The sequence below is a fragment of the Staurois parvus genome, unplaced genomic scaffold (assembly GCF_062004578.1).
Source record: "Staurois parvus isolate SC_StPar_1 unplaced genomic scaffold, SC_StPar_1.0 ptg001384l, whole genome shotgun sequence".
NCBI lineage: Eukaryota > Metazoa > Chordata > Amphibia > Anura > Ranidae > Staurois > Staurois parvus.
In genome coordinates, this window is record NW_028319180.1 from 2307 (window position 1) to 146485 (window position 144179).

General features: G+C 45.9%; 2 protein-coding genes across 6 annotated transcripts; one reads left to right on the forward strand and one right to left on the reverse strand.

Moving 5' to 3' along the window:
* The first annotated feature begins 25278 nt into the window (after positions 1-25278).
* MTFMT (mitochondrial methionyl-tRNA formyltransferase) lies at positions 25279-55839 on the forward strand. Of its 3 annotated transcripts, none has more exons than XM_089661782.1 (9): positions 25279-25975; positions 26739-26951; positions 27039-27161; positions 29502-29604; positions 36532-36607; positions 38924-39015; positions 47627-47708; positions 48930-48997; positions 50157-55839. In XM_089661782.1, the coding sequence occupies exons 1-9, from the start codon at positions 25377-25379 to the stop codon at positions 50349-50351; spliced, it is 1551 nt and encodes a 516-aa protein (XP_089517908.1). In that variant the 5' UTR covers positions 25279-25376; the 3' UTR covers positions 50352-55839. The 3 variants fall into 3 exon arrangements, with proteins under 3 accessions (XP_089517908.1, XP_089517909.1, XP_089517910.1); XM_089661783.1 differs by having other exon boundaries at positions 26742-26951; XM_089661784.1 differs by lacking the exon at positions 25279-25975 and having other exon boundaries at positions 26823-26955.
* Positions 55785-112752, reverse strand: LOC149436272 (uncharacterized). Of its 3 annotated transcripts, XM_089661785.1 has the most exons (12): positions 112539-112751; positions 102970-103055; positions 100484-100602; positions 96866-96968; positions 86663-86763; positions 79139-79288; positions 68654-68821; positions 68505-68574; positions 66848-66926; positions 62981-63134; positions 57247-57351; positions 55785-56171 (listed from the first exon to the last, which is right to left on the reverse strand). In XM_089661785.1, the coding sequence occupies exons 1-12, from the start codon at positions 112643-112645 to the stop codon at positions 56142-56144; spliced, it is 1272 nt and encodes a 423-aa protein (XP_089517911.1). In that variant the 5' UTR covers positions 112646-112751; the 3' UTR covers positions 55785-56141. The 3 variants fall into 3 exon arrangements, with proteins under 3 accessions (XP_089517911.1, XP_089517913.1, XP_089517912.1); XM_089661787.1 differs by lacking the exon at positions 68654-68821 and having other exon boundaries at positions 112539-112752; XM_089661786.1 differs by lacking the exon at positions 57247-57351 and having other exon boundaries at positions 112539-112752.
* Positions 112753-144179: the final 31427 nt, after the last annotated feature.

Here is a 144179-nt window from a genome sequence, read left to right on the forward strand (position 1 = left end):
ACCCCCCGCTCCAGACAAATGAGAATAAATACCTGGATTTACCCCCCCGCTCCAGACAAATGAGAATAAATACCCGGATTTACCCCCCCCGCTCCAGACAAATGAGAATAAATACCTGGATTTACCCCCGCTCCAGACAGATGAGAATAAATACCCGGATTTACCCCCGCTCCAGACAGATGAGAATAAATACCCGGATTTACCCCCGCTCCAGACAGATGAGAATAAATACCCAGATTTACCCCCGCTCCAGACAGATGAGAATAAATACCCGGATTTACCCCCGCTCCAGACAGATGAGAATAAATACCTGGATTTACCCCCCCACTCCAGACAAATGAGAATAAATACCCAGATTTACCCCCCCCGCTCCAGACAGATGAGAATAAATACCTGGATTTACCCCCCCACTCCAGACAAATGAGAATAAATACCCGGATTTACCCCCCCCCCCCGCTCCAGACAGATGAGAATAAATACCCAGATTTACCCCCCCACTCCAGACAAATGGGAATAAATACCCGGATTTACCCCCGCTCCAGACAAATGAGAATAAATACCCAGATTTACCCCCGCTCCAGACAAATGAGAATAAATACCCGGATTTACCCCCCCGCTCCAGACAAATGAGAATAAATACCCGGTGTGACGGAGGAAAGGCAGGACAGAACACACAGAGAGGATGACAGATGCACAAAGCTTTATTGAGACAAACAGACGGCAGTCCTTCAATACGGGGGGGGGGGGGCAGAGAGGGTGGATTTGCCACTCAATGGTAACGAGGGTCCCCACCCACTTATAGTCCACTAGGAGAGCCAAGGGGGTGTCCCTGTAACAGGGGTACTCCGACACAGGAGAGGGGTGCGAGGAGTCACCACCGTAACAGTTCAGGTAGCAGTGAGGAAGCCGGTACTCACAGAGAACGAGGGTTCAGTCCAGGCTGGGGATAGATCCAGGCAGATTCACGGGGACAGCAGACGATTCCTCCACAGTGCAGGGATTGCAGGCAACACAGACAGTCCAGGAGATGAGGAGGAGGACGGGGGATGAGAGGAGCTGGCGCTCAGCACAGCCAGGAGAACACACAGGGGGGGGGGGGGGGGGGGGTTTCCTTGCTCTCTCTTAAGTATTGAGCTGGTAACCGGATACTTCCTGTCGGGTTACCATGGCAATGGGTCCTGTCCAGAGAGTTCAGGAATTTGGCATGAGGGGGAAGGGAGGGGGGGTCCAGAGTAATTTAATTAGGCCATTAGGCCAGTGACACGGGACAATTGGAAGAATACAGAGCAGGACGCTGAGGGCATGTGATACAAGGCATTAATAAGGGGATTCATAATTGGCAGGCTCGCATACCGTGACACCCGGATTTACCCCCGCTCCAGACAAATGAGAATAAATACCCGGATTTACCCCCGCTCCAGACAAATGAGAATAAATACCCGGATTTACCCCCCCGCTCCAGACAAATGAGAATAAATACCCGGATTTACCCCCGCTCCAGACAAATGAGAATAAATACCCGGATTTACCCCCGCTCCAGACAAATGAGAATAAATACCCGGATTTACCCCCGCTCCAGACAAATGAGAATAAATACTCGGATTTACCCCCGCTCCAGACAAATGAGAATAAATACTCGGATTTACCCCCGCTCCAGACAGATGAGAATAAATACCCGGATTTACCCCCGCTCCAGACAAATGGGAATAAATACCCGGATTTACCCCTGCTCCAGACAAATTTGAATAAATACCAGGATTTACTCCCGCTCCAGACAAATGAGAATAAATACCCGGATTTACCCCCCCACTCCAGACAAATGAGAATAAATACCCGGATTTACCCCCGCTCCAGACAAATGAGAATAAATACCCGGATTTACCCCCGCTCCAGACAAATGAGAATAAATACCCGGATTTACCCCCGCTCCAGACAAATGAGAATAAATACCCGGATTTACCCCCCCGCTCCAGACAGATGAGAATAAATTCCCGGATTTACCCCCGCTCCAGACAAATGAGAATAAATACCCGGATTTACCCCCGGCTCCTGCTCCAGACAAATGAGAATAAATACCAGGATTTACCCCCGGCTCCTACTCCAGACAAATGAGAATAAATACCCGGATTTACCCCCTGCTCCAAACAAATGAGAATAAATACCTGGATTTACCCCCCCACTCCAGACAAATGAGAATAAATACCCGGATTTACCCCCCCGCTCCAGACAGATGAGAATAAATACCCGGATTTACCCCCGCTCCAGACAAATGAGAATAAATACCCGGATTTACCCCCGCTCCAGACAAATGAGAATAAATACTCGGATTTACCCCCGCTCCAGACAAATGAGAATAAATACTCGGATTTACCCCCGCTCCAGACAGATGAGAATAAATACCCGGATTTACCCCCGCTCCAGACAAATGGGAATAAATACCCGGATTTACCCCTGCTCCAGACAAATTTGAATAAATACCAGGATTTACTCCCGCTCCAGACAAATGAGAATAAATACCCGGATTTACCCCCCCACTCCAGACAAATGAGAATAAATACCCGGATTTACCCCCGCTCCAGACAAATGAGAATAAATACCCGGATTTACCCCCGCTCCAGACAAATGAGAATAAATACCCGGATTTACCCCCGCTCCAGACAAATGAGAATAAATACCCGGATTTACCCCCGGCTCCTGCTCCAGACAAATGAGAATAAATACCCGGATTTACCCCCGCTCCAGACAAATGAGAATAAATACCAGGATTTACCCCCGCTCCAGACAAATGAGAATAAATACCCAGATTTACCCCCGCTCCAGACAAATGAGAATAAATACCCGGATTTACCCCCGCTCCAGACAAATGAGAATAAATACCCGGATTTACCCCCGCTCCAGACAGATGAGAATAAATACCCAGATTTACCCCCGCCCAAGACAAATGAGAATAAATACCCGGATTTACCCCCGCTCCAGACAAATGAGAATAAATACCCGGATTTACCCCCGCTCCAGACAAATGAGAATAAATACCTGGATTTACCCCCCGCTCCAGACAAATGAGAATAAATACCTGGATTTACCCCCCCGCTCCAGACAAATGAGAATAAATACCCGGATTTACCCCCCCCGCTCCAGACAAATGAGAATAAATACCTGGATTTACCCCCGCTCCAGACAGATGAGAATAAATACCCGGATTTACCCCCGCTCCAGACAGATGAGAATAAATACCCGGATTTACCCCCGCTCCAGACAGATGAGAATAAATACCCAGATTTACCCCCGCTCCAGACAGATGAGAATAAATACCCGGATTTACCCCCGCTCCAGACAGATGAGAATAAATACCTGGATTTACCCCCCCACTCCAGACAAATGAGAATAAATACCCAGATTTACCCCCCCCGCTCCAGACAGATGAGAATAAATACCTGGATTTACCCCCCCACTCCAGACAAATGAGAATAAATACCCGGATTTACCCCCCCCCCCGCTCCAGACAGATGAGAATAAATACCCAGATTTACCCCCCCACTCCAGACAAATGGGAATAAATACCCGGATTTACCCCCGCTCCAGACAAATGAGAATAAATACCCAGATTTACCCCCGCTCCAGACAAATGAGAATAAATACCCGGATTTACCCCCCCGCTCCAGACAAATGAGAATAAATACCCGGTGTGACGGAGGAAAGGCAGGACAGAACACACAGAGAGGATGACAGATGCACAAAGCTTTATTGAGACAAACAGACGGCAGTCCTTCAATACGGGGGGGGGGGGGCAGAGAGGGTGGATTTGCCACTCAATGGTAACGAGGGTCCCCACCCACTTATAGTCCACTAGGAGAGCCAAGGGGGTGTCCCTGTAACAGGGGTACTCCGACACAGGAGAGGGGTGCGAGGAGTCACCACCGTAACAGTTCAGGTAGCAGTGAGGAAGCCGGTACTCACAGAGAACGAGGGTTCAGTCCAGGCTGGGGATAGATCCAGGCAGATTCACGGGGACAGCAGACGATTCCTCCACAGTGCAGGGATTGCAGGCAACACAGACAGTCCAGGAGATGAGGAGGAGGACGGGGGATGAGAGGAGCTGGCGCTCAGCACAGCCAGGAGAACACACAGGGGGGGGGGGGGGGGGGGGTTTCCTTGCTCTCTCTTAAGTATTGAGCTGGTAACCGGATACTTCCTGTCGGGTTACCATGGCAATGGGTCCTGTCCAGAGAGTTCAGGAATTTGGCATGAGGGGGAAGGGAGGGGGGGTCCAGAGTAATTTAATTAGGCCATTAGGCCAGTGACACGGGACAATTGGAAGAATACAGAGCAGGACGCTGAGGGCATGTGATACAAGGCATTAATAAGGGGATTCATAATTGGCAGGCTCGCATACCGTGACACCCGGATTTACCCCCGCTCCAGACAAATGAGAATAAATACCCGGATTTACCCCCGCTCCAGACAAATGAGAATAAATACCCGGATTTACCCCCCCGCTCCAGACAAATGAGAATAAATACCCGGATTTACCCCCGCTCCAGACAAATGAGAATAAATACCCGGATTTACCCCCGCTCCAGACAAATGAGAATAAATACTCGGATTTACCCCCGCTCCAGACAGATGAGAATAAATACCCGGATTTACCCCCGCTCCAGACAGATGAGAATAAATACCCGGATTTACCCCCGCTCCAGACAAATGAGAATAAATACCCGGATTTACCCCCGCACCAGACAAATGAGAATAAATACCCGGATTTACCCCCGCTCCAGACAAATGAGAATAAATACCCGGATTTACCCCCGCTCCAGACAAATGAGAATAAATACTCGGATTTACCCCTGCTCCAGACAGATGAGAATAAATACCCGGATTTACCCCCGCTCCAGACAGATGAGAATAAATACCCGGATTTACCCCTGCTCCAGACAAATGAGAATAAATACTCGTATTTACCCCCGCTCCAGACAGATGAGAATAAATACCCGGATTTACCCTCGCTCCAGACAAATGAGAATAAATACTCGGATTTACCCCCGCTCCAGACAGATGAGAATAAATACCCGGATTTACCCTCGCTCCAGACAAATGAGAATAAATACCCGGATTTACCCTCGCTCCAGACAGATGAGAATAAATACCTGGATTTACCCCCGCTCCAAGCGCTGCATTTGCTGAGCTGGCCTTTAGAATAGCAGGGCGCACATCATGTCCATCTGATACGAGTCTCACGTGACGCAAGATTCTCAATGCTGGAAAACTGGAAAGACCCGACGTGTGCTCTCCCCCCCCCTCCCCCGTGATGTTATCAGCGGGATCTTCTTTGCTCACCTCCGTATCTCAGTGTTTGTACGAGAGGTCACCCTGCCTGACCCACTGAGTTCACTCGCTTCTCTCTTTCTGCTGCCATTCTCAGAAAACACCCCCCGAGGTGAATGGACGCGGTGACTCTCACCCAGGAAACGCAATAACTGCGAACAGCAGAGAAGCTCCTTTAATGGCAGAAAGCCCTCGCTTTATAGTCAGGGGCGGACTGACAACTCATGGGGCCCCCGGGCAATAGGGGATCATGGGGCCCCTGTGTCCTTGCCCAAACTCAAAAAAGCCTATGAAAAAGGTACCAGGGGCATCTCATGGGGCCCCCTACTGACCCCCGGGCCCTCGGGCAGTGCCCAAGTTTCCAAATGGTCAGTCCGCCCCTGCCCCGAGCTACACTCGTGAATACACTGCAGCGTTGCTCCGGGATCCCTCCAGCACTTACCTTGTCCTGCGCTCCCGCGATGTCCCCCCTGCAGTGTCCCCGGCAATGTCCTCCGGCCGATGCCGGCATCCGCCTTCCGGGTTCCGTTCCCTGCGACGTCGGGACGTACGGGGGACAGAACTGGCGGGAAAATTAAAAATGTCAAAAAGTGACATTCACTAAAATCACATAGTATAACATTACTGTATCCAACCATTTCACATACATTTTGTCCCGAGTGCTTTGTCCGGCGCCCTGCCTGCATTTTGAATGTTCTTTCTGCCTGGAAACTGAGAAACGTCCATGGCGTCCAAAAAGCGTCCCTTTAGGTCAGACGCGGTTTTAGACCGGCTAGAGAACAGCGATAGTAAATCAGAACCACTTGCAGAATTGAGTGATAATGATTCGTGGGGGAAATTCCTCATCAGACACTGAAAACGATTCTGCGACTGAGCTCAGCGATGTGCGAACTTGGCGCTATATTTCACATTTCAGTGTTTTTGGTTTGATTATATTATTGAATTAAATTTATTATTATTATATTATTATTTTTTATGATTATTTATTAAATTATAATTTATGATTTCGTGTTTCAAGTTTTATCATACCCGGGATGTTTACTACACTCTTGTTCGGACAGATTTCAGTGAGTTATTCCTAAAAATTACAGCCTACAATAAAAAAACTACATATTTCCATGCAAAAAAATGTACCGCTTTGAGCACAGAAATACTGACATAATCAGACCGCTATGAAGGTTACAGAGGGCAAATTGTTGGTGCTGCTTAGCTGGTGCATCTGTTCTGAAGTCGCCAATTTATTTGCCGTGTTACGAGGTCCAGTATCGAAGGTTATGACGGCATCAGTGCCGGGACGAGGTCATGCAGCTCCCAGGGCAAACAAGCCAAACTGCGCCCCCCCTTCATTATGTGTGAGCTTAGGGGGTGCTACCCCCAGCAGTCATCCATCCACTTATCAGAATGCCTTGTATCAGAACGAGCTCACTGGCGCCCCCATCCATACAGTAAACTGCTGCGCCCAGGGCAGCCGCCCCTCCTGCCCACCCCTTGTCCCGGCACTAGACGGCACATACAGTTTCCGGGAAAAAGTTGTCTGATAAACATAAGCGCGGATCGCCATGGTCAACGGACCGAAAGAGACAAAAGGATATTGTGACCCGGAATAAGAAGACAACTGCTGCAAAAGGGACTGCAGAGCTCAATCACAGTCCCGTGAAGACTGAGCTCTGCAGTCACTATTGCAGCAGTTGTTTTCTCATTCCGGGTCACAATCCTGTGCAATGTCCTTTTGTCTCTTTCCGTTAGTTGTCCATGTCAACCGTACTTATACTGATCAGACGACGTTTTCCTGGAAACTGTATAAGCCATCATAACCTTTGATTCTGTACCTCGCAACACGTCAAATAAATCGGCGACTTCAGTCAGAGAGGCGCCAGCTAAGCGCCACCAACAATTTGCCCTCTTTAAAGCTCCGTAGGCTCTGACATGATTCCGTATTACTAGCACTGCACACAGTGATTAATGAGAGCGAGGCTTCCCACCTGTTAGCTAGGTGTCTCATCACACAGCGAAAGCCAAAAAATGCTACATCACTTCCGCTTTCAATGCAAATCATCACTTGCGCACCTGCAAATCATGTCGTGTTTCCTTTTTTATTTGTTTAACTCCTGTATTTAGCACATCAGTCCCTGGCCTCAAGGAGCTTAGAATCTGTGATGAAGAACTAGGAGCGCAGAGAGAAAGCACACAGAGGCAGATCACACGGAACCCAACGTGCGAGGAACGTGGGTGTACAAGAGGGGCAATGAGACACAGCACAAGGTAATAGTCTACAGCAGGGGTCTCCAAACCTTTTGAACAAAGGGACAGTTTTCTGGTCTTGTGGCTTTGGGGGGGGGGGGGGGATACCGTAACCAGTGGGAGTGGAAAATGCAGCAGAAATCGTGCCCAATCATTGGTGTCAGTAGAAGGTATAGTGCCCTATTACTGGTATCATGAGAAGAATAGTGCCCCAACATTGGTGTCAGTGGAAGGAATGGTATCAATGAAAGAAAATTTGCCCCAATACTGGTGTCAGTGGTAGGTCCAGTGCCCCAATATTGGTGTCAGGGAAGGACCGGTGCTCCAGCATTGGTGTCAGTGGCAGGAGTAGTGCACCATCGATTGTACCAGTGAGAGGAAAAGTGCCCCATCTTTAGTGTTAGTGGAAGTAATGGCGTTCTATATTTTATATCAGTGGATGGAATTATTCCCCATTGTTGAGGTCAGTGGTAGGAACAGTGCCCCAATGATGGTACCATTGGAAGGAAAAGTGCCCCATCTTTAGTGTTTGTGGAAGTAATAGTATTCTGTATTTTATATCAATGGATGGAATTAATCCTCATTGGTATCAGTGGCAGGAACAGTACCCCAATGATGGAGCACTATTCCTCCCACTGATACCAATGATGGGGCACTATTCCTCCCATTGATACCAATGATGGAGCACTATTCCTCCCACTGATACCAATGATGGAGCACTATTCCTCCCACTGATACCAATGATGGGACACTATTCACCCCACTGATACCAATGATAGGGCACTATTCCTCCCACTGATACCAATGATGGGGCACTATTCCTCCCCACTGATACCAATGATGGGACACTATTCACCCCACTGATACCAATGATGGAGCACTATTCCTCCCACTGATACCAATGATGGAGCACTATTCCTCCCACTGATACCAATGATGGAGCACTATTCCCCCCCCCCCCACTGATACCAATGATGGGGCACTATTCCTCCCACTGATACCAATGATGGAGCACTATTCATCCCACTGATACCAATGATGGAGCACTATTCCTCCCACTGATACCAATGATGGAGCACTATTCCTCCCACTGATACCAATGATGGAGCACTATTCCCCCCCCCCACTGATACCAATGATGGGGCACTATTCCTCCCACTGACACCAATGATGGAGCACCATTCCTCCCACTGATACCAATGATGGAGCACTATTCCTCCCACTGATACCAATGATGGAGCACTATTCCTCCCACTGATACCAATGATGGAGCACTATTCCTCCCACTGATACCAATGATGGAGCACTATTCCTCCCACTGATACCAATGATGGAGCACTATTCCTCCCACTGATACCAATGATGGAGCACTATTCCTCCCACTGATACCAATGATGGAGCACTATTCCTCCCACTGACACCAATGATGGAGCACTATTCCTCCCACTGACACCAATGATGGGGCACTATTCCTCCCACTGACACCAATGATGGGGCACTATTCACCCCACTGATACCAATGATGGAGCACTATTCCTCCCACTGATACCAATGATGGAGCACTATTCATCCCACTGATACCAATGATGGAGCACTATTCCTCCCACTGATACCAATGATGGAGCACTATTCCTCCCACTGATACCAATGATGGAGCACTATTCCCCCCCCCCCACTGATACCAATGATGGGGCACTATTCCTCCCACTGACACCAATGATGGAGCACTATTCCTCCCACTGATACCAATGATGGAGCACTATTCCTCCCACTGATACCAATGATGGAGCACTATTCCTCCCACTGATACCAATGATGGAGCACTATTCCTCCCACTGATACCAATGATGGAGCACTATTCCTCCCACTGATACCAATGATGGAGCACTATTCCTCCCACTGATACCAATGATGGAGCACTATTCCTCCCACTGATACCAATGATGGAGCACTATTCCTCCCACTGACACCAATGATGGAGCACTATTCCTCCCACTGACACCAATGATGGGGCACTATTCCTCCCACTGACACCAATGATGGGGCACTATTCCTCCCACTGACATCAATGATGGGGAACTATTCCTCCCACTGACACCAATGATGGGGCACTATTCCTCCCACTGATACCAATGATGGGGCACTATTCCTCCCACTGATACCAATGATGGGGCACTATTCCTCCCACTGACACCAATGATGGGGCACTATTCCTCCCACTGACACCAATGATGGGGCACTATTCCTCCCACTGATACCAATGATGGGGCACTATTCCTTCCACTGACACCAATGATGGGGCACTATTCCTCCCACTGATACCAATGATGGGGCACCATTCCTCCCACTGACACCAATGATGGGACATCCAATCAGAGAACCTTTTGCATTCAATGAAAAAATGCAAAGTGTTCCCCGACTTGCACCCATGCTGAGCAAGCAACTTTCGTGTTAGAAGCCCGGGACCCAGAAGCCAGTGGAGATCCCTGTAGTAGCGATGTAGTAGCAGAGTCTATACCAGGATTTCCAGCCTCCAGAGGGACCCCGCAGGTATGGTATATACCAGGGGTGGACTGACAACTCATGGGGCCCCCGGGCAATAGGAGATCATGGGTCCCCTGTGTCATTGCCCAAACTCAAAAAAGCCTATGAAAAAGGTACCAGGGGCATCTCATGGGGCCCCCTACTGACCCCAGGCCCTCAGGCGGTGCCCGAGTTTCCAAATGGTCAGTCTGCCCCTGGTATATACATAGTTAGGTCCAAATTGAACCATGTCACCATGAAAGCAGCTTCAAAATTCCTAAATGTTTAAATCGCACACAAGCAGCATCAATCAATGGTCAGCAGAAAATGAAAGGCGAATATGAACACGTCTAGCACAACGAATGACACATATGCAGAACGTACCTTGAGGGACTGGCGGCGTGTCGCGGCAGGAGAGCAGACACTGACACACAGGCGGCGTGGAGTCTTTGTTTTATATTTCAGAGCCGGAATGGCCTGTGCCCTTGGCATGCAACCCCGCTTATCTATCAGTGCAGTATATTTTTGATTCCTCGGTGTCTTTGACCTCTTCTGGTTACTTTGTAACCAGCCCTTCCCCAGTGTAGGAATAGAACCCTGATAGAGAAAGGTACACTTTAACCCTAACATTACCCAAGTCACCGGTCACACCGCTGCCGTTACAAATCACGCCATTTGTGTGCAATTTCAGCGCAATTTCTGAAGACTTTATTGCTACTTGTGAAGATTTTCAACAATTTCTTGTAATTTGCAGTGCGATTTCCACTATATTCTGTGTATGTGAAATCGCAACAAAACTGCAGAAAAATTCACGCAAGAACTACTTTAGAAATCGCGCACGTTAAGACGGCGACATTCACATTCATTAGATGCGATTTCAGGTGCGAATTCAATTCGCAAATCGCACACGGGCAGCACAGTGGCTAAATGGTTAGCACGTTTGGCAGTAATAGGGTCGTTGGTTCGAATCCCAGCCACGCCACCACCTGCCTGGAGTTCGCATGTTCTCCCTGTGCCTGCGTGGGTTTCCTCCGGGTACTTTGGTTTCCTCCCACACTCCAAAGACATGCTGGTAGGTTAATTAGCTCCAGTCTAAATTGTCCCTAGTATGTGTATGTATGAATGTAAGTTAGGGACTTTAGATTGTACGCCCCTTGAGGGTTAGGGACTGATGTGAATGTACAATATATATGTAAAGTGCTGCGTACATTGATGGCACTATATAAGTACCTGAAATAAATAAAGGCACTAACCCTTGGTTCACACCTGAGCGTTTTGCAGAAACGCAGTACAGTCTAATTAACCACTTCATGTCCGGACACTTTCACCCCCTTCCAGTCCGGACAATTTCCTCCCTTCCAGTCCGGACCCTTTCCCCCCCTTCCAGTCCGGACAATTTCCTCCCTTCCAGTCCGGACACTTTCCCCCCCTTCCAGTCCGGACACTTTCCCCTCTTCCAGTCCGGACACTTTCCCCCCCTTCCAGTCCGGGCACTTTCCCCTCTTCCAGTCTGGACACTTTCGCCCCCTTCCAGTCTGGACACTTTCCCCCCCTTTCAGTCCGGACTTTCACCCCCTTCCAGTCCGGACACTTTCCCCCCCCCCCTTCCAGTCCGGACACTTTTCTCCCCTTCCAGTCCGGACACTTTCACCCCCTTCCAGTCCGGACACTTTCCCCCCCTTCCAGTCCGGACACTTTCCCCCCCTTTCAGTCCGGACACTTTCCCCCCCCCTTCCAGTCCGGACACTTTCCCCCCCTTTCAGTCCGGACACTTTCACCCCCTTCCAGTCCGGACACTTTCACCCCCTTCCAGTCCGGACACTTTCCCCCCTTACAGTCCGGACACTTTCACCCCTTTTAAGTCTGAACACTTTCACCCCCTTCCAGTCCGGACACTTTCACCTCCTTCCAGTCTGGACACTTTCCCCCCCTTCCAGTCCGGACACTTTCCTCCCCTTCCAGTCCGGACACTTTCGCCCCCTTCCAGTCCGGACACTTTCACCCCCTTCCAGTCATGACACTTACAGGGGGGGAGGAGATACTGAACCATGGGGATCAGAAAAGAACTGTCAAAAGTCCTGCATAACAAGGTAATGGAACTTTATAAAGATGGAAAAGGACATAAAAAGGCATTTTAGCCCGTGTGTGTCACCTTGTGTGTCTGTACCAAGGCCAAACATTCCAGGGGGCGGAAACTTTTGATCCGGGCCATTTGGGTGATTTCTGTTATCATTATGATTTAAAAAGGAGCCAAACAACGATGTGACAATTAATGGCTTCATATGATCATCATCCTTCAATAAAAGAGCATTTTTTGGCATGATCAGTCATATTTTCAATATCAATGCCAAAGTTTCACAATTTCTGCCAGGGGAGGCAAACTTTTGAGCACAACTGTACACACTGTTGTTCCAAACTCTTGGGGACACAGAGCACATTAGACCTTCTTTTAATAAAGAGGTCATGGATGGTTGGTGAGTGCAGTATATTGTCTAACCCCTGGTTCACATATCCGCGTTCCTGGGGTCTGCATTTTGTGCGGGCACAAGAGCCCATTCATTTGAATGGACTCCTATGCCCCGGGACACGCAGGGAAGAAGTCCCTGCACTTCTTCTGAAAATGCAGCCCGCACGGTAACCGAGGGTCCCAGTACGGTTGCGATTTCAAGTGTGGGCGGTGTGCCATTAGAATGAATGGCGCCCGCGGGCCCGCAGTCCTCTGTGCGGGTGGAGCGGCTGCACGGATTTTTGTGCAGATCCGCAGCGGCACCACCCGCACAGATGTGAACCTAGCCTTATGGTGGTGGAGCACAAACAGGGGCGGACTGACAACTCATGGGGCCCCCCGGCAATAGGGGATCATGGGGACCCTGTGTCCTTGCCCAAACTCAAAAGAGCCTATGAAAAAGGTACCAGGGGCATCTCATGGGGCCCCCTACTGACCCCGGGCCCTCGGGCAGTGCCCGAGTTTCCAAATGGTCAGTCCGCCCCTGAGCACAAAGGATCTGCATGGAGCAATTTATTTGGCAGCCTTGACTTTGGACTCATTTATATCACTTTTAGCTTTTTACATGTTTCTATCACAGTTGGAATATTGTTCACCTAATATGTATGTTTAGCGCCATACCTTATTTTATTCTATGGTCACAAGCAGGGGCCGACTGACAACTCATGGGGTCCCCGGGCAGTAGGGGATCATGGGGCCCCTGTGTCCTCGCCCAAACTCAAAAAAGCCTATGAAAAAGGTACCAGGGGTATCTCATGGGGCCCCCTACTGACCCCAGGCCCTTGGGCAGTGCCCGAGTTTCCAAATGGTCAGTCCGCCCCTGGTCACAAGTGATCTCCCACTCCAAGGGGCAGCTAACATTTTTTGTATTATTTTTATTTTTGTTGGCACACTAAATAGTTGAGTAATTATTTATATTTTATTGCATAGAAGATACACTGTTTGTGTAAGGCAGTATATATATATATATATCACTTTTTTTTGCATGTAAAGAGAAGACGCTTAGTTTCTCACTATATTATGATCTGTATTGTATAGTTCCATTGGTCCAGCTTGGCATAATGTAGGTATGTGTCAGGGAACAAGAAGATCGCCACAGCACATGAATCTGCACTTGCGCAGGATCCCGACAAGGCATATAGGCAGGCGGGCACTAGGACCCAGGCACGCCTGTCATCAATGATGGCACCGGCAGGCACTAGGACCCAGGCACGCCTGTCACCAATGATGGCACCGGCAGGCACTAGGACCCAGGCGCGACTGTCGGCGCTGGGCGGGCTATTTAAAGAGCACTTCGGTGCTGATTCAGTGCTGACTGATCTTCAGCTCCCACCCCCCCCCCGTGCTCTGCTTCTTTCCTGTGCGATTTCCTTTGGTTCTGACCCGACTCTGAGTGCTCTCCTGCCCCCCCGGTTCCTGACTTCGGCTCTGTTTCTGACTCTGGCATTTCCTCCTGATCCTGTACCACGCTGCCCGACTGTTATGACCCTGGCTATCCTACGACTCTGTTCCAGTCCTGTGTCCTGGCTACATACCTGGCTCTGCTGTGCATCTGGCAATCCACTGTACCTGCCTGGTCTATCTCCACAGTACCCAAATCAGAGGATATCCTGCTTATCAAGGTCATCATCTGCAAGAGCCGCAAGCAAAACCCTGGTGCTCTTGTCCCCCTGGTCCTTAGACGCCCTCTGTTCCAACCTCAGCGGGCTCAGGATTAGTGCCACAAGTGAGGCTGACCTCGTCAATTCAGTCTCCCATCAGGTACTTGACAGTATGTATACTATATTGCCCAAAGTATTGGCCCCGCCCTCCATATCATGTGATTCAGGTGTTCCAATACGCTCCATGACCACAGGTGTATAAAATCATCACCTAGGCATGCAGACTGCTTCTACAAACATTGGTGAAAGAATGGGTCGCTCTCAGGAGCTCAGTGACTCCAAGCGTGGTCCCGTGATAGGTGGTCACCTGTGCAATAAGTCCATCCGTGACATTTCCTGGCTACTAAATATTCCACGCTCAACTGTTAGTGGGATTATAACAAAGTGGAAGCAACTGGGAACAACAGCCACTCAGCCACCAAGTGGTAGGCCATGTCACATGACAGGGCGGGGTCAGCGCATGCTGAAGCACACAGTGCGCAGAAGTCACCAACTGTCTGCAGAGTCAATAGCTAAAGACCTCCAAACCTGGTGTGGCCTTCAGATGAGCCCAACAACAGTGTGTAGAGAGCTCCATGGAATGGGTTTCCATGGCCGAGCAGCTGCATCCAAGCCTTACATCACCAAGTGCAATGCAAAGCGTTGGATGCCATGGTGTAAAGCACGCCGCCACTGGACTCTAGAGCAGTGGAGACGTGTTCTCTGGAGTGACCAATCACGCTTCTCTGTCCGGCAATCCAATGGAAGTGTCTGGGCTTGGCAGTTGCCAGGAGAATGGTACTTGCCTGACTGTACTGTGCCAAGTGTAAAGTTGGGTGGAGGGGGATTATGGTGTGGGGTTGTTTTTCAAGGGTTGGGCTTGGCCCCCTAGTTCCAGTGAAGGGAACTCTTAAGGCAACATTTTGGACAATTTCATGCTCCCAACTTTGTGGGAAGAGTTTGGGGATGGCCCCTTCCTGTTCCAACATGACTGCCCCCCAGTGCACAAAGCAAGGTCCATAAAGACATGGAGGAGCCAGTTTGGGGTGAAGGAACTTGACTGGCCTGCACAGAGTCCTGACCTCAACCCCATAGAACACCTTTGGGATGAATTAGAGCGGAGACTGTGAGCCAGGTTTAGAAACACTTTAAAGAATATGTAAACCCAACATTTCATGTTCCTGATATGTGCCGGCTGTGCCATGTACTTGTATGAAAAAGTCTCTCTTTGTGTTGCTTCCTTTGTGTGAAATCCCTGGTGTTGCTGCCGGTCCCTCTGCTTTTCAATTAAATACTGACCACACTGGGCATGAGAGCACAACATGGTCAGTTTTCTAGCTGTCCTGGGAACACAGCCTGCTCTCCTCCAATGATCAGAATTACACTGACACGTCCCCTCCACCCTACACATCCATTCACCGGGAAGACCAATGTACTGCTGTTTCTCCTCCCCCAGCTCTCTGCTCCCAGCTGCATAAGGAGCTTAGAGGGTATGTGGTCACTTATTAAAAAAAAAAAAGAAACAAAAGGTATTTTTAATGTTTTTTTTATAGCTACACACAAAGTTTTGCCTTTCATTTCTATTTTAACTGTTTCCTGCCTGCAATGTACTGCGGCCGCGTGGCAGCTACAGGCAAAGCGATGTACCCGTTTGCCGCTCTGGGGGGGCGGGGGCACTCCAGCGGACACAGAGAAATGAAGATCCCGGTGAACGGGACCCGGTGATCACATGATCACAATGTAAGCAAAGCTGTTATGAATCAATCTCGTTCATAACAGCTCTGCTTCTCCTCCTAGTGAGCTGTGATTGGCCCACGGCTGTCACACGATACATGGGGCCAATCACAGCCCCCTGTGCCATGTGACCAGCTCCAGCCAATCACAGATCACTATCTTTAGCTGTCAAAAACCTAACTCATTCATGACAACAAGCTTTGCATTGCAGGAGAAATTATCTTTATTTCTCCTACAAAGCAAAGTGTACAAAAAAAAAATCCCTGGTCACTATTATCACTATTACTATGGTAACATTGTACTATTCTGATAAAAAAAAAAAAATGTTGAAAAATAAAAAATACCATATTGAGAATTAAAAAAAAATTTTTAAGGTTTTTTTTTTTTAACTACTTGCCAACCTCTTACCTTCATTTTGTGGGAGAGCAGCAGCTCTTGGCAAAAGGACGTAATCTTGTGTCGCTTCCTATTTTGGGGTGTGACCGCGCTTGCACCCCCCGCTGCCACCCCCCCTTCCCCCCCCCGGTCGGTCCAGGAAGAGAAGAGAGAACACATAAAAGCAATCCTAGTGGCCAATTAGCTGCTGAATTGTTTTTACGAGCAGCAGGAAGGGACATCCCTCCCTCCCCTCCTGCTGCCTTCCACAGTTTTCTTGGGCTCTCCTGTCCCACAGGGGAATCCGAGAATGCAGCTGGCAGATATGCTGGCTGACCATAGAGCTGATCAGAGACCAATCATCTCTATAGTCTAAGAAATCGGAAGCTACGAGCATTTCATCACTTCAGTTTCGCAGGATATAAAAAGCGCTATTTGTAAATTGGGAAAGCATCTGATCACACCGATCTTGGTAGGGGAGATATCTAGAGTCTAATAGACCCCAGATTTCTCAAAAAAGAATACCTGTCAATGTCTATTGCAGTCAGAGGGGATATTTACATTCCCTGTGATAGCAATAAAAGTGATAAAAAAAGGGACAATGTAAAAATAATTAAAAAATTCTGAATAACTAAAAAGAGAAAAAAAAGCACCCTTGCCCCCCTGCGTGCGTAAGCATTGACCCCCGTGCCGGTATGTAACAGCAGTTGCACCATGCATGTGGTATCGCTGCGAACGTCAGATCAAGGGCAGTTATTCTAGCACTAGACCTCCTGTGTAAACATAAATTGGTGACCTGTAAAGGCTTTTATCAATATTAAAAATGTATGTACTTTGTTGCCATTGCACGGGCATGCGCAATTGTAAAGCATGTCTTGTTTGGTATCTATTTGCTCAGCGCAACATCATCTTTTATATTTTATCAAACAATTGGGCAATATATTGTGTTTTTGTGCATTAATATTCTAAAAAGTGTATTTTCCCGAAAAGATTTACGTTTCAAAAATTGCTGCGCAAATACTGTGTGATGTAACAAATTTCAACACCCACTGTTTTATTCTATAGGGCCTCTGCTTTAAAAAAAAATATAATGTTTGGGGGTTCAAAGTAGTTTTCTAGCAAAAAAACTATTTTTATTCACGAGTGAACAAAAAGTGTCAGAAAAGGCTTGGTCTTCAAGAGTGGGTGATGTGTGGCATAAACCTTCTAATGTTGGCCCTGAAATGCCAGGATAGTAGAAGCCCCTCCCCCCTACAAATGACCCCTTTTTGGAATGTAGACACTCCAAGGTATTAAGAGGCATGGTGAGTATTTTGCAGATCCCATTTGTTGCCACGTTTTTGGAAAACGAAGAAAGAATTTAAAAAAATCATTTTTTCTTTTCATTCTTTCCTTTCCTTTCTTTCTTTCATTTCCTTTTCTTTCTTTCTTTTTTTTCTTTTTCTTTCTTTCTTTCTTTCCTTCTTTCTTTCTTTCCTTTCTTTCTTTTTCTCTCCTTTCTTTCTTTCTTTCTTTCTTTCTTTCCTTTCTCTCCTTTCTTTCTTTCTTTCTTTTCTCTCCTTTCTTTCTTTCTTTTCTCTTCTTTCTTTCTTTCTCTCCTTTCTTTCTTTCTTTTCTCTCCTTTGTTTCATTCTTTCTTTCTTTTCTCTCCTTTCTTTCTTTCTTTTCTCTTCTTTCTTTCTTTCTCTCCTTTCTTTCTTTCTTTTCTCTCCTTTGTTTCATTCTTTCTTTCTTTTCTCTCCTTTCTTTCGTTCTTTCCTTTCTATTCTTTCTTTCTTTCTTTTCTCTCCTTTCTTTCGTTCTTTCCTTTCTATTCTTTCTTTCTTTCCTCTCCTTTCTTTCGTTCTTTCCTTTCTCTCCTTTCTTTCGTTCTTTCCTTTCTATTCTTTCTTTCTTTCCTCTCCTTTCTTTCGTTCTTTCCTTTCTTTCGTTCTTTCCTTTCTCTCCTTTCTTTCGTTCTTTCCTTTCCTTTCTCTCCTTTCTTTCGTTCTTTCCTTTCCTTTCTCTCCTTTCTTCCTCTCCTTTCTTTCGTTCTTTCCTTTCCTTTCTCTCCTTTTCTTTCTCTCCTTTCTTTTGTTCTTTCCTTTCCTTACTCTCCTTTCTTTCTTTCTTTCTTCCTTTCCTTTCGTTCTTTCCTTTCCTTTCCCTCCTTTCTTTCTCTCCTTTCTTTTGTTCTTTCCTTTCCTTTCTCTCCTTTCTTTCGTTCTTTCATTTCCTTTCTCTCCTTTCTTTCGTTCTTTCATTTCCTTACTCTCCTTTCTTTCTTTCTCTTTCTTTCACAAAAATTATATCTGTAAAATACTCACCATGCCTCTTATCAAATTCCTTGGAGTGTCTACTTTCCAAAAAGGGGTAATTTGGAGGGGGTTGTACTATCCTGGCATTTTAGAGCCTCCCAAACAGTGATAGGTAGTGGGCAAGTGATATGAAGAGATAGGCCTTTTGAAAGCCTGGAGGTGGTCATTGGATTTTGGGGGCCTGTATGTAGCTAGGCTGCCAAAAAGTCTCTCACATGTGGTATCCCCATATTCGGGAGAAGTAGGAGAATGTGTGTTGGGGTGTAATTTCACATATACCCATGGCTTGCACGAGCAATATATCATTAAAGTGACAACTTTGAGTAAAAACAATTTTAAAAAATTGTGGCAAAAAATAAAATGTTCCATGGACTCAACATGCCTCTCTGAAAAATCCTTGGGGTGTCTACTTTCCAAAAAGGGGTCATGTGGGGGGGGGGGGGGGGGGTTGTACTTCCCTGGCATTTCAGCATCTCAAGAAGTGTGATAGGCAGTCAGAAAGTAACCGCTGTGTAAATTCCAATATATATCCCATAGTTTGTAGACACTATAACTATCAGCCAGACAAACTATGTAACTATATTTATTTCTTCAAATTTTCATTTATATTGCAAAAAAATAAAACAAAAAGCAGTGATCAAATATAAGTCACTGATCGCCACCATTATTAGTATATATATATATATATATATATATATATATATATATATATATATAAAAATACATAAAAATTCCTGTATATATCCCATAGTTTGTAGACACTATAACTTTCACACAAACCAATTAATATACATGTAGGTTTCCTTTACCAAAGACATGTAGCAGAATACATTTTGGTCTAAATTTATGACTAACTTTGAGTTTATTGGATATTTTTTTATAACCAAAAAAGAAAAATATTGTGTTTTTTTTTTCAAAATTTGTGGCCTTTTTAGTTTATAGCGCAAAAAGTAAGAACCGCAGAGGTGACCAAATACCACCAAAAAAGGACATAACGTTTGTTTGGGTGCAGCGTTGCACAACCGCGCAATTACCAGTTGAAATAGCGCAGCGTCGAACAGCAAAAAATGGCCTGGTCATGAAGGGGGGTAAGTATTTTGGAGGGCAAGTGGTCAATTGGATGAGCACACACTATATGTGTTTGCAGCAGCTCCAATTTTTTGTTTTGTTCTAATATTTCAATATTGTTTGAATTATTGGGCAGCGCACAATTTTTTTCATTTTTTCTTTTCTCGTATGATAACAGCATGAACGATTTTCGTTTAATCAGTACAGTATTCGTCTGAAAAAAAAAAATCAAGAGACCGAGATCGCGCATGCTCGGAAATGAGAGAATACATTACAATACAATGCATGACGTCACTTCCGCAGCTGTATTCTGTCGTCGAAGTTTCGTAGCTTTAGTAACTTCTTCATTTTCGATATATGAGACGATTACGCAACAAAAAACGAACGATAAGTAGTCCGATTATCTGATTGTGTGGACTAGGCATAACACTGGTAAAATAAAAAAACAAAACAAAAAATCTTTCTTTCATTTCCGTTTTCTTCTTTTTCTATAGATCAGGGGTCTCCAAACTGTCTAAAGAAAGGGCCAGGTTACGGTCTTTAAGACTTTAGGGGAAGAGAAGAGAATGTCCTGGGTTTACTGGGAGTACACATTGCCCAATTTGGTTGTCAGTGGGAGGAATAGTGCCCCATCATTGGTGTCAGTGGGAGGAATAGTGCCCCATCATTGCTGTCAGTGGAAGGAATAGTGCCCCATCATTGGTGTCAGTGGGAGGAATAGTGCCCCATCATTGGTGTCAGTGGGAGGAATAGTGCCCCATCATTGGTATCAGTGGGAGGAATAGTGCCCCATCATTGGTGTCAGTGGAAGGAATAGTGCCCCATCATTGGTATCAGTGGGAGGAATAGTGCCCCATCATTGGTGTCAGTGAGAGGAATAGTGCCCCATCATTGGTGTCAGTGAGAGGAATAGTGCCCCATCATTGGTATCAGCGGGAGGAATAGTGTCCCATCATTGGTGTCAGTGGGAGGAATAGTGCCCCATCATTGGTGTCAGTGGGAGGAATAGTGCCCCATCATTGGTGTCAGTGGGAGGAATAGTGCCCCATCATTGGTGTCAGTGGGAGGAATAGTGTCCCATCATTGGTATCAGTGGGAGGAATAGTGCCCCATCATTGGTGTCAGTGGGAGGAATAGTGCCCCATCATTGGTGTCAGTGGGAGGAATAGTGTCCCATCATTGGTATCAGTGGGAGGAATAGTGTCCCATCATTGGTGTCAGTGGCAGGAATAGTGCCCCATCACTGGTGTCATTGGAATAGTGCCCCATCATTGGTGTCAGTGGGAGGAATAGTGCCCCATCATTGGTGTCAGTGAGAGGAATAGTGCCCCATCATTGGTGTCAGTGGGAGGAATAGTGCCCCATCATTGGTGTCATTGGAAGGAATAGTGCCCCATCATTGGTATCAGTGGGAGGAATAGTGTCCCATCATTGGTGTCAGTGAGAGGAACAGTGTCCCCTCATTGGTATCAGTGGGAGGAATAGTGTCCCATCATTGGAAGGAATAGCGCCCCATCATCGGTGTCAGCGGGAGGAATAGTGCCCCATCATTGGTATCAGTGGGAGGAATAGTGCCCCATCATTGGTGTCAGTGAGAGGAATAGTGCCCCATCATTGGTGTCAGTGGAAGGAATAGTGCCCCATCATTGGTATCAGTGGGAGGAATAGTGCCCCATCATTGGTGTCAGTGAGAGGAATAGTGCCCCATCATTGGTATCAGCGGGAGGAATAGTGTCCCATCATTGGTATCAGCGGGAGGAATAGTGTCCCATCATTGGTATCAGTGGGAGGAATAGTGCCCCATCATTGGTGTCAGTGGGAGGAATAGTGTCCCATCATTGGTATCAGTGGGAGGAATAGTGCCCCATCATTGGTGTCAGTGGAAGGAATAGTGCCCCATCATTGGTATCAGTGGGAGGAATAGTGCCCCATCATTGGTGTCAGTGGAAGGAATAGTGTCCCATCATTGGTATCAGTGGGAGGAATAGTGCCCCATCATTGGTGTCAGTGGAAGGAATAGTGCCCCATCATTGGTATCAGTGGGAGGAATAGTGTCCCATCATTGGTGTCAGTGAGAGGAACAGTGTCCCATCATTGGTATCAGTGGGAGGAATAGTGTCCCATCATTGGAAGGAATAGCGCCCCATCATCGGTGTCAGTGGGAGGAATAGCGCCCCATCATCGGTGTCAGTGGGAGGAGTAGCGCATCATCATCGGTGTCAGCGGGAGGAATAGTGCCCCATCATTGGTATCAGTGGGAGGAATAGTGCCCCATCATTAGTGTCAGTGGGAGGAATAGTGCCCCATCATTGGTATCAGCCGGAGGAATAGTGCCCCATCATTGGTATCAGTGGGAGGAATAGTGCCCCATCATTGGTGTCAGTGGGAGGAATAGTGTCCCATCATTGGTATCAGTGGGAGGAATAGTGCCCCATCATTGGTATCAATGGGAGGAATAGTGCCCCATCATTGGTGCCAGTGAGAGGAATAGTGCCCCATCATTGGTATCAGTGGGAGGAATAGTGCCCCATCATTGGTGTCAGTGGGAGGAATAGTGTCCCATCATTGGTATCAGTGGGAGGAATAGTGCCCCATCATTGGTATCAGCGGGAGGAATAGTGTCCCATCATTGGTATCAGTGGGAGGAATAGTGCTCTATCATTGGTATCAGTGGGAGGAATAGTGCCCCATCATTGGTGTCAGTGGGAGGAATAGTGCCCCATCATCAGCATCAGTGGGAGGAATAGTGCCCCATCATTGGTATCAGCGGGAGGAATAGTGTCCCATCATTGGTATCAGTGGGAGGAATAGTGCTCTATCATTGGTATCAGTGGGAGGAATAGTGCCCCATCATTGGTGTCAGTGGGAGGAATAGTGTCCCATCATTGGTATCAGCGGGAGGAATAGTGCCCCATCATTGGTATCAGCGGGAGGAATAGTGCCCCATCATTGGTATCAGTGGGAGGAATAGTGCCCCATCATTGGTGTCAGCGAGAGGAATAGTGTCCCATCATTGGTGTCAGTGGGAGGAATAGTGCCCCATCATTGGTGTCAGTGGGAGGAATAGTGTCCCATCATTGGTATCAGTGGGAGGAATAGTGCCCCATCATTGGTGTCAGTGGAAGGAATAGTGCCCCATCATTGGTATCAGTGGGAGGAATAGTGCCCCATCATTGGTATCAGTGGGAGGAATAGTGCTCCATCATTGGTGTCAGTGGGAGGAATAGTGCCCCATCATTGGTGTCAGTGGGAGAAAGAGTGCCCCATCATTGGTGTCAGTGGGAGGAATAGTGCCCCATCATTGGTGTCAGTGGAAGGAATAGTGCCCAATCATTGATCTCAGTGGGAGGAATAGTGCCCCATCATTGGTGTCAGTGAGAGGAATAGTGCCCCATCATTGGTGTCAGTGGGAGGAATAGTGCCCCATCATTGGTGTCAGTGGGAGGAATAGTGCCCCATCATTGGTGTCAGTGGGAGGAATAGTGTCCCATCATTGGTGTCAGTGGGAGGAATAGTGCCCCATCATTGGTGTCAGTGGGAGGAATAGTGCCCCATCATTGGTGTCAGTGGGAGGAATAGTGTCCCATCATTGGTATCAGTGGGAGGAATAGTGTCCCATCATTGGTGTCAGTGGCAGGAATAGTGCCCCATCACTGGTGTCATTGGAATAGTGCCCCATCATTGGTGTCAGTGGGAGGAATAGTGCCCCATCATTGGTGTCAGTGAGAGGAATAGTGCCCCATCATTGGTGTCAGTGGGAGGAATAGTGCCCCATCATTGGTGTCATTGGAAGGAATAGTGCCCCATCATTGGTATCAGTGGGAGGAATAGTGTCCCATCATTGGTGTCAGTGAGAGGAACAGTGTCCCATCATTGGTATCAGTGGGAGGAATAGTGTCCCATCATTGGTGTCAGTAGGAGGAATAGCGCCCCATCATTGGAAGGAATAGCGCCCCATCATCGGTGTCAGTGGGAGGAATAGCGCCCCATCATAGGTGTCAGTGGGAGGAGTAGCGCCCCATCATCGGTGTCAGTGGGAGGAGAAGCGCCCCATCATCGGTGTCAGTGGGAGGAGTAGCGCCCCATCATCGGTGTCAGTGGGAGGAGTAGCGCCCCATCATCGGTGTCAGTGGGAGGAGTAGCGCCCCATCATCGGTGTCAGTGGGAGGAGTAGCGTCCCATCATCGGTGTCAGTGGGAGGAGTAGCGCCCCATCATCGGTGTCAGTGGGAGGAGTAGCGCCCCATCATCGGTGTCAGTGGGAGGAGTAGCGCCCCATCATCGGTGTCAGTGGGAGGAATAGCGCCCCATCATCGGTGTCAGTGGGAGGAATAGCGCCCCATCATCGGTGTCAGTGGGAGGAATAGCGCCCCATCATCGGTGTCAGTGGGAGGAATAGCGCCCCATCATCGGTGTCAGTGGGAGGAATAGCGCCCCATCATCTGTGTCAGTTGGAGGAATAGCGCCCCATCATCGGTGTCAGTGGGAGGAATAGCGCCCCATCATCGGTGTCAGTGGGAGGAATAGCGCCCCATCATCGGTGTCAGTGGGAGGAATAGTGCCCCATCATCGGTATCAGTGGGAGGAATAGTGCCCCATCATCGGTGTCAGTGGGAGGAATAGTGTCCCATCATTGGTGTCAGTGGGAGGAATAGTGTCCCATCATCGGTGTCAGTGGGAGGAATAGTGCCCCATCATCGGTGTCAGTGGGAGGAATAGCGCCCCATCATCGGTGTCAGTGGGAGGAATAGCGCCCCATCATCTGTGTCAGTGGGAGGAATAGCGCCCCATCATCGGTGTCAGTGGGAGGAATAGCGCCCCATCATCGGTGTCAGTGGGAGGAATAGTGCCCCATCATCGGTGTCAGTGGGAGGAATAGTGCCCCATCATCGGTATCAGTGGGAGGAATAGTGCCCCATCATCGGTGTCAGTGGGAGGAATAGTGTCCCATCATTGGTGTCAGTGGGAGGAATAGTGTCCCATCATTGGTGTCAGTGGGAGGAATAGTGCCCCATCATTGGTGTCAGTGGGAGGAATAGTGCCCCATCATTTGTATCATTGGAAGGAATAGTGCCCCATCATTGATGTCATTGGGAGGAATAGTGCCCCATCATTGGTATCAGTGGGAGGAATAGTGCCCCATCATTGGTGTCAGTGGGAGGAATAGTGCCCCATCATTGGTGTCAGTGGGAGGAATAGTGCCCCATCATTGGTGTCAGTGGGAGGAATAGTGCCCCATCATTGATGTCATTGGGAGGAATAGTGCCCCATCATTGGTGATATTGGGCAAAATTGTATACTGTCATTTGTGTAAATGGGAGGATTTGTGCCCCATTGTTGGTGTCGGTGGCAGGAATCACGTTCCATTGAGTCAGTAGATGGAATAATGCCCCAAGGGCCAGATAAAAGCAGGCAAAGGGCCACATCCGGCCCCCGGGCAACAGTTTGGAGACCACTGCTATAGATGACACATTTCCATGAGCAGAGCTCCTTGCATTCAGCTTTAGCAGAGCCTGGTGCCCCGCTAGGAACCTTTCTTCCCGCTGTTTGTTTCCAGCGGACCATTTTGGGGAACGGACCGGTTTCAAAGATGGCGGCGCCCATAGAGCAGCAAGGTTGCGAACGTAGACGAAGCCGGCGTGGCCTCCTGTGCCGGTGCCTATGAAGGACTATGGGCCTCCGTATACCATACTGGAGGGGGCTGTACCGGACCCAGGCCGTGTGGCCCTCCCGGGTGTGGGGAGCCTTGTATAGGACAGTCTGGAGGGAGGGGACGGGGTGTCATGGCTGTCACCAGGATATGTCCAGGAGGAGGGGGACACGTAAAGAATGTATTGATCCCAAAACCTACAGAGACCAGGGGGGCCCTGAGAGAAGGCTGAGGGGATCTCTCCTCCATGGATACAGATTAGGGACAGGCCTGTGTGAGAGAAGTGGTCAGACATCAGCAGCCGATCACAGATCCTGTACATACAAATCCCTTCATTCTGGGGGTCAGACATTAGCAGTCAATCACAGATCCTGTGCCTACAGATTCACTATATACAGTTCCCTTCATTCTGGGAGTCAGACATTATTAAATGATCACAGATCCTGTACATACAGATCCCTTCATTCTGGGGGTCAGAGATCTCTGCATTCTGGGGGACAGACATCACCAGCCAATGGCCGTCCTACACACGACCACAGATCTGGCCCGCCGTGGAACGTGGTCTTCTTCGGGACAGATGACTTTTCACTGGAGTCCCTGAAAATCCTCCACAGATACAGGTGAAGGAGCTCACTTTGTCGTTTTAACCATTTCAGCTCCGGAAAGGTTTCGCCCCCTTTCATGACCGGGCCATTTGTTTTTTGCTATTCAGCGCTGCGCTGCTTTAACTGGTAATTGCACGGTCATGCATCCAAATGACATTTAAATCTTTCTCTTTTTTTCACACAAATAGATATTAGATCAAACTTTGCATCTTTCTGGTGTGGTGCGATTAGTGTCATACAAAATGTACGGCTCCAATGGCACTGCACAGAATTCTCATGTGATTTGTACAGGAATGCGGTGCGGTTCCTGTGCGAATCACATGCGATGTGCCTCACCGCCTTAAAGCAGATTTCCACCCCCCCCCCCCCAAAAAAAAGAAAAAAAGCCAGCAGCTAAAAATACTGTAGCTGCTGACTTGTATTATTAGAGCACTTACCTGTCCAGCTGTTTCAGCTCCCCAAGCTCATTCTTCAATTGGCTGTCAGGTACTGGCACCGCCATCTTGACTAAGGGAAACTGGCAGTGAACAGCTGGCTTCCTACTGCATTCTAATGGCACGCCGTCCACACTGGAAAAAGCAACCGCACTGGGAACCTCGGCTGTGTTTTCCAAAGAAGTGCGGGGACTTCTTCCCTGCGTGGCACGGGAGTCCATTCAAATGAATGGGCTCTTGTGCCCGCGCAAAACGCAGCCCGCACGGCCGCATAGATGTGAAGCGGGGGTGAAGAGTATATATATTTTTCTAAGTCTAAATTCCATTCTCTTCTTTGGACAAAGCAGTAAAGCAGAAGAGGCTCTCGTTGGAAGACTGGAGGTGGTTTCTCTGCCGTCTGTACTGTCGAAAGGATTTCCGGTGCTGAATTACGCCGAAGACCAAGGGCTCCCCGTACACCAGTGGCCTGACACGGGGCAGTGCGACAAGTTCGATGTGGGGGTGGTGGCTTCGTTTGGACGACTCCTCAGTGAGGACCTCATTTTAAAATTCCCTTAGTAGGTAAAATACAGGGTATGGTTTGGGTAGACGTGTGTCTGAGGCTGTGCTGACTTGGTATGTTTTGTTTTTTTTTCTTTTTGCAGCGGGATATTGAACGTACACCCGAGTCTCCTTCCCCGGTGGAGAGGACCGGCTCCCATAATCCACACAGTGCTTAATGGGGATGAAGAAACTGGAGTCACAATCATGCAGATTAGACCAAAGAGGTGCGGGACGGCCGTTTTCATTATTATAAAGCAGGGGATCCCCAAACTTTGTAGACAAAGGGACACTTTATTGTCCTTCAGAGTTTAGGGGGGGGGGGCAGTCTTTGGCCAACAGGAGTGGAAATTTTCCTGGCATCAGTGGGAGTAAACATCGCCACATTTGGTATTAGGGGAAGGAATGGTGCTCCAACGTTGGGAGGAATTGTTACTGGTGTCAGTTGGAGAAATGATGTCCCATTGTTGGTGTCAGTTATCAGAATAGCATCTCATATCAGTGGGAGGAACAGTGTCCCGAGGGCCGGATAAAGGCAAGCAAAGGGCCACATCTGGCCCCAGGGCCATAACTTGGAGACTGCTGTTATAAAGAAAGGAACATTTGCTCTTGATATAGTGGCTGGGGGAGTCCCTTTAACCCTTTCGCTGCCGGGTTTTTTTTTTTTTTTTACACACACGGTTAAAAAAAAAAATCATTTTAGGCCTGAAGATTACACAAATCCCCTCAAAATATCTCTTTTCTGAAAGACACTCTAGAGCACAGGTGTCAAACTGACCACTTTCCAGCTGTTGCCAAACTATAAGTCCCATGAGGCATTGCAAGACTGACAGTTACAAGCATGACTCCCAAAGGCAGAGGCATGATGGGACTTGTAGTTTCACAACAGCCGGAGGGCCGCCAGTTTGACACCCCTGGTCTAGAGAATAAAATGGCAGTAGTTCCAATTTTTTAAGTCACATGCTATTACTGCAAAATTTCAGTAAAAAACACACCAAAGTGAATTTCAGGGCAATCGGATGCAATGAGTTACCCAAATTGTTGGTAAAATATATAACACGAGGTTGCACCGAGGAAATAGATACCCAACCCGTCAAACCTTAAATTAGTGTGTGCCCGTGAAATGGCGAAAAACGCCAGCGACCAATATTTTCGGTGATTGGCAGCACGGGTAGGGCGCGCCCTCTACCCGGTAATGCAAAATCACATGTGTGTGTGATTTTGCGGTTAATTAGTTAAGTCATCCAGTGCCCAGGGCAAAGATGGCAAACTGCGCCCCTCCCGTTCATGATGTGCAAGCGTAGGGGATCCTGCACCCAGCAGTCACTCGCTTGTCAAAATCACGATGCAGCTCAGTTTTAACATTGGGCGCATGCTTGTGTTGATAGCACTCTCCCGCACCCACGGCTGTTTCCTCCACTTGCGGCTCTCTCCTGGACATTTCTGCGCTCAGTGGTGTGGGCTCTACTCTCTGTCCTTTTCATTCTTCATGCTAGTGCAGCTCCTGTGTGTCTGTGAACACACACAAGCTGCCTGGTTGTTAATATAAGAGCACTGCACTGGCGGGAAGCATGAGTGGAAGAGAGAACACAGCCTGCACCGCCTCCTGGCCATCTCCTCCTTTTCTTGCTGCTCCCAAACATGAGTGGCAAAGAGAACACAGCCCGCACCACCTCCTGGCCATCTTCTCTTCTTGCTGCTCCCAAGCATGAGTGGGAGAGAGAACACAGCCCGCACCGCCTCCTGGCCATCTCCTCCTCTGCTTGCTGCTCCCAAGCATGAGTGGGAGAGAGAACACAGCCCGCACCACCTCCTGGCCATCTCCTTCTTTTCTTGCTGCTCCCAAACATGAGTGGCAAAGAGAACACAGCCTGCACCGCCTCCTGGCCATCTCCTCCTTTTCTTGCTGCTCCCAAACATGAGTGGCAAAGAGAACACAGCCCGCACCACCTCCTGGCCATCTTCTCTTCTTGCTGCTCCCAAGCATGAGTGGGAGAGAGAACACAGCCCGCACCGCCTCCTGGCCATCTCCTCCTCTTGCTGTTCCCAAGCATGAGTGGCAGAGAGAACACAGCCCGCATCGCCTCCTGGCCATCTTCTCCTCTTCTTGCTGTTCCTAAAGGGGCTAACAGGACTAGTGATGCTGTTGTCACTGCTCCTGTCAGCCTTGTAACAGGAAGAAGGCGCCCCCATCCCTACAGTATACCATTGAGCCCAGGGCAGCCGGCCCTCCTGCCCACCCCTTATCCTGGTCCTAGGTCTTCATAGCACTTTACAAGAGGATGATAAACATCTATTCTTAATCATCACACGTTGCTGATCTAACCCACATACTGCACATGTTTTCTTACTGAACTCAGTCTACCATGGGGAGGGGGGGGGGGGGGTAAGTTATGACAGGAGCAAAGGACATACAAACGCTGATAATAGAAATGGCAAGCAAGAAGTCTGATTTGTATGCAGAGCAGCTTCATATTTACTCGTTTTTCTAAATTAGACCCATTGTACGGTCAGTGTTGGGTGGAGTTCTGTTCAATGTATGATTATATGTTTTTGTTTCTCTTTAGGTTTGATGTTGGCCCTATAGTGATGCAGAAGACATTCCCTGTTGTTCCTATGTGCACCTCAAAGGAGCTGGAAGCTGTGCTGTCTAAGCATGGAGCTGAAATGGTAAGAGGTAACCAGCCTCTTGAGTGGTAGGCAGTCCGTGGGAAGAAAGGTGCCGGACGTCCAAGATGGGATTTGTGCTGGTTTGTAGGGCTTGTTCACTGGTGTTTTCTGCGCTGGATCAAGGCCAGTTACTGCGAGCGTACACAGAAGATAATTATTGTCTAGGTGCCCTGTCCACACTGCAGTAGAGTCCTTGGGTGACAAGCAGTGGGATGTGGAAAACTGCATGCTGTATGAAACTGATTGGAGCTCACCTGAAGACTCTGTATGGCTCCCCATTTCTATACACTGTAATCGAGCCGACATTTTTAATAAAGTTAGAAGAAAACAAAAAGTATTCTGCGCCTTGTACAAAAAAAGCCACAAGACAGTGCCCCCTGCTGCTGGGACAGAGCCGACACCGGTCTTCCTCAAATATGAATGGATGACAAAAATAAAATGTTCTAGCTGCAAATACCTTTCCTCTCCATAGTTCCTGTCCACTTCCTGCTCCCCTGCCTAGGCGAATGACGTCACACAAACTTCTGCTCCTGTTTACTTCCGGGATATTTTCATCAGAAATCCCAGGAGTCTTCAGGCTTTTTTCCAGGGGAGCTGGAGGAGGGTGGAGAAGAGCTGAAAGAGGGTGGAGGAAAAGCAAAGACGGACAGGGATGGGTGGAGGACGGACTTCGATGTATACGCATGCGCAGACGTTCTGTATACCACTGTACTGCGCATGTGTGGATTTGCTATGTACTGCGTATTGCGGAGGGCGGACAAGCCGCATGTATTCCCCCAAAAACCGAGGACACTGGCTTCAGCTGCCCTCAGTTAAAATGGTCACCATGACATATGTGGTCAGTGTAGTTACAAGCTGTTTCTTACGTTGCAGAATGGATCATTAAGAAAAGTATATATGAGCTCCTGCACACTGCTTTGTATGGCTCTGTATAGCAGAGCCATACAAAGCAGTGTGCTTACAGTGTAAAGCACAGAACACAGAGAAACATCACACAGTTAACCCTTTGATTGCCCCACATGTTAACCCCTTCCTGCCCAGTGCCATTAGTACAGCGTCTGTGCTTTTTATTAGCACTGATCACTGTATTGGTGTCACTGGGAATGTCAGTGACACCAAGTCAGTTCCCTCCCAGTGTCAGAATGCCCGCCGCAGTCCCGCTATAAGTCGCGGATCACCGCCATTATTAGTTAAAAAAAAAACCTTTCAAAACTTTCAAATTAATCAATTCGTTTACACGTATTGGGATTTTTTTTTGCAAAGACATGGAGCAGAATACATTTTGATGAAATTTAATTTTTAAATTTTTTTTACCGGACATGTTTAATAGGAAAGTAAAAAATATAGTTTTTTTTTTTCTCAAAATTGTCTTTTTTTTTTTTTTTTGTTTTATAGTGCAAAAAATAAAAAACGCACAGGCGATCGAATACCACCGAAAGAAAGCTCTATTTTTGGGAAAAAAAAGGATGTAAATTTAATTTGGGTGCAGCGTTGCATGACCGCGCAATTGTCAGTTAACCTCCCTAGCGGTATGATTATTTCCGATTTTTGGTGCTGCAAGCGGTACCATTATTCTGCATGGAAATATGTAGTTTTTTATTGTAGGCTGTAATTTTTAGGAATAACTCACTGAAATCTGTCTGAACAAGAGTCTAGTAAACATCCCGGGGATGATAAAATTTGAAACACAAAATCATAAATTATAATATAATAAATGATTATAAAAAATAATAATATAATAATAAATTTAATTCAATAATATAATCAAACCAAAAACACTGAAATGTGAAATAGAGCGCCAAGTTCGCACATCGCTGAGCAAAGTCGCAGAATCGTTTTCAGTGTCTGATGAGGAATTTCCCCCACGAATCATTATCACTCAATTCTGCAAGTGGTTCTGATTTACTATCGCTGTTCTCTAGCCGGTCTAAAACCGCTTTTGTCCTAAAGGGACGCTTTTTGGACGTTTCTCAGTTTCCAGGCAGAAAGAACATTCAAAATGCAGGCAGGGCGCCGGACAAAGCACTCGGGACAAAATGTATGTGAAATGGGTTGAAACAGCAATGTTTTACTATGAAAAATCGTTTTGAAAAAAATGACATTTTTTTAAAATTCTCAAATTTCCCGCCGCCGGCGGCGCCCGTACGTCCCGACGTCACAGGGACCGGAACACAGAAGCCGGATGCCGGCATCGGCCGGAGGAGATGGCCGGGGGCGCTGCAGGGGACACATCGTGGGAGCGAAGGACATGGTAAGTGCTGCAGGGACTCCCTATGCAGCGCCGCATGGTAAGCCCGAGTGTAGCTCGGGGTTACCGCTTTTGGCACTGACATTTTACCCCGAGCTACACTGGGGAATACCGCTAGGGAGGTTAAAGTAACGCAGTGCCGTAATGCAAAAAATGGCCAGGAGGGGGGGATCCTCTGGAGGGCGAGGGGTTAAACTGACAGTGCCAGGCAGGAGCGGAGGCATTCAGCATTATTGTCCATGGCAAAGCTTTTTGTGTCAGCAAAAGACCTCATCAGCAAGTGTCAGTACATGAAGGGATAGTGTCAGCAAGTGTCATGAAGGCTGATATTAAATATCTTTACATTAATTATCAGTACTCCTAGAAGAGGTGAATTATATGAGCCAAGTATCCTGAGCTTTAGTGACACATACAGAAAAAAAACAAATCTGGAAATAGGTCACAAATCGAGTAATTATCCTTTAGGCTCCATATACACGAGCAGCTGATAAAACTCGAATTTAGGCGCTTTTGCCATTTTTTTTTGCCAAAGCTGAACTCAACTCCATAAAAGCCTGTGTGTCCATGTAGACAAAAGCTATTAGCAGATTTTAGGAGCTGCCGCGTTTAGGTGAGGTTAAACCTCCCTCTCCTGAACGCGAAAGATAGGAACGTTTTGACCATCGACCGCGGGAAAACACAAAACGCAGCAAGTGCTGTACAGCGTATTTGCCACGATTTTCCCACTGCCGACGATCAGGGTAGGCTCATGTATATGAAGCCTTAGGAAAAACTGGCCTCCAGGGAGCAGGAGGAGAACAATGGTGAGTGTGATCACATCGCTGCTGTTTTTTTATTTTATATAATTATTGTAATATATCCCGTATCGGCATACTGTAAGATTAGATCATTTCCTCGGTATCACTTCCCACTAGAAAAGCAACGCCTCCATGGGCATTTATCGCACGTTCTCGAAGAGTTTTCAATGCTTGATATACGCCATAGGAGCATTAATGAGCATTGCTTCGTTCTTCATAACCAACACGTATGAAAGAGCCATTTTGGTTCTAGTTTAGGGCTACGCCCAGACCTCCACACCCTAACCATGTGTGCAACCACAGTATATCCAAAAGATGGCTACAGCGTGGTCAGCTAGTTCTGGGAGGGTGTCTAAAGACGTCCTTCCAGAACCGCTCCCCATGCGCCGGCACGCTCTGTAATTGCAATAAAGATCCGATCACAGCAGCCTTTTACCATGTGATCAGCTGTGTCCACTCACAGTTGATCATAATGTAAATAAACTTGATTGGCATTCCTTTCCTCAGGCGCTGTCACAGTTTGAGAAGAGGAGAGTCGGTAACCAGCAATACTGACAGGGAACATTTAGGGTTCATGTACACTGCAGCTGATAAACTCACGTTTAGGATCTGTTCAGCGTTTTTTTTCAGTAGCCCCTGAACTCTCCCTAATGTTTTCCTATGTGTCCATGTGCACATCGTCGTTTACAGGCGTTTTCAGGCATTTGAGTTTACAGTCGTTTTTTTGAACTCAGAAAACTTGCGTTCAGTTGATTTTATCAGCGTTTCAAATGCGGATAAACGTGGCAAATTGCGTTTATAAGCGTTTGAAATTTTTTTTTAACTCTTCCAGTTCCCGATGCTGTCCGGAGCCTTTTTTCAACATGAAAATTGCATGCAAAGCATTTTCAAGGTGCTCAGATGGACAAAACACTGAACACAGGATGTTCCTACCAAGCCTGTCACACATTGTAATGACCAATTCACACCTCAGACCTCTCCCACCCTTGGAAACAAAAAAAAATGTTAATGACCATTCACACCTCAGACCTCTCCCACCCTTGGAAATAAAAGATATGTTAACCACTTGCCGCCCAGCCACCGCATATAAACGGTGGCAGGGCGGCACTCGTAGGCAAAAGCACGTTTTAAAACGGCTGCCTTCAAAACAGGTAGGGGGCGTGCGCCCGCCCGACCTGTCCCGCGGGTGTCAGCCGACGGGTCACGGCCGGTTTTTACCGGCCGTTTTCCCGCGATTGACGGTGATCGCTGACACAGAGCAGGGCTGCATTGTTTACACACAGCCCAGTTCTCTGACAGCTTGTGAGAAGCTGCAGAGTTTCTCTCCCTCGATCAGCTCCTCCCTCCCCCTCCAGTACACACCCCCGCCCCCTAGTAAAACACTCCCCTTACACAGCAAATTCTAAAAATGTTAACCCCTTCCTCCCCAGTGACATTAGTACAGTTTCAGTGTTTTTTTTTCACTGATCACTGTATTGGTGTCACTGGGGATGTCAGTGACCCCAAGTCAGTTCCCCCCCCCCAGTGTCAAAATGTCCGCCGCAGTCCCGCCATAAGTTGCTGGTCGCCGCCATATGTCGCTGATTGCCACCAAAAGTCGCTGATCGGCGCCATTATTAGTGTAAATAAAAATAAAAATTTTCAGTATCTTTCCCGCCATTTGTAGATGCTATAACTTTCACGTAAACCAATTAATTTACACGTATTGGTTTTTTTTTTAGCAAAGACGTCGCAGAATGCATTTTGGCAGAAATTTATGACTAAATTTGATTTTTAGATTTTTTTTTTACTGGACATGTTTTATAGCAAAAAGTCCAAAATTTTGTTTTTTTTTCCTCAAAATTGTCAGCCTTTTTTTTTATAGCGCAAAAAATAAAAACCGCACAGGTGATAAAATACCACCAAAAGAAAGCTCAATTTGTGGGGAAAAAAAGAATGTAAATTTCATTTATGTACCGTATTGCATGACCGCGCAATTGTCTGTTAAACTAGCGCTGTATAGCAGAAAAATGGCGTAAATTGCAGTATCTATACCATAGTTTGTAGACGCTATAACTTCCACACAAAGCAATCAATATACACTTATTGGGATTTTTTTTTTACCAAAAACATGGAGCAGAATACATTTTGGCCTAAATTTATAACCAACTTTGAGTTTACTATATATTTTTCATAGCTGAAAGTAAAAAATATTGTTTTTCTTCAAAATTTTTGGCCTTTTTTTGTTTATAGCGTGAAAAATAAAAAGCGCACAGGTGATCAAATTACACCGAAAGAAAGCTCTATTTGTGCGAAAAAAAGGACGTAAATTTCATTTGGGTGCAGCATTGCATGACCGCGCAATTATCAGTTGAATTTGTGCAGCGCCAAGTAGCAAAAAGAGGCGTGGTCATTAAGGGGGGTAAATCCTCAGGAGGTCAAGTGGTTAATGATCATTCACACCTCAAATTCCTCATGAAGACCCCCTGCCAGGTGGCCTTAATGACTCCCTCCACCAGACACCTTTCCCACCCTTGGAAACAAAAGAAATGTTAATGAGCAACTCACACCTAAGCTAATCTCAACACATACTGCTCTCTCTGCTTCTACTCTCTGTATTTCTCTGAAACAATCTGAAATAGTTAATAATTTACCACTTTTCAGTGCATTTTGGGAATTTGGGAGGTTCTCCTGTGCTTATCTTTAAAAAACGCTTCTAAACGCAAACGCACATAAAGGCGTTATGCAAACGTGGCTAAACAGACTTTTTTTAACCTACTTTTTCCAGCAGTCAGTTTCCATCGTTCAGAAGTGTCCCGTATACATGGGGACTTACACTGATAATCAGGGCACTGACCATCAGTGCAGCCCCATCAGCGCTGCCTATCAGTGTCTCCTCATCCGTGCCCATCAGTGCAGCCCCATCAGCGCTGCCTATCAGTGTCTCCTCATCCGTGCCCATCAGTGCATCCCCATCAGGGCACATCCGTGAAGGACAAAATTAGTTATTTGCTAAATTTTATAATAGAAACAAAGCAAAATTGTTTTTTTTTTTCATTCGTTTTGCAAAAAGTAAAAAACCCCAGTGGTGGTTAAATACCACAAAAAGAAAGCTCTATCTGTCTCAGAAAAATGATAAAAATTTCATATGGGTGCAGTGTTGCATGACCGCGCAATAGTCATTCAAAATATGAGAGCACTGAAAACTAAAAACTGGCCTGTGCAGGAAGGGAGTGAGCCCTGGTTCAAACTGATGCGGTGCGGAATTCAGAATTCCGCACTGCATCAGAATTGCACCCTGTTCATGCGAAACGCTGCTGGTGTGAATGTTAACAACACCCCGAAAGCAGTCCGCAAAATGCGGTGCGATGTGCAGAATCGGATCACATAGGTGTGAATATCTATGCGATCCGATTCTAGTACGGACCCAAAAAAGGGTCCTGCACGTTTTTGGTGCGGGTGCCATTAGAGCCATACAAAATGTACGACTTCGATCGCACTGCACACAAATCGCATGTAATTTGCTCAGGAATGCAATGTGGTTCCTGTGTGATTCACATGCGACATACCGCACATATGTGAACCCGGGTTTAAAGTGTCCAGTATTGAAGTGGTTAGCGAATACAATGCAAAGTGCGAATACCAACATTTTTGGGTCTTGAAGGTGATAAAATGCAGATTGTGACCGTGTTCTTTTGTGCATGCCACCCCCTTGACCAGGGGGTCCTGTAGCCACTTACATGCTAATGCAATGTGCTTGTGTGTCATCATACATGGGGCACAAATCTTAATTGGTGAAATGGCCTTTTCTTCATATCAATGAAGAAAATGCCAGTTAATTAGTTTGTGTGTGGGATGGTTGGACTTTTTGTTAAAATATTACTTTTTTTTTTTCTTTTTTAGCTTGTATCTGTTTTGAAAAATTTACCTGACTGTTTAAGCTTCACTAAAGAGCAACCAAAAGAAGGTGTAACGTTTGGTAAGTATTTTCTTTTTACTCTGAGAAGAACCACAAAAAGACTATTTCTTTCCCGGATGGTTATAATGAAGTCTTACATTTAACAATCAGAAAGGACGTTGTAGGATGAACAGCAGAGGACGTGTATTTCGGCATTATGGTTTGCTGATATTATAAATATTAAAATTTTCCAGTGTCAGTGAAAAAAATACAGTTGTGTTCAAAATACTAGCAGTCAGACATCACTAACCGGATCAATCACTGTTTTGGATAGAAATGATATTTCTACATGGCAAATAATTTCCTAGCAGGTGTAGTAGAGTCATAGAAATCCAACAGACCCAACAGTCATGACATGCATGCTGCTGATTCTGTGTCATTGAATCACTCATTGAAAGGGGCGTGTTCAAAATAATAGCAGTGTGGAGTTCTATTAGTGAGGTCATTCATTCTTTGAAAAACAGGTGGCAATTCTTGCCCTTATTTAAGGAAGGAAGGCAGCAAATGTTGTACATGCTGGTTACAGTGCATTTCTCTCTGAATTTCTGAGGAAAATGGGTCGTTCCAGACATTGTTCAGAAGAACAGCGTACCTTGATTAAAAAGTTGATTGGAGAGGGGAAAACATATAAAGAAGTGCAGAAAATGATCGGCTGCTCAGCTAAAATGATCGCAAATGCTTTAAAATGGCAACCAAAACCTGAAAGACGTCGAAGAAAGGGAAAAACTACCATTGGAATGGATAGAAGAATAGCCAAAATGGCGCGGACTCAGCCAACAATCAGCTCCAGGAAGATGAAAGAAGGTGTGACGTTCCCTGTGAGGACTGTTACAATTAGAAGACGCCTATGTGAAGCCAAGCTATCTGCAAGAAGTCCCACAAAGTCCCACTGTTGGGAAAAAGACATGTGCTGAAGAGGTTACAATCTGCCAAAGAGCACATTGACTGGCCTAAAGAGAAATGGGGCAACATTTTGTGGACTGATGAAAGTAAGATTGTTCTTTTTGGGTCTAGTGGGCGGAGACAGTTTGTCAGACGACCCCCAAACTCTGAATTCAAGCCACAGTACACTGTGAAGACAGTGAAGCATGGTGGTGCAAGCATCATGATATGGGGATGTTTCTCATACTACGGTGTTGGGCCTATTTATCGCATACCAGGGATCATGGATCAGTTTGAATACATCAGAATACTTGAAGAGGTCATGCTGCCTTATGCTGAAGAGGAAATGCCCTTGAAATGGGTGTTCCAACAAGACAACGACCCCAAACACACCAGTAAACGTGCAACATCTTGGTTCCAGACCAACAAGATGGACGTTATGGAGTGGCCAGCCCAATCCCCGGATCTTCATCCAATAGAAAACTTGTGGGGTGACATCAAAAATGCCGTTTCTGAGGCAAAACCAAGAAATAGAGAAGAACTGTGGAATGTGGTCCAATCATCCTGGGCTGGAATACCTGATCACAGGGGCCAGAAGTTGGGTGACTCCATGCAACACAGATGTACAGCAGTTCTCAGAAACAGTGCGACTACAACCAAATATTCATGAAGTCATTCAAAGGAAAGCAAAATCTTCAAACATTTCTCAGTTTATATAGTGAATGTTTGAGTTTGTAAAGAAAGATTACAAACACTACGATTTTTTTTTTTTTTTGAACAGTCTAATCACTTTTCTTCAATTTTTTTAGAGGAACAACACAAATTTGATCTATTTTTCTTCAAATCAAAGAAACTCAAAATAGTGAACAACACGTGAAATGGTGAAACACTCTGTGTACACTCCTATATACACATATGTGAACACTATAGGAGTGTACACAGAGTGTTTCACGATTTCACGTGTTGTTCACTATTTTGAGTTTCTTTGATTTACACGTTTTATAAATATTTTTGTGGATTATATTTAAATAAGTCACTATAAATTGAGGATAATGCACTATTTGGTTTTCTTTTCCTTTGGAGGTATACACTTTTTTGGAAATACACGGGGATGATGAAGCGGAATTTGGAGGAATAATTGTTTGAAATCTTGGACTTTTTTACACAAGTATATAATTTTTTCACTGACACTGGAAAGGTTTATTATTTATGGTTTTGGACTTTCAAGGGTGAAAGTGGGACTTTTGAAGTGTCAAATAGGGTGTTATATCACAATTTATTTTGGATACCGAATTTATATCACGGTTTGCTGATATTATCGCAGTGTATATCGTTCACTAGAGTTACACTTTCTTACATTGTCTGAGAGCTGCAAATTTATCTGCAACCCAAAAAATTACAAAGATATGGAAAAGGATCTAATGTTGCTGCTGCATGTGTTGATTTTCTTTTCAGCCCCCAAGATCTCTGCTGCACTTAGTTGTGTCAGATGGGAGGAGCAAACTCCAGAAGAAATGATGCGTCTGGAACGTGCTGTTGGATTTGCGGTAATCCGTTTACAGCTACTTACGAAATATCTTAAAACTGTTCGATGTTCCATTTTTTTTACATATTCATCTTCGTACAAGATGGCTTTACAGTAACTTGATTTCAGATATACAGCAAGGTTTGATAAATCCCAGGCGCCAGGTTTCCATGGCGACTAGAAATTACAGGCTGGCTTCTTTACAGGCCGTCTGCTTTCAGGCATCGGGACACCGCTCACTGATCCAGAGATTTGGCCCCCTCACCAGTGTACACCCCACACAGCTCTCTCAGGTAATGCGCTCCGATCGATAGTTTGGCAGAGCATGCTGACAGCGCCCCCACCGCGCTGCATCTCCAGCTGTACCACATGGAACTGCACAGACCACTGGCTGACTTCAGCTTCCTGAAACATGGGCTGGAGGAGGGGACATCAGTCATGTGACTGCCAAGGCCATGTGACCTCCTGCTCGAATTGAAATCGGAGTGTAGGAAAGTATGCAGGTCGGGATGGCTGAGGGAGAGAGGCTCTATAATGGTGCGTAGTGTCAGTTTGTTCACTCTTTTATTATTTGTTCTACCCCTTTCATCCCTAATTTATACACTCTGAATTCTTATGTGTTGTATTCTGAACATCCTTCCTACTGCAGTGTCTGATCCCCTCCCCCTTCCTGGTCAGATGTCTAAACCCCTTCTCCTTTTCTTTCTTCCATTCTCTTCTCCCCCCCCCCTTTCTTTCTTCCATTCTCTTTCTTTCCCCCCTTTCATCTAACCTTTTCTCTTTTCCTTTCCTCTTTCTTTTCCTTTCCTTTCCTCTACTTTCCTTTCCTTTCCTCTACTTTCCTTTCCTTTCCTTTCCTCTCCTCTTTCTTTTCCTTTTTCCTCTCCTCTTTCTTTTCCTTTTTCCTCTCCTCTTTCTTTTCCTTTTTCCTCTTTCTTTTCCTTTTTCCTCTTTCTTTTCCTTTCCTTTTTCCTCTTTCTTTTCCTTTCCTTTCCTCTTTCTTTTCCTTTTCTTTCCTCTTTCTTTTCCTTTTCCCTTTCCTCTTTCTTTTCCTTTTCCCTTTCCTCTTTCTTTTTCTTTTCCCTTTCATTTTCCTCTCTCTTTTCTCTCCTGTCTCTCTCTTTTTTTTCTCATGTGCCTTTTCTTTCTTTTTTCCTCGCAGTTCCAGGTGACGGACGGCTGATTTAAAAAAACTGGCTCCTAATTTTTTTTAGCTGGCTTCTAGATTCAAAGCAACTTTGTCAAGCCAGGATATGTATGCTTTTGGCTTTTTCTTTGACAAAGCGCATATTTTGTTGCCTTTCTACGAAGTGCAAGCCAAAGCTCAATTCCAGGCAGACATAAGAGACACCAAATTAATGTTGCTTGATATTCATTAACCACTTAAAGGATACGGTCACCTGTGGCCCACACGGCCGCGTCATTCATTCACAGAGTTCCGTGAATGAATGAACTGCAAGTCTCAACAGCCTTAGCAGCTGTCGCTTGTAGTTTTCAATGAACTATCGCAGCACTGTGGAGCTTGAAGCTTCCTGTCAGTATATCTGCTTGACCGTACATCCCTGTACGGCAAGCAGATATTCTGACAGGTCAGCCTGGCATTTGTGATCTATCAAGCAAGGGGAAGCCCTCAATCAGAATGGCAGCTGTGCCGCGCTCATCACAGCCCCTCCCACCAGAAGAGGGAATCGGTTCCTGCAAACGAGCGCTGGATCCTGTTCCAGCAGGCCACAAAGCAGTGGCCTCAATTACCAGACATCTCCACCGCTGCACCCGTGGGGGAGGGGTGCACACATGGAGAGACCGAGTCCAGATTACTGCTGCAATTTCCAGTCACCATGGCGACCTGGGATTTGTTGAGCCCTGGGGTAAAACCTTTCAGAGTGCAGGTGGTTAATGAATCATTAAAGCCCCACTATGTGATAAAACTAACTTTTAACCAACCCTCCCTCCCTCCCATCCCCTTCTAATCCATCCTGACAATCCTTTTTTTATTTTTTCTCTTTATGAACCCTTGCATTGTGAAACCAGTGTAACTCACCTACAGTATCTCCCAGAAGTGAGTCCACCCCTCACATTTGTGTCAATATTTTATTCTTGTTCAAACAATTTTATTACCAATAAATCAGAGTGGGACAAACAAAGAGACATTGCTAATGTATGCTGGGCATTGAAGTGGCAATAGAACATGAAAAAAAACCAATATGAATGAGGGTCATAGTACAATTGTCTATACATTACTAGCGGAAACAGGTAGGTAAAAGTTGACAACAAAAGACTTTATTGTTCCAGCCAATCAAAGTGATGTCTCCCAAATGCATTAAGGAAATAGGGGGAAGTTTGAAGGGGGGTCAGACAGGGGTGGGAGGGGGGGGGGAGGGGAAGAGGAACAGCAACAATGACTCCATGAGCGTTCAGCAAGTGTACAATAACCCTTACGTATTGCGTACAAAGGGCCAATGACAATATCTTTAGCGCATAGTACACAAATCAGGGGAGAAGGAGAGATTCGTCAAAATTAGGCGGGAGGAAGCGCTCTACCCAGGGGCTCCATATGCGCAAGAATTTAGGAATCGTGTTGAGAATTGTGGCTTCCACCTTTGCATGTATCATGGCTTGCGTTATTCTGGTTTTGACGGCCGCGACACTTAGGGTGGCGGATTTCCAGGATTTCGCTATAACCTGTTTAGCCGCTGTCGTAACTTGCATGATGAGCTTAAATTGCGAATTGGAGATGCCAGGGGGGCATTGATTGAGTAGGGCGGTCATTGGGTTGGGTTGTAGGGTAATAGTGCTAAGTGTAGATAACATGGCGAAAATTTCATCCCAAAAGATTCGGGCTATTGGGCAGTCCCACCACATATGGTAATGTGTTCCTGGGTCTGTACAGCCTCTAAAACAGTTGGGCGAGTAATTAGGGGTGAATTTTGCGATTCTCACCGGGACCAAGTACTAGCGGGTTAAGACTTTATAATTCGTTTCCAATGCTATAATGTTCTGTGAGGATGATTTTGTGTTGGCCCAAATACGGTCCCATTCAGACGGATCGAATTCCTTACCCAAATCCACTTCCCACTTGTGGGTATACAGAGGGGGGGACGCGGTAATCGAGGCAGTAAAGAGTGAATATAAGCAGGAGATAAGCCCACATCTATGAGGGTCTTTGCAGCACGCTCGTTCAAAGAGAGACATGGCGTCTGGTCGATTGATTATTGTGGTGTAGGGGACGTAAAAGTGTTGCAGCTGCAAGTACCGAAGTATCTCGGAGGCTGGGAGGCCATGCGTTTCCCGCAGCGAGGCAAAGGATTTAAACTTATTCCTCTGTAGGAAATGATGTGTACGGAATAAATTAGCAGAGGACCAGGCTTTGAATAAAAGGGGTGTCTGCCAGGCTGGGGGAAAAGCTGGGTTTCGCAGGAACGAGAGCATAGGATTATGTGGACATTGGAGGAGATAGCGGGTTTTCAATTTGTCCCATAAGGATAGGAAGTGAGACGTGATGGAGTTGGATATAGTGCGACGGTCTATTGGTCTCAACCAGAGCAAGTTAGCTGTGGATAAGGGGTCACATTCAATCGATTCAAGCACAACCCATTGAGGGATTTCAAAAGTTGCATGATATTTAGGTAACTGGGCTAAATGCGCTGCTAGATAATATTTGCTAATATCGGGTAGGCCTAGACCACCACTGATCTTAGGGCGATAGAGGGTGGAGCGAGGTATACGAGGGCGAGTATTGCCCCAAACATAGGAAAAGATGCGACGCTGTAGTGTGCGGAGGTATGGAGGGGGGACTGGGACTGGGAGGACTCTAAACAGATATAGAATTTTTGGGAGGATTGACATCTTAATAACTGCTATTCCGCCTATTCTGGGGAAGGGAAGACCATTCGGTCAGAAGGGCAGAAAGATGGTTTAGCATCGGAAGATAATTCGCTACGTAAAGGTCTGATAGCTTAGGAGTCAGTTTGATTCCCAAGAAAGGGATATGGCACTGTGACCAAGGGAATGGTAAAATCTGCTTCAAGTGCGCCAATTCTATAGGGGGGAGAGAAATGTTGAGTGCTATTGATTTATTAGGGTTTATTATTAGGCCCGAGAGCTCGCCAAACTTCTCGAAGCCGGAGTAAGGAAGGCGAGGAAGTCAATGGAGATGTGAGAGAGCAAGACGTCATCCGCAAAGAGACATAATTTATGATGTGTGCCCCCTATTTCGAGTCCCTTAACATCCGGGTTAGCTCTGATTAAGAGGGATAGGGGCTCTATAGCCAGGGCAAAGAGCAGGGGGGACAGAGGACAGCCCTGTCTCGTGCCTCTGGAAATCGGGAACTGAGCTGACCTGTGCCCCAGATACCTAATTCTGGCTGAAGGCTCTCGATACAGCGAGAAGATCCAGGTTAAGAAGTGTGAGCCAAAACCCCAACGATGCAAAATATAGTTGAGGTATGGCCATGAGACGGTATGAAATGCTTTCCGGATATCTAGGGAGAGGAAACAGGCAGGAATATTACGAGACCTGGCTAAGTTTGCTAAAAGAGATGCACGCCTGATGTTATCTCCTGCTTGTCTAGTTGGGATAAAGCCCACTTGGTCGTTATGAATTAGAGAACCAACACACAAGTTAAGACGTGAAGAGAGGATTTTTGCTAACAGTTTGATATCAATGTTAAGGAGAGATTGGTCTATAATTGGACCACTGCGTGTCATCAGAATTCGGCTTTGGGATCATTGAAATGTTCGCTTGCACTGTTTCATGGTTGAAGGTGTGGCCAGATAGTAAAGCGTTAAAAGCATTAGTAAGGATGGGAGTGAGGAGGTGAGCAAATTTCCTATAATAGGTAGCAGAGAAGCCATCCGGTCCTGGGCGTTTCCGTAATTTTAGATTTTTAATAGTGTCTAGGATTTCGGCAGGGGAGATGGGTCGCTCAAGTGCCGCCAACTGGCACTCTGAGAGTTTCGGGAAGGAAATGGAAGTGAGAAGGATATCAGCTTGTGCGGGGTCAAGGGTGTGGAAGAAGAGTAGAGCTGTGACAAGTGTTTATGGAAGGTCTGTAGAATATGTTCTGGGTTATTAGTAAGGTTGCCAGAGGAGGTGCGAATCCAGATAGGTTTAGTGAGCTGGTCGAGCCTACGAAGTGAGAGGGCGAGGAATGTATTGGGTTTATTCGCCCTAGTATAATATTTATGTCTAGATCTACGAAGTGAGTTCAGCTTGATCTGTGAGAAAGAGATCTAGAGCCAATCTAGATCGCTCCAAGGCTTCACGATTGGCCGGCGTAGGAGCCGTCTTAAAGGTTTGATGGGAACGATTATAGGTTTGCTCCAGTAAGAGACGTTGTTGCCTTTTGGTTTTATTTAAGAAGGATGCTTTGCTAATGCAGAACCCTCGCAATACCGGTTTATGCGCTTCCCATAACAGGAGAGGGGATATATCGGGCGACTGGTTAAGAGTGAAATAATCTTTTAATGCTGCTTCGATTTCTAGACAGTGTGCTGGGTTTGCAAGCAGGTTATCATTAATGATCCAAGAGGATTCAGTGGGGGATGCGGCTAACGAGGCCATAGCCGTGAATACGGCGCAATGGTCAGACCGGGGGATTGGAATTATTTCAGAGGTCAGAAGCCGAGAGGAAGAGGCGGTGGTAATGAAAATATGGTCTATCCTGGAGAATGACTGGTGGGGATGAGAATAGAAGGTGTATTGGCGTTTAGTTGGGTTGAGTTCCCGCCATGTGTCTATCAAAGAATAACGTTGTAGTATGGCTTGGAAGGTTTGTTTAGGGGCAGGGATGGGGGATGGTTGAGGAGATTTGTCGAGAAAGGGATATATTACACTGTTAGAGTCTCCGCTAACAATTAAAGTTCCGCGCTTATGATGGTCTATAACCAATAGTAGGTGGGAGAGGAATGGTAAGGGGTCTTGGTTTGGGGCATAGTATGCAACAATGGTAACATCCACATCTAGGAGTTGCCCTACTAACAGGAGGTAACAACCCTCCGGGTCTTTGCATTCGGTGCATAGCGTGAAAGGTGTTGTGCGGTGGAAGGCAATCAGTACCCCCCTGCGTTTGGTGGTGGCAGAGGCTGTATAGACCTGAGGATATTGAGGACCAAAAAACTTAGGAGTGGAGTTGGGAGTGAAGTGTGTTTCCTGTAGACAGACCACGTGAGCTTTAAGTGTAGCAAAGGTTCGGAAAGCCTTATTCCGTTTCTGTGGAATATTGAGACCCTGTACATTCAGGGTAAGGATATTTAATGAGCCCATGGATAAAGTGCATAGTGGTTTGAATAGCAGGGCACTCCCACTCGGGATGTAGCCTGTCGATTACTGCAGGGGATGAGAGCATTACGGAGTGTGTTGCGCAAAGTCATGGAGTCATGTTGAAAGGAAGGAGGAGGGGTATGAGACAGGTAACAGGAAAGAAGGGGTGTAAAAGGCCATTAGTGGCCAAAGAGGTGGGTTCCCAAGGACACCCTGAACAGGGTGGGCCAGGGAACAATAGTAGCCCAAGTGTTAATAAATAACCAATAACACAGGGGCTAGGGTGGAGTGTGCAGGTACGCGGACCGCGAGGATGACAGCAATGTAATTAACAAACGGTGGCAAGGTCCACAGGTGCATAAAAAGAACATTCAAGAAAATCAATGATCCTAGACTCAGACGGCATTAGTAGTGCTGGTAGGACCACATTGGCGCAGGGGTGTAGCATCCCATGTCGCCGAAGTCCAGGATCCCAAATATAAGCTATAATGTAGCACCGAAGGGGGGTGTAGAACAATCCCCAGGTAGTGGGGCAACCAAAATTCAACAGGTAGAGGGAGAAAGGATAACAGCGGTATTAACCGCCCTGATAACCAAACGAGTACACCGTATGGTGTGTGCGACAAAAAAAAGGGGGGGAAAAGGGAAAAATAAATGTAGGAGTGTTCAGTCCATGGTATCTTGTGAGGTTAGTCCTGGAGACGAAAAACGCCCCCTCTTGTGAAAATTGAATTGACCTTCAGTTGCACATGCGGGGAGGGACTTCCGCGGCGAGCAGGATGTGAACCTCCGCTTGGTGCTTTCTGAAGGCGTCGTTGGGGGATGTAGTTGCAGGACCCGTAGGGTGTCTAAAAGATCCTCTGGAGTTTTGTAGGTGAAATCTCGGGACTGGTATCGGAATCGCACTGCTAAAGGGAAGCTCCACCTATATTGTATAGCGTGTTGTTGAAGTACTTGTAGATGGGGTTTCATAGCCCTGCGCTTGGAGATTGTTGTGGGGCATAGATCTTGGAATAATTGGTAGGGATGACTTTGGAATTGTAGAGATTCCACGTTACAGGCAGCTTGTAGGAGTTGCTCCTTAGTACGGAAAAAATGGAGCTTGGCTATAATATCACGCGGTGGAGCATCCGCGCGTCGTGGCGCTAACGCTCTGTGAACTCTATCCAATTCCAATCTGTCGATTGGGATGGCTGGGGCAGGCTCTTGGAAGAGAGCTGTTATTGTGGATTGGACATTGACGATCGTTTCTGGAAGGCCACGGATACGTAGGTTTGAGCGCCGCGCTCGGTTTTCAAAGTCCTCCAGTCGTGTTAATAGTGTTGCGTTTTCGTCACGCAGAAGATCAAGGTCATCCGCGTGTGTCTGAAGCGAGGCGTCAAGACCATCTACCCTCTGTTCTAGGTCCGCTGTGCATTGTCCTAGTTCACGGATTTCCCTAGATAGCGTAGCAGTGATGCGGTCTGAGGTTTGCTTCAGAGCTTTGTGTAGCATTTTTTCAAAGCGTGATAATAGGTCAGGGGGTGTAAGGTCAGGCATCAGGGCTTGTGTAGGGACATCGGTTTCAGTGTCAGACTCACCCTCAGACCTGCAGGGATGGCTGGGCTGCGGGTCCTGCAGGGCTGCATATGCCCCTGCTGCTTGCTTGCTTCCACGTGTTGGGGCGGTGGCCATTTTGGTGGAGGCCTTTGCCAGGGCCTCTTTGATGGTTTTGGTTGATGGGGTGACCTGGTGCCGGGATGCCCCTTTAACCATTTTGCCGCTTGTCAGGGAGGGGGGGCTGTTATAATGAACTCAGCCCCCCCAGCTCTCTCCCTCTTCAGCCTGTGTGCAGTGGTGAGCTGTGTGCAGCAGTGGGCAGGCCTGTGCACAGCTCGCAGCGGGGATCGAGTCCTCAGTCAGAGTACTCTGACCTGGAGCGGAGGATCCGCCACAGACCCGGGCGGATCAGACTCCGGGATAGTTGCCTAGGGGATCGGATCCCCTTAGAGTGTATCGCGGGCCGGGACCCGCCGCTTCTGGGTGCCGTCACCCGATGGGAAAGCGGAGCCTCATCAAGACATGTCCGTCCCGCCGGCCGCGCATGCGCACTCCGTCGTGTCAATATGCCAGCGGTTTAGACATTAATGGCGGTGTGTTGAGTTATTTTGAGGGGACAGCAAATTTACATGTTATACAAGCTGTACACGGACTACGTCACATTGTAGCAAAGTGTCATTTCTTCAGTGTTGTCACATGAAACGTGACACATAGACGTCACATAGAATCAAATATTGACAAAAATGTGAGGGTGTACTCACTTCTGGGAGATACTGTATATTACATGATGTATAATTCTGCAAAATATAATTGGATTTCTGCTTTTCTGTAGATGCCACTACAAGCAGTATGGATGGGCACCCCTATTAAACTGATCGGTTTTATAGAAGTTCCAGATCCTTTAATCACTTCAGGTTTGTTGAATGAATAGTATTTGGTGTTAACGGCTGCAGTGTTTTTTCTCGGTAAACCTTTTCTTGTCAATTTTTTTATTTTAAATGTTTGATTTATCTTTCAGTAGTTCATTTTTGACGAAGTTGGTCCCCCAAAAAATGATTTGCTGCACTACTGCATGTGCTTTCTTTCAGCGCTGTATAAACAGTATGTATTATCAGCTACCTACAGAATACAGCGCTCTGTTCCAGCAGAGGTACGGGGACTTCCCATCCTGTTCCTGGAACAAAACTGTGCTGCTCTGCCTTTCACAGGAAGCTTTGTGAATGAATACAGGGCTTTTTCTGAATGGCTGAGGTGGAGGGTGTGATGTCCCCACTGCTTTTCCACCTCAGCCAATCAGAGCAAGCTTGGTATTAATAAAAATACAAGTCTTTCTCTAAATGGCTGAGACACGGCTGTCGAGTGGGGGGAACCAACAGTCCTCTTGTAGGGGGCCTGGGCACACAGGAGGGCCCGGACAGAGAGGAGGATCAGAGCGGGGAGGACAATTACAGGAACTATGCACGGTGTGTCTCTCCCTACAGCAGCTGAGAGCCAGGTTTCCCCCCTCTCCCTCCCACTGGCATTCAGCTGCTGGAAGGAGAGACACACCGTGCATAGTTCCTGTAATTGTCCTCCCTGCCCTGATCCTCCTGTCTGGGCCCTAATGTGTGCCCAGGCCCCCTACAGGAGGACCGTTCGCCCCCCCACCCTGTAATTGTCCTCCCCCGCCTTGCTGCACCAATCATCCTACCCAGGGGTGGACGGACAACTCATGGGGCCCCCGGGCAATAGGGGATCATGGGGCCCCTGTGTCCTTGCCCAAACTTAAAAAAGCCTATGAAAAAGGTAGCAGGGGCATCTCATAGGGCCCCCTACTGACCCTGGGCCCTCGGGCAGTGCCCGAGTTTCCAAATGGTCAGTCCGCCCCTGATCCTACCTATCCTGCCCACACCTGATCCCCTCCCTGTGTGCCCGGCCCCTGTCCTTCCCCCGGCAATACTGCCGTCTTTCCTTTCCTGCCGGATGCTGCAGGTACACAGGGGGACGTGTCAGCTTTCAGGACTAAGAGCTGGGGAAAGGGCTGGTAAACCCACTATTGTATTCTCTGGTAGGGAACTGGTTAACCAGTGCAGTGCATGCTGAAATCAGTCATGTAGTTGGGCCTCAGTTAGGATTCTGGTTTCTTTTGGTTGCAGATTTTTCAAAAGTCCCTGGAGCTATTCGATATCTTTCTGGACCTGAGATCTTGGCAGTGCGATGCAAGGTGAGCTCTGATTGTATTTTATCTGCTTACAATTGGTAAACGTCTGCTTAGTAATTCCCTGTAATTACTGAATTATCACACCATAACAATTAATCAACATTTAGCCCGGGTTCACATATATGCGGTGCGGTATATCGCATGTGATTCGCACAGGAACCGCACCGTATTCCTATGCAAATCACATGTGATTTGTGTGCGGTCATACTTTTTGTATGGCTCTAATCGCACCGCACCCGCACCAAAAAACACGCAGGACCCTTTTTTTGGTCCGCAGTAGAATCGGAACGCACGGGTATTCACACCTATGCGATCTGATTCTGCACATCGCACTGTGTTTTGCAGACCGATTTCTGGGTGTTGTTAACATACACACCCGTAGCGGTTCGCATGAACGGGGTACGATTCTGATGAGGTGCGGAATTCGCATTGAAAACGCTGAACCGCATCAGTGTGAACCAGGGCTTAAGCCTTGTACACACGGGCCGAATGTAGGACGGGATCGAAGGGGCATGACTGAAAATGGTCTGCCAGTTGGCACCTGATCAGTGCTCTCCGCCAATGGCTAAGAGCACTGACCAGAGTGTTCTGGCGGGGCGGGAAGGGGGGGTGGGAAAAGTGCGCATGCGTCTCCCCTGTCAGAATACAATAGCGCAGCGGGGGAGATGGCTATACTAACATCGGATAGTTAGCACATCAGCTCCTTCTGAGCTGTCAGATTTTTTTTCGTTCAGCTCGCTGGGGTTGAACCCATTTAGACGTGTGTACTAGGCTTTACCTTACCCTTTCCAGTTGTTGGTTATGTGTTAGAGAAGACCCTGGTAGCTTGTGAGGCAGAACTCTGTTTTACTTGTGTGGCTTAAGTTGCAAATATACAGAACACATTTCAGCAGACATCTTGGTTTTTGAAGAGAGAGAGAACCAACAAGTTTTACACATATGCACAACTAGTAACCTTAGTGTACAGTGCCATCTACTGGTCAAGTGATATTAACACACAATACTATATAGTACATGCTGTTGTATCTCCAACACCAGTACAGAGCATTATAATCTGTCTTCTAATTGGTTGATGAGGGTCTTTTTGGTGTGCAAACGCTGTTTCAGTCTTCCTTTTAGCTGTTCCTTTTGTAAACTCCAGCATTTCTATGTGTGTTGGCAGGATGGATGGGTTGGAGTCAGAACTGTGAAACTAAAGAGGAAACTGTCAGCCAAGGATTTTTATAATGGTTACCTGCACCCCTGGTTCAGGCCGAATTCAAGCTTGCCTATGGAGGAGTGCCGCTTCTCTACACTGTATGTACCAGAAAAACCTAAGAAAGCAAAGCAGAAATCTGTGTCTGTACAGAATACGTGACATTGCCGCCAAGGACAGAAGTACGGATGTGTCAATGGGGAGCGATGCCGGCTGTCCATTATTAGAGCTTGGAATGGGATCACCAACAGTGACCAGATTGTTTCCCAGATTACCAATCTATACGGGTAAATGTACGACTGTTGCCAGCAGGAAGATTCTTGTTTTTACCATGTTCAAGGATAAGTTCACCTTTTGACAAAAAAAAATAATAAATGCACATTTTTTTGCAGGTAAAAAAAAAAAAATGTGCATGTATTATTTTTGTAAAGCGTTGCATCTGCGATCAGCAGATCGCTGGTGCCATGCAAGTCTCCTGCAGACCTGTCAGTATATCTGCTTTTCTGCCCATCCTGTACGGGCAAGCCGATACACTGAAAGGAAGAATCAATGAACTGCCACGGCACTCCACAATGCCGTGGTAGTTCATTGAGAACTACAAGCCAGCATCCGAAAAGGATGTCGGTACTTGTGGTTCATTCGTTCACAGAAATCTGTGAATGAATGACTCGGCTGTGTGGGCGGAGCCCCACACAGCTGCCCTGTTTTTAAAAAGTGACAGTTAGTACGGGGAGCTTCTCCCTGTACTGATGTCAGAGGAGAGTGCAATGGCTGCAGCATTGGGAACAAGGAACGTGGGGAGAGGGCAGCAGCTGCAGCCTTGGGAACGTGGAACTTGGGGGGAGAGAGCAGCGGCTGCAGCATTGGGAGCGTGGAACTTGGGGAGAGGGCAGCGGCTGCAGCATTGGGAGCGTGGAACTTGGGGAGAGGGCAGCGGCTGCAGCATTGGGAGCATGGAACTTGGGGAGAGAGCAGCGGCTGCAGCATTGGGAGCGTGGAACTTGGGGAGAGAGCAGCGGCTGCAGCATTGCGAAGAAGGAACGTGGGGAGAGGGCAGCGGCTGCAGCATTGGGAGCATGGAACTTGGGGAGAGAGCAGCGGCTGCAGCATTGGGAGCATGGAACTTGGGGAGAGAGCAGCGGCTGCAGCATTGCGAAGAAGGAACGTGGGGAGAGGGCAGTGGCTGCAGCATTGGGAGCATGGAACTTGGGGAGAGAGCAGTGGCTGCAGCATTGGGAGCATAGAACTTGGGGAGAGAGCAGCGGCATTGGGAAGCATGGAACGTGGGGAGAGGGCAGCGGCTGCAGCATTGGGAGCATGGAACTTGCGGAGAGAACAGCGGCTGCAGCATTGCAAAGAAAGGAACGTGGGGAGAGGGCAGCGGCTGCAGCATTGGGAAGCAAGGAACGTGGGGAGAGGGCAGCGGCTGCAGCATTGGGAAGAAGAAACGTGGGGAGAGGGCAGCGGCTGCAGCATTGTGAACGTGGGGAGAGGGCAGCGGCTGCAGCATTGTGAACGTGGGGAGAGGGCAGCGGCTGCAGCATTGTGAACGTGGGGAGAGGGCAGCGGCTGCAGCATTGTGAACGTGGGGAGAGGGCAGCGGCTGCAGCATTGGGAAGAAGGAACGTGGGGAGAGGGCAGCGGCTGCAGCATTGTGAACGTGGAACTGAAAGGTGAACTTACCCTTTAAGACTGTAAAACAAGTAGATTCGATGGGAACATAGTTCCACCATTAGGAACACGATGAAAGGCTTCTATTTGAGGGGTGTGTTAGTAATTTATTTTTTTTTTTGTATGGAGAATTCAGACTGTGGAATTGGGCAATTCATTTGATTTGAATCAGAGGCCTCTTCCTATGGTCGTGCAACCAGAGTATGGTCAGGACTTTATTTGATTTGTTGATATTATTTTGAAAAGTAATTCTTTGAAAATATTGTGAATCGTACCTTTGCCATCGACAACTCGGGCAGAGATATCAGCATGCAACCTATGGTTGTGATGGTGAGAAAAGACCGGGCCGAGAAGCACTGTTTCACACATTCCACCTGTAAGGAATGGCATGTCAACGGACAGGAAGGTCAGGATCAACCTTGCCAATGGGGATACTATACCCAGGAAATTAAACTCTCTCTTAAAAAAGGAAAAAAAAAAAAAAAAAAACCACCATCACAGACTGGGTTTTTATGGCAGAGGAGACCCTAGTGGCCTCCCTGCTGGTCATTGGTAATGTACGCTGAGTACTATGGAGGCCATAGTGTTTTCACCTTTCCATTTTTTATGAAAAGATGAACATACTGTGCACCTTAAAGCGGATTTCCACTCACCCTGTCAAAAAATAAAAGTCAGCAGCTACAAAAACTGTAGCTGCTGACTTTTAAAAAAACAGCCACTTGCCGGTCCCGCGGTGTCCCCCCCGCAGCCTGCTTCACCGGCCGTCCTGTATTGCAGGAGGCCGGCATCTTCAGTGTGAGCACCCGCCTGTGATAACTTGCGGCTTCACAGCCGGGTACCCACTGAGTAGCGCTGCACTTCATGAATGGTCCTGTAGTCTTCTGGGACCTGTCATGTGTCCCAAAAGTCTACAGGGAGGGAAGGAGGAGGACAACTTCCGATCGCCTAGGCGATCGGACCGGAAGTGGGAGCGGGTACCTGTCAAATTCGGTTACTCGCTCCCCGCGTGTCAATTCTTAATGAGGAGCGGGGGAGCAGTGCTTAAAGTGGAACTTCCCCTTTTGGGTGGAGCTCCGCTTTAACGCAAATGTCTGACATGTATGGATAGCACAATATTCGTGCTAATGCAAACTAACAGAGATTTGTTGTGCGCCGGAGACAGGAATTGGAAGGCTCGGATTGGTTAAAGTAGAATTCTCAGTCACACCTAACTAGCTTTAAAACTGCCCCTCCCCTTCTAACACCTATGCTAACACAGGGCTGGACAAGTTTGCTTTAAATCTAGGAGCCAGCTTAAAAAGGAGACAGTGTTTTTTTTTTCAGCGTAGCATTGGTTGTCAGCGCTCGTGGCAAAATAACTTAATGCGTCACGTGATGCGATTTGCCACGCAATCATGACGGCAAAACCACCGCACGTTCTAGGTCACACATGCCAAAGATAAGTGCTGCAACCCTCATAACATATTCCAGAAGGAGTATAGATCTCACCGTGCGACTCCTGTGGTCTCCATCTGCTGAACCAATAGGTCAATCATATAGGATCTCTCGTTGACCTCTATGCAAAAAACGTCTCTCACTGACCCCCAGGCAAAAAACATCTCTCATTGACCCCAATGCAAAAAACGTCTCTCGACCTCAATGCAAAAAATGTCTCTCATTGACCTTAATGCAAAAAACACCTCCCACTGACTTCAATGCAAATAATGCCTCTCGTTGACCTCCATGCAAAAAACGCCTCTTGTTGTCCTCCATGCAAAAAACGCCTCTCGTTGTCCTCCATGCAAAAAACGCCTCCAGTTGTCCTCCATGCAAAAAACGCCTCTCGTTGTCCTCCATGCAAAAAACGCCTCTCGTTGTCCTCCATGCAAAAAACGCCTCCAGTTGTCCTCCATGCAAAAACGCCTCCAGTTGTCCTCCATGCAAAAACGCCTCCTGTTGTCCTCCATGCAAAAAAACGCCTCTCGTTGTCCTCCATGCAAAAAACGCCTCCAGTTGTCCTCCATGCAAAAACGCCTCCAGTTGTCCTCCATGCAAAAACGCCTCCAGTTGTCCTCCATGCAAAAAACGCCTCTCGTTGTCCTCCATGCAAAAAACGCCTCCCGTTGTCCTCCATGCAAAAACATCTGTCAATAGCAATCCTATATGAACAAAACTAAAACAACTGAGTAAGGTCTTGTGACTGAAAGGCGTTAGTGTCGCTTGTCTTCTCCAACGTTTTTATACTCTCTGTTCAAATAAAGTCTCTACAGTTCCATCCTCACCTTGTTGCTGATCCTATATGATTGACTTCCATGTTCTAGGTGCCATTGAAAATAATGACACCTGAACCTGCGTTTTGCAAACACAGAGATTCCACCACAATCCCAACTCACAAATTTGCATGACAGGCTAGATATTATGTGTTACTCCTTGAGGTGGTTTACACCGATACCATCCACACGCATGAGTTCCATTACCAAAACAGCCCTGTACGAGTTCGTAGCGGTGCGTTCTAGACTTGCAAGTGATAAGAGTAGAGTGGCATGTAGAGAAAAGTGTTCACATAGGATTGCTATTGACAGGAGTTTTTGCATTGAAGTCAGTGGGATGTGTTTTTGCATTCAGGTCAGTGGGATCCGTTTTTGAATTGAAGTCAATGGGAGGCATTTTTGCATTGACGTCAATGAGAGGCATTTTTGCATTCAAGTAACTAGGGGGCATTTTTGCATTGAAGTCCAATGAGAGGTATTTTTGCATTGAAGTCCAATAAGAGGTATTTTTGCATTGAAGTCCAATGAGATGCGATTTTCCAATTAAGTCAATGGGAGGCATTTTTGCATTGAAGACAGTGGGAGGTGAATTTTCAATTAAAGCCAATGGGAGGCATTTTTGCATTGAAGTAACCAGGGGGCATTTTTGCATTGAAGTCCAATGAGATGCAATTTTCCAATTAAGTCAATGGGAGGCATTTTTGCATTGAAGACAGTGGGAGGTGAATTTTCAATTAAAGCCAATGGGAGGCATTTTTGCATTGAAGTAACCAGGGGGCATTTTTGCATTGAAGTCCAATGAGATGCGATTTTCCAATTAAGTCAATGGGAGGCATTTTTGCTTTGAAGTCAGTGGGAGGCATTTTTTAGATTAAAGTCCAATATGAGGCATTTTTGCATTGAGGTCAATAAAAGATGTTTTTGCATTGAAGTCAATATGAGGCATTTTTGCATTGACGTCAATGAGAGGCATTGTTGCGTCGAAGTCAATAGGGAGCATTTTTGCATTGAAGTCCAATAAGAGGCATTTTTGCGTTGAAGTTAATGAAAGCCATTTTTTTCATTGAAGTCAATGGGATGCAATTTTGCATCGCAGTCAGCGGGAGGGCAGTGTGCGTGTGTTTGTGAACCCAGGTGCCAGGACACAATTTCTGTTTGCCATGGTGACCTGGTATTTGTCAAGCCTTGTCGCAAATAAACCTGTATATGAAATATCTGTATACCTACTTATTTTCTGCTTGGTTCGGTCACGTGATCTCCCCTGCATCTGCTGCAGGCGAAAGGGGAGAGCGCTCCAACAACATCTAGTAAAGCCTGAAGCTGTGACGTCACCCATAGGCTTCAATTGCCCATCCATTGTCTACACTCCCCTCCAGCCAGATCCCGTGACCAGACCAGCGCGGCTTGAAAATAGCCAAGTACACAGATCTTTCTTGTACAGGTTGGGTATCATAGGTGTCAGGAGGGGGCAGTTTTAAGATGAGTTAATTAGTTATACAATTCTTTTTTAATTTCCAGTCCTTGTACAATGATTGTGTTCAGTCAATCATGGAAATACATTACTTACAGGACATATAAACTTCCTTCTGCCTGTTCAGATTTCCTGACGATCATATTCCTTTTACACGTGCTGAATGTTCAGAAAGGTTTAACGATGCTTAATTAAAACAGAAAATGAAGCAAAAATCTTATTTTATTGTTTAATAAAATAAATAAATGAAAATGCAGAATTCCTGTTTGATTTGTGATTTATGTAGGAAGAATGACCGGACTAGCGGAAGGCTCACCTGTCCATAATAAATACCTTCATTTTTCTCTGTATAAAACACCAGTGTTAGTGTCATCTTGCATCTTTTTTCAGCATAAAATTGAGGTTTCGGCAGCAGTAAAAGTTGGATGTCACTCACAGTCCTACATTGTCCAGCAATGTGTCGTCCTTCGTGGTACAGAAGTGATGAGCGGCAGTGATGTGGCGCCTTGGAAGAAGCGTAGGAGATATTCCGAGAATATTTAATAGAGCAGCGTACTCCTCTCAGGATGGTTTCACCAAAGGAAGATACCACTGGAGGGAGGGGGGAGGCGACAAACAGAACATCAGATCACACAGAATGGAAGGGACAAAGATCTAGAGACTTTACAGAACCAAAATGCTAGTATGGCCGCCTTCTCTTATTTCATATAGAATATACAAAAACTAAACCACGTGGCATTTTAACAACTTCAGCTCTCAGATTTTACCCCCTTCATGACCAGGCCTTTTTTTTTTTTGCTATACTGCACTGCGCTACTTCAACCGGTAATTGCATGGTCATGCAATGCTGTACCCACATTACATTTTTTTTTTTTTTTTTTTTAACAGTTGCGTTTATTGAAATCGTACAAAAGTATAAACAATAAAAGGTACATAAGAACAATCAAGCTTATGGCATTCAGTAGAAATTCAATACGCATGAGATTCCAATGCTGAAAAAAAAAAAAAAAAAAACCATACTGATTCAACCGGTCATCCTGAGTCTGGTTGGGAAAAACATACATAATACAATATAGATGGCCTATACCCATGAAATAAGAGTTAGGAAAAAGATCTCAAGGTTTTTTACCTTCATGCATTCTATGCACGAAGGTAAAAAAAAAAAAAAACTTCTGTGCAGCAGTTCCCCCAATACTTACCTGAGCCCAATCCAGTAATGTGCACGAGCGTCGCTCCCGTTACTGTCAATCACAGCCAGTGAGCCAATGAGGAGAGAGCAGAGGGTGGAGCCCAGCCACGCTGTGTGTGAATGGACAGACAGCGCAGCGGCTCAGGAGTGAGCCTGCTTGGGTGCTTGCATTTGGCAGGAGGGAAGGGCTGGGACCGGAGCAGAGGAGGATCTGGGCTGCTCTGTGCAAAACAATTACATAGAGCAGGTACGTATGACATGGTTTTTTTTTTATATCTACCTTTAATATCACTTTAAAGTGGTGCAGATAACTACCTGAAATCGATCACGTGGCAGAGCTCTCACCAAAACTGTTGCAAGGCTTTCATAAATTATCCTCGGGATTTTTTAAAGGGACTACGCCGTCGGAAAAGTGTCACAAATGCTTTATTGAATCTCTCCCAACCCCACCCCGTGTTCAGCTTGGCTAAATATTACCTCTTCTGACATCCCAGCTGATTTCCTGCCCTCAGTGTTGAAGGGTGGCTTCAGGTAACCTCTGAAATATAATGGTACCAGTTCATGGAATGTGGATAAGCAGTCCTAAGAGAGAGAGAAGATTGCACCATCAATATTTATACCTGTACTTCCAGCCTGAGGCTGGGCATGCACAGGAGCTTTTATGTTTGTATATTCATAGATTATATGACACCAGACAGGTTACAGGTCTTGGACACATGAGGAATGGGGGGCTATGGATCCCCCCGTACTATCACACACTATACAAGACCACTGCCATAACAGGATTATCAGAAAAGGCACGATAGCTGTATCTCCTAGATTGTAAGCTCCAAGGATCAGGGCTCTCCTATCCCTCTTGTATTGATCTGTATTGTCTCCCCCTATATTGTAAAGTGCTGAGCAAACTGTTGGCGCCATAAATCTTGTATAATAATAATAATATTCCTTTGATGGAACTGTTTAACCACTTGACTACAGCGTACTTATGCCCCCTTTCTGCCCAGGCCAATTTTCAGCTTTCAGCGCTGTCGCACTTTGAATGACAATTGCGCAGTCATGCAACACTGTACCCATATGAATTTTTTATAATTTGTTTGAGACCAAGCTTTCTTTTGGTGGTATTTAATCACCTTTGGATTTTTTATTTTTTGCTAAACAAATCAAAAATTTTGAAAAAAAAAAAAAGTTATAAAATTTTGTAAATAAGTGATTTTTCTCCTTCACTGATGTGCGCTAATGAGGCTGCAGTGATGGGCACTGATATGCGGCACTGAAAGGCAGCACTCATATATAACACTGACTGGCACTGTTTAGGTGGCACTGATAGACAGCACTGAAAGGCAGCTCAGATGGGCACTGATATGTGGCATTGATGGGCACTGGCAGGTGGCAATGATGGGGCTACACATGATGGGCCCAGGGACACAGTGTACCACCGATCGCCGCACTGCACTGTGTCCCAGGGACACAGAGCACCACGAACGCCACGCTGCACGCCCCCGGGGCACGCGGTTAGATTGAGAGGACTTCATATGACATCCTCTCGGAACGAGAGAACCGCCTTGCGCCCGTCATTTCCTTATATGGTGGGCGGGAGGTGATTAAGATAAAAATAATTAATGTTTCAAAAAGGTACTAATACAAATATGTGAGATGTGTATAAACATTAGCTACCTTTTTCTTGGGCTCTTCAGATTGTATTGGCATGCCATTAGTGCCGAAGACAACCTCTGTATTTACCTGAAGAGTGCAGATTCCATTGCCCAGATTGATGATAGGTTTACTTTAAAATGTAAGCCTTTAGAATCACTTTCAGCTTTTATTTTTACAAAAAAAAAAAAAAAAAAGTCCTGCTCTGTGTAGTGGTTTTGTACAGAGCAGCCCTGATCCTCCTCTTCTCAAGTCCCTTGCCTCCTGTCGGGTGCCCCCACAACAAGCAGCTTACTATGGGGGCATCCAAGCATGCGTATTCCCCAGCCGCTGCTCCGTGGCTGTAATTGACAGCAGCGGGAGCCATTGTCTCAGCTGATGAGGAGAGGGGAGTCCCTGTATAGCCGAGACTGCAGTGCACATTGCTGGATCAAGAGGGGGCTCAGGTGAGTATTAGGGGGGCTGCTGCACAAAGAAGGTTTTTTTGTTTTTTTTTTTGATAACCTTCATGCATAAAGGTAAAAAACCTTGAGCCTTTACAACCCCTTGAAGTTTAGTTATGGCAATTTTAGTTTTAATTTGGCCCTGCAGGGTCACTCCATGGAGGTGAGGGGGCATTTCACCTAGTAATGGATCCTATTGCATTGTGTATTCGCCTTCACAATACCAGCACTATCTAAGAACTACAAAACACCTTCACAGTTTTAAGGTGCATTGGACTTCACATTTTGGCTGGAGTGTATGTAGTTCATGGGACTTCTTGTTATCGGGTCCTTTGTATGCTATTCAGGACCCATTGTGTTCATATTATTTAAGTCACTTTTACACTATTTCACATACCCCTAATTTAGGGGTCACTGTTTTGTGATTTCACATGTATTCTATTCATCACATTTTCACTTGAATCCGTAAGTTTCAGCGGATTTCAGCAATAGATGTGCGTTGCAGAAAAAACTTTGCAGCTTTATTTTTCATCTACACAAGTTTCTACTCTTTATTTAATTTTATTTTTTCTTTCATTATGTTCACTGTGAACACTTAAATTTTGAGAACATTTCCTATAGCAACTAATCAGTTACAGGATAGAATTTGTTGTTGTTATACTTGTATCACTGAGTTTTGAGATCCTCAATAGGATCATATCATGTTTTTTTGGGCACAATTCAAAAAGAAGTAAAAAAAACAAAACAAATTATATATTTTTTTTTCCCTTACTTAGTATTTGTGTTTTTTTCACCCATAGTCACCTATTTAGTTCCAGTGGTGTACCTAGGTTACACCTTTTTACATTTGGGTGGTATTCACTATTATCCACATACTTGGATGTTTTCATTTGCATTCTTTTTAATTATTTTATTGTGATTTTGTGTATATTCATTTTTACAAGTTTCAGTATAAGTTACACTGTGTGGGGTATAAATACCACAGTTTATTTATCACCTAGAAATAGCACAGCACCAATTAGTCTTCAATTCAACCACTGCTCCAAGGATCTCCACAAACTTCCAGGTCCTGGGTTGAGCAGCTGCCCTGCCGAGGTTGCTTGCTTGGCATAGGCACCATTCAGAGAATGCTTTGCATTTACTCAATGAATGCAGACCGTTTCCTGATTGGACGTCACCAATCCACTTTGTCTGATTTAATCAAAGAATGCTTTGGATTCACTAAGAAAATGCAAAATATTCTCTGAATGGTGCCCATCCTGAGGGAGTGAACTCCTGTTTTCATAATGCAGCAGGGCAGCTGCTCAGCATGGAACCTGGAAGCTAGTGGAGATCACTGGGGTAGTGCTGCCTAATACAGAGATTTCCAGCTTCAACAGGGATCCCATAGATATGGTACATACATACTGGCATTGGTCCAAGCTGGTATTTGTATACACTATTCATTTATCACTGGTATATGCAGTTCTATGGACAATTATGTACCGTATTTTTTGCTCCATAAGACGCGCCTAGGTTTTAGAGGCTGAAAACAGGAAAAAAAATATTCTGAACTAATGGACTGCAGACACAGTACAGGGGATGACCAGAGACTGCGGACACAGTACAGGGGATGACCAGAGACTGCGGACACATTACAGGAGATGGTCGGAGACTGCGGACACAGTACAGGGGATGACCAGAGACTGCGGACACAGTACAGGGGATGACCAGAGACTGCGGACACAGTACAGGGAATGACCAGAGACTGCGGACACAGTACAGGGAATGACCAGAGACTGCGGACACAGTACAGGAGATGACCAGAGACTGCGGACACAGTACAGGAGATGACCAGAGACTGCGGACACAGTACAGGAGATGACCAGAGACTGCGGACACAGTACAGGAGATGACCAGAGACTGCGGACACAGTACAGGGGATGACCAGAGCCTGCGGACACAGTACAGGAGATGACCAGAGACTGCGGACACAGTACAGGGGATGACCAGAGACTGCGGACACAGTACAGGAGATGACCAGAGACTGCGGACAGTACAGGGGATGACCAGAGACTGCGGACACAGTACAGGAGATGACCAGAGACTGCGGACAGTACAGGGGATGACCAGAGACTGTGGACACAGTACAGGAGATGACCAGAGACTGCGGACACAGTACAGGAGATGACCAGAGACTGCGGGGACAGTACAGGAGATGACCAGAGACTGCGGGGACAGCACAGGGATGACCAGAGACTGTGGACAGTACAGGGGATGACCAGAGACTGCGGACACAGTACAGGAGATGACCAGAGACTGCGGGGACAGCACAGGGATGACCAGAGACTGTGGACAGTACAGGAGATGACTGCTGACCTTTGGGGAGGGGGGGGAGCGGGTACCTGAATTTGACAGGTACCCGCTCTTACTTCCGCGGAGTTGTTCTTTGATCTTACCTGTTCCTCTATCCAGCAGCGCGCTGTCTTCCCGGCTTCTGTAGTGGGGGCGCTGGGCTTGACAGCCGGGTGCCCAGTGTGCATGAGCGAGAAGCGCTGCGCTTTGTGATTGGTCCGGCAGCTTCTGGGATCTGTCATGTGTCCCAGGTGCCACCTTACCATTCACAAAGAGCACCGTTTCTTGCGCATGCGCACTTGGCACCCGACTGTCAAGCCCAGTGCCCACACTACAGAAGCCGGGAAGACAGTGCGCCGCTGGATAGAGGAACAGGTACGGTCCCGCTGCAGCGCTGAGCGGCCGGCCCCGGTATTTTGACATGGCGGCAGTGGAAATACCAGACTGGCCGCTCCATAAGACGCACTCACATGGGGGGGGGGGGGGGGAGAGGAAGTGCGTCTTATGGAGCGAAAAATACGGTATATGTGTTTAAATATGTGTGATGTAGCACATATTATTGCCGAGAAGCAAAATATAATTTTTTTTTTCACTATTCACATATGCACGTTGGATTTATTAGCACCGTATTTGAGTTCATAGTATTGCGCTGCATTTTTTTTAAATTTATGGTTTACATGTGGGAACACATTACATGCTAATTGCAATATTTGTTTCACAGGAGGTCTACTGCTCTGAGGGTTTCTCATACACATTCTGGTACTACAGTACATTAAAATTTTTTCAGCTTTAGAGCTCATGTACACTGCAGCTGATAAACTCACGTTCAGGATCTGTTCAGCCGTTTTATCAGCAGCCCCTGAACTCTCCCTAATGTTTTCCTATGTGTCCATGTACACATCGTCGTTTACAGGCAGTTGAGTTTACAGTTGTTTTTTTTGAACGCAGAAAACTTGCGTTCAGTAGTCGATTTTATCAGCGGTTCAAACGCAAAACGCTTGTAAAAAGCAGCAAATCGCATTTATAAGCGTTTGCAATTTTTTTTTTACCTCTTGCAGTTCCCGATGCTGGCCAGAGCCTTTTTTCAGCATGAGAAATGCATATAAAGCGTTTTCAAGGTACTCAAATGGACAAAATACTGAACACAGGATGTTCCTACCAAGCTTGTCACACATTATAATGACCAATTCACACCTCAGACCTCTCCCAACCTTGGAAACAAAAGATATGTTAATGACCATTCACACCTCAAATTCCTCATGAAGACCCCCTGCCAGGTGGCCTTAATGACTCCTCCACCAGACACCTTTCCCACCCTTGGAAACAAAAGAAATGTTAATGAGCAACTCACTCCTAAGCTAATCTCAACACATACTGCTGTCTCTGCTTCTACTCTCTGTATTTCTCTGAAATAGTTAATAATTTACCACTTTTCAGTGCATTCTGGGCATTTGGGAGGTTCTCCTATGCGTATCTTTAAAAAAACGCTTCTAAACACAAATGCGCATAAACGCGCTATGCAAACGCGGCTAAACAGACGTTTTTTAACCTACGTTTTCCAGCAATCAGTTTCCATTGTTCAGAAGTGTCCCGTGTAAATGGGGCCTTAAAGTGTAGCATTATATTATGTGCAAATAGAATATTTAAATTTGTAAAAGAAATGTGCACAAAATTCATAAAAACTGCAATAATGAACACCTTTTATTAGAGAGAGAATCACAGAGCATAGCCCTGATGGCTGATGAGCAACTTAGTCTGATTTGGTGCCAATATTCATTACTCACCCGCTGCTCTTCGGCACAGATGTAAGTGAACCACTTCAGACCAGCTGCCACATGAGTGATCTCATCAGTGTAAATGACTTCCAGTACCTGGGCTGAGCTTTCATCCCCCTGAGCTGAGAATCGCTGTAATGTCTGCGGGTGAACGTCCAGACCTCTGAAAAAAAAAACCCCACACAATTAATACTCCAATATTACTAAGAACAGAATGTGAGGCACACACTGAAGCTGTAGATTGATAGTACAGTGGGGATCGAAAGTTTGGGCACCCCAGCTAAAAATTTGTATTAATGTGCATAAAGAAGCCAAGGAAAGATGGAAAAATCTCCAAAAGGCATCAAATTACAGATTAGACATTCTTATAATATGTCAACAAAAGTTAGATTTTATTTCCATCATTTACACTTTCAAAATAACAGAAAACAAAAAAATGGCGTCTGCAAAAGTTTGGGCACCCTGCAGAGTTAATATCTTGTACTGCCCCCTTTGGCAAGGATCACAGCTTGTAAACGCTTTTTGTAGCCAGCCAAGAGTCTTTCAATTCTTGTTTGAGGTATCTTTGCCCATTCTTCCTTACAAAAGTCTTCCAGTTCTTTGAGATTTCTGGGCTGTCTGTCACGCACGGCTCTTTTAAGGTCTAAGACTCTCTTAAAAACCAGTTCTGGCCAGCTCAGTAGATTTTTTAAAAAGGCTTGGATTCTTTCCTAGATACACAAAACAAAGCCCTGAATACAAATATTTATAGGTAATAACACCAGGGGTAACTGATCCAAGAAATATCCGATTGGTGAATCCGGAAGACATTTTTTTCCTCCTCTGCAACAAACTGGATCATGCTTTATAGGGTTTTTTGCATTCCTCTGGATCAACTGTGGGTACAGGATTGTGTATCTTTTTTGCAACCCGACTATGAACGCCAATCTCCGTTTCATGTACCATACACAGCAAATATTAAAGAGGAGTTTCAGTTATGGCAGTTTCTTACATAGGTACATTAATACAGCTTGGACCAATGTAACCATGTCTATACCATACCGGTGGGATCCCTCTTTTAGCAGGAAATCACTGTATTGACACCTCTACTCTAGTGATCTCCACTAGCTTTCGGGCCCTGTGCCCAGTATCTGCCCTGCTGCATTGTGGACACGAGAGATTGCTCACTTAGCATAAGCATCACTCAGGGGACACTTTGCATTTTCTCAATAAATGCAAAGTGTTCTCCGATTGGACAAGGTGAAGATCATGACTTCACCGCTCCTCCTCTTGCTCTTGTCCAATCAGAGAACGCTTTGCACTCACATAATGTAAACTTGACTATGAACACCACTCTCTGTTTCATGTACCATACACAGCAAATATTAAAGATGAGTTTCAGTAAAAGTTGCATGAAAAAGTATGTGAACCCCTTTGGATTACGTGGAGTTTTGCATGAATTGGCCATAAAATGTGCTCTGAACGTCATCTAAGTCACAACAATAGAAGAACACAGTCTGCTGAACATAATACTACACAAACATTAGATGTTGCCATGGTTTAATTGTACATAACATGTAAAAATTCACAGTGCGGGGAGGAAAAAGTATGTGAACCTTTGGACTTAATAACTGGTTGACCCTCCTTTGGCAGCAATAACCTCAACCAAACGTTTCCCGTAGTTGCAGATCAGACCTGCACAACGATCTGGAGTCATTTTGGACCACTCCTCTTCACAAAACTGTTTCAGTGTAGCAATATTCTTGGGATGTCTGGTGTGAATCGCTCTCTTAAGGTCATGCCACAGCATTTCAATCGGTTGAGGTCAGGACTCTGACTGGGCCACTCCAGAAGGCGTATTCTGTGCTGTTGCAGCCATTGTTTTGTTGAATTACTTGTATGCTTTGGGTCATTGTCCTGTTGCATCACCCATCCTCTGCGGAGCTTCAGTTGGTGGACAGATGGTCGTACGTTTTCCTGCAAAATGTCTTGATAAACTCTGGAATTAATTTTCCCATCAATGACAACAATCCGTCCAGGCCCTGAGGCAGCAAAGCAGCCCCAAACCATGATGCTCCCTCCGCCATGTTTCACAGTGGGGATGAGGTTTTGATGTTGGTGTGCTGTGCCTTTTTTTCTCCACACATAGTGTTGTGTGTTCTTCCCAAACAACTCAATCTTGGTTTCATCTGTCCACAGTATATTTTGCCAGTAGTGCTGTGGAACATCCAGGTGCTCTTTTGCAAACTTCAAACGTGCTGCAATATTCTTTTTGGACAGCAATGGCTTCCTCCGTGGTGTCCTCCCATGTACTCCATTCTTGTTTAATGTTTTCCTTATTGTAGATGTGTCAACAAAAATGTTAGCATGTGCCAGAGATTTCTGTAGGTCTTTAGCTGACACTCTGGGATTCTTCTTTACCTCATGCAGCATTCTGCGCTGTGCTCTTGCAGTCATTTTTACAGGACGACCACGCCTAGGGAGAGTAGCAACAGTGCTAAACTTTCTCCATTTGTAGACAGTCTGTCTTACCGTGGACACATGAACATCAAGGCTTTTGGAGATACTTTTGTAACCCTTTCCAGCTTCATGCAAGTCAACAATTCTTGATCGTAGGTCTTCTGAGAGCTCTTTTCTGCGAGGCATGGTTCACATCAGACAGTGCTTCTTGAAACCAGTAAACCCAAAACAGGTGTGTGTTTTTTAAGGGCAGGACAGCTGTCAGCAACACATCCAATATCATCACACTGATTGGAGTCAAGGTTGGCTCACTCCTGGCTCCAATTAACTCTGGGAGAAGTCATTAAGCTAGGGCCTCACATACTTTTTCCTCCCTGCACTGTGAATGTTTACATGTTATGTGCAATTAAACCATCGCAACATCTAATGTTTGTGTAGTATTATGTTCAGCAGACTGTGTCCTTCTATTGTTGTGACTTAGATGACGTTCAGAGCACATTTTATGCCCAATTCATGCAAAACTCCACGTAATCCCAAGGGGTTCACATACTTTTTCTTGCAACTGTATGGCAGTTTCTTACATAGGTACATTAATACAGCTTGGACCAATGTAACCATGTCTATACCATACCGGTGGGATCCCTCTTTTAGCATGAAATCACTGTATTGGCACCTCTACTCTAGCGATCTCCACTCGCTTTCTGGCCACTCAGGGGACACTTTGCATTTTCTCAATAAATGCAAAGTGTTCTTCTATTGGACAAGGTGGAGATCATGACTTCACCGTTCCTCCTCTTGCCCTTGTCCAATCCGAGAATGCTTTGCATTCATTGGAAAAAATCTCACATAATGTAAACCTAGGCGAAACATACAAACTAACAAGAAACTCAATTTGAGAACAATCAGCGCACAGTGCTATCACCCAGCTATTAGGAATTGTAAAAGAGTCCATTGTAGGGCAACAAAAGTCCATAAAGCACTAGGGCAAGCCTCATGTAGTAGTAGCAAAACTCTGTATAGAATAGAAAAGAGAAGAAGCGCCTCTAAGTGCAGTATAGGTTACTTTAATGGATAACAAATGTAGAACAACTCACACTTTTCATGATAAAAGCAAGCTCAAAAAGATGGGAGGACGGCCGTGTCCGTGCTGTGCCAGCAGTGTCTGCAGTCGGAAGACCGTGCATGTAGGAAAGAGCCGGCCGGCGTGTGTAGTCTTCTAAAATGGCGTCTGGAACGCTGACGCAGACATGGTGTCTCAATGAAACATGTTAGCTGTTCTACATCTGTTATCCATTAAAGTAACCTATACTGCACTTAGAGGCGCTTCTTCTCTTTTCTTTTCGAAACATACAAACTCCATGTGGCTAATGATCAAAGAAGGAAAGAAACCCAGGGTCTACCTAGAGTGTAGAATAAGGCTGCATTCTGTACCCATACCTGGCTTCATGGACCATATGTACAATAGCCAAACGTCCAAGGAGGTCATGAGCAGTATCCGACGCAGACTGCCACAATCCTGAAAGATATATAAAATATGAAATCACAGGTCCCTACTTTGTAATAAATGCAACATACAGGGGTGTAGGTATTAAAAAAAACATTGCTGTGCGAATGCCTCAAGTCACAAAAAAAAAAAAATCAATGTGATTTGTGTAATATGTTTAGTGCTCATGTACACTGCAGCTGATAAACTCACGTGCAGGAGCTGTTCAGCGTTTTTTTCAGCAGCCCCTGAACTCTCCCTAATGTTCTCCTATGTGTCCGTGTACACATATTTGTTTACAGTCGTTTACAGGCATTTGAGTTTACAGTTGTTTTTTTTGAACGCACCAAACTTGTGTTCAGCAGCCGATTTTATCAGAGTTTCAAACGCAAAATGCTTTTAAACGCGGCAAAATCGCATTTATAAGTGGTTGAAATTTTTTTTTTAACTCTTCCAGTTCCCGATGCTGTCCAGAGCTTTTTTTCATCATGAACAATGCATGCAAAGCATTTTCAAGGTACTCAGATGGACAAAACACTGAACACAGGATGTTCCTACCTGTCACACATTGTAATGACCAATTCACACCTCAGACCTCTCCCACCCTTGGAAACAAAAGATACGTTAATGACCAATTCACACCTCAGACCTCTCCCACCCTTGGAAACAAAAGATACGTAAATGACCATTCACACCTCGTACCTCTCCCACCCTTGGAAATAAAAGATACGCTATTGACCATTAAACCTTGTACCTCTCCCACCCTTGGAAATAAAAGATACGTTAATGACCATTCACACCTCAGACCTCTCCCACCCTTGGAAATAAAAGATACGTTATTGACCATTCACGCCTCAGACCTCTCCCACCCTTGGAAACAAAAGATACATTAATGACCATTCACACCTCAGACCTCTCCCACCCTTGGAAACAAAAGATATGTTAATGACCAATTCACACCTCAGACCTCTCCCACCCTTGGAAATAAAAGATATGTTAATGACCATTCACACCTCAAATTCCTCACGAAGACCCCATGCCAGGTGGCCTTAATGACTCCCTCCACCAGACACCTTTCCCACCCTTGGAAACAAAAGAAATGTTAATGAGCAACTCACACCTAAGCTAATCTCAACACATACTGCTGTCTCTGCTTCTACTCTCTGTATTTCTCTGAAAGTCTGAAATAGTTAATAATTTACCACTTTTCAGTGCAATCTGGGCATCTGGGAGGTTCTCCTGTGCTAATCTTTAAAAAACGCTTCTAAAACGCAAAGGCGTATAAACGCACTATGCAAACGCAGCTAAACATATTTTTTTTCCTATGTTTTCCAGTAGTCAGTTTCCATCGTACAGAAGTGTCCTGTGTACATGGGGCCTTACTTTCTATGATCGTCAGTTCCATCTAGTGGTCATAGTACAGTATTTTCCTGACTGGGATATTTTAGGGAAATATCACGTCATGGCCAATAGATGGAGGTGATGATCATAGCAAGTAAAAGTATAAATACAAATGATGAGATTTTTTTTTTGTGCTTGAGACATTCCTACAGTGATTTATAAACAGAACGGTCATCTGACAGTGCAGGATACAGTGCAATAAGAACGTACCATTGTGCACAGGAAGATCACCAAAAGTACTGCCCAGCTCTGTAAGGCGCTTCTGTAGAAGGCAGTAATGCTGAGAAAGAGATGAAGCTGCATGTTAGGTCAATCGAATATAGTCAGGGGATTTATTTTCCAAACAACAGACTACAAACCTTTGCTTCATCTCCGGCCACCTTCACAAAGTCTGAGAAGAACTCTCTTGGAAGTTTCTCTCCTGATTTTAGTTGGAATTGAGCAAAACGTGCAATAATGTCCCAGGACAGGTCTATGGCCCATTGCTCGATGTTTGCTAGAGAGTGCAGCAACGCAATCCTACTGGCCTACAAAACACATGAGACAGAAGCATCACCAAACCAAACTAATGCAGGCCATACACGCGTCGAATTCCGAGCAAATTTTCTTTAGAAAATGAGAAATTTTGTACGTATTGTAAATTGATGGGGCCACCATTGACTTCGAAAATTCAACCAACCAAGCCTTCAATTTCACCTCATGTGGCTACAGAAAAGAATTTTTGTGGCCGGAGACAGTTTGTCAGACGACCCCCAAACACTGAATTCAAGCCACAGTACACTGTGAAGACCGTGAAGCATGGTGGTGTAGGCATCATGATATGGAGATGTTTCTCATACTACGGTGTTGGGCCTATTTATCGCATACCAGGGATCATGGATCAGTTCGAATACATCAGAATACTTGAAGAGGTCATGCTGCCTTATGCTGAAGAGGAAATGCCCTTGAAATGGGTGTTCCAACAAGACAACGACCCCAAACACACCAGTAAACGGGCAACATCTTGGTTCCAGACCAACAAGATTGACGTTATGGAGTGACCAACCCAATCCCCGGATCTTAATCCAATAGAAAACTTGTGGGGTGACATCAAAAATGCAGTTTCTGAGGCAAAACCAAGAAATAGAGAAGAACTGTGGAATGTAGTCCAATCATCCTGGGCTGGAATACCTGGTCACAGGGGCCAGAAGTTGGGTGACTCCATGCAACACAGATGTACAGCAGTTCTCAGAAACAGGGCGACTACAACCAAATATTCATGAAGTCATTCAAAGGAAAGCAAAATCTTCAAACATTTCTCAGTTTATATAGTGAATGTTTGAGTTTGTAAAGAAGAATACAAACACTGCGATTTTTTTGAACCGTCTAATATTCACTTTTCTTCAATTTGTGAAGCCAAGTTATCTGCAAGAAGTCCCCGCAAAGTCCCACTGTTGGAAAAAAGACATGTGCTGAAGAGGTTACAATCTGCCAAAGAGCACATTGATTGGCCTAAAGAGAAATGGCGCAACATTTTGTGGACTGATGAAAGTAAGATTGTTCTTTTTGGGTCTAGTGGCCAGAGACAGTTTGTCAGGCGACCCCCAAACACTGAATTCAAGCCACAGTACACTGTGAAGACAGTGAAGCATGGTGGTGCAAGCATCATGATATGGGGATGTTTCTCATACTACGGTGTTGGGCCTATTTATCGCATACCAGGGATCATGGATCAGTTTGAATACATCAGAATACTTGAAGAGGTCATGCTGCCTTATGCTGAAGAGGAAATGCCCTTGAAATGGGTGTTCCAACAAGACAACGACCCCAAACACACCAGTAAACGTGCAACATCTTGGTTCCAGACCAACAAGATGGACGTTATGGAGTGGCCAGCCCAATTCCCGGATCTTAATCCAATAGAAAACCTGTGGGGTGACATCAAAAATGCCGTTTCTGAGGCAAAACCAAGAAATCGAGAAGAACTGTGGAATGTGGTCCAATCATCCTGGGCTGGAATACCTGATCACAGGGGCCAGAAGTTGGGGGACTCCATGCAACACAGATGTACAGCAGTTCTCAGAAACAGTGCGACTACAACCAAATATTCATGAAGTCATTCAAAGGAAAGCAAAATCTTCAAACATTTCTCAGTTTATATAGTGAATGTTTGAGTTTGTAAAGAAGAATACAAACACTGCGATTTTTTTGAACCGTCTAATATTCACTTTTCTTCAATTTCTTTAGAGGAACAACACAAATTTGATGTATTTTTCTTCATGTTGTGATTTGTAATAGAATGTGTCGTGTTCCCAATGCATTTGTGTGGATGGAAATAAAAGCTATTAGAAGGATTTTGAGCTTTATTCACTTTTTTCAACACACCGCTATTATTTTGAACACAACTGTATGCTCCAACAAGGGAGACTCTCCAAATTAGGACTGCGGTACACTGGGATGCCAGGACGTGGACGCCGTAGCTTACGCATATATTTGCAAATGTGTGCAAACGAAACGCTTTGTTTTTAACGTGAACCGCTGCTAAATTTTACCCAGCCTGCAGCAGCTTGTTCTATGTTTCCACTGTGGGTATTTATAAAGTGGTCAAGGATTTAATGTGATGGGGGACCCTGATGTAAAGGGGTTACGTCTGATGTGAAGTTATTTCTTGGAGCATGTTTATTCTTTCATTTATAAAAACTTTTTTTTTTCAGCCTACGAATATTTGTAAAAAATATACAATATAGCCCTTCTACTAGTTAGACCCTCGGGAATATTCATATGAGGACGGCCAGGACTGGGACAAGGGCTGGACAGGAGGGACGGCTTCCCTGAGCGTGGTGAGGATTTGGGAGGTTGTGCTAGAATGGATGATTTGGAGGGGGGATTTGTACTAAAAGGGTGGATTTGTGTTAGGAAGGGGATTTGTGCTAGTAGGGAGGATTGGAGGAATTTGTGCTAGGAAGGGAAATTAAGGTGTTGTGCTGTGCTTGGAGAGGGGAATTTGGAGGATTTATGCTCCGAGGGGAAATCTGAAGGGTAGAATTAAGTTTGTGCTAGGAAGGTGGATTTGGGGAGGGGGAAAGATTTGAGCTGGGAGGGGGGCATTAGTACTGGAAGAGGGGAAATTTTTGTTTGGGGAGAATTTTGGCTTGCAAAGGGAATTTATGCTTAGGGGTTAAAGCAGAGTTTCACTCGACCTTTTAAAAAATAACAGCAGCTACAAAAACTGTAGCTGCTGACTTTTAAAAAAACAGTCGCTTACCTGTCCCTCGGTCCCGTGGTGTGTCCCCCGCAGCCCGTTTCACCGGCCGTCCTGCATCACAGGAGGCCGGCATCTTCAGTGTGAGCACCCGGCTGTGACAGCTTGCGGCTTCACAGCCGGGTACCCACCGCGCATGCGCGAGTAGCGCTGCGCTTCATGAATGGTCCTGTAGTCTTCTGGGACCTGTCACGTGTCCCAAAAGACTACAGGGAGGGAGGAAACCTTCCTAGGCGATTTCAGTGGGAACGGGTACCTGTCAAATTTGGGTACTCACTCCCCAAAGGTGCCAATCCTTAATGGGGAGCGCGGGAGCAGTCCTTAAAGCGGAACTTCCCCTTTTGGGTGGAGCTCCGCTTTAATAAAGTGTCAAAATTAGAATTGCCCAAATGTTTATTTTTTTTTGGGGGGGGGTAGTTTACGAACGGATAGCGTGTTACGTTATTCCTCTTGCCAGTCCCTGTAGATGAATTCCATCATTTGATAGACTGACTGTTAGTGAAGTTTATGTAAAAAATGACAAATCGGTAACATTTTTAACTTAAAGATGAAAAAAAGTTCAATGGGGTCCAAGCTATCCTAACAATGTTCTAATACTGATGTAATACTGTACTGACCAGTTTGCTGGATTTATTTAATGAGGGTCTTTGGATGGTTTATCAGAAACCCGAGCCGGAATGTGTTGTCGGAACACAACTTCAGAGTTGCTATGGATACGGGGATACTTGCAAAATTAGGAAGTGTTACATGATGCTCAGACAGCTCCTTGGATTGTGTGGAGACTAACATACTGGATGGAACTTTTAAAGATGATGTCAAAGTAGCAAAAACGAGGTATTCACAAAAATATAATCAAAATGAAAAAAAGGTATAAAAGGAGTTCAATCACCCAGGTCAACAACGATTTTGGACATGAACTCTTTTGCCATTTTTTTTTTCTTGCAAATTTTAAGATGCACATTTTAAGCCTGAAGATTAGTTAAAAACCCCAAATATTATATATTTGCTGACAGCAGAAACAATAAAATGGTGGTACTTACAATTTTTTATGTCACATGATATTAGCAGAACGGGTTATTAAACCCATATATTCAGTAAAAAGTACACTATCCAGTTTTTTGGTGACATACAGAAGATTATTATTTATTATTATTATTATACAGTATTTATAAAGCGCCAATAGTTCGCTCAGCGCTGTACATTACAAAGGGGGACAGAACATGTGACAGAACAATACCAATACAATGCAAAACATGAGGGGATCGAGGGCCCTGCTCTTTCGAGCTTACAATCTAGAAGATGAAGTTTCACTGAGTAAATACACCCATGACACCACCACCACCAGCCTGAACCATTGATACAAGGCAGGATGGATCCCCCACACCATGACACCACCACCACCAGCCTGAACCATTGATACAAGGCAGGATGGATCCCCCACACCATGACACCACCAGCCTGAACCATTGATACAAGGCAGGATGGATCCCCCACACCATGACACCACCAGCCTGAACCATTGATACAAGGCAGGATGGATCCCCCACACCATGACACCACCACCACCAGCCTGAACCATTGATAAAAGGCAGGATGGATCCCCCACACCATGACACCACCAGCCTGAACCGTTGATACAAGGCAGGATGGATCCACCACACCAAGACACCACCAGCCTGAACCGCTGATACAAGGCAGGATGGATCCACCACACCACCACCACCAGCCTGAACCGTTGATACAAGGCAGGATGGATCCACCACACCACCACCACCAGCCTGAACCGTTGATACAAGGCAGGATGGATCCATGCTTTCATGTTGTTTACACCAAACTCTGGCCCTACCATCTGAATGTCGCAGCTGAAATCCAGACTCATCAGACTAGACAACATTTTTCCAATCTTCTATTGTCCACTTTTGGTGAGCTTGTGCGAATTGTAGCCTCCATGTCCTGCGCTTAGCTGACAGGAGTGGCACCCGATGTGGTCTTCTGCTGCTGTAGCCCATCTGCTTCAAGGTTTGACATGTTGTGCGTTCAGAGGTGGTATTCTGCATACCTTGGTTGTAACAAGTGGTTATTTGAGTTACTGTAGCCTATCATCTGGAACCAGTCTGCCCATTCTCCTCTGACCTCAACAAGGCATTTTCCTCCACACAACTGCCGCTCACTGGATATTTTCTCTTTTTCGGACCATTCTCTGTAAACCCTGGAGACGATTGTGCATGAAAATTCCAGTAGATCAGCAGTTTTTAAAATGCTCAGAGCAGTCCGTCTGGCATCAACAACCACGCCACATTCAAAGTCACTTAAATCCCCTTTCTTCCCCATTCTGATGCTCAGTTTGAACTTCAGCAAGTCATCATCACCAAGTCTACATGCTTAAATGCACTGAGTTGCTGATGTGATTGGCTGATAAGCAATCCGTGTTACCAAGCAATCGAAGAGGTGTACCTAATAAAGTGGTTGGTGAGTGTAGAACATGTCAAGTCTTAAAACTGCACATGCCTGTGAAACAGCAACAAACTTTGGTACACAACATCATTCATAGATGATGCTTTAATAGATTTACATGCCATCGGTTTTGAGCAGTGGTCTCCAAACTGTGGCCCTTTGCTTGTTCCTATCTGGCCCTTAGGGCACTGTTCCATCTACTGACTCCAACAACAGTGCATTATTCTTTCCACTGACACCAACAATGGGGCACTGTTCCTTCCACTGATGCAAATGATGGGGAACTATACCTCCCACTGACACCAACGATTGGGCATTATTCCTACTACTGACCCGACCATGGGGCAGTATTCCTCCCACTGACACCGAAGTTCGGGCATTATTCCTACTACTGAAGAGATGAAGGGGGGTGATCAGCGCAAAACTGCTCAAAGTCCTGGGCTATCCTGGTATGAGGTGATGGTGGTGCTGTTGATGTTGAGGAAGATTTAAAGTGGGGGGGCCCGTATGGCACTAAGGGCAATGCTTCCAAAAAGTACTGTAGCAGTTATTCCTGCTACTGACCCCAACCACGGGGCACTATTCCTCCCACTGACACCAATGATGGGGCACTATTCCTCCCACTGACACCAATGATGGGGCACTATTCCTCCCACTGATACCAATGATGGGGCACTATTCCTCCCACTGACACCAATGATGGGGCACTATTCCTCCCACTGACACCAATGATGGGGCACTATTCCTCCCACTGACACCAATGATGGGGCACTATTCCTCCCACTGACACCAATGATGGGGCACTATTCCTCCCACTGATACCAATGATGGGGCACTATTCCTCCCACTGACACCAATGATGGGGCACTATTCCTCCCACTGACACCAATGATGGGGCACTATTCCTCCCACTGACACCAATGATGGGGCACTATTCCTCCCACTGATACCAATGATGGGGCACCATTCCTCACACTGATACCAATGATGGGGCACTATTCCTCCCACTAATACCAATGATGGGGCACTATTCCTCCCACTGATACCAATGATGGGGCACTATTCCTCCCACTGACACCAATGATGGGGCACTATTCCTCCCAGTGATACCAATGATGGGGCACTATTCCTCCCACTGATACCAATGATGGGCACTATTCCTCCCACTGACACCAATGATGGAGCACTATTCCTCCCACTGATACTAATGATGGGGCACTATTCCTCCCACTGATACCAATGATGGGGCATTATTCCTCCCACTGACACCAATGATAGGACACTATTCCTCCCACTGACACCAATGATGGAGCACTATTCCTCCCACTAATACCAATAAGGGGCACTATTCTTCCCACTGATACCAATGATGGGGCACTATTCCTCCCACTTACACCAATGATGGGGCACTATTCCTCCCACTGATACAAATGATGGGGCACTATTCCTCCCACTGATACAAATGATGGGGCACTATTCCTCCCACTGATACTAATGATGGGGCACTATTCCTCCCACTTACACCAATGATGGGGCACTATTCCTCCCACTGATACAAATGATGGGGCACTATTCCTCCCACTGACACCAATGATGGGGCACTATTCCTCTCACTGACACCAATGATGGGGCACTATTCCTCTCACTGACAGCAATGATGGGGCACTATTCCTCCCACTAATACCAATAATGGGGCACTATTCCTCCCACTGACACCAATGATGGGGCACTATTCCTCTCACTGACACCAATGATGGGGCACTATTCCTCCCACTAATACCAATAATGGGGCACTATTCCTCTCACTGACACCAATGATGGGGCACTATTCCTCCCACTAATACCAATAATGGGGCACTATTCCTCCCACTGACACCAATGATGGGGCACTATTCCTCCCACTGACACCAATGATGGGGCACTATTCCTCTCACTGACACCAATGATGGGGCACTATTCCTCTCACTGACAGCAATGATGGGGCACTATTCCTCCCACTAATACCAATAATGGGGCACTATTCCTCCCACTGACACCAATGATGGGGCACTATTCCTCTCACTGACACCAATGATGGGGCACTATTCCTCCCACTAATACCAATAATGGGGCACTATTCCTCTCACTGACACCAATGATGGGGCACTATTCCTCCCACTAATACCAATAATGGGGCACTATTCCTCCCACTGACACCAATGATGGGGCACTATTCCTCCCACTGATATCAATGATGGGGCACTATTCCTCCCACTGACACCAATGATGGGGCACTATTCCTCCCACTGACACCAATGATGGGGCACTATTCCTCCCACTGATACCAATGATGGGGCACTATTCCTCTCACTGACACCAATGATGGGGCACTATTCCTCCCACTAATACCAATAATGGGGCACTATTCCTCTCACTGACACCAATGATGGGGCACTATTCCTCCCACTGATACCAATGATGGGACACTATTCCTCCCACTGACACCAATAATGGGGCACTATTCCTCCCACTGACACCAATGATGGGGCACTATTCCGATTCCCACTGACCATCAAGCCTGAGGCGTTGTTAACGCTCACTGACCAGTCCGGCCGTGCTAAAGTCTGAAGGACAGTAAACTGGCCCTTTGTTTAGAAAGTTTGGAGACCCCCTACACTAGAGGGATAATCGCCAATCTCCCTCCACTTTACCCATTGATACCCCATATGGCTGCCCCATGCCCATAACAAAAGCCGACAGTTGGCTTGACAACAGCCAGGGGAGTGTATGTAAATACCCCCCGCAAAGTCAACATAAACTTGCTGGTGGCAATGATATATTATATGATATCTTCATGGTCACCAGAGATAAATGAATCAAGAAAAGTTCAGGTAGAATTTTCATGGCTAACTTGCAAGCTATTGTTAAAGAAAGTGCATAGGTGGTTAGGCAATGCCATAGGGGACATGTACCAATGCAATTTTTTTTTTTTTTTTAAGTCGTTCATGCGGCTTAAAGAGCAATGCTAAAAATGTACAAATCCTTTACCACTTCCAGTCCGGGCCAATTTTGGCATTCATTTCCTACATGTAAAAAACATCATTTTTTGTTGTTGCTAAAAACAACTTAGAACCCCAAACATTATATATTCTTTTAGCAGAGGCCCTACAGAATAAAATGATGGGCATTGCATATTTTTATGTCACACGATAGTTGCGCAGCAGTTTTTCAAACACACATTTTTTGGAATAAAAACACTTTAAATGGATTTTAATGCACAAAAACACAATAGAATACCCAATTCTTTGGTAGAATATAAAAGATGATGTCACGCCGAGTAAATAGATACTAAACATGTCATGCTTTAAAATTGAGTCTGCCTGTGAAATGGCACCAAATTACGGTACCTAAAAATCTCCATAGGCAAAGCTTTAAAAGCTTTTAGAAGTTACCAGTCTAGAATTACACAAGAGGACTGGAGCTAGTTATTGATCAGCGTCATTGCTATTACAAGGGATGAACAACATGCATTGACAGGTACTCTTTATGGAGAGATATGGGGGTCTATTAGACCCCAAATTTCTCCTCTGGCCTCCAATGCGCAGAGACACAGATCGGTCTGATTGGCCGCTTCCCTAGCCAGGTACGGCCAGGTAAACAAAGGGCCGAAACAGGATGTGACGAAATCCTTGTCGCTTCCCGTTCCTGACGTCACACAGTGGGAGCAACAGGATCCATTTCTCTTCCTGTGTACCTGAAGCCCGGTAAAGGTGGCGGCGGTAGGAGGAGAGGTGACGTCTTCCCTTTCTAGCTGCGCATGCGTGCCCCCGGGGGTGAGCGCCGCAGCAATCGGCGGTGCGTTGTGTCCCTGGGACACAGCCGATTACTGATCGCACTAAAGAGCCAATGACACAGGCTCAATCATGTGATCAGCTGTGTCCAATTACAGCTGATTGCATGTAAATAGAAAATGACGGTTATCGGCAGTCCTCTCATTAAGCTGACAGCACGTGAGGAGAGGAGGGTCGGTAAGCGGCATTCCTCCAGGGAACATCTACACTGATCATCAGGGCACTGATTATCAGTGTAGCCCAATCAGTGCTGTCTTTCAGTGCCCATCAATGTCACATACCTGTGCCCATCAATGCCACATATCAGTGCCCATCAGTGCACCTCAATGCCACATATCAGTGCCCATCAATGCCACATACCTGTGCACATCAATGCCACATATCAGTGCCCATCAGTGCACCTCAATGCCACATATCAGTGCCCATCAATGCCACATACCTGTGCACATCAATGCCACATATCAGTGCCCATCAGTGCACCTCAATGCCACATATCAGTGCCCATCAATGCCACATACCTGTGCACATCAATGACACATATCAGTGCCCATCAATGACACATATCAGTGCCCATCAGTGCACCTCAATGCCACATATCAGTGCCCATCAATGCCACATATCAGTGCCCATCAGGGCTGCCTTTCAGTGCCAAATATCAATGCAAGTCAGTGCCACCTATCGGTGACCGTCAATGCCGCCTATCAGTGCTACCTATCAGTCTCCGTCAGTGCTATATATGAACACTGCCTGTCAATGCCCACCAGTGATGCCCATCAGTGCCACCTATCAGTCTCCGTCAGTGCTATATATGAACACTGCCTGTCAATGCCCATCAGTGCCACCTATCAGTGCCCATCACTGCAGCCTCATTAGTGCACATCAGTGAAGGACAAACATTACTTATTTACAACATTTTATAACAGAAACTAAGAAAAAAAAATGTTTTCAAAATTTTCAGTCTTTTTTAGTTTGTTTAGCAAAAAAATAAAACCCCCAGTGGTGATTAAACACCACCAAAAGAAAGTGTTATCTGTCTCGAAAAAGCGATACAAATTCTGTTTGGGTACAGTGTTGCATGACCGCGGAATTGTCATTCAAAGTGCGACAGCACTGAAAGCTGAAAATTGGCCTGGGTAGGAAAGGGGTAAAAGTGCCCGATAGGCGAGGGGTTAATGTATTCTGCCATTGCTACTGCATTCAGTAAAGCCTCCCATAATTTTACCACGAAGAGCCCATCCTAGAATGATGGGATAGTATCTTTCCCCATATACTTATCAATAGTCTGTTATAAATATATGAGGAATGTCATTACATCTTACCAGTGTTCCTCCTTTTCCTCTCTTGATCCTGCCAGGTTGTACTATGGTGAGACTTTCTTTTCGCTTCGGTTGGGTTGGAGGCTGCGTCTGACCGATGTCCACAATCTTTCCGGCGTTCCACAACTCTTGTGTTTGCTGTGTGAGTTTCGCCTGAAGTGAAGACATTGATGAACATTTACTATTAATTAACCTCCCTAGCTGATTATGTCAGTATTTCTGTGCTCAAAGCGGTACATTTTTTTGCATGGAAATATGTTGTTTTTTTATTGTAGGCTGTAATTCTTAGGAATAACTCACTGAAATCTGTCTGAACAAGAGTCTAGTAAACATCCCGGGTATGATAAAACTTGAAACACAAAATCATAAAATTATAATATAATAAATAATCATAAAAAATAATAATATAATAATAAATTTAATTCAATAATATAATCAAACCAAAAACACTGAAATGTGAAATATAGCGCCAAGTTCGCACATCGCTGAGCAAAGTCGCAGAATCGTTTTCAGTGTCTGATGAGGAATTTCCCCCACGAATCATTATCACTCAATTCTGCAAGTGGTTCTGATTTACTATCGCTGTTCTCTAGCCGGTCTAAAACCGCGTCTGACCTAAAGGGACGCTTTTTGGACGCCATGGACGTTTCTCAGTTTCCAGGCAGAAAGAACAGTAAAAATGCAGGCAGGGCGCCGGACAAAGCACTCGGGACAAAATGTATGTGAAATGGTTTGATACAGGAATGTTATACTATGTGATTTTAGTGTATTTAGTGAATGTCACTTTTTGACATTTTTGAATTTCCCGCCAGTTCCGTCCCCCGTACGTCCCGACGTTGCAGGGAACGGAACCCGGAAGACAGATGCCGGCATCGGCCGGAGGACATTGCCGGGGACACTGCAGGAGGGACATCGCGGGAGCGCAGGACAAGGTAAGTGCTGGAGGGATCCCGGAGCAACGCTGCAGTGTATTCCCGAGTGTAGCTCGGGGGTTACCGCTTGTGGTGCTGAAACTTTACCCCGAGCTACACTCGGGAATACCGCCAGGGGGGTAACTCAAAACGTACTCAGCAAACATCTTCAACTCTATCTTGCTAGTGGAGCGGTGAGCTGGATGTGGATACACATTTTATGCTTTTTACGGATTTATATCTTTAAGTGTTATTTTAGTGGGGGATACAATAAAGTGTTATACAGAGAGCACTATGTTTCGGTCTTTCTGTTGCACGAGATCAATTTTGGCCGATGTCAGTGAGTGGAAGGCGAGAGGAGATCAGGACATATGTCACTGCGAAGGAGGAGTTGAGTACACCCAGATGTTTTCTTTTCTTGTGGTGAGCAGGTTTTTCACCTGGTGTGGTGGAGGATCACTGAATATTACTAAAGAAGAAGTGTATACACGTCACTGAGGAGATTGTTTATGGATTTTTTTGTTTATCACTTGTACAGTTGTGCTCAAAAGTTTGCATCCCCTGGCAGAAATTGTGAAATTGTGGCATTGATATTGAAAATATGACTGATCATACCAAAAAATGCTCTTTTATTGAAGGATGATGATCATATGAAGCCATTTATTATCACATAGTTGTTTGGTTAATTTTTAAATCATAATAACAGAAATCACCCAAATGACCCGGATCAAAAGTTTCCCTCCCGTGGAATGTTTGGCCTTGGTACAGACACACAAGGTGACACACACGGGTTACAATTCCAATTAGAGGTTAATGTCCCACATCTGTGGCTTTTTAAATTGCAATTAGTGTCAGTGTATAAATAGTCAGTGAGTTTGTTAGCGCTTACATGGAAGCACTGACTAGGCTAGATACTGTACCATGGGGATCAGAAAAGAACTGCCAAAGTCCTGCGTAACAAGGTAATGGAACTTTATAAAGATGGAAAAGGACCTAAAAAGATGTCCGAAGCCTTGAATATGCCAATCAGTACTGTTAAATCACCTATTAAGAAGTGGAAAGTTCAGGGATCTCTTGATACCAAGCAAAGGTCAGGTAGACCAAGAGAGATTGCAGCCACAACTGACTGAAGAATTGTCCGGGATTCAAAGAAAAACCCCCACAGGCAACCTCAAAGGACAATACAGGCTGCTCTGGAAAAAGATGGTGTGGTTGTTTTTAAGGAGTACAATACGGTGATATGAGCTGTTTGGTTGAGGTGCCAGAAAGAAGCTTTTACTGCACCAATGCTACACAAAAGCCCGGTTACAATATGCCTGACAACACCTTGACATGTCTAACCGGGCATTCTTGTGTCATTGATGCAGTAAAGGCTTCTTTCTGGCACCTCAACCATGCAGCTCATTTTTGTTCAAGTATAACTGTATTGTACTCCTTAAAAACAACCACACCATCTTTTTCCAGAGCAGCCTGTATTTCTTTGGAGGTTGCCTGTGGGGTTTTTCTTTGAATCCCGGACAATTCTTCTGTCAGTTATGACTGCAATCTTTCTTGGTCTACCTGACCTTGGCTTGGTATCAAGAGATCCCCGAACTTTCCACTTCTTAATAGGTGATTTAACAGTACTGATTGGCATATTCAAGGCTTTTGGACATCTTTATATGTCCTTTACCCCCTTTAAAAAGTTCCATTACCTTTTTACGCAGGACTTTTGACAGTTCCTTTCTGATCCCCATGGCTCAGTATCTAGCCTAGTCAGTGCTTCCACGTAAGAGCTAACAAACTCATTGATTATATATACACTGACACTAATTGCAATTTAAAAAGCCACAGATGTGGGACATTAACCTCTAATTGGCATTGTAACCCGTGTGTGTCACCTTGTGTGTCTGTACCAAGGCCAAACATTCCAGGGGGGCGGAGACTTCAGATCCGGGGGCGGAGACTTCAGATCCGGGGGCGGAGACTTCAGATCCGGGGGCGGAGACTTCAGATCCGGGGGCGGAGACTTCAGATCCGGGCCATTTGGAGGATTTCTGTTATCATTATGCTTTAAAAAAAGAGCCAAACAACTATTGGATAATTAATGGCTTCATATGATCATCATCCTTCAATAAAAAAGCATTTTTTGGCATGATCAGTCATATTTTCAATATCAATGCCAACATGTCACAATTTCTGCCAGGGGAGGCAAACTTTTGAGCACAACTGTATGTACTTTAGCAGCGCTGGTGATGTCACCGATGCATGAGCACTGCACTCTCATTGGACGGTGTGCCATCCATTGAGAGAGCCGTGCTGCGGCCGAGACTCCTGTGCGCATGTGCGGGAGTAATGTTACTGCGGCTCGCCCAGTCAAACAGCAACAGCCTGGGAACCTGGAAGGAACACCAAGTGAAGATGGAAGACCAGGGGAGCTGTGACAGCGCTCTGCTAAAGGGCTTCATTTTTAAGTAAGTCTTTCATAATGTGCTAGCATGCGATGCATACTAGCACATTATGCTCTTAACCACTTCCCGTCTGGCCGCTGCATATAAATGGCTGGACGGTGGCAGTCCAGGGGGGGGTTGAAGTTCATAAACGGCGCCCGCCATTTTGGATTGTGCGCGCTCCCTGGGAGCACGCAGCACCACGATCCAGTGCCCGCTGTGTCCAGACACCGATCGCTGTACGGGACCTGTGTGTGATCACTGGTTGGCCAATCAGTGACCACATGAATAGGTGTAAGTAAGATCACTTACAGAAGTAAGTCACTTCTGACATCATTGCTTACTACGTGTGAAATCTGTGAATGATCACAGAGGTCACATGGTACAGGGCTATTCACAACTGCCTTGTACCATGTGACAAGCTGTGACCAATCACAGCTCACACAGTATTTCTCAATGGCTGCAAGAATGCCGCCAGAGAGAAGGAGAAACAATTGCTTTTACAGCCTTTATGGGTGTAAAAGCAATCAGTGTAAATAAAAAAAAAAATCATCACCCCCCACAAGTAGTACAGTGTCACTATGGTGAAACTGTACTGCTAGGGTGAAGGTATGTTAAAAACAAAACAAACCCCCCCCCCCCCCCCGTAAATAATAATATTAAAAAAATGAAATAAAAAAGGTTAAAAAGAGTTTTGAAATATTATCATTTTTCGTTATAAACTAATTTTGGGTTATTTTTTTTTTACTAAAAAGATAGATGAATAAATTTTGGCCAAGAAAGATTTATTTGCAAACGTTTATAAGAAAAGCACTTTTTTTTTTTTTCAAAATGTTTGGACTTTTTCATTTACATAGCAAAAAAATTAAAATCCCAGCGGTGAATAAATACCACCAAAATAAAGTTTTATCTGTCTCAAAAAAATGCTAAAAAATTCATATGGGTACAGTGTTGCATGACTGCGCAATTGTCATTCAAAGTGTGATAGCGCTGAAAGCTGAAAATTGGCCTGGACAGGAAGGGGGGGAAAGTGTCCGGACTGGAAGGGGGGGAAAGTGTCCGGACTGGAAGGGGGGTGAAAGTGTCCGGACTGGAAGTGCTTATAGAAGAAGGATGGGATCTTCTTAACAAACTTTAAAGTGGTTGTAAACCTCAGATGTGAAATATGAACAAAGCATATCCCTTTATAGTGTGTACTTGTCTACTACACCTTCACCCCGAAAGTGAGGAAATAGTGCTGGTAATGTTAGCTGTATAAAGTCACGTTAAAAACACGAGTTTTTCGGCGTTTTTGTATTAGTGTTTATCCACGTTTTTTCGCGTTTGCATTTTTTAGAGGTTTTTTTATAGTCAAAAAAAGTCCAAAAACGCTTGTTTGCTGTGATTTACTACGTTTTGCCACGTTTTTCAGCGTTAGAGCGTTTTTACAGCTAAAAAAAAAATCATCTTTTCAGCTTAAGAGTTTTTGCATTATCGTTTGGCGGCGTTTTGTCGCGCTTAGTGGCGCTCTCCTGCGTTTTTCCGCATTTAAGTTTTTTAGCGTTTTAACCAAAAATTATTATTTTTTTGGTCAAAAAACGTCCAAAAATACTGGTTTGCCGCATTTTTCAGTGTTAGAGCGTTTTTACAGCTAAAAAAACTCCTCTAGAAGCCCACTAGTTTTGGGTTTTTTTTCCAGCCAAAAATGCTGATTGCAGTCTGTGTGTGTATGGACACATAGGATAACATGCTGGGGGGTTACTGGCTGTAGAAAAAAAATGTCAAAAGCCAAAAACAGCCGCTGCAAAAACGTCCCGTGTGCGTGAGGACTCATGAAGACAAGAAATTTGGAAATTGTTGTGAATAATTGGAAGCACGTGGACTCTTTATTTATGCACATTGTTGTAAAATATTGCACTTTATTTTTAATTTTTGCATACCAGCCAATAGCGCAGTATGAGATTTTGAATACCGGGCCGGCTGCAGGCATCGTTCCAGTGCAACCACTTGAAATCCAGCGACGTAACGGTACATCGCAGGTCTTCAAGTGGTTAAAAAGAAAGTTTCAGTCATTTTTCTGTTTATTAACCTCTTCACGCTGGCCGAACGCAAATGTGTGGCCTCCCTGTATCTGGGCCTAGACGCCGAGCGGCCGCACATTTGCGCTCTATTAAAAAAGAACATATGTGCTGAGAGCGCGCGCCCTGCCTGCTCCCAGCACACATGTCCGGTACTCACAGAAAGGTCCCGATCTCCTCTTTCGATCGGGACCTTTCCCGATCATGTGACCTCCGTGACGGCGTGTCACATGACCGTAAACCCCGCCCCCTGGCTTCTGAAACCCTTAAAGGGCCGGGAGGCGCCGGCGTGAAGGGGTTAAAAGTCAGAAGCTACAAAAACAGTATCTGCTGACTTTTAATGAACACACACTTACCTGTCCTGGGGTCCAGCGATGTCCTCACCCACGCTGTCCTTTCTCTTCCTCCTCTCTACCCAATGTCTACATCTCAACTGTGGGCACCAGGCTATGACAGCCGGGTGCCCACTACGCATGTGCATCCCGATTGGTCCGGCAGTCTTCTGGGACCTGTGAAGTGTCCCAGAAGACTGCAGGAGGAAGGAGGAAGGGCCGAACTTCGGGGTCACTTTGTTGTGGCGAATTGAGCCGGAAGTGGGAGCGGGTACCAGTCAAACCAGGTATCTGCTCCCCCCCAAAAACCCTCATTGGGTGCGATTTCATATTTTATATGAGAGTCACGCATTATGTCTACATTCTCTGCAATATCGCTCATTTGGGAAATTTGAGGCCTGCCTACCATACAATATCCGGATCGACCTTACGCACCAATTTCCTCTTGGGGGGACTGACTGAGATTGTTCTATCAGTTTGATCCTGCCATTAATCTGTGCATTGTCCTTTTTTTTGATTTCCATCAAATTCTGGTTGTCCTATGTTTCCCATTTGACACCACACGGTCCTAGGAGGTCTCATGGAGTCCTAGTTTGCTGGTTGAGTGTGCAGTGCCTGTCTGGGTGCGTGTGGTGTGGACCGGGATCCCGGGACGGGTGTTTTACTGTATGGCAACGTTGTCATGATTTTATTGTGTAGGGTGGAGGGTTCTACAGCCTTCGTATTGTGCCATGAAAGTGTTCGCAAACATTTTGAGCCGCAGCATGTTCCCAGGAGGACTTCTTTCCTAGTGGGTTCTACTATACTTCGGTCCTGAGAACACCACCCCTGAAATAGGGTGAGTCGGTATACTTTTTTTATATATTTAGCTGTAATCACATGTGCTGGGGATCCCATTTTTTTTGTTTTTTGTTAACCCCCCCCCCCTCCAAAAAAAAGTGCCAAATATGGCGGTGGAGGGAGGGGGCGGGAGAAGGCGAACGACTAGAGCTTCCACTTTTTGGGTGGAACTACCCTTTAAGCAAAGCTACGACTGTGGATCAGAAATGGCCGCCTTCTCCCACTGACATGCAGGCTGTGACCAACATCAATATATTATTATTATCATTCTAATAAAGTATCGGGCAGCACAGTGGCTACATGGTTAGCACTTCCGCCTGGCAGTACTCTGGTCGTTGGTTCAAATCCCAACCACAGCACCACCTGCCTGGAGTTTGCATGTTCTCCCTGTGCCTGCATGGGTTTCCTCCGGGTACTCCGGTTTCCTCCCACACTCCAAAGACATGCTGGTAGGTTAATTATCTCCTGTCTAAATTGGCCCTAGTATGTGTATGTATGAATGTGAGTTAGGGACCTTAGATTGTACGCCCCTGGAGGGTTAGGGACTGATGTGAATGTACAATATATATGTAAAGCGCGGCGTAAATGGACGGCGCTATATAAGTACCTGAAATAAAGTGGAAGCTACTTGGATGTCTGGAAGATTATTATTCGTTGTATAAAAGTTGTGTATGAAAACACTACAGTGTACAAAGGAGATTCTACAAACAGGGTAGAGGTATGGCTGTTTCAAAAAGCACATTTTTACCCCCGCAGGATGAAAATTGGATTGTGCTTTGCTGGGTTTTTGCCTTCCTCTGGATCAACTGTGAGTGTAGGATTATAACTTTTTTTTTTTTTTAATGGTTGAACTGGATGGGTCTTTTTTCAGCCAGACTAACTATGTAACTATATTTAGTTTCCACAGGGACCCGTTTCTGTCTGATTCTTGCACACAGCCTGACAATCACCACCTCACCTTCTCTTCTGGATCTGCAGTACAAAGGATTCTAGAGGCCCAATAAGTCAACGAACGTTCGTCTTCTACCCCTTTAGCACTTTCTCCAGATTCTGTATTGTCTGGGAAGAAAAAAATATATAATCTGCTATAGCCTTGCGTTGTCTGTGATGAATTTTTATACAGGTTACATTCGGATCATGTATACAACTCAGTCAGTGGCCGTATCCCTGACGGGGTGTACAGCTGAAACATATAGATCATGAATTAATACAAGGCATGAAGTTCACCTACTAAATCTAACCCATGTTGTGCGGATTTGTATGTCATTGTCTTCACACACGAGATCTGCACTGTGAGGAAGAAGTCAGCTGAGTGTCTTAAAAGGAAAGAGCAATCAAGAAAATGCCAAATATGTGAGATATTTAAAGTGTAATTTCACTTTTTTTAACCATTTCAATACCGGGCAATTTTACACCTTCCTGCCCAGGCCAGTTTTCAGGTTTCAGCGCTCTCACACTTGGAATGACAATTGCGCGGTCATACAACATTGTACCCAAACTAAAATTTTATCATTTTCTTCACACAACTAGAGCTTTCTTTTGGTGGTATTTAATCACCGCCGGGGTTTTTATTTTTTGCTAAATTAACAAAAAAAATACCAAAAATTTTGAAAAAAAAAAACACGTTTTTCTTTGTTTCTTTCATAAAAGTTTACAAATAAATAATTGTTCTTCATAAATTTAGGCCGAGATGTATTCTGCTACATGTCTTTGGTGAAAATAACCCAAATTAGGATGTATTATTTAGTTTGTAGGAAAGTTATAGAGTTTACAAACTATGGTATAGATCTGAAAATTGATCAATCCTGAAGTACTGACAGCCAATCTAATTTCTTGAGGTCCAAGAATGTCAGAACAGTACAGATATCCCCCAAATGTCAGGACAGTACAGATATCCCCCAAATGTCAGGACAGTACAGATATCCCCCAAATGTCAGGACAGTACAGATATCCCCCAAATGTCAGAACAGTACAGATATCCCCCAAATGTCAGGACAGTACAGATATCCCCCAAATGTCAGGACAGTACAGATATCCCCCAAATGTCAGGACAGTACAGATATCCCCCAAATGTCAGAACAGTACAGATATCCCCCAAATGTCAGAACAGTACAGATATCCCCCCAAATGTCAGAACAGTACAGATATCCCCCCAAATGTCAGGACAGTACAGATATCCCCAAATGACCCCTTTTTGCAGAGTAGACAGTCCGACGTACTTCATAAGAGGCATGGCGAGTTTTTTGAAGTTGTATTTTTTTTTATGACCAAAGTAGTACAATGTTACCATAGTAACATTGTACTACTTTGGGGAAGTGATCAGTATTTTTTTTTTTTTTTTTTTTTTTTACACAATTTGCTTATAGCAAAGAATTACTTTGCTATAAGCAAGCATTTACCTGAATGACATCGATTCATTCAGGTTTTTTTTTTTTTTTTGTGCTTAGCTGTGATTTGGCCACAGCTAATCACATGACATGAGCATGTGGCCTGCTGTGACCATTCACAGCTAGGCACTAGTATACAATGGATAGCATGAATGAAGCCATCCATTGTATACAACTGTCATGTGACCTGCTGTGATTGGTCACAGCAGGTCACATGGTACCGGCAACGGGGGCCGATACACAGATCTGTCATCGACCGTGTCCGAGGTACACGTCCGGTGACAGATCGCGCCGCTGTGTGGCTCTGCAACCGCGCGAACTGCGCATGTGCGGGAGGACGCCAAATGGCGTATACCCCGGAAATCTGCAGCATTTTTGCAGCCGCCAAACGGCTATAGGCCGGGCGGCTAATGATTAAAAATGAAAAAATGTTACCCTGGGTAATCTTGCTGTAAGGCCTCGTTGACGCAGATGTGCTATGGTGTACACCGGTGGTCTCCAAACTGCGGCTCTTTACTTGCTTTTATCTGGTCCTTGGGGCACTATTTCATCCACTGGTACCAATGATGGGGCAAAATTCCCCCCACTGAAACTAATGACTGGGCACAATTCCTCTCAATGACACCTAAGATGGGGTCCAATGACACCAATGATGGGACACAATTCCTCCCATAGACACCTATGATGGGGCACAATTCTCCCAATGACACCAACAATGGGATCCAATGACACCAATGATGGGACACAATTCCTCCCATAGACACCTATGATGGGGCACAATTCCCCCAATGACACCAACAATGGGATCCAATGACACCAATGATGGGACACAATTCCTCCTAATGACACCATTGAAGGGCACAATTTGTCCCAATGACACCTAAGATGGGGCACAATTCCTCCAAAATATTGGGCACAATTCTTCCCATAGACACCTAAGATGGGGCACAATTTCCCCAATGACACCGATGGGATCCAATGACACCAATGATAGGACACAATTCCAGTGACACTATTGATGGGCACAATTCCTCCCAATGACACCTAAGATGGGGCACAATTCCTCCAAATGATGGGGTCCAATGACACCAATGATTGGGCACAGTTCTTCCCATAGACCCCTAAGATGGGGCACAATTCCTCCCAATGAACCAAATGATGGGGTCCAATGACACCAATGATGGGGCACAATTCCTCCCATAGACACCTAAGATGGGGAACATTTCCTCCCAATAACACCAACAATGGGTTCCAATGACACCAATGATGGGACACGATTCTTCCTAATGACACCAATGATGGGACACAATTCCTACTAATGATACCAATGATGGGCACAATTCCTCCCAATAACACCAACGATGGGGCACTATGCTTCCCAGTGACACCAACGATGGGGCACAATTCCTCCAAATGATGGGGTCCAATGAAACCAATGATTGGGCACAGTTCTTCCCATAGACACCTAAGATGGGGAACATTTCCTCCCAATAGCACCAACAATGGGTTCCAATGACACCAATGATGGGACACGATTCCTCCTAATGACACCAATGATGGGACACAATTCCTACTAATGACACCAATGATGGGCACAATTCCTCCCAATAACACCAACGATGGGGCACTATGCTTCCCAGTGACACCAATGATGGGGCACAATTCCTCCAAATGATGGGGTCCAATGACACCAATGATTGGGCACAGTTCTTCCCATAGACCCCTAAGATGGGGCACAATTCCTTCCAATGAACCAAATAATAGGGCCAATGACACCAATGATGGGGCACAATTCCTCCCATAGACACCTAAGATGGGGCACAATTCCTCCTAATGACACCAATGATGGACACAATTCCTCCTAATGACACCAATGATGGACACAATTCCTCCTAATGACACCAATGATGGGCACAATTCCTTCCAATGACACCAATGATGGGGCACTATGCTTCCCAGTGACACCAACGATGGGGCACAATTTCCCCCAATGACACCAACAATGGGGCCCAATGACACCAACAATGGAACACAAGTCCTTCCAATCACACCAATAATGAAGCACAATTCCTCTCACTGACAGCAAAGATGTGGCATTGTTTCCCACTGAAGGATAATAAACAAGCTCTTTGTTTAGAAAGTCTGGAGGCCCTGGTGTACACCCATATGAGGGCTGCATTTGCCCACGTGGAGAAGCACAGGTGTTCCATGCATCTCCATGCAAGCAGTCCTATTCATGTCAATTGGACATGCACAAACACAGCTGCCGCTCCCCCTTGGATATCCATGTGAGTGTGGGTACATGGCCTTGAATGCAGATCATGCGCGTTTGGGGCCATGCACCTTCATGGCTGTCAGATTGGGAGCAGCAGCTGCATCCGTGCAGCTGCTGCATCCTAACTCACAAGAATGGGGCTGCCTGCACAGAACACTTGGCCCTCGCATGGGTGTATGCTGTAGTACGCCCATAAGAAAGAGGCCTTAGGGCAGGTTCTCACCATGCCTGCACATGCATAGCACAGGAACGCGCTGCTTATTCCTGTGCGGTTCACGCAGCGTGCAAAATGCACTCCATTTGCGATCTGCAGCAGGTGTCAGTACTAAGTCAATGACAGCACAAATGCAGGTCGCAAATGCAGTGTTTGCCCACACCAGATCACAGTGAGATCCAGTTGCAGTGCGTTTCAAAAGATAGTACATGCGCTACTTTTGGTGCAGTGCGATATTAGCCCATTCAAAACTAATTGGCTGAGATTGCACCACACAGAACCGCACAGCACATTCCTGAACGATTCACATGCGGGCGTGACGTGAACTGGCCCTAAGAGAGTTTGTTCTGGTTAAGTGATGACACTGTCTTCTGGGGATATAGAGGTTTATGTGAGCGGGTTTGGCTGACATTATGTATTAGTCCTCCTGCACACGGGACGTTTTTACAGCGGCTGTTTTTGGCTTTTCACGTTTTTTTCTACAGCCAGTAAACCCCCAGCATGTTCTCCTGTGTGTCCATCCCCGGCATGTTATCCTATGTGTCCATCCCCGGCATGTTCTCCTGTGTGTCCATCCCCGGCATGTTATCCTATGTGTCCATCCCCGGCATGTTCTCCTATGTGTCCATCCCCGGCATGTTCTCCTGTGTGTCCATCCCCGGCATGTTATCCTATGTGTCCATCCTCGGCATGTTATCCTATGTGTCCATCCCCGGCATGTTCTCCTGTGTGTCCATCCCCGGCATGTTATCCTATGTGTCCATCCCCGGCATGTTATCCTATGTGTCCATCCTCGGCATGTTATCCTATGTGTCCATCCCCGGCATGTTCTCCTATGTGTCCATCCCCGGCATGTTCTCCTATGTGTCCATCCCTGGCGTGTTATCCTATGTGTCCATCCCCAGCATGTTCTCCTATGTGTCCATCCCCGGCATGTTCTCCTATGTGTCCATCCCCGGCATGTTATCCTATGTGTCCATCCCCAGCATGTTCTCCTATGTGTCCATCCCCGGCATGTTCTCCTATGTGTCCATCCCCGGCATGTTATCCTATGTGTCCATCCCCGGCATGTTATCCTATGTGTCCATCCCCGGCATGTTCTCCTATGTGTCCATCCCCGGCATGTTATCCTATGTGTCCATCCCCGGCATGTTCTCCTATGTGTCCATCCCCGGCATGTTCTCCTATGTGTCCATCCCCGGCATGTTCTCCTATGTGTCCATCCCCGGCATGTTATCCTATGTGTCCATCCCCGGCATGTTCTCCTATGTGTCCATCCCCGGCGTGTTATCCTATGTATCCATCCCCGGCGTGTTATCCTATGTGTCCATCCCCGGCATGTTCTCCTATGTGTCCATCCCCGGGCGTGTTATCCTATGTGTCCATCCCCAGCATGTTATCCTATGTGTCCATCCCCGGCATGTTCTCCTGTGTGTCCATACACACAGATGTTTTTTGGCAGGGGCGTTTTTAGGATGGAAAAAAACCCAGGACTAATGGGTTTTTCGAGGTGTTTTTTAGCTGTAAAAACGCTCTAAAGCTGAAAACGTGGTAAAACACAGTAAACCAGCGTTTTTGGACCGAAAAAAACGAAATTTTATTGGGTCAAAAAAACCTCTAAAAAAAACGCAAATACGTAAAAACGCCACTACATGCTAATACAAAAACGCTAAAAAAACTCACGTTTTTAATGTGACTTAACACAGCTAACGTTACCAGCGTTATTAAAACACCCCGTGTGCATGGAGCCTTTTGCAGGCCATTCGGCCGATTTTTCAGCCGAAAAAGAAAATAAATAAATAATAGGTCGATTTTCGCATCATTAGTTGGTTAATTGGTCGGCCGGTTTTCATTATTTTGGCACATTTTTTTATCAGTGAAGTTGGAAAAAAAAATTACCCGGCAATGATGGGCAAATCGACTGATCTTTTTACCGATAAAAAAATCTGCGCATGAGCCGTGACGAAGAAGAAGGAGGAGGAAGGAAGGGAGGGAGGAAGGAAGGAAGGAAGGAGAAGAAGAAGGAGGAAGAAGAAGGAAAAAGTAGAAGAAGCAGAAGGAAAAAGTAGAGGAAGGAGAAAAAGGAAGAAGAAGAAGAAGAAAGATGTAGGAAGAAGATTTCCAGTCCACTGTTATATTTTATATGAAGTCTTGCGGTTTCAACAATCTATTTGTATCCGAATAAAACCATCTGTATCCGAAATGGATACAAAGAGATACATTGTTGCAACCGCAAGACTTTTTCCTGTCAAATATAATAGCAGAGCTCTCTGCAAGGGACAGAAGTAATTAAATGCAGGCCATAGACGGGACGAAAATCAGCCTATTTCTTTTTTACCGTTAGTTGTAACGTCGGCCTATTGAACGACCGATTTTTCGTTTTTTTTTTCTTTTAAAAAACGGCCGGTTTTCAACCCGTCTATGGCCTGCATTAATATTAATCAACTTCTTTGCATAGATATATAAAATGGTATAAAGATATCCTGTAAACAATGTAACAATTCTTTCTGCTGTTAGGGCTCATGTACACTGCAGCTGATAAACTCACGTTTAGGATCTGTTCAGCGTTTTTTTCAGCAGCCCCTGAACTCTCCCTAATGTTTTCCTATGTGTCCATGTACACATCGTCGTTTACAGGCAGTTGAGTTTACAGTCGGTTTTTTGAACGCACCAAACTTGCATTCAGGAGTAGAATTTATCAGGGTTTCACACGCCAAATGCTTTTAAACTCGGCTAACCGTGTTTGTAAGCGTTTGCATTTAGAAGCGTTTTTTAACTGTTCCATGTCCAGATGCTGTCCGGAGCCTTTTTTCATCATCAAAAATGTATGCAAAGCGTTTTCCATGTAATCAAATAGACCCGGTACACCAGCGCAGTCAGTTCCAGGTTCTGCGTGAAGGAAACAATGGTAGAACGCGACGCATTATACTCATGATGGGATCCATAGTGAATACAACCAGAAAAGACCGGTCATCTCAACACATACTGCTCTCTCTGCTTCTGATCTCCCGATTTCTCTCGTCTGAAATAGTTAAATATTTTACTGTTTTCCAGTGCATTCTGGGCATTTGGGAAGGTTTCCTGAGATTATCTTTAAAAAAACGCTTCTAAACGCAAATGCGTATAAAACGCGGTATGCAAACGCGGCTAAACAGATGTTTTTTAACCTACGTTTTCCAGCAGTCAGTTTTCATTGTTCAGAAGAGTTTTCCCAATGTCCTGTATACATGAGCCCTAAGTGCCATTTATGTACATTCAATAAACTTTATTATATCTTCACCACACAAGACAGTGGCCTGGATTCTTCTTCAACAGTATGGACCTGGAGCTGGAGCCTGAGCAATGCACCCACCATGCATGGATTGCGATTGCAATTCTTTGTAGGCTTCAATACGAAAAAAAAAGATTATTTTTTCTTTTTTCAATATCTATGAATTTATTTATTTTGACAAAACATACAATATGCATTTCTGCTTCAAGATATATTGTAGAAAAGGTTTAGTACATAACCAGTTCCTATAACTCAGCGGTTCTCAACCTGTGGGTCGCGACCCCTTTGGGGGTCGATCGGCCCTTTCCCGGGGGTTGCCAGACTCGGTGGTCAGACTCATGACAGCAGCCGGCACGGTGCCGCTTTGTCTGTGTGTCGTGTGTGCGCTGTGTGTGTAGATCGGACCTTAGAGGACGGGCGGGCACTTATGCTGGTGCACAGGAAGTGATGTCATATCTTCCTGTGTTTGAAGGAGCTGGATGCCCGGGCTGGTAAGTCGGGTCTGATGATTTTGCTGCACTCGGAGGGTAGACACTGTATCAGCACCACCGCTACCCACAGTTAGGTAAAGGGGCGCCCGCGGTGCTGCAAAGCCACTGCCACCAATGTTCTAAAATGGGTTTTGGAGGGATCCCCCACTGATCAATATATTTTGTATGGGGAGTGATACACTGAGCCACCAATGATTTATTTATTTTTTGGGGGGGGGACTGAGCCACCAATGATTTTTTTTTTGGGGGGCGGGATTAGACTGTTGTGATTGACTGCTTTCATTGCTGTTCGTCAGACAGGTGGGTGTGGTGTCAGAAGAAAATTCCCAGCGATTGCAAGCGCTTTTCACAGGTTTGCTGGCGTTTTTGTTTGTTTTTTTTTAATGGTGTAATTAGAAATAAATATTTCACAATATATAACTACATTTTGTCTATGTGATTAATCACTATGCTTTAATTATGTTCAATTTGTAGCAATAAAAATACATCCTGTATATCAGATATTTATATTACAATTCATAACAGTAGCAAAATACAGTTATGACGTAGCAACGAAAATAATTTTATGGTTGGGGGTCACCACAACATGAGGAACTGTATTAAAGGGTCGCGGCATTAGGAAGGTTGAGTACCACTGCTATAGCTGAACCCCCAGGTTTTCCTCTTCTACACGGGTAATACTGAAGGAAATGCCATCTCTCTAATAATATCACCTACTATATCAGGAAAAAGAATAGCTGACATTTAGGGCCAATTCACACTATAGAAACGCAGTGCAGATGCGTTCCGGATGCGCTTTTTGCATGCGCATTTTTGACACGTTTATGGCACGTTCCAGTGCGTTTTTGATGCGTTTTCTATGCATTCCAGTTAATTTTTTCCCCTCTCTTTTTCTTCAAATTAAATAGGGACATGTGCGTTCGGGTGCGTTCCAATGCAGTTTTGATGTGTTTTTCCGTGTTCCAGTACAGTTCTGTGCAGAAAAAAAATGCAGCATGCCCAACTTTTTTTTTTTTAGGGATGCACCAAAATTTTGGTGGCTGAAACATTTAGACCGAAAACACCCCTTTTGGCCATAGGCCAAAATGAAAAAAAGCACCGATACAGGTGCCGAAAAAACCCACTCCCTCGCTGCTGCCCGCCCCTTGCCGCCGCCCCTCGTCGCTGCTGCCACCGGCCACTGCTCAGTAGTTCTCAGCCTTACCTGAGAAACCATTGAACGATCCCGGCGCTGAGCATAGAGATGAGTGAAGGAAAGATGGCTTCCACTCATCTCTATGCCCTTGGAGGACCACAGCAATGTCACTTCCGGTTCCATATATATATATATATAGTAGCACAGTGGCTAAATGGTTAGCACTTCCACCTGGCAGTACTCGGGTCGTTGGTTCGAATCCCAGTCATGGCACCACCTGCCTGGAGTTTGCATGTTCTCCCTGTGCCTGGTTTCCTCCGGGTACTCCGGTTTCCTCCCACACTTCAAAAACATGCTGGTAGGTGAATTGGATCCTGTCTAAATTGTCCCTAGTATGTGTATGTATAAATGTGAGTTAGGGACCTTAGATTGTACGCCCCTTGAGGGTTAGGGACTGATGTGAATGTACAATATATATGTAAAGCGCTGAGTAAATTAACGGCGCTATATAAGTACCTGAAATAAATAAATTATATATATATATATTTTTTTTTTTTTTTAAAGCACTAGATCAACGCTTGTTTTTGATCCGATGCTTTACATTGCAGAGGAGAGATGTGGGGTCTTATTGATCCCACATCTCTCCATAAAGAGGACCTGTCATTACTTATTTCTAATCACAAGGGATGCATACATTTCTTGTGATAAGAATGAAAGGGATTAAAACATTTTGTAAAGGGACAGTGCAAAAAAAAAAAAATTTAAATAAATAAAAAAAATTAAGTTTAAATTGCCCCCATCCCCCCGTGCTCGCACATAGTGGGGAACGCATACGTAGGCCAAGCCCACATATGTAAATGGCGTTCAAACCACACACGTGAGGTATCGCCACGAACGACGGAGCAAGAGCAATAATTCTCACACTAGACCTCCTCTGTAACTTTACACTGCTAACCTGTAGAAATTTTTAAAGCGTCACCCATGGAGATTTTTAAGTACTGCAATTTCACGAGTGTACGCAATTTTAAAGCGTGACATGTTGGGTATCTATTTATTGCCGTAACATTCTCTTTCATATTTTCCAAAAAAATTGGGGTATATATATTTTTTTTAATCAAAGTGTATTTTTTCCAAAAGATATATATTCATTTTTAAAAACTGGTTTTCGGCCAAGTGCATTTTGAATTTTCGGTTTCGGCACTAGAATTTTCATTTCGGTGCACCACTACTTTTTTTTTTCTGCAACTGGAACTGCAAGCACTAATGTGAACTATGACACTGACAACCATATCACCTACTTTCTGTGCGTTTTGGATGCTGAAAAAAAAAAGCAACTGAAACGCATGTCGTGTAAACTGGCCCGAAGTAAATAGTCTGTAGATTCCCACCTGATCTCTCACATTTACTATTCTTCCAAGGAGTAAGGGACAATGCGTTCGGAGTCTTGATATACACCTTCCCTTCACAGACCTTCACTTCATATACTTGATTCTAAAAGAAATAAATTATGTAAATAGATCAGCCAAAACAGAAGCAGCAATCATAACATTAAAATGGAACTAAAAAAAATAAAATGAGCAAACAGGCAGGAATTTTAATGCAGAACAGACATGCTAAGTTACTTACCTGCCTATCCACCCCTGTACAGTGAGTTGCACAAATCACTGTACAAATTAAGCAATGCCAAATCTGATGGAACTCCTGAGCATGCGCAGGAGTGACATCATCCCCGCTCAGCCAATGACAGGCGATCGAGACCCAGAAGCCAGCCGCTCGAAGATGTCAGTGGCCGGGTAGGTAGCAGAGGGACACTGCATCGCTGGAACCGCAGTGAATATAGTTCCAGTTTAAAGTGTTACTCAACGCAGATTTTTTTTTATATAATTAAAATTCGAAGCATGTTATACTCACCTGCTCTGTGCAGTGGTATTGCACAGAGTGGCCCCGATCCTCCTCTTCTCGGGTCCCCCGCCAGCTCCTCCTCTTCTTTGTGTGTCCCCCATAGCAAGCCATCTGCTATGGGGACAAATGCTCCCGACCTGTGGATCTATGGAGCCGCACTCTTTAGACACACAATGCGGGACTTAGCTCTGCCCCCCCCCCACTTCCTCTTCACTGCACTTGATTGACAGCAGCAAGAGCCAATGGCTCCTGCTGCTGTTCGAGTCCTTGTGTGAAGAGGAAGTGGGGGGAGAAGAGATGCAGCCGTGCAGAGTACTGATCTCTTCTCTCTTCTCTTCCCCTTCACACAAGGAAGGGGGAGCACAGGGAACATAAAGACGTTTTTTACCTAAAGTGTTACTAAACCCACAACAGTACAATCAGTCTGTAGATGCAGTAAAGCATGCTTGTTATACTCACTGTGGAGCCTAAGGGGTTAATCCTCTGCATTGTGTAAAAAGGCCATTTGATCCTGAATTCTCTGCCCCTTCTCTTGTTCAAATGTCCACATCTTATCTCCTGATAAGACAGACTGAACCGTAGCCATTCTGCACATGCTCAGTTTGGTGTGTATTGCTAGGGAGGTTATTTTTTTTCTTGGGAGAGTGCATGTGATCAGCACGGGACAAATCAGCACTGTCCAGACAGACGTCAGGGGTTCTGCATTCACCTAGAGCAGAAGCTCCTCCTACAAGCTATAACCAGTGTTCTGCTGGACACTGACAGAAGTCACAAGACTGCTCTATACTGCTGATGACAAAAAGGTATTTAGCAGTTTATCTTTACTAAAATAATTGCACTTCCATGTTGTTAATATAGTTAATGAAGGGTCCGGGGAGAGCAGATATAGTGAATGCAGGGTCCGGGGAGAGCAGATATAGTGAATGCAGGGTCCGGGGAGAGCGGATATAGTGAATGCAGGGTCCGGGGAGAGCAGATATAGTGAATGCAGGGTCCGGGGAGAGCGGATATAGTGAATGCTGGGTTTGGGGAGAGCGGATATAGGGAACGCAGGGTCCTGGGAGACTAGATATAGTGAATGCAGAGTCCGGGGACACCGGATATAGTGAATGCAGAGTCCGGGGACACCGGATATAGTGAATGCAGAGTCCGGGGACACCGGATATAGTGAATGCAGAGTCCGGGGACACCGGATATAGTGAATGCAGAGTCCGGGGAGAGCGGATATAGTGAATGCAGAGTCCGGGGAGAGCGGATATAGTGAATGCAGAGTCCGGGGACACCGGATATAGTGAATGCAGGGTCCTGGGAGACCAGATATAGTGAATGCAGGGTCCGGGGAGAGCGAATATAGTGAATGCAGGGTCCGGAGAGAGTGGATATAGTGAATGCAGGGTCCGGGGAGAGCGGATATAGTGAATACAGAGTCCGGGGACACCGGATATAGTGAATGCGGGGTCCGGGGAGACCAGATATAGTGAATGCAGGGTCCGGAGAGAGTGGATATAGTGAATGCAGGGTCCGGGGAGACCGGATATAGTGAATGCAGGGTCTGGGGAGACCAGATATAGTGAATGCAGAGTCCGGGGAGAGTGGATATAGTGAATGCAGAGTCTGGGGTGACCAGATATAGTGAATGCAGGGTCCGGAGAGAGTGGATATAGTGAATGCAGGGTCCGGGGAGACCGGATATAGTGAATGCAGGGTCTGGGGAGACCAGATATAGTGAATGCAGAGTCCGGGGAGAGTGGATATAGTGAATGCAGAGTCTTGGGAGACCAGATATAGTGAATGCAGGGTTCGGGGTTTAGTAACATTTTAATGCAAGCAATGCATTAAAAGGTAAAACACGTTTTTAGGTTTAGTATCACTTTAAAGTATAACTAAAGGCAAATTTTTATTTTTTTTAGCTTTGCATAGAGTGGAGAGGGATTACAAAGTTTGTCAGATTTTTATTGCGATCTGTGCCCCGGTTAGGGAGATTCACCCTCTCTATTTGCCCTGTTTACCATTATCATTGAAAGTAAAAGAAAATCCAAATTTTGGGTTGTCCCCAGAAAAGTAAAAGAGAGGAAATCTTCCAATGGGGACACTAATTCATGTTACCTTGGGTTTCCCTTAATTTGGAGTGATTTCCTCTCACTTCCTGTTCTCGATACAGGACAGGAAGTGAAGGGAAATCTCTTCAATGGGATACATATAGCAAAAAATAAACTGATGGGGGTTACAAATCTCTCATAGGCCTCATTCACACCACGAAGTGACATCTTGCTTACTACTATTCGTGTGATCACTGATTGGCCAATCAGTGAGCACATGAATCAGGACCTCACACAGAGGTCCTGTACAGCGATTGGTGTTCCACTGTGTCCGGAGGACACAGCTGGCACCGGATCGCGGTGCGGCACGCTCCCAGGGAGTGCGCACAGGCTGTGAATGCGGGCGCCGTTTATAAACGGCAACCCGCTCCTGCACTGCTCCCGTCCGGCTTTTTATGTACATGGGCCGGACGGGAAGTGGTTAAGCTAAGTTCACCTATTGTAAATAAATAAATGTACATGATTTTCCAGGTAAAAATGTGCATTTATTATTTATTTTTTACACCACAGCCTGCAAAAGCATTGCATCCGCAAACAGTAGATTGCAGGTGCAACTTCAGGCTCCTGCAGACAAAGCTGTCTGCCTGTACCTCTTGTTATGGGAGTACGGGAAGAGTCGGTGAACTATGAGGGTGCTCACGAGCGTCCTCGCAGTTCACTGCAAGGTGGGACTGGTAGTTCATTCTTTTCACAGACTGTTGTGAATGAATGATGTGGCTTTGTGGGTGGAGGACAGCAGGTGCAGGGAGAGGAACCTCCACCCACTGTAATGGAGGCGGGCGGGGATGGGGGAGTATACCGGCTGCACAGTAACATGTTGCATGCTAAATAAAGGTGTAACATGTTACAAAAGGTGAACTTTAATGCCTTGTGCATACGGGCGACTTAGCCTATGCGTCAAATGAAGGCGTTTTTGGACCCATCAAACAGCAGCTTATCAAACTTCCGCTGTTCAAAATCTTTAAAAAACTCAGTCATCCCACAGTAAGAAAGACTGTACCTAACCTGTAGTCCAGAGGAGGAGGATCCATCTTCCAAGCAGAACTCAAAATAATGCCAGGGGCAAGTTAATGCGAAGCGACCATTACACAGTTCTTCGATGTCCCCCTGCTCCAACGGTCCTCCTATTGTATGAAGACAAATCATGAGAAACCCAACAACACTCTTATCTGCTAGCAAAGGACTTCAAAATTGCTATTGTAAAATATTCTTCCCTTATACCAGTGCTTCTCAAATAGTGGGGCACGCCCCCCAGGGGGGGCGCAAGGCTCCGTCAAGGGGGGCGCGGCGCGGTGCCGCCGCCGTCCCCCCCCCTTCCGACAGAAGGGACACTAAGTACAGGGGTGGTCAGAGGGCTGCTGTCTCTTACCTGGCTCCCACGATGACCCATCCAGGAAGCGCTGCTCCTTCCGTCACTCCGGCCACTCCCTCACTCCTGCCGCTCGGCTCTTCCTCCTCACCGGAGATTGGCCGCCAGAACTGTAGCTCAGGAAAGGTACACAGGCGGCCAATCACGGGCGAGGAGGCGGAGTCGAGCGGACCCGCGAAAATCGAGTGAGGGAAAAGCCGGTAAGTGTGCAGTGCAGAGGTACTGCTGCAAAAATACTATTTACAGTTGCGCGGGGGGGCGCGAAATGTTTTCTTCTTCCTAGGGGGGGCATGACAGAAAATAATTGAGAAGCACTGCCTTACACCAAGGAGGACACATAACACCTATTATGTAAACTGTGGCAGGATCATTTACTCAATGTGATAACATAAACGTGCCAAGGGTGTGGACATTTTTGCAAAAGCTACTTGTCCAGGGACTAAATCGGGGCCCCCAACAAAAAGAGGCTTTATGGCAACTTAAACGTGTAAAATTTTTAACATTGTACTGTTTATCTCCTTCTTCCCTCCCTGCCTGTCTCCAGCACCGCACCCGGGGACTAGCAGGGAGGGGAGAGACCTTGCAGTGTAATAAGCACAGATTGGCTGCTCATCAGGAAAGGGGAGTGTCAGGGCTTATACTTTATGCCTTTCGCTGTCAAAGCCGTTTTAGGATTTTTTGCACAAGTTTAAAAAATCATATTAGGCCTGAAGATGACATAAAACTCCCAAACATGATATAGTGCAGAGTCCAGGCAGAGCAGAGACCGGATATAGTGAACGCGGGGTCCGGGGAGAGCGGATATGGTGAACGCGGGGCCTGGGGAGAGCGGATAGGGTGAACGCAGGGTCCGGGGAGAGCGGATATGGTGAATGCAGGGTCCGGGGAGAGCAGATATAGTGAATGCAGGGTCCGGGGAGACCAGATATAGTGAATGCAGGGTCCAGGGAGACCAAAAATAATGAATGCAGGGTCCGGGGAGAGCGGATATAGTGAATGCAGGGTTCGGGGAGACCGGATACAGTGAATGCAAGGTCTGGGGAGACCGGATACAGTGAACGCTGGGTCCTGGGAGACCGGATATGGTGAACGCGGGGTCCTGGGAGACCGGATATGGTGAACGCGGGGTCCTGGGAGACCGGATATGTTGAACGTGGGGTCTGGGGAGACCGGATATAGTGAACGCGGGGTCCGGGGAGAGCGGATATAGTGAACGCGGGGTCCGGGGAGAGCGGATATAGTGAACGCGGGGTCCGGGGAGATCGGATATAGTGAATGCATGGTCCTGGGAAACCGGATATAGTGAATGCAGGGTCATGGGAGACCAAATATAGTGAATTCAGGGTCCTGGGAGACCGGATATAGTGAATGCAGGGTCCGGGGAGACCGGATATAGTGAACGCGGGGTCCGGGGAGAGCGGATATAGTGAACGCGGGGTCCGGGGAGAGCGGATATAGTGAACGTGGGGTCCGGGGAGAGCGGATATAGTGAACGCGGGGTCCGGGGAGATCGGATATAGTGAATGCGGGGTACTGGGAGACCGGATATAGAGAATGCGGGGTCCTGGGAAACCGGATATAGTGAATGCAGGGTCCTGGGAGACCAAATATAGTGAATTCAGGGTCCTGGGAGACCGGATATAGTGAATGCAGGGTCCTGGGAGACCGGATATAGTGAATGCAGGGTCCTGGGAGACTGGATATAGTGAATGCAGGGTCCTGGGAGACAGGATATAGTGAATGCAAGGTCCTGGGAGACCGGATATAGTGAATGCGGGGTCCTGGGAGACCGGATATAGTGAATGCAGGGTCCTGGGAGACCGGATATAGTGAATGCAGGGTCCGGGGTTTAGTAACACTTTAAGACCACTGCTTTCACACACAGAGCAAGGGTCCTTCTCTGAAAGAATGAGGGGGATTTAGCAAAACTGGAGCAGGTGTGCATGGCAGCCAATCAGCTTCTAGCTTTTATTTTCAAAGCTTAACTGAACAAACTGAAGACAGAAGCTGACTGGTTGCCATACACAGCTGCTCCAGATTCTGTCTGCTCCAGTTTTGATACATTTTCTGCATCTGTAACGGCTATATATTTCGTGTAAGAAAACATTTCACAATGCCGTACCTTCATGTGGACATGCAGAATCCATGGCATAGAATTTGCCATCTGCCTGAATTAGAACCAGATGTTCCCCATCCTCTGAGTACAATCTATAGGAAAACACAAGTATTACATTGAACATTAAAGCAGAATTATAGGCAATGTGTAGAAAACTACAGCGGAAACATTCTGGTAAACCAAACAAGACTGAATACTTTATATCTGTAACTTCCTCCTTTATCAAATAAAAACCAGGAGATCCTGCCAATGAATGTACTTCCTCTGACAACACTCATTTCTCAGTTCTAAAGCCTTAAGATTTGCATTCTCTGCACGAAGGTGAGAAATGTCCATGTCCATGCATATCATCTATGAGAATGCAGTCAGGCAAGTACCGTTCTCCTGGCAACCGCCAAACCCAGACACATCCATTGGATTGCCAGACAGAGAAGCGTGATTGGTCACTCCAGAGAACACATCTCTAGAGTCCAGTGGCAGCGTGCTTTACACCACGGCATCCGACGCTTTGCATTGCACTTGGTGATGTAAGGCTTGGATGCAGCTGCTCGGCCATGGAAACCCATTCTATGAAGTTCTCTACGCACTGTTGTTGGGCTCATCTGAAGGCCACACCAAGTTTGGAGGTCTTTAGCTATTGACTCTGCAGACACTATTGCTCTCACTCAGACATTTGCGGTGATACCTCACACGTGTGGTGCTATCACTGTTTCCGAATGGGTGTGGGACTGACGTTTGCGGTCGCCGTTGCGTGCGAGCACGGTGGGACAGGGGTGCTTTTGTACTTTTATACTGTCTTTTTAAATGGTTTTTCTTGTAATCACTTTATTGCGATCACAAGCAATGTAAACATTCTTTGCGATAGCAGTAAGCAGTGACAGGCCCTCTTTACTGGACATCTGGGGTCAAAAATGAAATATGCGACTCTTCTGGTTTGTAAAACCATAGAGATGATCAGGGAAGATCCATTCCCCAATCACCTTTACACCGTGTTCCAAATTATTATGCAAAATGATATTTTTCTCATTTACCTAAATCAGGGGTAGGCAACCTGAGAGCCACAGGACTACAAGTTCCATCATGCCTCTGCAAGTCATAGCTGTAACTGTCAGTTTTGTCATCTTTGCAATGCCTCATGGGAAATGTAGTTCCACAACAGCTAGAGAGCCGCAGGTTGCCTACCCCTGACCTAAATAATTGATGTAAATAACAGTCGGCATAATTCTCAGGTTACAGCTATAAGAGTACAATTCACATTTTATTGAACAAACCTCCTAATAACAGGATTTTTGTTCCAAATTATTCCGCACAGTAAGTTTCAAAACACTTTATAGGTTGTAAAGAACTGAAATTTGTCATTTGTTGTGTTTGCAGCATATTTACTGAAATCAAAAGCTATTTCAAACTTTTAACATTTTAACTTTTTAAACATTTTAACAGGTCAGGTTACATTGTAACATAGGACCCCTTATTTGATAGCAGATCACAAGTCTTGCATCCATTGAACTTGTGAGTTTTTGGACAGTTTCTGCTTGAATTTGTTTGCAAGATGTCAGAATAGCCTCCCAGAGCTGCTGTTTGGATGTAAACTGCCTTCCACCTTCATAGATCTTTTGCTTGAGGATGCTCCAAAGGTTCTCAATAGGACTGAGGTCAGTCGAGGATGGAGGCCACACCATGACTTTCTCTCCTTTTATCCCCATAGCAGCCATTGATGCAGAGGTATTCTTTGCAGCATGAGATGGTGCATTGTCATGCATGAAGATGATTTTATTCCTTCTGTACCAGAAAAGAAAGTGGTCAGTCATAAACTCCACATACTTTGCAGAAGTCATCTTTACACCTTCGGGGACCCTAAAGGGGCCGACCAGCTCTGTTCCCATGTTTCCGGCCCAAAACATGACTCCACCACCGCCTTGCTGACATCACAGCCTTGTTGGAACAGGGTGGCCGTCCACCAACCATCCACTACTCCATCCATCTGGACCATCCAGGGTTGCACGGCACTCATCAGTGAACAGGACTGTTTGAAAATTAGTCTTCATGTATTTTTCTGCCCAATGCAGCCGTTTCTGCTTGTGAGCATTGGTTATTGGTGGCCGAATAGAAGGTTTATGCACAGTTGCAACACTCTGGAGGACTCTACACCTTGATGTCCGTGGGACTCCAGAGGCACCAGCAGCTTCAAATATCTGTTTGCTGCTATGTAATGGTATTTTAGCAGCTGCTCTCTTGATCCGATGCATGGATCTGGCAGAAATCTTCCTCAATGTGCCTTTATCTGCACCAACCCGTCTGTGCTCTGAATCAGCCACAAATCTCTTCATAGTGCGATGATCACGCTTAAGTTTTCGTGAAATATCGAATGTTTTCATATCTCATCCAAGGCATCGAACTATTTCACTCTTTTCGGCAGCAGAGAGATCCTTTTTCTTCCCCATATTGCTTGAAAATGGTGCTCTGCCTAATAATGTGGAACGCCGTCCTTTAGTAGTTTTTCCTTAAATTGGGCTCACCGGCCAATCTAATTATCACAGGTGTCCGAGATTGTTTTCAGTGATCAAAAGAGCCCTGACACACAATGCCATCCATGAGTTACACTGAAAAACAAAATATTTCATCTTTGTGACACTTAAATAGAATTTGCATAATGATTTGGAACGCGGTGTATAGTAAGCCAGTGGAACCACCGGCTTCAGTGCCAGGTTTTCTAGTGGGATAGGAGAGCCCAGAGAGGCACCAGAGGGTGGTATGGGGGGGGGGGGGCTCTGCCACTTGTAAAAGCAATCCAGAGGCTAATTAGCCACTAGGATGACTTTACAAGAAACAGAAATGGCTGCTGAAAAAAAACAATACCGGGATGATGACTGTACAGTGGGGATCGAAAGTTTGGGCACCCCAGCTAAAAATTTGTATTAATGTGCATAAAGAAGCCAAGGAAAGATGGAAAAATCTCCAAAAGGCATCAAATTACAGATTAGATATTCTTATAATATGTCAACAAAAGTTAGATTTTATTTCCATCATTTACACTTTCAAAATATTATAAGAATGTCTAATCTGTAATTTGATGCCTTTTGGAGATTTTTCCATCTTTCCTTGGCTTCTTTATGCACATTAATACAAATTTTTAGCTGGGGTGCCCAAACTTTCGATCCCCACTGTAGCTGCAGGCATCATCCCAGTATAACAACTTACATTGGCCACACACGTAGATTTTCATTTGAGAATTTTAGTTTCAAGAATATTCTTTTGATTTTCTAATCATTCGTGGGGTCCAATCAGTGTCCAATTTTCATCAGCAGTGATGGGAAAATTTGAAGGGGCAGGAAGGAAAACGTTTCTCGATCAAACGAATTTTCGGCCACTGTATGTGGTTATCATTCAGAAATTACATTCAATTTAAAATCAAATGTTAAAAGCAAAAGACAAATTTTACAATGGCAGTCGTTCATTCATCGAATGTGCAAAGGATTTTCATACGACTTTTCTTACAAATATTCTCCTCCAAAAATCTACAGGTGTATGCCAGGATTTATACCTGGTGACATACAGCCTTGGCGAAAAGTTTTAAAAACACAAATATTATTTTCACAGAGTCTACTGCTTCAGTGTTTTTAGATCTTTTGTCAGATGTTACTATGGGATAATGACGTATAATTACAAGCATTTCATAAGTGCCAAAGGATTTAACAATTACATGAAGTTTATACAAATAGTCAATATTTGCCGTGTTGACCCTTCTTTTTCAAGACCTCTGAAATTTGCCCTGGCTTGCTGTCAATCCACTTCTGGGCCACATCCTGACTGATTGATGGCAGCCCATTCTTGCATAATCAATGCTTGGAGTTTGTCAGAATTTGTGGGGTTTTTTGTTCACACGCCACTTGAGGATTGACCACATGTTCTCAATGGAATTAAGGTCTGGGGAGTTTGCTGGCCATGGACCCAAAATGTTGATGTTTTGTTCCTCAGGCCACTTAGTTATCACTTTTTCCTTATGGCAAGGTGCTCCATCGTGCTGGAAAAGGCATTGTTCATCACCAAACTGTTCTTGGATGGTTGGGAGACGTTGCTCTCGGAGGATGTTTTTGGACCATTCTTTATTCATGGCTGTGCTCTTAGGCAGAATTGTAAGTGAGCTCACTGCTTTGGCTGAGAGGCGACCCCACACATGGATGGTCTAAGGATGCTTCACTGTTGGCATGGCACAGGACTGGTGGTAGAACTCCCTTTTCTTCTCTGGACAAGGTTTTTTTCTGGATGCCCCAAACAATCAGAAAGGGGATTCATCAGAGAAAATGACTTTACCCCAGTGCTCAGAAGTCCAATCCCTGGACCTTTTGGAGAATATCAGTCTGTCCCCGATGTTTTTCCTGGAGAGAAGTGGCTTCTTTTCTGCCCTTCTTGACACCAGGCCATCCTTTCAAAAGACTTCTCCTCCCTGTGCGTGCCGATACGTCACACCTGCCTGCTGCCATTCCTGAGCAAGCACTGCATTGGTGGTGCCCCCATCCCGCAGCTGAATCAAGTTTAGGAGATGGTCCTGGAGCTTGCTGGACTTTCCTGGGCGCCCTGAAGCCATCTTCACAACAACTGAATTTTTCTCATTTTTGATGATTCAATAAATGGTTGATTTAGGTGCAATCTTAGTAGCAGCAATATCCTTGCCTGTAAATCTCTTTTTGTGCAAAATAATGATGACTGCATGTGTTTCCTTGCAGGTAACCATAGCTAACAGAGGAAGAACAATGATTTCAAGCACCACCCTTGTCATGTTTCACATGACTGTCATATTGACTGCTATATGCCTTTAAGAGTTTCTATATTTTGTTTCTGCTCCTCCCTTTCCTTTGGTTTAGTTAATGCTGTATAGATAGCGCTCCCCCTTTCCCAGAAATGCATTGCAGCTCTAGCCACATGTCATGGAGTAGGACACATTGTGATCTTTTGACCTATCGAATGTACATTGTTGTAAGATTCTCTCAGTTTATGGAATAAACTTCACAAGATCTACAAGATGTCTTATCGATTGAGTCACTGACTGTGGTATCCAACGGAGGTTGAAGTTATCGCTATCTCATCACAATGCTTATGCAGGCCATAGATGGGTCGAAAATCAGCTGATTTTTTGGCCGAAAAAACCCCCCAAAAAACGGCCGATTTTTGCACCGTTAATGGGTTAATTGGTCGGCCGTTTTTCTGTATTTTGGCACTTTTTTTTAGTAGGTTAAGTTGGGAAAAAAAAATGGCCGATTTGGAGGAGGAGGATTATTATTATTATTATTCCAGTCCGCTATTATATTTGACATGAAAAAGTATTGCGGTTGCAACAATGTATCCATTTGTATCCGAATAAAAACATTTGTATCCGAAATGGATACATTGTTGCAACCGCAATACTTTTTCATGTCAAATATAATAGCGGAGCTCTCTGCAGGGACAGAAGTAATTAAATGCCGGCCGTAGACGGGATGAAAATCGGCCTATTTTTTTTATTGTTGGTGGTAATGTCGGCCTATTGAACGACCAATTTTTCGTTTTTTTGTTAAAAAATGGCCGGTTTTCAACCCGTCTATGGCCTGCATTAGATTGGAGAGACAGAACAACCCTCCTTTTAAAGCTTCCAGTCTGTTATTCTAACTCAATCAGCATGACAGAGTGACCTCAAGCTTTGTACTCATCGTTATTTTGGCAGATTTTTTTTATCGGTAAAGTTGGAAAAAGATCGGCCGATTTTCGTGGCAATTATGGGTAAATCGGCTGATCTTGGAGGAGGAGGAGGTTGTTGGTAAGGTGTATGAGTCTAGCGGCAGTCGCTGATTGGTTGGTAAGGTGTATGAGTCTAGCGGCAGTCGCTGATCGGTTGGTAAGGTGTATGAGTCTAGCGGCAGTCGCTGATCGGTTGGTAAGGTGTATGAGTCTAGCAGCAGTCGCTGATCGGTTGGTAAGGTGTATGAGTCTAGCAGCAGTCGCTGATCGGTCGGTAAGGTGTATGAGTCTAGCAGCAGTCGCTGATCGGTCGGTAAGGTGTATGAGTCTAGCAGCAGTCGCTGATCGGTCGGTAAGGTGTATGAGTCTAGCAGCAGTCGCTGATCGGTCGGTAAGGTGTATGAGTCTAGCAGCAGTCGCTGATCGGTTGGTAAGGTGTATGAGTCTAGCAGCAGTCGCTGATCGGTTGGTAAGGTGTATGAGTCTAGCAGCAGTCGCTGATCGGTCGGTAAGGTGTATGAGTCTAGCAGCAGTCGCTGATCGGTCGGTAAGGTGTATGAGTCTAGCAGCAGTCGCTGATCGGTCGGTAAGGTGTATGAGTCTAGCAGCAGTCGCTGATCGGTCGGTAAGGTGTATGAGTCTAGCAGCAGTCGCTGATCGGTCGGTAAGGTGTATGAGTCTAGCAGCAGTCGCTGATCGGTCGGTAAGGTGTATGAGTCTAGCAGCAGTCGCTGATCGGTCGGTAAGGTGTATGAGTCTAGCAGCAGTCGCTGATCGGTCGGTAAGGTGTATGAGTCTAGCAGCAGTCGCTGATCGGTCGGTAAGGTGTATGAGTCTAGCAGCAGTCGCTGATCGGTCGGTAAGGTGTATGAGTCTAGCAGCAGTCGCTGATCGGTCGGTAAGGTGTATGAGTCTAGCAGCAGTCGCTGATCGGTCGGTAAGGTGTATGAGTCTAGCAGCACTCGCTGATCGGTCGGTAAGGTGTATGAGTCTAGCGGCAGTCGCTGATCGGTTGGTAAGGTGTATGAGTCTAGCGGCAGTCGCTGATCGGTCGGTAAGGTGTATGAGTCTAGCAGCAGTCGCTGATTGGTTGGTAAGGTGTATGAGTCTAGCAGCAGCATTCATAATAGACTGAAGGGGGGATAGCCTGTGTAACGGTAGACCAGTGAGGAGGGAGTTGCAGTAATCGAGGCGGGATATAACCAAGGCGTGGATAAGTTGTTTTGTGGTGTCATTGGTCAGGGAGGGGCGGATTTTGGAAATGTTCCTGAGGTTGAGGCGGCAGGATTTAGCCAGTGAAAAAACGCGTGGCGACGGCAGACGTGCGGTTTAAAAAAAAGGCTTGACACTCAAAAGGGGTGCGTTCGCTGCGTGTAAGGCGTCCCATTGAAAGAAATGAGTTGCGTTGTGCGAGCGCCGCGTCACTGTGCGCAAATCATGGTGAGATCTGTGATATCAATGGCACCGAATGATGATCTGATTACATTTTATTCATTCTTAGGGTCCAGAAAGGAAGAGGAGAGGGGGGAGGGTAGAGAAGGCCTGTCATGGTGATACAGTGGACAGCCATCCCGAAGCGCACGCCCCCTAGTAAAACACTCCCTGCACATAGTTAACCCTTTGATCGCCCCTCACATTAACCCCTTCCTGCCCAGTGCCATTAGTACAGTGTCAGAGCTGTTTTTTAGCACTGATCACTGTATTGGTGTCACTGGGGATGTCAGCGACACCAAGTCAGTTCCCTCCAGTGTCAGAATGTCCGACGCAGTCCCACTAAAAGTCACTGATCACCGCTATTACTACAAAAAATCCCAGTATATATACCGCCATTTGTAAACGCTATAACTTTCACGTAAACCAATTAATTTACACATATAGGGATTTGTTTTTAGCAAAGACACGGAGCAGAATAGATTTTGGCCGAAATTTATAACAAAATTTGATTTTTACATTTTTTTTACCGGACATATTTAATAGCAAAAACTCAAAAATATTGTTTTTTCTCAAAACTGTCGGGTTTTTTTTGCTTATAGCGGAAAAAATAAAAACCGCACAGGCAATAAAATACCACCAAAAGAAAGCTCAATTCTTGGGAAAAAAAGGATGTAAATTTCATATGGGTGCAGCGTTGCATGACCGCGCAATTGTCAGTTAAAGTAATACAGCGCCGTAACACAAAAAATGGCCTGGTCAGGAAGGGGGGTAAATCCTCTACAGCACGGGTGTCAAACTGGCAACCCTTCAGCTGTTGCCAAACTACAAGTCCCATGAGGCATTGCAAGATTGACAGTTACAAACATGACTCCCACAGGCAGAGGCATGATGGGACTTGTAGTTTGGCAACAGATGGAGGGCCGCCAGTTTGACACCCGTGCTCTAGAGGGCAAGTGGTTCAGGTAGAGGTGTGACTTCCATGCTGATATGTTGCTTAGTAGATTTGTGATACGGGAGGAGATTAACAGAGCGGAAATCATCCAGTGCCATTGACCCCACTAACAGAGCGAAGATCGTCCAGTGCCATTGACCCCACTAACAGAGCGAAGATCGTCCAGTGCCATTGCCCCACTAACAGAGCGAAGATCGTCCAGCGCCATTGCCCCACTAACAGAGCGAAGATCGTCCAGTGCCATTGCCCCACTAACAGAGCGAAGATCGTCCAGTGCCATTGCCCCACTAACAGAGCGAAGATCGTCCAGCGCCATTGCCCCACTAACAGAGCGAAGATCGTCCAGTGCCATTGCCCCACTAACAGAGCGAAGATCGTCCAGCGCCATTACCCCACTAACAGAGCGAAGATCGTCCAGCGCCATTGCCCCACTAACAGAGCGAAGATCGTCCAGCGCCATTACCCCACTAACAGAGCGAAGATCGTCCAGCGCCATTGCCCCACTAACAGAGCGAAGATCGTCCAGCGCCATTACCCCACTAACAGAGCGAAGATCGTCCAGCGCCATTACCCCACTAACAGAGCGAAGATCGTCCAGCGCCATTGCCCCACTAACAGAGCGAAGATCGTCCAGCGCCATTGCCCCACTAACAGAGCGAAGATCGTCCAGTGCCATTGCCCCACTAACAGAGCGAAGATCGTCCAGTGCCATTACCCCACTAACAGCGAAAATCGGCAGATTATTCTTAGGTCCAATTTTCGAACGAAAAATTGTACGGACATGGACTCATGTACAGCCGGCCTAAGTAACTTGGTGGGCGGAGGCATTGGGGGGGGGGGGGGGGTGGAGTAAAGAATAAAGGGTAGAAAAGAGTTGATGAGGATTGGATGAGAGCGGTTTTATTCTCTCTTTACGCAGCGCGTCACAACTTATCTGACACCTCAGTAAAGTTTAAGAAAAAAAAATGAAAAGAAGCCGCATCACGCCGCCCCTCCATGTCACTGATTGGTGCGAGTGCGTCGGAGCGCGCGGAATGATGTGAATAAACGTCTTAGGGGGTTCCACGAAGGACTTAGCGGGAAATTTCTTCACACGACAATCACCGCCGTGACCCGGCCCTGAGGCGGCGTTCCCACGGGTGGACGCGTGCCATTTAGCGAGCTTCTGAAAAAACGCGTGGCGACGGGCGGACGCACGGATTAAAAAAAAAAGTCTTGACACTCAAAGGGGTGTGTGCGTTGCGTGTAAGGCGTCCCATTGAAAGGAATGAGTTGCGTTGTGCGAGCGCCGCGTCAGTGTGCGCACATCATGGTGAGAGCTGTGACATCAATGGAACCTAATGGTGATCTGATCCCGTTTTATTCATTCTTAGGATCCAGAAAGGAAGAGGGGAGGGGGAGGGGAGAGAAGGCCTGTCATGGTGATATAGTGGACATGTCCTTTAAGTGCCCGTGTGTGGGCGGGGCTTGCTCTTACTTGGTACACGGAGCCCGGAACCTCTCCTTCTCCCCCACACACCGCCAGCCGCTGTTCTCCACCACTTCCTTTAGGGCGCTCACCAACTCCTCCGGGAACCGATCCATCCCCCCCCTCACCTCACCGATACAGGGCGGCAAGTAGAGTTACTACAGACCGAGGCTCAGGCCTGCTCGCTGGAACCTCCCCCCCTCACCGGGCCTATCGAGCGCAGCGATGACGTCCCGGAGGGCCCCGCCCCCTCTCATTCTCATGGCAACAGAGCTTCCCTGACAACCACAACTCCATCCGGGTACCAGGGGCTGTCCTCAGCATCTTCCCATCAACTCTTCCCAACCCGGATAAAGATGACAGGAATGGAGCTGTGAGGGACAAGGAGACAGGAGATGTCTGCCTGGGGGGTGTATTCTGCATGTCTTCATTATTATTATACAGGATTTATGGCGCCAACAGTTTGCTCAGCGCTTTACAATATAAAGGGAGACCACGGGCAGACTGAGAACTCATGGGGCCCCCGGGCAATAGGGGATCATGGGGCCCCTGTGTCCTTGCCCAAACTCAAAAAAGCCTATGAAAAAGATACCAGGGGCATCTCATGGGGCCCCCTACTGACCCCGGGCCCTCAGGCAGTGTCCAAGTTTCCAAATGGTCAGTCCACATCTGCGGGAGACAATACAGCAACAATACAGTTCAATACAAGAGGGATAGGAGGGCCTGATCCTGGGAGCTTACAATCTAAGAGGGGGGGCTGGTGGAACATTACATTACATTACATTGAGTTTATATAGCGCCAAAGGGTTTGCTCAGCGCTGTACAATAGAGGGGGGGACAATACATGAAACATTACAGCAACTCCAAACAGCACACGAGGGGTTCGAGGGCCCTACTCTTTCGAGCTTACAATCTGGGAGGGAGGGGGTAGTGGTACAGGAGGAAGTGGCTGTGGGGGATGGAGTGGTAGGAGGAGTGAAGGAGAGCAGCAGTTAGGTGAGGGTGGGGTAGGCTTCCCTGAAGAGGTGGGTTTTCAGGGAGCGCCTGAAGGTGAGGAGGGAAGGTGACAGTCTGATGGATTGGGGTAGTGAGTTCCAGAGGATGGGGGAGGACCTGGAGAAGTCTTGCAGACGTGCGTGTGAGGAGGAGACCAGGGAGCAAGATAGAAGGAGGTCCTGTGAAGAGCGAAGGGTACGGGTAGGGTGGTACTTGGGAATCAGGTCGGTGAGGTAGTTAGGGGCAGTGTTGTGAACGGCTTTGTAGGTCAGAGTGAGTAGTTTGAATTTGATGCGTTGGGCAATAGGGAGCCAGTGGAGGGAGAGGCAGAGGGGGGTGGCAGAGGTGGAGCGGGTGGTGAGGTGGATGAGTCTAGCCGCTGAGTTGAGGATGGTCTGAAGCGGGGAGAGCCTGCACTGGGGTAGGCCGGTGAGGAGGGAGTTGCAGTAGTCAAGGCGTGAGATAATCAGGGAGTGCACAAGTAGTTTAGCGGTGTCTGGGGTAAGGAAGGTACAAGAGGTAATAACTGAGGGGGGTGTATGAAAGATTTGGGTATTAGCTGAAGGCAGGATAGGCTTTCATGTAGAGATGAGTTTTCGGGGATCGCCTAATAAAAACAACAACATAATAAAAATAAAGAGGGAAAAAAGACATCCATGCAGAATAAACCCCCTAGAAACAGATCTTTTTTTTTATTATTAATAATAATAATAATAATAATAATAATAATAATAATAATAAATGTATTGTTATTATTAGTATTTTAGTTGTAGTATTATTGTCATGAATAATAATAACAACATAATAAAACAACAATAAAAATTAAGAGAAACAAAAATGACTTCTGTACAGAATAAGCCCCCCAGATTATTAATAATACATATATTATTATTAATATTATTATTACACTAATACCACTACTATTACTACTAATAATAATAATAATAATACATGTGTTGTTCATAATAATAAAAAATATCTGTTTCTGGGGGATTCTGCATGGAAGTTTTTTTCTCTTTATTTTTATTATGTCATTATTATTTTATTATGTTATTAATATTCCTGATAATAGTAATACAATTTTAATAATAATAACACAAAAGTATTGTTATTAATAAAAAATAATCTGGTTCTGGGGGTTTTATTCTGCATGGAAGTTTTTTATTTTTTTAATGGTATTATTATGTTGCTGGGTCTTAGTCTTACGCCATAAATACTCAAGAGCACGGCTACGTTTTTTAATGCTAATAATACAATTTTAATAATAACAACAACAGAAACACATTTATTATTATTTTTTTTACTATAAATAATAATGAAAGGAACTGGTTCTGGGGAAGGGGAGACCAGATATAGTGAATGCAGGGTCCGGGGAGACCAGATAAAGTGAATGCAGGGTCCGGGGAGACCAGATATAGTGAATGCAGGGTCCGGGGAGACCAGATATAGTGAATGCAGGGTCCGGGGAGACCAGATATAGTGAATGCAGGGTCCGGGGAGAACAGATATAGTGAATGCAGGGTCCGGGGAGACCAGATAAAGTGAATGCAGGGTCCGGGGAGACCAGATATAGTGAATGCAGAGTTCTGGGAGAGCGGATATAGTGAATGCAGGGTCCGGGGAGACCAGATATAGTGAATGCAGGGTCCGGGGAGACCAGATATAGTGAATGCGGGGTCCGGGGAGAGCGGATATAGGGAATGCGGGGTCCGGGGAGAGCGGATATAGTGAATGCGGGGTCCGGGGAGAGCGGATATAGTGAATGCGGGGTCCGGGGAGAGCGGATATAGTGAATGCGGGGTCCGGGGAGAGCGGATATAGTGAATGCGGGGTCCGGGGAGAGCGGATATAGTGAATGCGGGGTCCGGGGAGAGCGGATATAGTGAGTGCGGGGTCCGGGGAGAGCGGATATAGTGAGTGCGGGGTCCAGGGAGAGAGGATATAATGAATGCGGGGTCCGGGGAGAGCGGATATAGGGAATGAGGGGTCCGGGGAGAGCGGATATAGTGAGTGCGGGGTCTGGGGAGAGCGGATATAGTGAGTGCGGGGTCCAGGGAGAGAGGATATAGGGAATGAGGGATCCGGGGAGAGCGGATACAGTGAATGCAGGGTCCGGGGAGACCGGATATAGTGAATGCAGGGTCCGGGGAGACCAGATATAGTGAATGCAGGGTCCGGGGAGATCGTATATAGTGAATGCGGGGTCCAGGGAGAGCGGATATAGTGAATGCAGGGTCCGGGGAGACCAGATATAGTGAATGCAGGGTCCGGGGAGATCGTATATAGTGAATGCGGGGTCCAGGGAGAGCGGATATAGTGAATGCAGGGTCCGGGGAGACCAGATATAGTGAATGCAGGGTCCGGGGAGAGCGGATATAGTGAATGCGGGGTCCAGGGAGAGCGGATATAGAATCATCTCTGAGAATCGTTTTTGGTGCAGTTTATAAGTCACGTCCTTTAAAAACCACTCGGAAAGTGCAAAAAAAGCACTGTAAAAACGCATATGCATTTGTCTGAAAGTTAGATATGTGTGCAGTGACAATCACTGGATTTTATATACTGTATATAAATCCCAAGGAGAGAGGCATTCCTGCAATTATAAACTTAAATATGTTGACATATATCAATATATTAACCACTTTCCCGCCACCCTATAGCAGAAATACTGCTACAGGGTGGCGGGGGTGTGCAGAAATCACATATATTATTTTATATATATATATATATATATATATATATATATATATGATTTTGCATTTCTATTTGCAGCCTCGGCTGTCAATTACCGGGTCCCAGCCAGTGATTACTCACCGACACCCGGAGATCGCCGAGTATTACTGACGGGGGGAGAGACCTGTATGTAAACAATACAGATCTCTCCCCAGTCAGCTCCTGCACAGGAAGGGAAATCCTCTGGAGGGCGAGGGGTTAAAGAACAGGCAAACCGTTTTCTTTCATTGTGGATAGAGTGACCCCCGGTTCACATCTGTGCAGGCCGCGTTTTGCGCAGGCACGAGAGCCCATTCATTTGCATAGACTCCCGTGCCCGTGACACGCAGGGAAGAAGTCCAGGAACTTCTTTGGAAAACGCAGCGCGCACAGAAACCTCGGTTCTCAGTACGGTTGCGTTTCCCAGTGCGGGCGGCGTGGCATTAGAACTAATAGCACCCGCCCACTGGTCTGCAGTCCTCTGTGCGGGTGGTGCAGCTGCACGGATTTTCGTGCGGATCCACAGCGGCACCACCCGCACAGATGTGAACCAGGGGTAAAGCAATGTTATATCCTCTTCCAGGGACGGCATACAGCTGACCACTTTAAATATATACCTCTGTCTCTCTCCCTTGCCTGTCAACTGGTTTGACGAAGGCAAAGCATATCACAAGACGATTCCCTCATTGGTACATAGGGGGAGATTTACTAAAACCAGAGAGTGCAAAATCTGGTGCATTTGTGCATGGGAGCCAATCAGCTTCTAACTTCAGCTTGTTCAATTAAGCTTTGACAAAAAAAAATTAAAACTGGAAGCTGATTGGTTTCTATGCAGAGCTGCACCTGATTTTGCATTCTCCAGCTTTAATAGCAGGGGCGGACTGACAACTTATGGGGCCCCCGGGCAGTAGGGGATCATGGGGCCCCTGTGTCCTTGCCCAAACTCAAAAAAGTCTATGAAAAAGGTACCAGGGGCATCTCATGGGGCCCCCTACTGACCCCGGGCCCTCGGGCAGTGCCGAGTTTCCAAATGGTCAGTCCGACCCTGTTCCATAGTAACATTTAGTTTCCTCCTTGGTACGAAGTGTTGTGAAGGTTCCAGGCAGACAGTTAGCACATTCAGCCAGCAGAGGTCAGCATTGTCTTTTATTACTTTGAGTCCTCACGCACACGGGACTTTTACAGCGGCTGTTTTTGGATTTTGACATTATTTTCTACAGCCAGTAACCCCCCAGCATGTTACCCTATGTGTCCATACACACATAGACTGGAACAGGGGCGGACTGACCATTTGGAACCTCGGACACTTCCCGAGGGCCCGGGGTCAGTAGGGGGCCCCATGAGATGCCCCTGGTACCTTTTTCATAGGCTTTTTTGAGTTTGCACAAGGACACAGGGGCCCCATGATCCCCTATTGCCCGGGGGCCCCATGAGTTGTCAGTCCGCCCCTTGACTGGAATCAATGTTTTTTGGCTGGAAAAAACCCCCCCAGAACTAGTGGGTGTCTACAGGAGTTTTTTAGCTGTAAAAGCACTCGAATGCTTTTACAGCTAAAAACGCGGTAAACCACTGTAAAGCGTTCTTTGGTAAAAAAAAAACGCTAAAAACTGCTGAAAAACTCACGTTTTTAACGTGATTTTACACAGCTAACGTTACCAGCGTTATTAAACCGCCCCGTGTGTTACTTACAGATCGCAAACAAAACTATTATTATTTATTCCAGGTATTTAGATAGCGCCAACAATTTACACACAACTCTACATACAGTACATTCACATCAGTCTCTGTCCTCAAAGAGTTTACAATCTAAGGTCCCTACCAGGGGCGGACTGACAACTCATGGGGCCCCCGGGCAATAGGAAATCATGGGGCCCCTGTGTCCTTGCCCACACTCAAACCACACCCAAAAAAGCCTATGAAAAAGGTACCAGGGGCATCTCATGGGGCCCCCTACTGACCCCGGGCCCTCGGGCAGTCCCCGAGTGGCTAAATGATCAGTCTGCCGCTGGTCCCTACCTCAATACCTACCAGGGGCCAATTTACCTGCCAGCATGTCTTCGGACCAGTGGTCTCCAAACTGTGGCCTGTGGGCTGAATGCGGCCCTTTGCTTGCCCTCTACTCCTCCCACTAATACCAACAAGGAGGCGCCATTTCTTCCACTGGCACCAACTATGGGGCATTTTTCCTTTTACTGACATCAATGATAGGGCACAATTCCTCCCAGTGATATAAATAATTAGGTACTATTCCTAAGACCAAGGTGGGGCACTATTCCTCCCACTGACACCAATGATGGGGCACTATTCCTCCCACTGACACCACTGATGGGCACTGTTGCTCCCACTGACACCAATCATGGGGCACTGTTGCTCCCACTGACACCAATCATGGGGCACTGTTGCTCCCACTGACACCAATCATGGGACACTGTTGCTCCCACTGACACCAATCATGGGACACTGTTCCACTGACACCAATCATGGGACACTGTTCCTCCCACTGACACCAATCATGGGACACTGTTCCTCCCACTGACACCAATGATGGGGCACTGTTCCTCCCACTGACACCAATGATGGGGCACTGTTCCTCCCACTGACACCACTGATGGGGCACTGTTCCTCCCACTGACACCACTGATGGGGCACTGTTCCTCCCACTTACACCAATCATGGGGCACTGTTCCTCCCACTGACACCAATCATGGGGCACTGTTCCTCCCACTGACACCAATCATGGGGCACTGTTCCTCCCACCGACACCAATCATGGGACACTGTTCCTCCCACCGACACCAATCATGGGGCACTGTTCCTCCCACCGACACCAATGATGGGGCACTGTTCCTCCCACCGACACCAATGATGGGGCACTGTTCCTCCCACCGACACCAATGATGGGGCACTGTTCCTCCCACCGACACCAATGATGGGGCACTGTTCCTCCCACCGACACCAATGATGGGGCACTGTTCCTCCCACCGACACCAATGATGGGGCACTGTTTCTCCCACCGACACCATTGATGGGGCACTGTTTCTCCCACCGACACCAATGATGGGGCACTGTTCCTCCCACCGACACCAATGATGGGACACTGTTCCTCCCACCGACACCAATGATGGGGCACTGTTCCTTCCACCGACACCAATGATGGGGCACTGTTCCTTCCACCGACACCAATGATGGGGCACTGTTCCTCCCACCGACACCAATGATGGGGCACTGTTCCTCCCACCGACACCAATGATGGGGAACTATTCCTCCCACCGATACCAATGATGGGGCACTATTCCTCCCCACTAATACCAATGATGGGGCACTATTCCTCCCACCGATACCAATGATGGGGCACTATTCCTCCCACCGATACCAATGATGGGGCACTATTCCTCCCCACTAATACCAATGATGGAGCACTATTCCTTCCACTGACACCAATGATGGGGCACTATTCCTCCCACTGACACCAATGATGGAGCACTATTCCTCCCACTGACACCAATGATGGGGCACTATTCCTCCCACTGATACCAATGATGGGGCACTATTCCTCCCACTGATACCAATGATGGGGCACTATTCCTCCCACTGATACCAATGATGGGGCACTATTCCCCCCACTGATACCAATGATGGGGCACTATTCCTCCCACTGATACCAATGATGGGGCACTATTCCTCCCACTGATAGCAATGATGGGGCACTATTCCCCCCCACTGATACCAATGATGGGGCACTATTCCTCCCACTGATACCAATGATGGGGCACTATTCCTCCCACTGATACCAATGATGGGGCACTATTCCTCCCACTGATACCGATGATGGGGCACTATTCCTCCCACTGACACCAATGATGGGGCACTATTCCTCTCACTGATACCAATGATGGGGCACTATTCCTCCCACTGACACCAATGACTGGACACCCTTCCTCTTTCCACTGACTACAAGCACTCTGTAATTTTTTTTTACTCCTGAGGCTGTCACATTTTCTACTCCCACTGACCTCTCCGGCCCTCCTAAAGTCTGAAGGACAGTAAACCGGCCCTTTGTTTAAAGGTTGGAGACCCACACAAGTCCAGGGAGAACATGCAAACTCCATGCAGGTGATGTCCTGGTTGGGATTTAAACCAATAAACCTAGTCCTGCAAGGCAGGAGCACTAGCCATCATGCTGCTTATGTTCCTTGAAATTATGGGTTTGATATACTAACAGGGAAAACTTTTTACTTTGCTCAGGGAGTCTATGTTACTTCAAAACTCTACACATATTTATGCATAGAGGCATTTTTTATATTCTACCAAGCCCCCCCCGCAACCAATGATTGTGTAAAGCTATTAAAGCTGAACTCCAGGAACTAGACAAACTCTATCCTTGCAGTGTTGTAGAAGTGCAGCGCACTCCCAGCACAAAGAGGTATGCAACAATGCGGCCCCACGGAAAAAAGCCCAGTTCCCTGAGGCCGCATATTTGTGTGACGTCAGCATCAGGGGGTTAAGGCTGGCCATACACTATACAATTTTCGTTCAGTTTTCTATCCAATTTCTTTTAGATTTACCTTCACCTATGTAATGCAAGGGCCTGCCTAATGGGATACAATTGAAAATGTTTAGGTTTGACCTCATTATATAGTTTTTGGTCAATCTAAAACAAAATTCTCAAGAAAATTGTATAATGTATGGCCAGCCTAATTGAACAACGTTTGAAGCGGATTGGATTCCATGCACAGCTGCACCAAATTCTGAGTGCTCCCGTTTTAGTAAATCCCCCCCACCCCATGGATTTTAGCTATGCCTCTGATGGGATCTGTCTAGTCATTGGTAAATCTCCATCACAGCCTGTGGGTGTCTCGCTCTGAATATAGGATCTGCCATGTACTGTGCACATCATTCGTGTCTCTAATTGGAATACAATCATTGTTTTTGAAGCCAGCGCTTACGTCACAGAAAAGGTCTTTTTTCCCCTCTTTTATGATTTTGTGGAAAATTCCAGTAATACGTTGTGGTTTGCTGTACATCCGTTTAATCAATCGTAGCGGCTCCTGTTGCATGCCACTGTTTGTGAACAGGAACCAGACTTCTGAGGAACTTTGTATGTTATATTCATTATCTGCATTTGTTTAGGAATGTTCAACCTGAATTTTTTTTTTTTTTTGAAGAATGCGCACATTTTAGGACAGTTTCTGCACACGTAATGCTTTTTCCAAGATGAATTTCCATACTGTATTTCAATTGGCATTAATCCCGGGTTCACACTGATGTGGAGCGGAATTTGCAGCGGTTTCTGTGCGAATTCCGCACTGCATTAGAAATCGCACCCCGTTCATGCGAGCCGCTGCGGGTGTGTATGTTAACACTCAGAAATTGGTCTGGAAAATGCTGTGCAGAATCGGATCGCATAGGTGTGAATATCCATGCGATCCAATTCTAGTGCAGACCAAAAAAGGGTCCTGCACCTTTTTGGTGCGGGTGCAGTGCGATTAGAGCCAAAAAAAAAAAAAGGTACGTCTCCGATCGCATCGCACACAATTCCCATGTGATCTGCAGAGGAATGCGGTGCGGTTCCTGTGTGAATCACGTGCGATGTACCGAACTGCATATATGTGAACCCGGGCTAAAGGGATATTCCACTTTCATTGAAAAAGGCTTAAAAAACTAATACAGACACCACATCTAAGAACTGGTAAGCTGCAATATATAAAAAATTTTAATACGTGTCACGCTCCACCAAATTATAGTGAGATGAGCGCACAAATGTTCTGCACACATCAAGATTTGAATCACAGAGTGGACTTTTTATTATTATTTTTTTAATTGATTTAATTGCAATTTTAATTCCTCATTTTGCACATTTAATTGCATTTTTATTTGAATTGCCAGATTTGCACGCTTATATTGTATATGGATTATATTGATTATTTGGCACATTGGTGTACATATATGAAGATTTTTTGAGCCATACATGGTCAGCACAGTGGCTAAATGGTTAGCACTTCTGCCTGGCAGTACTCGGGTCGTTGGTTCGAATCCCAGCCACGGCACCTCCTGCCTGGAGTTTGCATGTTCTCCCTGTGCCTGCGTAGGTTTCCTCCCACACTCCAAAGACATGCTGGTAGGTTAATTGGATCCTGTCTAAATTGGCCCTTGTATATGAACGTGAGTTAGGGACCTTAGATTGTATACCCCTTGAGGGTTAGGGACTGATGTGAATGTACAATATATATGTAAAGCGCGGCGTAAATTGACGGCGCTATATAAGTACCTGAAATAAATATTAATTTATAGCACAGATTTACTTTATTATATTTATAGATTGATTTAATATACTAATATATTAATTTTTTGGAGGATTTTTTAGCATATTTGAAGATTGGTATAGGAATTATATTTAAATTTTAATACACATTTGTTTATGGTGTTATTTAATATAATTTAATTAAACTTTTAAATTTAATGATTAGTATAATTTGGTGGAGAGCGGCACATATTAAATTTATCATTAATCAATTTTGCACAGTTTTATGGGTATGTGTTGATGCACCACAATAATAGGTATTAGTATTAATTTAAGATTATAAATCAATTCATTTACTTAAATACCACTTAGTAGCTCACAAGTATACACACATATTATGCAATATATCACATTTTTTCTTTTGGGTTTATTACCTCTTGAACTCCAGGTATGATCTTTCTTGCATAGTTACAATGGTCCAGCTTGGTACAATGTACATGTTGCACCCTCCTAGTGTAGAGTAGGCTGCTAGGTTCATTTAGTTAGCTCCACTGCAATCGGAGGAGCAGGATTTGATTATTAAGGGCTGCTCTGTGCAGGGACGTATTTACCGTGAGGAAAAGAAGGTGTTTGCCTAGGGCTGCATTTATCTGGGGTGTGCTGCCGCTCCCTCCCCCCCTCGGAAGAAGGGACACACGTGGCACAAGGACCAGGTGAGATCCGAGAGAGGCTGTGGGCTGCTTGATGGTGTATGCAGAGCCCGACTCTTGTTCCTTGGGATGTCCGGAAGGGGGTGTCTTTCACTCTCTCACCAGGGGACGGGGGGGTGGTGGCGGGGTTAGTGGAAGGCACAGCCGGTGGGGGGGGGGGGGGTTGTGGGGTAGGTGGTGTTGGTCAGTGTCAGGCTGTCTACTTTTGTGGGGGTAGTTGTTGGTTAGTGTCAGGTGTGACGAACACGGCGTCAGACCCCTGACCTTCTCACCAAACTTGTGACCGAAGGACCAGCCAATCTAAAATTGCGATGTCACGTGCGTAACAATGCCACGCCCAGCTGCACCCTGCACAACGATTTTCCAGCTAATTGGACCACAATCTATGTACCGGCAGCCTGGGAGCGATTGTTACAGGGTCAGGTTAATTACGCAATTAACCCTTCACACTGCCACCACCTCCTTTTTGTACAGAGAAAGAGGAAACTCGGCAATATCAGCTATAACACTATAATGGTTGAGATAATCGTCTGTATAACACTGTCACCACAGACCGGTTATACAGAGGGTTAAACAAACACAGTAACGCCCTTTTTAGAGGCAGGAATTTGTAAATTGCAATAAAGAGCTATAGAAACAGTTCAACACTTTCAGAAGGAAAGATTTATTACTAAAAAGGTCAAAAGGGTGCAATAAAAATATTTACAGAAAAAAGATGTAACCAATATATATATAAATATACAGAGAACAACACCGCAAAGAGATAACAAAAGTTCTTGTCAAAGTCCTGGGTTAGCAGATCAAGTTTCAGAGCAAAAGGTCACATCTTTCAGGTTGGTTCTGATGGTAAAAGGGAGAATTCTTCAACTTAACTCTCTTAGGCCAGACAGCCTATTTTGTAGTTCCCCAGCAGGGAGTGTCTCTGAAGTCAAGGACCAATACCCCGTTTAGGGAGGGATCGTCTGGGCATAGGCCTAAACTAGAGCCAAAATCTCTTATAGTTCATATTTTGGCTCATAACTTTCCATATGCACAAGTGACATTCCACCCGCGGGTAGATTATTATGCAGATACATCTGAGGAATGATTAGATATGAAATTATACACTGAATGGTTCAAGAGATCTACTTTTCTGCTTTCCTATGTATTCCAGCCAAGGAGAGTGACCTATCAAACTGTTTGTCTCCTCGTGGCCAATCTGAAGATATGCCTGGTTTTTATGTAAGTCTCTCATATTCCAAGATATGAGACATAGGGAAAAATGGATTTTAAAAGTGTTATCTAGTTCGTGCTTCTCTGGAATATCTTTGAACTCCTGAGAAGGCTTGCGTTATCTTTTACGAGGTGCTATATTGCACAGCTCTCTTAGACAACCAGGCACTGTGGGGCTCCCTGCTGGGCTCTGACCTGTGACACTTTTTAACACACAGGCCATATGTCAATGTGTATGAACAGAGAGGAAGGGGGGAGAATGAGGGGGAAATATGGTGAATTCTTAACAAAATGGAGGGCCGTGTCTGCCTCTGGTATGCACAATTGCGACATCAGGCTCTCTTTTGGGGGGGTTGTTGTTTAGTATCAGGCACTTTTCACGGGGGGGGGGGGGCAAGGGGTTGGTCTGGGTGCTGTTGGTTGGTGTCGGGGGAATGCCAATTTTTGTGTTACCTAGGGCAGCACAAAACCTAAATACATCACTGGCTCTGTGTTTCACAGGCTGTTGTTACTTCCCACAGTCCTCTGGAGGATTCTAGAATCATAGTGTGAGGAAGGACAGAGTTGTCAGCCTGCATATTTATGGGACCAATCCCTGGGGAGGTGTGCCCAGTAGGTGGTTGGAGAGCCCATAAATAGTCTGAGGCCTGAGCAGCAGGGTGCAGTGTTCCTGGGTCCAGTCCTGCTAGAGAAGACCCCTCCTGGACCTTATAAGAAGCTTGAGTCCTGGGATCAAGTTGGGTCTGAAGGAGCTCACTGGAGGAAGCTGGTGAGAAAGAGTCCAGCTGTCCTATGGTAGTGTGAGTCTACATCTGCCTCTGTCATGGTCTGGGTCAGGTTCAGAGACCAGTTGCTACAGCAGTGTAAGGCTTACCTGAAACCAGCAGGATAGGTACACCAGCGGGTCCCCCTGGGAATGACGCAGGCTCACCTGAGGTGCGGGGTCTAAGTATTAACCGGTTTTCACCAGAGCTCCTAATGGTGGAGATGGATTTGGGTACGTGTTAATACCAGGTCGCAGATCTCAGGATCAACCCACCAGGGAATGAGCAAGCTGGAAACCAATAGCGGATCAAACAGTTTAGGGATCAAATGGAAGCAGAGTCAGTCACAAGCCAAGGGTCGGTCACAAACGGTAGTAGATTAGGATGAGGCAAAATCGTAGTCAGTAGCAAGCCAAAGGCCAGTAACGCAGATGTAGACAGCAGCAGGACCGATAAGCGGGATATTGGCTGGGAAAGCACAATAATCTGGCAAGGAGGAAGTGCATGGACATGGCTTTTATAGGAAGTTCATGGGAGGAGCAAGGAGTTCAAGGTTCAAGACAAACAGGGCCAAGGCAGGATCATCCAAAGAATTGTCAAGGGAGCTGTCCAGCATTCCAGGTGACTCAGCGAGAAGAAACATTTCCTCTCACCACAGAAGGCCCAGGTTCAATCCCAGGCTCTGACACCGAGGTACAACCATATTGAACTTTAATTATATTGACTTGTCCTCCACTTTGGTTGTTACTCTGTGGAGATGAATATCTTTTCATGGTGTGGGAAGATTAGCTCAAGGTAGTGTTTCCAAGAACTCGGGCACCTACCAGTTCTGTTTTTATGTAGGTTTTTCCTTGCCCACTTTCTTTCATTAAGGCTTTCATGCAGGTTGTAGTTGATGCTTTTTTTCTGGCGGTGCGTTTTTGAACACACTTTTTTATTTGTCTTTTTATACATTTTGCAGGGGGGGGGGTCACCCTAGTGGCAGACTAAACACAGAACACCCAACACAGAACAGCGATCTGGCTGTTTCTTCTCCCTGAAATCAACTCTGAGTTGAGGGAGAAAAGACAGCCAGGTCCTGTGAGTAAAAGCAGCACACCTTACACTTGTTTGGCACACAGTTAACCCATTGATTACCCTTCTGATCACCCCGGTCACCCATTAGTACAGTGTCAGTGTACAGTATTATCACTGATCACCGTATTAGTGTCACTAGCGATGTTAGTGTCCCTCCCAGTCAGTGTCAGTTAGTGCCAGATTTCCTTCCACACTATCACAGTCCCACTATAAATTGCTGATCCCCGCCATTACTAGTATAGTGTCTGTACGGATGAGTATTGTGATCATGATCAGAACTATACTAGTGTCCCCAAGAATGCATTTTGGTTTTTACCAAGTGTAGTAGAATACATTTTGGCCTAAATTTGTAAAGAGATTTGATTTTATTGGATAGGTTTTATAACTGAAAGTAGTAAATATTGGGGTTTTTTCAACATTTTCAGTATTTTTTTATTTATATAGCAAAAAATTAAAAACCCAGTGGTGATCAAATACCACCAAAATAAAGCTCTATTTCTGTGAAGAGAAAATTATATAAATTTCATTGGGTATAGCGTTGCATGACCGCACAATTGCCAGTTAGAGTAGCGCAGTGCTGAATTGCAAAAAAAGGCCCTGGTCATGAAGGGGGTAAAACTTTCCATTAATAAAGTGCTTTGTAATTCTCACATGCAGTTCTTCCTTAGAAACATAACTTGTTAAAAGTGACGTGGGATGGAATGTTCCCTATACTTTAGGATATGTTTTTGTAGTCCCTCATAAAGCGAGGAGTTCACATTCTGGCAGTGTCACTTACAGTTGCAAGAAAAAGTATGTGAACTCCTTGGGATTACGTGGAGTTTAGCACGAATTGGGCATAAAATGTGCTCTGAACGTCATCTAAGTCACAACAATAGAAGAACACAGTCTGCTGAACATAATACTACACAAACATTAGATGTTGCCATGGTTTAATTGCACATAACATGTAAACATTCACAGTGCAGGGAGGAAAAAGTATGTGAGGCCCTAGCTTAATGACTTCTCCCAGAGCTAATTGGAGCCAGGAGTGAGCCAACCTTGACTCCAATCAGTGTGATGATCTTGGATGTGTTGCTGACAGCTGTCCTGCCCTTAAAAAACACACACCTGTTTTGGGTTTACTGGTTTCAAGAAGCACTGTGTGATGTGAACCATGCCTCGCAGAAAAGAGCTCTCAGAAGACCTACGATCAAGAATTGTTGACTTGCATGAAGCTGGAAAGGGTTACAAAAGTATCTCCAAAAGCCTTGATGTTCATGTGTCCACGGTAAGACAGACTGTCTACAAATGGAGAAAGTTTAGCACTGTTGCTACTCTCCCTAGGCGTGGTCGTCCTGTAAAAATGACTGCAAGAGCACAGCGCAGAATGCTGCATGAGGTAAAGAAGAATCCCAGAGTGTCAGCTAAAGACCTACAGAAATCTCTGGCACATGCTAACATTTTTGTTGACACATCTACAATAAGGAAAACATTAAACAAGAATGGAGTACATGGGAGGACACCACGGAGGAAGCCATTGCTGTCCAAAAAGAATATTGCAGCACGTTTGAAGTTTGCAAAAGAGCACCTGAATGTTCCACAGCACTACTGGCAAAATATACTGTGGACAGATGACACCAAGATTGAGTTGTTTGGGAAGAACACACAACACTATGTGTGGAGAAAAAAAGGCCCAGCACACCAACATCAAAACCTCATCCCCACTGTGAAACATGGCGGAGGGAGCATCATGGTTTGGGGCTGCTTTGCTGCCTCAGGACCTGGACGGATTGTTGTCATTGATGGGAAAATGAATTCCAGAGTTTATCAAGACATTTTGCAGGAAAACGTACGACCATCTGTCCGCCAACTGAAGCTCCGCAGAGGATGGGTGATGCAACAGGACAATGACCCAAAGCATACAAGTAATTCAACAAAACAATGGCTGCAACAGCACAGAATACGCATCTGGAGTGGCCCAGTCAGAGTCCTGACCTCAACCCGATTGAAATGCTGTGGCATGACCTTAAGAGAGCGATTCACACCAGACATCCCAAGAATATTGCTACACTGAAACAGTTTTGTGAAGAGGAGTGGTCCAAAATGACTCCAGATCGTTGTGCAGGTCTGATCTGCAACTACAGGAAACGTTTGGTTGAGGTTATTGCTGCCAAAGGAGGGTCAACCAGTTATTAAGTCCAAAGGTTCACATACTTTTTCCTCCCTGCACTGTGAATGTTTACATGTTATGTGCAATTAAACCATGGCAACATCTAATGTTTGTGTAGTATTATGTTCAGCAGACTGTGTTCTTCTATTGTTGTGACTTAGATGACGTTCAGAGCCCATTTTATGCCCAATTCATGCAAAACTCCACGTAATCCCAAGGGGTTCACATACTTTTTCTTGCAACTGTAGTGCCAGATTGCCTGCCACACTATCACAGTCCCGCTATAAATTGCTGATCCCCGCCATTACTAGTATAGTGTCTGTACAGATGAGTATCGTGATCATGATCAGAACTATATTAGTTTCCCCAAGAATGCAGTTTGGTTTTTACCAAAGACCTGTAGTAGAATACATTTCGGCCTAAATTTATAAAGATATTTGATTTTATTGGATAGACTTTATAACAGAAAGTAGTAAATATTAAGGATTTTTTCAACATTTTCGGTATTTTTTTCATTTATATAGGAAAAAAAAACCCAGTGGTGATCAAATACCACTAAGAAAAAGCTCTATTTGTTTTAATTTAATTTGGGTATAGCGTTGTATGACCGCACAATTGCCAGTTAGAGTAGCTCTGTCAGGAATCTGGGTATGACCAGAAATGTGTGGACTGACACAGGGAAACGCAGGCTTCTGGTATAGTATAAACAATACAATTTATTAAAGACTAACAATACATAAATGCAGTGCAAAACATAACACAGTGCAACAAACCAAACCTCCAACAAACAACCATACATACAACACTAAACGTAGTCGGGCAGGCCGGGTCGGTAGCGAACGGGCAAACAATGTACAAGGAGCAGGCGGGAGAGTGGTCAGGACTAGCCGAGGTCAGTATAGGCAGAGTTCGTGCAGAATCAGGATAGAAGCAAGCAGGATCAGGATACCGGGGCCAAGAAAACAGTACAACAAGGCACTGACTGCAGGTCTGGCCATTCCTTACACCTCCTGCAATCAGCCTCAGGTGATGGCTGATTGCAGGAGTGAGCTTCTGGTTGCTGAGAGCACCCGCTGGCTAGCCCAGGTACTGCAGCCCACAATGCAGGTGAGTCCCACCACCATTGGCGAGTCCATTCCTGACAAGCTCAGTGCTGAATCACAAAAAAATGCCCTGGTCATGAAGGGGGTAAAACCTTCCATTAATAAAGTGCTTTTTAATTCTTGCATGCAGCTCTTCCTTAGAAACACAACTTGTTAAAAATGACGTGGGATGGAATGTTCCCTATACTTTAGGATATATTTTTGTAGTCCCTCACAAAGCAAGGGGTTCACATTCTGGCAGTGTCACTTAGTGCCAGATTGCCTTCCACACTATCACAGTCCCACTATAAATTGCTGATCACTGCCATTACTAGTATAGTGTCTGTAAGGATCAGTATCGTGATCGTGATCAGAACTATACTAGTGTCCCCAAGAATGTTGTTTGGTTTTTACCAAAGACATGTAGTAGAATACATTTTGGCCTAAATTTATAAAGAGATTTTATTGGATAGGTTTTATAACAGAAAGTAGCAAATAATAGTTTTTTTTCAACCATTTTCATATATATTTCATTTATATAGCAATAAATAAAAAACACAGTGGTGATCAAATACCACCAAAAGAAAGCTCTATTTGTGTGAAAAAAATTATATAAATGAAAATAATTTTAAAGTTAAAGAAACGCAGTGCTGAATCGTAAAAAGAATGCCCAGGTCATGAAGGGGATAAAACCTTCCGTTAATAAAGTGCTTTGTAATTCTTAAATGCAGCTCTTCTTTAGAAAAATAACTCATTAAAAAAGGACGGAATGTTCCCTATACTTTAGGATATGTTTTTGTAGTCCCTCATATAGCGAGGGGTTCACATTCTGACAGTGTCACTTAGTGCCAGATTGCCTTCCACACTATCATAGGCCCACTCAGGGGCGGACTGACCATTTGGAAACTCGGGCAAATGAGGGCCCGGGGTCAGTAGGGGGCCACATGAGATGTCCCTGGTACATTTTTCATAGGCTTTTTTGAGTTTGGGCAAGGACACAGGGGCCCCATGATTCCCTATTGCCCGGGGGCCCCATGAGTTGTCAGTCTGCCCCTGGTCCCACTATAAATTGTTGATCACCGCCCTTACTAGTATAGTGTCTGTAAGGATCAGTATCATGATCACGATCAGAACTATACTAGTGTCCCCAAGAATGCAGCTTGGTTTTTACCAAAGACATGTAGTAGAATACATTTTGGCCTAAATTTATAAGGAGATTTGATTTTATTGGATAGGTTTTATAACAGAAAGTAGCAAATAATTTTTTTTTTTCAACATTTTCTGTGTATTTTCCATTTATACAGGAAAATATAAAAAATCCAGTGGTGATTAAATACCACCAAAAGAAAGCTCTATTTGTGTGAAAAAAAATTATATAAATGAAAATAATTTTAAAGTTAAAGAAACGCAGTGCTGAATCGCAAAAAAAATGTCCTGGTCATGAAGGGGATAAAACCTTCCGTTAATAAAGTGCTTTGTAATTCTTACATGCAGCTCTTCTTTAGAAACATAACTCGTTAAAAAGGATGTGGGATGGAATGTTCCCTATACTTTAGGATATGTTTTTGTAGTCCCTCGTATAGCGAGGGGTTCACATTCTGGCAGAGGTTAATGTGAAATGCTAGAATGCCAGACAGAAATAACTGCGGTTTTTACTGCAGCTTAAAACAGAGAAGAAATCACGTGCGGTGTTAGTGCCGCCATATAAACATGAAGTTATGTTGCTGTCATTGACTCTGGTGCTTTATATCAATCTAAGCAGACTCGCCTCGTGATATATTAAGGTGCTCAGGACATGATAAACCTTCATTCAGATCGGTTCTGACCAGGGACGGACTGACCGTTTGGAAACTTGGGCACTGCCCGAGGGCCCGGGGTCAGTAGGGGGCCCCAAGAGATGCCCCTGGTACCTTTTTCATAGGCTTTTTTGAGTTTGGGCAAGGACACAGGGGCCCCATGATCCCCTATTGCCCGGGGGCCCCATGAGTTGTCAGTCTGCCCCTGATTCTGACAACTACAAGTGCGCATGCCGTGACATGTTCATAGACCTCTAGGGCCGCCTATGATGTATTTATAACAATTGGAAGGAATGGACAGTATGTCTATAAAAAGCCCTTGTTCACACTAGATTTTTTTCTGAGCAGCCTACTATCTTTGAATGGGTAGAAACCACAGCGCCAAAAAGTGCAGTACTGTGCAAAAGATTTAGGCAGGGGCAGGGGCAGGGGCGGACTAACCATTTGGAAACTCGGGCACTGTAAAAAGCTAAAAGCTAAAAATGTAAAAAGCTAAAAGTGATATAAATGAGTCCAAAGTCAAGAATAAAAACAAAAGTCCCACACCAGGCTGCCAAATAAATTGCTCCATGCAGATCCTTTGTGCTCAGGGGCGGACTGAACATTTGGAAACTCGGGCACTGCCCGAGGGCCCGGGGTCAGTAGAGGGCCCCATGAGAAGCCCCTGGTACCTTTTTCATAGGCTTTTTTGAGTTTGGGCAAGGACACAGTGGCCCCATGATCCCCTATTGCCCGGAGGCCCCATGAGTTGTCAGTCCGCCCCTGGGCAGGGGTGAAGAACCTTAGGTTCACATCTGTGCGGGTGGTGCCGCTGCGGATCCGCACCCTGCACAGAGGAATGCGGACCCGCGGGCGGGTGCCATTAGTTCTAATGGCACGCCGCCCACACTGGAAAACGCAACCGTACTGAAGAACCGAGGTTCCCGTGCGGGCTGCGTTTTCCAAAGAAGTGCCGGGACTTTTTCCCTGCGTGTCACGGGCACGGGAGTCCATTCAAATGATTTGAACCGGGGGTAAATGCTGAAAAGTAAGAACTCTTTCAAAAATGTATATTTTAATTGTTTGTTTTTTTTATCAATTTACAAAAACTAAATGCAAAGTGAGCAAACTGAAAACAAAAATCTAAATTAAATCAATTAAACTTGCACACTTTGTACAATCGCATAAAGTCAGGGATTTTGTAAAATGAAAGTCAGGTGTATGATTAACCAATTATACCAAGCGGGTGCCAGTGATCATCAATTTCATATGTAGATTGAAACTCATTAACCGCTTTCCAACCACCCTATAGCAGAAATTCTGCTACAGGGCGGCAGCAGTGCACAAGTGGTGAGCGGTGCACAAAAACACGTGTATATACTTGATTTTGCATTTCCAGGAAGGGGGCACATGAGCCGCGTGCACACCCTACCCATGCCCAGGGGCGTATTTACCACAAGGCAAACAAGGCATTTGCCTAGGGCGGCATTTTCTTGGGGGTCAGCACTGCCCCCCGAAAAAGAGACATATGTGGCATGGGGACCAGGTGGGATCCGAGAGAAGCTGTGAGCTGTCTGAGCCCAACTTGTTCCTGGGGATGGCCAGAGCTGTGAAGGTGAGTGTCTTTCTCTCTGTCGCCGGGGGGGGGCGGGGTGTTAGTGGAAGGCTGCCTCGGGTGGGGGGGGCATGGGGCAGGGGTTTATTGGTCACTGTCAACATTGCTCTGTGGGGAGTGGGGTGGGGGTTCTGGTGTTGGTTGGTGCCAGGTTCTCTCTGCCGGGGAGCGTACATTTTTCGTGTTGCCTAGGGCAGCACAAAACCTAAGTACACCACTGCACCTGCCACCATTCGCGGACGTGGCTGATAATTACTCGCCGGCGCCCGGTGATTTCCAAGGATCTCTGACAAAGAGGAGAACTGTTTTTTGTTTACTAACAGTTCTCCTCTCTGTCACCTCTCTGTCTCATACTGCACAGCACAGCCATCCACAGCAGTGTGATTCCAGTGAATCACACGCCCCCCCGCCCCCTAGTTAAGCACCCCCAGGACACAGTTAACCCTTTAATCGACCCTCATGTTAACCCTTTCCTGCCCAGTGTCATTAGTACAGTGTCAGTGCTTTTTTTTTTTAGCACTGATCACTGTATTGGTGTCACTGGGGATATCAGTGACACCAAATCAGTTCCCCCCAGTGTCAGAATGTCCGCCGCAGTCCCGCTATAAGTCACAATTACTAGTAAAAATGAAAAAAAAAAAAGATGAAAAATAAAAATCCCACTATATATACCGCCATTTGCAAATGCTATAACGTTCACGTAAACCAATTCATTTACACATATTGGGATTTTTTTTAGCCAAGACACGGAGCAGAATACATTTTGGCCTAAATTTATGACGAAATTTGATTTTTTTAAATTTTTTTACAGGACATGTTTAATAGCAAAAAGTCAAAAATATTGTATTTTTCTCAAAATTGTCTGTCTTTTTTTATAGCACAAAAAAATTAAAATGCACAGGCGATCAAATACCACCAAAAGAAAGCTCAATTCGTGGGGAAAAAAAGACGTCAATTTCATTTGGGTGCAGTGTTGCATGACCACTCAATTGTCAGTTAAAGCAACACAGAGCCGTAACGCAAAAAGTAGCCTGGTCAGGAAGGGGGGGGAAATCCTCTGGAGGGCAAGTGGTTAACTGAAAAAAACCCCCAAAAAACTGCTGTGTAGGCTTAAAACTGGGCAAGGACCAGCCAAACTCTGCTACTAAGGTGAGATTGTGGAAGACAGTTTCAAGTCCAAGGTCATACACCATGGCAGGAGTGAACACAGCAACAAGACACAAGGGAGTTCTACTGCATCAGCAAAGTCTCTCCGAGGCAAAGATTTCAAAGCAGACTGGGGTTTTTAGATGTGCTGTTCAAGCTCTTGAGGAAAAAACTATTACTTTACACATATTGGGATTTTTTTTTAGCAAAGACATGTCACAGAATACATTTTTGGTCTAAATTTATGACGAAATTTGATTTTTTTTTTAGATTTTATTTTACTGGACATGTTTAACCATTTCAATACCAGGCAATTTTACACCTTCCTGCCCAGGCCAGTTTTCAGGTTTCAGCGCTCTCACACTTTGAATGACAATTGCGCGGTCATACAACACTGTACCCAAACTAAAATTTTATAATTTTCTTCACACAACTAGAGCTTTCTTTTGGTGGTATTTAATCACCGCTGGGGTTTTTATTTTTTGCTAAATTAACAAAAAAAGACCAAAAATTTTGAAAAAAAACCACACGTTTTTCTTTGTTTCTGTTATAAAAGTTTGCAAATAAATAATTGTTCTTCATAAATTTAGGCCGAGATGTATTCTGCTACATGTCTTTGGTGAAAATAATCCAAATTAGGATGTATTTTTTAGTTTGTAGGAAAGTTATAGAGTTCACAAACTATGGCATAGATCTGAATATTGATCAATCCTGAAGTGCTGACAGCCAATCTAATTTCTTGAGGTCCAAGAACGTCAGAATAGTACAGATATCCCCCAAATGACCCCTTTTTGCAGAGTAGACAGTCCAACTGACTTCATAAGAGGCATGGCGAGTTTTTTGAAGTTGTATGTTTTTTGTCATAATTTTTCGGAAAATTAAAAAATTAAAACAATTAGTTTCACTATTTTTTTTTTTACATATTGTCACCAGTGCAGTACAGCGTCATCATATAACTGGCATGGCGATGAACAGGGACACTGACTGGTGACAGTATGAACAAAAAAAATATATTTTTTTTTTTAATTTTTTTTATTATTCTTTATTTTTTATTATTTTTTTTAAGATTTTTTTTTTTCATATTTCACTATGACCAAAATAGTACAATGTTACCATAGTAAAATTGGGCAAGGAACAGCCAAACTCTGCTACTAAGGCAAGGTTGTGGAAGAAAGTTTCATGTCCAAGGTCATACACCATGGCAGGCGTGAACACAGCAACAAGATACAAGGGAGTTATACTGCATCAGCAAAGTCTCTTCCTAGGCAAAGATTTCAAAGCAGACTGGGGTTTTTAGATGTGCTGTTGGAACGATTGAGTACTGTCCGTGATACTTTTTTTATTTGCACTAACATACAGGGGCGGACTGACCATTTGGAAACTTGGGCACTGCCCGAGGGCCCGGGGACAGTAGGGGGCCCCATGAGATGCCCCTGGTACCTTTTTCATAGGCTTTATTGAGTTTGGGCAAGGACACAGGGGCCCCATGATCCCCTATTGCCCCGGGGCCCCATGAGTTGTCAGTCCGCCCCTGCTAACATACAATTTTGAGGACAAGCTTTCGGGGAATGTGAGTACTGCTTAGAACTGAAGAAGGGGACATTCCCCGAAAGCTTATCCTCAAAATTGTATGTTAGTGCAAATAAAAAAAGGTATCACAGACAGTACTCAATTGTTCCTGTCGCAAATGCATTAATACGGCTACAATCACCTCAAGATAGATGTGCTGTTCAAGCTTTTTTGAGGAAAAACAAAGAAACCGGAAACGTTGAGGATGGTAGACGCAGTGGTCAGCCAAGAAAACTTAATGCAGCAGATGAAATACACATTATACTCACTTCCCTTCAACACTGGAATATGTCCAGCAGTTCCATGAGCACAGAACTGGCAGAAACCATTGGGACCCAGCTACACTCATCTACTGTCCGCCATTCACAGAAAACCTTGCATTGCTCTCAAGGAATGTATAGCGTTCTCTGATTGGAAGAGGCGGAGGGGAGAGATGGTGTCATAACAAACTCCAGTTTATCCAGAAGGAATTGCATTCAGTGAGAAAAAGTGTTCTGTGAATGGCAGGGGCGTCCCTAGGGTTGGTGTCAACCGGTGCGGTAACACTTGGTGACACCCCCTCCGACGATCCCCGCAGAATGGATCTGATCTGCGGATTGAGCATAATGAATCGGAGTCTGATCCATTTTGCTCCCCAATCCGCAGATCCCATCCATCCTGTGGGGATCATCGGCATGCAACCTATACGGGGTGACACCGGAACCGCTCCACAAAAAGGTAAGTTGTAAAGAAAGCTGACGATCCCCGCAGGATGGATCTTGTGGGGATCGTCGGCTTGCTTTACAATTTACTTTTTCGTGTAGCGGGTTCGGTGTCACCCCATGCGGTCAGTGTCACCCGGTGCGGGCTGCACCCCCCTCACCTGCCTCGGGACGCTACTGGTGAATGGCACCTATGCCAAGCGAGCGATCCCCTGTTGTGTTTACTATGCATCAGGGCAGCCGCTGGGCATGGGACCTAGAAGACAATGGCAATCATTTGTAGTAACGCCTTCTATTAAAGTGATTCTCCACTTCCACAGCAACCCCACAGGTTCCAATTAAGATGAACTGTAGTCAGTTTCCCTTCCTGATAGAATGGTGTTTGTCCATGTGTCTTCACAAACATGCCTACAAGGTTAACATGGGAGGAGGAGATTGTACTTATTGGACAATATCTTTAATAAAACTTACTGCAGATGAGCAATTATAATAATGAAAGTGTTACTAAACCCACAACAGTACAATCAGTCTGTATATTATTTATTTATTTCAGGTACTTATATAGCGCTGTCAATTTACGCAGCACTTTACATATATATTGTACATTCACATCAGTCGCTAACCTTCAAGGGGTGTACAATCTAAGGTCCCTAACTCACATTCATACATACACATAGTAGGGACAATTTAGACAGGAGCCAATTAACCTACCATATGCAGTAAAGCATGCTTGTTATACTCACCATGGAACCTAAGGGGTTAATCCTCTGCATTGTGTTAAAAGGCCATTTGATCCTGACTTCTCTGCCCCTCCTCTTGTTCAAATGCCCCCCTCTTATCTCCTGATAAGACAGACTGAACCATAGCAATTCTGTACATTATTATTATTATTATTATACAGTATTTATAAAGCGCCAATAGTTCGCTCAGCGCTGTACATTACAAAGGGGGACAGAACATGTGACAGAACAATACCAATACAATGCAAAACATGAGGGGATCGAGGGCCCTGCTCTTTCGAGCTTACAATCTAGGAGGGAGGGGATGGTGGCACAGGAGGAGATAGCTGTGGGGGATGGAGTGGTAGGAAGAGTGGAGGAAGTCGGCAAGTTAGCAGGGGGTGGGGTAGGCTTCCCTGAAGAGGTGGGTTTTCAGGGTGCGCCTAAAGGAGAGGAGAGTAGGTGATAATCTGATGGGTTGGGGCAGGGAGTTCCAGAGGATGGGTGACACCCTGGAGAAGTCCTGGAGGCGGGCATGGGAGGAGTAGACCAGGGAACTAGAGAGAAGTAGGTCTTGTGAGGAGCGGAGTGTGCGTGCTGGGTGGTACTTGGATATTAGTATGGTGATCGGTGATGTAGTTTGGGGCAGTATGATGGACGGCTTTGTACGTCAGTGTTGGGATTTTGAATTTGATCCGTTGCACAATCGGAAGCCAGTGGAGGGATTGGCAGAGGGGGGTGGCGGAAATGGAGCAGTTGGAAAGGTGAATGAGTCTGGCAGCCGTATTCAGGATGGACTGAAGCGGGGATAGCCAGCGGCGAGGCAAGCCAGTGAGGAGGGAGTTGCAGTAGTCGAGTCGTGATATGATGGGGGAGTGGATGAGCTGTTTAGTGGTTTCTGGGGTTAGGAACGTGCGGATTTTGGTGATGTTGCGGAGGTGGAGTCTGCATGAGATTGTTAAAGATTGGACTTGGGGCTGGAAGGATAGGTTGGAGTCCAAAATGACACCAAGTACTCTGGCCTGCGGGGCGGGTTTGATGGTGGCGTTGTTGGATGTGATGGAGAAGTCAATGGGGGGGTGGGGTCCGGGCTGGGGGGAAGACAAGAAACTCGGTTTTGGAGAGGTTCAGTTTAAGGAAGTGGAGCGACATCCAGTCTGATATGTCGCTCAGTAGGTGTGTGATTCGGCCAGAGACTGAGGTGGTGAGGTGGGGGGTTGAGAGATAGATTTGTGTGTCGTTGGCATATAGGTGGTAGTTGAAGCCATGAGAGTGTATGAGTTGGCCAAGGGAGGAGGTGTAGATGGAGAAGAGAAGGGGCCCGAGAACAGAGCCTTGAGGGACCCCAACAGAGAGGGGGAGTGAGGGGGAGGTGGTAGCATTATAGGTAATGCTGAAAGAGCGTTGTGACAGGTAGGATGAGAGCCAGGAGAGAGCAGAATCTCTGAGGCCAAGGGAGTGTAGTTTTTTGAGAAGGAGGGGGTGGTCGACTGTGTCGAAGGCCGCAAAGAGGTCAAGGAGTAGGAGCACTGAATAGTGGCCATTAGCTTTGGTGGTTAGCAGGTTGTTGGAGAGTTTAAGTAGGGCAGTTTCGGTGGAGTGTAGGGGACGGAAGCTGGACTGTAGGGGATCGAGGAGGTTTTTGTCATTGAGGTGAGAGCTTAGGTGGGTGTAGACTAGGCGCTCGAGGAGTTTGGATGTAAATGGGAGCAGGGAGATGGGTCTGAGGTTGTTCGGGTCATTGGGGTCCAGGGAGGGCTTTTTAAGTATGGGGGTGATGTGTGCATGTTTCAGAGGGGAGGGAAAAATGCCGGAGGAGAGGGAGAGATTAAAGATGTGGGTGAGGGAGCGTAGGATGGAGGAGGAGGGAGCTCATAGGAGTTGTGAGGGGATAGGGTCGAGGGGGCAGGTGGTGAGGCGGGCATCAGAGAGGATCTTGGAGACTTCCTCGATGGTAGTAAGGTCAAAGGTGCGGAGTGTTGGGGGGGCTTCAGTATGAGGAATGTAGGGTGGGGTGGAAGTGGAGGTCAGAGCAGTGGTGGGGCCGAGGGAGAGGGGTGATGAGGGGGTAGTTGAGTGAGGGGGAACAGGGTTGGAGGGAGTTTGAGCAGCAACGAAGTCCCTGCGGGTTATGTCGAGGGGGAGGGGGGATGAGGGGGTAGCTGTGTGAGAGGGGACGGGTTAAGAAGGCGTGTGAGTTGCTGCGATGTCCTTGCGAATTGTGTCAATCTTGTTTTTGAAGTGATTGGCAATCTCAAGGGCAGTGAGTGAGGTGCTGGGTGGAGGTGGGGGTGGAGAGAGTCGGCGAGGATTGGAGGAGAGGGTCTTGATGAGGGTCAGGAAGTAGGCTTGTTTGGCTGCGTGGAGGGAGGAGGTGTAGGTGCGGAAGGCACGACTGTGTCGTTTGAGGGTTTTGGTGTGATCAGTCTGCCAGGGCTGGAGCGGTCGGGGTCTGATGTTGGGTGTGGTTAAAGGCGCTAGTGAGTCAAGGGCTGTTGACAGCGCGTTGTTGTAGGCAGTCATAGCCAAGTCGGGGCAGGACAGGGGGAGGATGCTGTCGTGGAGTTGATCAGCTGCAGAGTGGAGGGGGGCAGGGTTAAGGTTGCAGAGGTTACGGCTGGTAGTAGTGTGACATTTGGAGGGGTAGGCGTTGGAGGACGAGGAGATAGAGAAGGTGATCAGGTTGTGGTCAGAGAGAGGGAAGGGGTGTTAGTGAGGTTGTGGGGAGTGCAGCGGTTGGAGAAGACAAGATCAAGGATATTACCGTTGGAGTGGTTGGTGGATTGTATGCACTGTGCAAGTGCAAAGGAGGAGGTTAAGTGGAGGAGATGGGATGTGGCCGGGTTGTCGAGGTTGACAGGGATGTTGACATCCCCAAGGATGATGGTGGGTAGCTCAGAGGAGAGGAAGAAGGGTAGCCAGGAGGAAAAGTCATCCAGGAAGTGGGATATGGATCCAGGAGGCCGGTATATCACGGCAATCTTCAGGGGGTTGGGGAGAATAGTCGGACGCAGTGGGCCTCAAAGGAGGAGAAGGATAGAAAGGGGGGGTTTAGGAGGACTTGGAAGGTGCTCTGCGGTGACATGAGCAGACCAACCCCACCACCTTTACGACCGTTGAGCCTGGGTGAGTGGGTCCAGGTGAGACCTCCGTAGGAGAGTGGAGCAGGGGAGGTAGACTCAGTGGGCTGGATCCAGGTTTCCGTAATCGCCAGGAGGTTGAGGGAGCGGGAAACAAAGAGGTCGTGGATGGCGGTAAGCCTGTTGCACACCGATTGGGCGTTCAGGAGTGCACATGAAAACGGGGGGGAGATTTTAGGGAGCAGGGGGACAGATACTAAGTTGCGGGGGTTGCGGCAGGACGTGGAGGCGGGAGGGTGTTGTGTGGGTGAGGGAGGTGGTGGAGGGCCAGAATTCAGGGCAGGGGCGGACTGACCATTTGAGCACTCAGGCACTGCCCGAGGGCCTGGGCTCAGTAGGGGGCCCCATGAGATGCCCCCGGTACCTTTTATTGGCTTTTTCATAGGCTTTTTTTGGGTTTGGGCAAGTACACAGGGGCCCCATGATTCCCTATTGCCCGGGGGCCCCATGAGGTTCCAGGGAGACCGGATACAGTGAATGTAGGGTCCGGGGAGACCGGATATAGTGAATGCAGGGTCCGGGAAGACCGGATATAGTGAATATAGGGTGCGGGGAGACCGGATATAGTGAATGCAGGGTCCGGGGAGAGCGGATATAGTGAATGCAGGGTCAGGGGAGAGCGGATATAGTGAATGCAGGGCCCGGGGAGACCGGATATAGTGAATGCAGGGTCCGGGGAGACCGGATATAGTGAATGCAAGGTCAGGGGAGAGCGGATATAGTGAATGCAGGGACCGGGGAGACCGGATATAGTGAATGCAGGGTCCAGGGAGAGCAGATATAGTGAATGCAGGGTCCAGGGAGACCGGATATAGTGAATGCAGGGTCCAGGGAGACCGGATATAGTGAATGCAGGGTCCGGGGAGAGCGGATATAGTGAATGCAGGGTCCAGGGAGACCGGATATAGTGAATGCAGGGTCCGGGGAGAGCAGATATAGTAAATGCAGGGTCCGGGGAGAGCAGATATAGTGAATGCAGGGTCAGGGGAGAGCGGATATAGTGAATGCAGGGTCCGGGGAGAGCGGATATAGTGAATGCAGGGTCAGGGGAGAGCGGATATAGTGAATGCGGGGTCCGGGGAGACCGGATATAGTGAATGCAGGGTCCGGGGAGACCGGATATAGTGAATGCAGGGTCCGGGGAGACCGGATATAGTGAATGCAGGGTCTGGGGAGAGCAGATATAGTTAATGCAGGGTCCTGGGTTTAGTAACACTTTAACGCATTGTTAAGGCTGAACTCTAGGAAAACAAAGAAAATTCCATTTCATTGGGGCTCCCCAGCCACTGCCAAGGTTAAATGTTGGTTTATGTCTAGTGTACCCATAACAAGCACTTTTCCTTACCTAACCTCTCATACAACTCAGCAGCCAGTGCTCAAACCTTCTTCCTGAAGGGGGTCCCTCAGTTTCCTCACTGGGGATAAACTGGGTTCAGATCTGAACTTGGTGCAAACCCATTTCACCTCAACCCACAGAAACCTGTCACATGATTGCATCCCTGGTCCATTGATCTGCAGTAAGGAAATCCCCCACCCCGAAGCTAAACTTAACAATGGGGTGGGGTATACTATTGACATCATTGACCTAATAATGACCATATTAGGACAATATCAGGTCAATGATGCCATGAACATCCCCACCCCTTCATATACATGCAGCTTCAGGGTAGGACAGTCCCCCTCCTGTAGCTCAATGGCCCAATAAAACAGATAACTTCCAGGTTTGGATCGAATCCAAGCTCATCCCTGGTCTTCATGTAAAATGCAGGGCTATTGTCCCTGCATTGTGCTTGATGACATCACAGTGCCTGTGACTGCTGGAGCATCAGGGCTGCAGGACCTATTTTTACAGCATGAAGGGTTGCTGTGGGAGCCCCAGTGCAAAAGCCATTTTTGTTTCCACAGAAGTCAGCTCCAATAGAATAGTTTTTTGAAGGCAGCATTTCTAAAAAATGCCTTAAAGCAGAGCTTGACTGTATGTCATCACCACAAACCAAAAATGCTATTTAATTAATTTGTATTATTCAAACCCCCACCCCGATCCTTCCATGTCTCCATGCTTTATTTTGTTGAGAAATCATTTGGAAACACACCTGCTAACATTTCTATCTTTGGTCATCTTGAATAAGGGCAGATGATTCATGCATCATTTACTTCCTGGAATGCATCTGCCCTTAGCTCAGGCATGCAGCCAGGGGAGTATGCTTTGCTGAGAAAGACCCCCCTCCAGATGAAAGGAAACAATGCCATTAAGACTATGGATCAGTCTACCTCCAAGAGCAGGCCTTGGCTCCCTCATTCCTTTTAGCCCTGCAATTTGCATTGAGGGAACTGGCTCAACATGTAGCTGCTATGAACCAAGACAGGGCCTTCTCCAAAAAGGACTCTCCCCAACCCCAGAGGAGTGAGAATGCACTGCGCAGGGACCCTGAGGAAGATCACAAATGCTGACAGTGTGGCTATTATAGACACGTTTCTAGGAACTGTGGGAAATCTGGATTCAAAAATTTCTCCAGGCCAACTTTAAATTAGTGCCTCTAGGAGCAGAGGGACAACCCCCGGGACCGGTTCTTCAAAATCCAAATAGGATGGAAGCCATTCTTGCCCCCAGCCCAGTAGTGTCTGCCCTGGTCAATGGCCAGGAAGTCCAATGCTTTGTTGTCACAGGGTCAGAGGTCACTGCTATGGAATTTGACTTCTATGTACAAAGATTTAGCATATGGGAATCTCTAGACCCTTGCTTGTCTCTCTCTCCGAGCAGCCAACAACATACCTATTTTGGTGGCATCACCTGGCTGAAGATCTAAATTGAAGATCAGGTGATAGAACGAGTTAGAATGGTGGTGACCCGCGCCCCCCCCTGTAAACTGTGCAGTGTCTGTTGTGTTGCAAATGAATATATTGAAAGACCTGGGCCTACCTCACTTGCTAGCCAAGTATAAATGCTCAGGCAGACAAGCACATAGCTCTGGCTTGCAAGCATTGTGGCTTAGAGTGCTCCAGGCCTTTGAGGGCCAATGGAAGGCAGAAAAGAAACAATTGGAACAGATGGGGGTGGTAGGCAGACAACCCCAAACTGAAGTCATTGCTAGCACCTCTACAAGAGGTAGTGTGGTCCCTCCCCATTGGAGCTCACCAGAAACCAAAGGGAGCCACTGTAATGGTCACACCCTATAAAGATGCAGTTATGTTGGGGGAGTGGCTGGTGGGCTGAACCGTTCCACTGCAGAAGAGTCTTAGCGCAGCTCATCAACTTGGGCAACACTCCCATCACACTACCAAGGCAAGCCATCCTCGCTGCCTTACTGTATATGCAGTCCCCTTCCACTGTATTTTTGAGGCCCAAGCAGGGGTGGAGACCATGTGTGCTCACCTACAGGCAATTATGGCATACTGTGGTGAAGCCAAATAGAAGTCACTGCTAGAACAGCTGGATATCCCATTCAAAGATTTTCCTTTACCCCAACAAAGACTTATCCATCAGTTACTGGAGAAACCTAGTATTCGCCACCAGTCCAGGAGATTACGGATTCACCAAGGCCATGGACTACCCAATTCACATAGGAGACACACTGTCCATCCAAGAGCGTTGCCTTCATATCCCCCAGCTCTATGTCATAGGTCAAGGACTTTCTCCGTAGCATGCTGCAGGGGGGAGTGATTTGAGAAAATCACAGTCCTTGGGCCACCCCTGTTGTCCTAATGCACAAGAAAGATGGTGGGTTGCAGTTCTGTGTGGACTATCGTATATTTAACGCCTGCGCCGATAGGGATTACTACCATCTGCTTCAAGTAGAGGAGTCCCTGATGGCATTGGGACAAGCATTGTTTTTCTGTACCCAAGATCTGGTCAGTTGCTACTGGCAGGTCCCGGTCCGGAACCAGGACCAAGGGAAAACTTCCTTTATCATGCTTTTGGGATTATTTAAACTCAGCCGAATGCCATTTGGCCTCAGCAATGTCCCCAGCACCCTTCAAGGCCTGATAGAAAGATGTTTAAGAAATTTATACTTCGAGACTGTACTAATCTATCTTGATGATAT

What these genes read in the sequence shown, in the direction of transcription:
- LOC149436272 (XM_089661785.1), bottom strand. Translation starts at nt 112,645, where the DNA reads ATGGATCGGTTCCCGGAGGAGTTGGTGAGCGCCCTAAAGGAAGTGGTG. An exon ending in CCTCCTCCTCTGGACTACAG is followed by an intron (nt 96,969 to 100,483) that starts GTTAGGTACAGT and finishes TATTTCTTTTAG; the next exon opens with AATCAAGTATATGAAGTGAA. An exon ending in TAGTAAATGTGAGAGATCAG is followed by an intron (nt 86,764 to 96,865) that starts GTGGGAATCTAC and finishes TTTTCTTCCCAG; the next exon opens with ACAATACAGAATCTGGAGAA.
- MTFMT (XM_089661782.1), top strand. Translation starts at nt 25,377, where the DNA reads ATGGGCCTCCGTATACCATACTGGAGGGGGCTGTACCGGACCCAGGCC. An exon ending in CTCATTTTAAAATTCCCTTA is followed by an intron (nt 26,952 to 27,038) that starts GTAGGTAAAATA and finishes TTCTTTTTGCAG; the next exon opens with CGGGATATTGAACGTACACC. An exon ending in TCTTGGCAGTGCGATGCAAG is followed by an intron (nt 48,998 to 50,156) that starts GTGAGCTCTGAT and finishes GTGTGTTGGCAG; the next exon opens with GATGGATGGGTTGGAGTCAG.